We start from the raw sequence: 144,179 nt of genomic DNA on the forward strand, positions 1-144,179 counted from the left end.
CCTTGCCTGGCTGGTGATGCTGATGCCCCCCAAGACAGGGCTGGCCCTCCTGGCTGCCAGGGCACTGCTGACTCATGTTCAACTTGCCATCAGTCAGGACCCCCAGGTCCTTTTTCATGGCAATGCTTACAGCAACTCATTCCCAGTCTGTCCATACATCCAGGGTTGCCCCATCTCAGAATCCAGCACTTTCCCTTGTTGAACTTCACCTGATTGGTGATTGTTCTCATTTGTGGAGGCCTCTCTGCCCTCAAGGGATTTAACAGCTCCTCCCAGTTTAGTGTGGCCATCAAACTTAGTTAGTATTCCTTCCAGTCTTGTGTCAAAGTCCAAGTAATTTATGATGATGTTGAAGAGAAGTGGGCCACGCACATAGGCTGTATACAGTAATTATAGGTACACTCTACCCAGCGCAAGCTATTTTGAGGTATGGTCAGTCTAGGCACCAAACTTCTCTCCATGCATTAGCAACTTCTAATCTGGCATATTGTCAAGAATAAACCAACCAACCAAACAAAACCCCCAATAATCAATCAAACAAACACAAAAAACTCCTGCAGAGAGTAACAGTGTAAGAGGGCAAAAGTCTTAGCAATCTTCAGAGAGAAAACACTGATGCTGCAATTTAAGCCTCTCCATTACCTCAGATTCTTTACTGCATAAAAGATCAACATAATGTTTTTGCTGGGGAGGGCAAACCACAACCAAATGGTTTAAACTGGCTATAAAGCATTTTTTTTAACTGCAAGAAAAAGAAAAAGATCCCTTTACAACAATAGGTTTCTAAAGAAACACTTAGTCTTTGAATACCTAAACAACATGTTTTAAAAATTCACATGAACATTCAGCTGACTTCCATAAGTTCATTTGTATATACCCTTCAGGATATACAAAAGGAAGAGGGAAATATGGCTTCTTCTACATTAGCTGTAAGTCATATAAACTAGTCATCATAAAAGTCTCCCTAGAATCAACAACATCTCATCTAATCACCTGAAGTTACAGGACACAAATCCCACTACCAGCAACTGCTGACTCGGGAATTTTGAACAAAATGGGCTGAATGAGATACAAGCAACTGGAAGACAATGGAGTAGAAAAAAATAGCAGTGATAGTGGTTGATAACTTGGTGCCATTATGTGCAGGATTAGGTGTTAGCACAAGAAGTTTCAGAAAACATGAAAGTGTACATGTATCATTGTATGATTACCTGTCATTTCGAAAAACTCTGGGCAGGTATCGCCTAGGGAACCACATGGCAAGAGCACACATCAGAACCCAGAGAATAGCCAGCTCATCCAGCATCTGGCCCAAGAAACTGAGGGTAGCATGAAAATAAACAGATCCTATTCCTGGAAGAATGAATCAAGAGACAGTATTATGAACAGCTGCAGTACCGTAATAGATTGAATCATTCTGTTCATGCTCAAAATTTCACAGGAAATGGTAGCTACAGGAAATGGTCTAGAAAAGGTTATAAAAAACACCACCTTTACTAAGAGGCAATCAAGTCATCATACTCTCCCTAATCATGAAGAGAAGTACTTCACAAAAACAGATTACAAAAATAGCAGCTAAAAATTTCAGCTCTTACTAGAAAAGATGTGCCTGAAGGAAACAACAGGTGGAAAAGTATAAAGCAAAACCAATTAAGAAATAAATGCCAAATGCTGCTTTGGAATTTTCTCAATAGCACAAGAATGGGTAAGAAAAGAGAAAAAGCAGCATTTGATGACTACTCTATGATACAGATTTACAGGTGGAAAGTGTCACACTACCCCAGAGGGCTCTGATTATCCCCTTGAAGTGCTTCCAGGAATGAACAAACTTCAGAATCTCACATCTACATCTCTGGGCCTTCTCTGTATAAACCCTATTCCTCTCCTAAGCTGCACTGGCACTTCAGCTCTTATTTAAGCAATGAGGGTCAGCACTGCTGTAGAATAAACCCAAACACAAGATGAAAAAAGTATGCAAGGAAGGATTGGAAAGGAACAGAACTATGATCAAATTTCCCACCAACCTCAGTTTGCAAAAAGGCATTTCCCCTCCAGAAATTATGGCTGCTTTGGCTTTAAGCAAATACAAGCAAATTCTTCTGTAGATGTCAGGATTGCTTTGTTTTAAAAATCAGTCAAGTACAAGCAGGAAAAACTGATGTCCTCTCTCAGTTCACATGAGTTGGCAAATACAGAATAATCAACTTACCAACCACGACTAACAGAATCCATATTAAATATATTCCACTGTTGAAGCAGATTGCGTATTGACGGAACAAGCACATACATATGGGTGGTAAAATGAAAAACAAGATGTTGCTTATCTAGGAAAAAAACCAAACAGTCTCACAAAGACAGAAAATAAACAGATCTTAAATATCCACAGGCTTTCTGTAATAACATTTTGTCATTTAGTGAAGCCCCAGTTCAACAAATTATGACTCCCTATTTCTGCCTATGCTGAGCTGTTTTTGCAAAAGCATCAACTTGTTTCGCTTAACATCATTAAATTAGTAACAGCATAAAAACTTTCAGCAATGTAAAATGTGGCTAGTCACAATTCAAGTCAATTCCCAAAAGAGTTTTAATGAGAATCTACGTGCAAGACTGTGGCAATTCAGAAAGTACCAGATCAAGCTATTGAGGATCAGTGACCTGTCCTTTCAATGACTATCAAGCCTAGCATGGAAAAAGCACTAGAAGTACTGACACTAGGCAGAGCTAGACAAGCCTTGTGGAAGTAAATTTATTGAGCAATAGTTATTGTCTGGAAGATGTGAAATACAACACTAGGCTAGGAGGTAAAACCCTTTTTGTACAGAGTAAAGTAAGCCTGGAGCTTTAAGTCCTTTTATGCTTCAATTTTTTCCCTTGGTTCTCCACTACAGAACATGATTGAAAACCAGTTATAGGAAGGTGGAAAGGCAATAATTAGGACCACTGGTAGGTGGTCTAATTTTTTAAAACTTGATATGCACGATTTGAATGAAGACAAATTTTCTGTTTTTTCTTGCTTACAAACAGTCTAAAGCATGAGTCTGTAAATACTGAAAACACTTTACTGTCAATTAGCAGGAACTGTGATTGTAGTAGTGATCACTTGGCTCTTCCCAGGAGCTGCCAATGCTGAGGGCCAGCCATGGCACAGTAACTGAGCAGTTATGAAAAGACTCTATTGCTGCTTCACAATGGGCCAAAGGACAGGAGGAATCTCCAGCCTCAGCTTTCTCATGTTTGCCTGCTGATCCCAAGCACAAGAGAAAATCACCCCCAACAAAACTCTGAAGCTGATGTAAAAAATAACTCTGGGTCAAGAACATTCCTTTGGGACAGATCGCCTCTTCACTGGTTACAAACTTGTGCCAAAAATAATGAAAATTTAGTGGAGAAATAATTCAGGAATAACATAGGAATTTTTTTCATTCAGCTACTGTTGTCAATCTCTTAACACAGTCTGAGAACAGATTTTAAGAGGCAGATCAAGTTTTAACCCATGCAAAGCAACCTCATGTAAAGCAACAGTCAACAAAACAGGTTTATCTGAGCAATTTTCATTCACAAAAAACCCCACCCAGTCTCCATGCAGCAGAGACTGTCAGCAAAGTTGGGAATACAGTCATGGACAAGGATCCCAGTGCATGATGTGCTGGTACATACACAGAACAGGAAGACTTCCCTCACTCCAAAGCAGGTAGGAAGCATATACAGCAGGGATGATGGAACAGGAGCAAGTCCTCTGGGGGCCTGGGAGTGCTCTATGCATTTTAGGCTTTTAGACACAGTTAGGCCAAAGGGAAGTGTCAAGGGGCGAAAATAAGTGGTTATAAACCAAGTGGTTTGGAAGTAAACTTTTCCATCTCTACAAATGAAACTGACTGATGAAGAAAATCAAAACAGGCAGTCACAGTCTACCAAAATTTGGCTAGAAAGTCCTTATTCCACCTAGGACAAGGTAATAAAGGACACACTAGATCTACTTACCACAGCTGTAGCAAGGTAGATTTATACAAGTTATTAGTAAACAAGAGAGCAGTTCTGTGCTATGGTAGTGCTCCTCTGGGAATGAACTCCCACTCATGCTAAGGTCCTGCCTGCAAATGCAAGAAATCTCTTGCAAACTGGAGCCTGAGCATGACTTGTACTCTTCGCAGTGGTCATCAGGAGGATTTCCTAACATCTCAGAAGCTGAAATAATTTTAGTACTACAAAATATTAAAGTATGGCTTTAGAAAGTACATTGCTTGTGCATTTTTTGTATTAATACATAATTGGCCTCCATGATTTGGTAATGTACAATTCAAATACTTTGATAATTACAATAAGTGCAAAATTTACATCAGTAGTACAGAAGACTTCCTTCAGCATCTGCAAAAGGCAATGATTAAAAGTTACAGTTCTGGAAAATAGGCAAGCAGCCCTTCAGTAACAGTTCATTATTTTGGCATCATACAATTCTGGACCCTTAGTTTTAATTTTCAACTAATTAATTATATTATAGATATTTAGGACATAGGCCTATAGGACAGAGAGAATGGGCTTGCTTAGATCATGATCATACAACTTCACTCACATCTGGCCACTGTCTTGACACAAATGTTTCCTGCAGTGCTACCAAAGCTCATGTATTCATCAATATTGATTACATCTCCCAGAAAGCAGCTGCAGCATTCAGCTGCTACAGAAAAACCTATTGCACCATGTCTTTCTGAGCAGAAAGCAAAACTGGACTAAAGTATCTCCAGTAACATCAGTGGGTGTGTATCCTCTGTATCCTGGCACCTAAACATGACATTCATGTATACTAAAACTCTTCTGTAGTAAAAAAGGATGCTGTAGGGAGAGTAAAAGAATTCTCTCAGATTCTTAAGACTACCTTATAACTTTTTAAAATTTTTATTTCCATGCCACTAGGGAGCAAAAGAAGAATAAAATCCTAGCAATTCCCTTAGTAAATGGAAATTACAAACACAAGTAAATACAACATATTGAATTTCTAGATACTGACTTTCCCAGCTAACAGGAAAAAATACTGTTTTCAGGTATTGTTGCTTATTTAAAACATAAGCAGTATCTTTTATTTTGTAAATACCTCTTCACAGAGAAAATTGTTTTGATCATTTGGAGGCATTTGTTATGGGGTGGAGTAGGGTACACTGCATCAGAACATATTACTTTATTCATTTCAGAGGGAAAAAAAGAAAAAAATTGTTTTAATAACTATTCCTTCAATTTGAGCTATGGAGTGTTTTGTGGCCTCTGTACTGAAAAAGTGTAAGACCTGAATCACTTTAGCTAGACAAAAATCATGTTAACTCTAGTCGTGTATGTTTTAAAAAATTAGTTTGATCAATTTATACAAAACCTCTGAACATATTTCTCCTACCGATTTAATTCTGTTGAATGCCTTTTGTCCCACCAGAATAAATAATTTTTTGAAAAATACATTTCAGATAAGCTGCTCCAGTTTTGTGCTTACATGAATATTGTGTGAGACCTCAACCACAACTGTGAGCTCAGCCATGGTAATTTAAAATGCAGATTAGCAAGGCTTTAATCTAAAGCTTAATGACCCAAATGCCAGATTCATGTCTGCTGAAGAGTGCTTCCTGGAACTTTGAGGGAGTCTGAATCAGTCAGAACAAACTCCCCCTAGAAGGAATATAATTTAGATACCAGCTGAGGTACTCTATAGAGTAGGGCCAAAACTTCATAACTGTCCTGTGAGCATCTGGTTTTTTGAGAACACAATTGCACAATCGCATCAATCCACTGCAACTTTTAATTTTCAGAAGGTGCTAACAGAGAAATCAAGCCCTAACAATGACTTAGTATTATTGAAGAGAGCCTAAACACGACTACCCTCAATACTGCCTTTCCTTCTCCTCCCTTTTCAGCGTACAGCTTACCGATTTGTACACAGCTGCCACAACACAGCAGGCTTTGGGGCAAACTTTCTTCTGTGTCTGTCCACCTATCTGAAACCTCAGTTATTGATCTGGACACAAATGCATCTTCTAGCATTTTTGAAAGCTTCTATACCACCACTAATCAGCTCAGTACAGTGTTGCGATTTAATCCCAACCAGCAACTATGCACTGTCCAGCTGCTTGCTCACTCCCTTCAGAGCAGGGTGGTGGAGAAAATCAGAAGGGTAAATGTGAGAAAACTTGTGGGGGTTGAGATAAGAACAGTCCAATAGGGAAAACATAAGCTCTTCACACAAGCAAAGTGAAATAAGGAATTCGTTCAGCACTCCTCATGGATAGGCAGGTGTTCTCCATTCCCAGGAAAGCAGGGTCCCATCACACATAACAGTGACTTGAGAAGAAAAATGCCACCACCCTAAAGGCCCAAACTGCTTCCTTCTCCTTCTTCCAGCTCTACATGCTGACCATGACGCCATATGGCCTGGGAAATCCACTGAGTCAGTTGGAATCAGCTGTCCTAGGTGTGTCCCCTCCAAAAGCTTTCTACACTCCCAGCCTACTTGGTAGTTGGGTGAGGTGAGAAGCAGAAAAAGCCTGAGTAAGGTCTGCTCAGAAGAAGTAATTAAAACATGCCTGAGTTACCAACACTGTTTCCAGCACAAAACATCCCCCCATACCAGTGCCTATAAAAGAGCATTTGTAGGTTTGCTCCTGGACAGGTGATTTTCATGGAAGGGCAAACTACCCAAAAGCCCAGTGGATTATCTTATTCTAGTGGATCTGTCTCTGCCATTCTTTACATCAACAGGATGTCAGGAGCATTACTCCCTTTCCAAGGTACGTCATACAGGGCAGTCTGGCTCTGCTGCTGTGGCTGTTTTTGTAAGCTCTCTGCAGCAGCTGAGAGGTATTGGAAAGGTGCAAGAGGATACAGGGGTAAACCATGACTAACTGGAAGGAAGCAACAATTACATTATTCCTCTTCCCTCTCTTCCATACTTCAGTTGCTTTCTTAAACACCTATCTCCTCCTCTTCCAAAAATATACTCCTTAATTCATCCTGCAACCTCTAAAGGCAAACTCTCCATGAAAACTTTGCCTTCTTAGAGCCAAACACGTCTGGGAGAAACTAGAAAAACCTTGCCTCCAAAAACCAAGGTACTTTTTAATCTTGATCCATCACTGCCGTGCACACCCATCAAGGCGATGACACCTGTTTGTGCAAATGGGTACTAGACCAGGGCAATCTAGTACCAAAAATTTGATGCTTGGCCACCACAAGTCTCGACTAAGACAAAGACAGGGGCTGCTACACGCTACTTACCGGTCGTAGTATGGGGAGTAGTAAACCTTCCCAATTTATACCTGAAAAACTAGGTAAAAATTCCTTAATTTTAGGCATGCCAGCGACCGGAGAAGAAAAAGAAGTCGACAGCCATAGGAGGGCATGCTACAATCCCACGAAAACCCTGCAGGAGACGGAGCTTGCAGGCAGCAGGAGTCCCCCGGGCTACAGCGGGACCTGCCCGCCGCCGCACGCTCGTCCACCTGTAGCCCCTCGGCGCCGAGGCGGCCGCCGCTCCCGCTCCGCTGAGCACCGCCACCGCCACCCACCGTATTGTAGAACTCGGCGATGGCAGGCACGATGGTGTAGTTGTCCTCACACCAGTCCACCTCCGAGCTGCCGGCCCGCAGCGGGTCCCACCACAGCAGCGCGCCCATCGCGCCCGCCCAGCCGCCTCTCCAGCCCTGCCCGGCGGCGCTGCGGGGCGGTGCCCGCGCTGCCGCCCCCGCCTCTCCTCCGCGGCCCGCGCAAAGGGCGGGGCGGCCCGGGGCCAGCCTTCCACGAGCAGAGGTAGCCGGGCTCCATAGCGCTTGGGTTTTCTGAGCCTGTTCCGAAGGCGCCAGGCGGTGGGAGCGCCAGTTCCCCGCTCCCCGGCGGCTTTGAGAAGCCAGCTGCTCCACAGGCGTGGGCAGCATGACCGTCTCCCTTGTACGCTTAGAGATATCTCGCACAGAATCACAGAATTGTTATGTGTGGAATGGACCTCTGGAGATGATCCAGTCCAACCTCTCTGCCAAAGCAGGGTCACCTAAAGCAGGTGACACAGGAACACGTCCAGGTGGGTTTTGAGTGTCTCGAGAGAGGGAGACTCCGCAACCTCCTCAGGCAGCTGTTCCAGTGCTCTGCCACCCTCAGTGTAAAGAAATTCTTCATGTTAAGGTGAAACTTCCTGTGTTTCAGTTTAGGGACATTATGCTGTGCCACCGGGCACCACTGAAATTTGTCTGGCGCCATCCTCTTGGCACCCACATTTGAGATTTTTCTATGTATTGATGAGATTCCCTCTCAGTTTTCTCTTGTCCAGACCAAACAGTCCCAGCGTCTCTCTGCGTAAGAGAGAAGATCCAGACCCCTGATCATCATCCTTGTGGCCCCCCAGTAACTCCTTGTCTCTTTCGTGCTGCGGAGGCCAGAACTGGACAAAGGACACAGTGTCAGTTCCAGCCGTGTGATGGAAAGGAGCGGCCGCTCTCCGTACGCAGAAAGTGCTGGACACAGCGCCGGCGGGGAACCGGGAAGCCCATCCCGGCGGGAACCGCTCATACCGCGCAAACAACGCGCCTTCCCCTGAAAGCCGGTGCGTCGCGTATTGATTGCGCTTCTTTTTACAGGCGTCAGTGCTCACAGGCCCGGAGCGCCTGCGTGCTGTTCCACTGGCCGTTCCGAAGGAACACTCTCCCTGGCGAGCGGCCCCTCGAGGAAGCAGTGACAGGCCCGGCCCGGCGCCCCGCAGGGGCCAACTGCCTGAACTCGGGCGCGCGGGAGGCCCGGCGCCTGGCTACACACGAGGCCACGCCCCCGACCTCTCCTCCCGGCCCCGCCCCCCGCCGTAAAAGCCTCGCTCGGCATTGGGCAGCTCCGGTCACGGGGGCGCGGCTGGAATTGCTCTCGCGAGAGCTTCTGAGTGTATGTAAGAAGTGCGGGCGGTGGCGCGGCCTTTCCTCGCGGTGTCGAGACGTGAGCAGGATGAAGGTAAGGTTGCCCCGGGCCGGGGCCGCGCTCGGGCTCCCCCGCCGCAAATGGTCGCGGCGCTGCCTGCAGAGCCGCTGTTGGTGGCCGATGGTCCCTAGCGGTGGGGCTGGAGCGCAGCTGGGGGCCGGATGGGAGTGGATTGCTTGCGGGCCCCATTTCCTCTGTCGGGGCTCTGTGCCGCGGGGTTGCGGAGAACCGGGCTTCCGGAGCAGCCGCTTGGCTCGGAAGGGCTTTTGTGGGTGAGAAGGCTGTGCAGTCGACTGCAGGGCCCCCGGTAGGGACGTGCTGTGTGCTCTGTGCCCGAGGCAGTGGCGGCAGGCGCCCGTGCAGCGCTGCCCTTTGCAGCGACGCTCAGGAAGTACGAGTGACCTCCCGCAGCAGGTGCTGGTTCCTTGCAGTGACTTGCGCGTCTATCTAGTGGCGGCGTGTGCTGTGAAAGGTTTGTAGGAAGAGCAGAGCACAGGTTTCTGCTGCTCGCATTCTGTGATTGGTCTCTGACTGCAGTAAAATCACTTTTGTGTGCGACTGAAGGACAGCCCAGTGCCGCCAAACACAGATCTGCCTGCCTTGGCTCTCCCAAGTGTGGTCGTGACAGGTTTTCCTGGTGAGCATTTGTGTAAGCAGCTGGGGAATTCTAGCTTTGAAATGCCAAGCTCAAACCATCAGGTAAATTCTAATTTTTCGTTAAAATCCTTCATCAGAAGTTTCAACCAGATATTTTTTTGTTTTTGTGTTTTCCTTTGTTAGCTCAACATCTCTTTCCCGGCTACTGGCTGCCAGAAGCTCATTGAAGTAGACGATGAGCGTAAGCTCAGGACGTTTTATGAAAAACGAATGGCCACGGAGGTGCTGGCTGATTCCCTTGGTGAGGAGTGGAAGGTAAGTAGTGCAGAAGAATGTGTAAGGGTTGTATTTTAGGAGCTTAAAATACAAAATTTCTCCAATGTGCACTTGTCACGCTTCTAGTGCTTGTATGGTGTGCGTATAGTGGTCAGGGTGAAAGGTTCTCTTGCTATATAAGTACTGAAATTACTGGTTAGGCTAGTCTCTTTCAGTACTTTAACTCAGTGGGGGGGGGGGGGGTTGTTTTTAAAGCCTTGAGTTTCTTGCTCCCCTTCACAGTAGCTTATTGCTCTTCATTTAAATGCTGTCTCTTGGTATGCAGGACAAGTTAAATCTGCAGTATAAAACTGCTGGTTCAAAATTGACTTTGTTTAAACTGCTACTAATGTATGGGGAAAAATGTGTTTGGCCTGGTGGATAGGCTTGGAATAGTGTTAATATGGACAGTGCAGCTGAATTGGATAAATGTGATCTTTTTTCACAAGTGATCAAACTCTTTTCCTGTGTCACTACTCTAGACACTCCTGTGTTCTGTGCAGATTTCCAGTTTGTCGAGATAACTGGCTTTAATTAAGCTTACAATTGCAGAAAAGCTAGACAATAATGGTAAGAGATTTTGCACTATTACTTTCCAACAAAACTTCAAAGGGATGTGAATCACACTAAATGTAAATTCTGGTATTCGGAGGTAATTTTTACATTTCTTGAGTAAAATTGCTGAACTGTTCCAAAGCTGTTGGTTAAAGTTCTTTGCACTAGCAGTAACAGGTGATTTATGCTAAATCATGGACATGCTGCTCCATTGTTCTGTGCAGTCTCTTCTTGTATCTACTTCCTGAGGAAATGAAGACATGAGTAACTCAGAAGTGTTTCTGTTTTCATAGGGATATGTTGTCCGGATAAGCGGTGGCAATGACAAGCAAGGCTTCCCCATGAAGCAGGGTGTCCTGACTCATGGACGTGTCCGCCTTCTGCTCAGCAAGGGCCATTCCTGCTATCGCCCCAGGAGAACTGGCGAGAGAAAGCGCAAGTCTGTCCGTGGCTGCATTGTTGATGCAAACTTGAGTGTCCTGAACTTGGTCATAGTGAAAAAGGGTAAGAGTCTGAATGACACAGCCAATAAATAGGTACATATAGGCACCTGGAAGGAGCCTGCTCGATAGTGGTTGGTAAGTTGTGTAGAATGGAAATGGCAGTCCCAGTTTCAGAGTGTGAATGCATCTTAGGAGTCCTCTGAGCATTGCATTCTTGTAATGCTAAAACTGGTCACTAAAACACTTATTCTTGCTGCCAGCAATCTGGTCATGTCAAAGTAGCCAAGGGTGGCTAGGGTGGTGCTATTGACAGGTGAACCCCAAAGATTACCTAGCATTACCTTGAATTCTTAAGTATCTTAAACTTACTGTTTTGCGGCTGAACCTGGTGTTCAGTAGTGCAGTAACTGGCATGTTTAAACTTACATTCCCAAAGGTGAAAAAGACATTCCTGGGCTGACTGACACAACTGTGCCCCGTCGTCTTGGTCCCAAGAGGGCCAGCAGGATCCGCAAGCTGTTCAACCTCTCTAAGGAAGATGATGTTCGCCAGTATGTTGTGAGGAAGCCTCTGAACAAAGAGGGTAAGAGCTCCCAATAGTACAGCTTTTTATATAGCAATAGTACAGGGTTTATTAATAGTACAGGGTATATTTATTATAGCAATAGTACAGGGTTTTTTGTAACTACTGCCAAGGTGTCCAGCCTACTGCACTGAACAAAGCACAGTTAATAGTGTGTCTGGGAAGTTGACACTCCCTATATTTAAGCTTTGTCAGCTGTAACTTGTGGAAAAAAAGTAGAGTTTCTTGGTTGCTTCATTTCCTTCACCCCTCTGCCATGTTTTGTCACAGTTTGTTCTTAGATGTTTGATAGAATCTGGAGTAACTTTTACTGCTGTTTCTTAAGAATCACCCAGATGTAGTTGCTGATGAAAGAAAGTTAAATACAAGGTGGAATGTTGTTAAAACTTTTATTGTGTGGGGGGAAGGGCAGTGTAGAAAGAAAATGCTAAGATTTTTTTTCCTCTTGATTATGGCGGGCAGTCTGAATAGAGGTCTTACTGGCAGGGCACTGCTTTCCTTATTACCTCTATTGCGATGTAAGATTTTAATTTGGGGGTTTTTTGCTTTTGACCGGGGCAGAGGATGTGGATATTTAGAAGAATATTATTCAACTTGAGTACTGTGAAAAGTTTGTTGGGGAAAGGAACACATGATAGGAAATGGTTTTCTCAATTAAAATAATATGATCCTGGTGGACATCAGTCTGTGGTGCATGACTGTTAAAGACTGTCAGGATTGCGTAGTAAAATTTTATTTTACAGATGTGTGTGGTAGTTTGTTTAGTTTGCCCATTGTGGACTGTCCATCTGTTTTTTGGGATGAGCAGTGTCAAACCTAAGTAAAATTATAGATGTCTTTTTAATGCTGGAAAAAATGGCTTGTTCTGGAAGCTATATAATGGACTCATTTGTTACTAAAAAATCTAGGTCTATAGAGGAGTTACAAGAGACTGGTTTGCTGAGAAGTTAGAATTCACACTTCATTTCTAATAACAAATCACGAGCATTAAGACAGTATATTGTTAATGCTGCGTCTGGTGATAATTGATAATTTTTCCTGTAAAATCTGTGAAGGTATTGAACTCTGTGGTTCCTGTAATACGTAGTGCACTAAATAATGTAACGGTAAATCAAACTTACTCTGAAGTTGGCTAGATGAGGCCTGTGGCCTCTTGGGAAGGTACTCTGCCACTTTCACTGACTGATCTGTAATGATTTTTAGGCAAGAAGCCCAGAACGAAAGCTCCCAAGATCCAACGACTGGTGACTCCTAGAGTGCTGCAGCATAAGCGCAGGCGTATCGCCCTGAAGAAGCAGCGCACTCAGAAGAACAAGGAAGAAGCTGCAGAGTATGCGAAGCTGTTGGCCAAGAGAATGAAGGTATGTTTGCCATTTCAAGTCAGCTGTATGGAAGATAGCTCCAGAATCAAGGGATTTGGTAAATTGGCCTGTATGCCTACAGCTGCTCTGTACCGGCTCATTTTGAGTATAAGTGTCTAAATATGAGTATAAACATAGCTGATCAGTTGGGGCTTTTGAATATTTCTTCTGTTTCTGTCATAGAGAATAGAAATTAACCAAGCCCACTAATTTGAGAGCCTTTTTTTTGAAGGAAATAAACAGTTACGGCCTCCGAGGATATTTTTTCCATAGCTATTTTAGTTCAAACGGATTCTGGTTTAACTTCAAGATGCCCAAGCATTTAAGTGATTGTGTGGAAAAAGGAGTTTCAGCAGTTGATCTCGATGGAGGATAAGTTGGCAAGGAGGTTTTTGTTAGCATGTGTTTGCCCTTGCTCCTAAAACTGCAGTGACTGCTGAAGCAGTACTGAAAGCAGTACAGTTGGAATACCTGGCACAGTGCTTTCTGAATTTCATTACTTCCAGATAAAAACAGAGAGCTTCACCTTTGGTGTGTTGAAAACTCTACCTCAGTTCCTTAACCAAGTTTTGGATGCATACTGTGCAAAGACATAGGTCTGTGCTGGTTTGGATACTTGGAGAATTGTTCTGAGCTGTAGAAGGGAAATTCTGCGCTATTGACTTCCAGAATTCATTCCTTCAAGTTGCATTTTCCCTAGTTTGTTCCTTGGTAGATGCTTTGAAGATATGTAACATCTCCATACTTCATGTCTTTCAGGAAGCCAAGGAGAAACGCCAGGAGCAGATTGCCAAGAGGCGCCGTCTTTCTTCTTTGAGAGCTTCAACATCCAAGTCTGAATCAAGTCAGAAGTAAAGATGTTATCCACGATACTAAAAAGACATTGTACATTTGATTACCAATAAACTCCTTTGGTGGCAAACTTCCAGTATGAGACTTTGTAGTGCATATTGTTACTGGCAATTTCTTCAACAGGAGTTCAGACTACTGCATTATGTATACCAAAGAAGAACCACAAACCCTGATCTTGAAGCCATTCTCTTAGGAAAATATTGTGTCATTCACTTTGATACTGAGTATAACATAGGTAAAACTTAAAACCTTCAGCTGATTCTTGGCAGAATTAAGTGCAGTTCAGATGCTTACTGGAACTGGTTTCCCAGGAAAGTGGCCACAAACCTGCCAGAGTTCTGGGAATGTCTGGATGATGCTCTTATTCCAAAGCTTTAGTGGTGGTAGTGCTTCAAGGAGCCACGGTGTACTCTCTAATATCCTTTTGGGTTACTGCAAATGTGATTCTGTAGGTATTGCAGCATTCTGCTCTTGAAATTGGTACTGAGATGAGAAGGCACCTTTTAAAGGTTTGACTTGAAAATTTGACTTTGGGATTAGAAACTTCAGTAGCCTTAATGTATTATACACTGAATGAGGGTAATGGGACTTTGACTCAAAAACACTTGTGTTGGATGTTAAAATGGTCTGCAGCTAAATAAGTTGTCTTAGTTCTTATAATAGTAGTTTTGATCCACTTCTGTTTCTGTTGAGATGGATGCTTCTGTTTCTAGTAAATGAAGCTTCATTACAACGTAAGAAGTTGGGAAGGTTTTTATTCCTCTGTGTGTGGGAAGGCTCTTATAAGTTAGGGCCTCATCTGGCTAGAAGCAGATATTTTAAACATCAGATGAAAAATCTAGACTAAAAAATCAAAAGTTGCAGAAGACTATCTACTGCCCGTATGTGAGGGACATGGAGGGATCAAACCTGTGGTCCTTGAACTTAAAGTTTGTATTTATTAGGATAGTGGGATACCAACTCTGACAAGGACAGAATTTGCCATGAAGCACTTGTGTGCAGTGGAACCTTGAACCATGACAGCTACAGCAGTTACCAAGCTTTAAGCCATCTTTCACAGCTTAACAAGGCTTTTTGAAGGACAACTAATCCGAAAAGGTTAAGAGGTAATTGTGGTATCATTTTACAATGTATTTTTTTATGGAGACCATGTTCATTGCATACAGTTTAATAGTGAAGATCCAGAGGCCCTGTTAAACCTGAGCTTCACTAAATAAAAAGGTCCCTTTTTATTCCACAGTAGTCTCTCAGCTGCAAAAATTAATATGGAGAAAATGTAGATAAGAGTAGCACTAAATTCACAATGCTAAGAATTTTACAATCTTCAGAAGGGAAATAACACTGTCTAGCTTCTTAATCCTAGTAATATGTACTTGCAGATGGTTAAGAGGTACTTTGGGTGTACAAGCACTGAGGTGTGTCCTGGACAAGAGCAGGAATGTTGTGAACAGGCTACTACTAAATAGAGTGGTATAGGCTATTCTGTATGACCTGTTCTGCTATGTAGGTTGTGATTGTGTCTTTCTCTGAAGCAGATCAACTAATACCCAGTTGTATGATTGTGTGAGTCCTGGAGTGGAGTCCTGGTTATTTTTATCAAGCTTTGAGGATGTGTGGCCTTGTCAGAGACAGGAAATACATGGCCTTATCACCAGCAGCAAAAAAAATCTTTTCTGCACAGTTCTCACTCACTTGTTTCCTGGAGCTGCCTTAGTAGATCATCTGCTGCTTCCTTCTGCAGTCTTAGGTTTTCAAGTGCAAATTAGACATATCAGGACTTGTAGACTCAAAAGAACAGTCCCGGCTTGAAGGGACCTTGCAAGATCATCTAGTCAGGTCTATGAAAGGTGGTTCTCCTTGCCCTGGTGTCCCCCTCAATTGACATCAGTTTAGTGACACAGCAAAGGTGGTGAGGGTGCTTTTGGTCCCATTGTCCGGATCAATCATGGAGATGTTACAACGTGGAGCCCAGTACAGTACTGATCCCTGGGGGGCCCCACTTGGGACAGGCTGCCAGCCTCAGTAAAACATGTTGATCACCTGTGAGATGACTGCTGCCCATCTCACAGATCACCCCCATCCACTCTATATTTGACATTTGTTTAGGAGGAGGCTATGGGAAACAGCGTCAAATGCTTTGCCTAGGTCCAGCTAAATAATACTGCTCTCTCTTGACATGCTATTTTTCTGTAGCACTTAGCAATTTAGCTCAGCATGATTTGCCTTTGATAAAGTCACACTGAGTTTTCCCAGTCACCTACTTTCACCGTGGCTTTAGGTCATGGATGACTCAAATCCCCAACCCGAAAGAGGCTAATGAAGAAAGAGCATGTTTTCTCTGCCCCTGTGCAGTAGAAACTGCAATAAAACCACAAGGCCAGCAGCTGCAGAAGTCCCTTAGCAGCTTAATGGCAGTTCAAAACCTGTGATGCTAAACACAATGCCATCTGCAAACAGCAGCTTTTCCGTGCGTGTCTCAGCAGTTTTGACAGGATTTCTGCTCTTTAACGGCAGACTTTCTGCAAGTCCGAAGCTTGGCTGCAAACTCAGAGGCACCTTAAGCTTCAGGGCAAGTAATGGACCCTAGTCAGAACCTGACAGGTTGCCATTTCTTCTCTTTGAAACCAAAGGAAACAGAATACACATAACATTGACATACATAATCACTTTTAACCAGCAAGGTCTGAATTTAGACAGCATGACACAGAAAACAAATGAGGAAAAATGCCAAAGGAAAGCATCATGAAGAAACCTAAACAAAAATGTTGGAACATCCCTCTGAACTACTCTCATAACTAGGTGAAGTGAGCCCCTGTTCTTCCTGGCAATTTCTGTATGCCACCCAATTCCATGGAACCACTGAGACTCCTCCAGGATAAACAAGTAATGTGCAAACACCTGCTGAAGCAGGGCAGTGGCTGGACAAGTCTGAGCATTTTTTATGGGCTGTCTCAGGGTCAGGTTGGTGCCCACCAGGAACACGAGGTCTTTCCTGCTCGGCTGCTCTGGCATATGCAATTATTCCTACAGAGAGGCAAGGCCTTTCAGATTACTTATGGGCCCCATCAGCTCTCCAGCCTGGCAAATTGGCTCTTCCTTTTCTTTGTAGACAGTAGAAGCTTGTCTTTACAGAGATAGGAGTAACTATCACTATTAGTAGGGAACTACCACTCAAGGTGGTTCTGAACACATGAAGGATCAGAGCTTCCTTGAGCAAGCACCTTCTGATATTTTACCATCACATTCCCTCAAATTTCCCACGAGATTCTGGCACAGGAAGTAGCAGTTCCCTCATCTCTACAGCTTCAAAATCAAGCCCTGTGTCCATGTTTTTGTGGGGATTCCTCAAATGGAAGCATTTGTTTCTGCACAGCATTCTCCCTCTTTTCTGTCTCCTCCCTCAACAGGCCACATGAAGGGCAGGAAATGCAAAGACAGGGTAACATTCTTAGCAAGCAGCATTATTGAAAAGACAGCAGGGACAAAAGCAGAGGAAAACAAGGAAAGTCAGTGTGATGCTTACAAGATACACAAGTCCAAAAGGCTAACTGTTCCTCAGCTCTCTATCTAAAAATAAGTCTGGAAATATGGGTTTATTATGAATCTTCTCCACAAGATATCAGTCTGTGCTATGCACATCAGTCTCATCAGCCAAGAAAGGTCTTTAGGGTCTCGTATTCTTATTATTACTGTCAGATTAATGAACTGACTACCGTACATGAGGGGGTTTGAAAGATACTCAGTTGTGAAGTAAAAAAACCCTGGAAACTGCAACCCCTCAAAAAAAACCTCTGGAAACTGCAACTATGTAACTATGTAACCTGCAACTGCAGTTGCAACTGTAACCTGCAACTACCTTATGAGTCAAGAGGTCCACCAATGTTTTGACAAGCTAGGATGCATCAGGTGAAAGCATCACTCTGTGATTGCATTACAAAGCCACGGAAAACCAGAACTCCTGGGAAATGGTCTCCCAGGTAAAGTCACAAACATGCTGCAGAGAGCACCAGCTATCCTCAGGAAGCCAGGGGCCATGCTTTTCTTATAAACAAGAGCTTTACAGATTCTGTCACACTGAGCCTGTTTTTTATCTGTTCTTGCCTCTACTGATGCCCAGTACTTGCTGAAGCGCGGCATCTCCTGGTGTTTTCCCGGTCCCCGGGCAGCTCCGGCACCTAGAGCGGTACCACCTCTCTCCAGGACCCGGGATCACCGCATGTTTCCGGACTCGGCTCCGTGCTGCTGCCGGGGCGGGGTTGGCCGCGGATTCTTTCCACCGCGAGCAAGAGACACCAGTAAAGAGTGAAGGAACGTCCAGATTCCCCACGCGTGGAAGACCGAAAGTCCTTTACTGCCGCGAGGAGCTGCGCTGAGGCGCCGTGACCCGCTCCCAGCTGTCGCGTGAGGAAAACGGCCGCGAGCACTCCGAGGCACAGGATTATATCGGGGGGCAGGGTGAGGAGAGCAGGGGCCCTCCCCCACAATGGGGACAGGCGCTGTGGCGATGACGTGGACCACGGCACCCAACGGGGACGCGACTGGGGTAGACCCCGGGCTCTAGGACGGATGGGATTGGGAGATTCAAGTGACGGGTACCGAACCCTCCGGGCAGGATGAGGGGTGGTCACAGGAGTGACAGTGGAAGCTCCAATAGTCAGGGACCTGGAGCGAACAGCTGCGGGGGTGGGGGGTGGGGGGGAACAGACAGAGGGGTGCGCGGGGGTACACAGAACACGGCTAGCTAACAGATCAGAATCCCTAACCTAAACCCTAAACCGAGATGCAACACTGAAGGTACCAAAGAGCCATCCACACTCTCTAGAAGCCACATCTCCACAAGTGAGTCCCAATTTTATTTCCCTCTCCCCCTGCCTCTGCTCTTTCTCATCATTCAGAAGCCACTGAGGTACTGTGAAATAATTACCCAAAAAGACAGTTAAAAGTCTCTTGCCAAACTATAGGCTGAATTTGCACTTAAAATTAAATTCTGTCAGTCATTTATATTCCAGTGGTGAAAAAAGCTGAACAATAGCACATTTTTACACAGGATGCATATATATTTTATTTTGGGAACAAGATTAAAAATTGTTTCTTAGTCTAGAATATCTATACAGAATTCAGGATATAGAGTGCCCTTTTAAACTCAATTTTTTTGGTCAAATGTACAAAAATATTACAGAGAAACAATTGTTAATCAAAGCACAGTAAATGGATGCCATTTTTCAACAGTTCAAAACAGTCTCTAAACCAGTGCAAATTTTATTGCCTTAAGCTTCCCAGCTCACTTAATAGATTCATAATTTATTCACACTACATCATTTCATCCTTGTTACAATATAGTTTATTTTAAGCTCCTAATAGGAGTTTAATGTGCTTCTAAACAACAGCAAACAATCCCTTTTATTTGCACCATTGGTTGATGCAGAACAAATAAAAGAACAAATAAAAACAGCATCCAAACCTCTCATGTATGCATCACAATATACAGCACAGGAGACTACAGAACTAGAATCCAATTCAACCATTCAGTTTCAACTCTTACAAGTTAAATGGGTGTTTGTTTTTAAAAAGATACATAATGAAAAGTGGATATACAGAACGCATTTTAAGATTTTTATTAGTTGAAAGAAAAAACCCTTTTTTTTTGAAAATACACAGTTATGTGAATAAGATTACCTGCTTACTGTCAATAAAATAGGAGTTATCTGCATTGAAATAATTATTGAATTAAGAGTTTTAAAAAGAAAAAACTACTGAGTGGATTCTTCAGTTCCTTACATTTTAACAATTTGTTTTAAAAATATAATTTCTATTATCTAATTTAATATACATTTTGTAAATATCCCCTATGTTGCAGTTATTCAAGGAAAGGAGTAAACTCAATGAAAGGTATATTCTTTTAGCTGCAGCAATACAAAAAGCCATTAATTCACAGTCAAAATAGATTACTCATTCACAAGTGCAATGTAGCTTGAGCTTAACCAATGTGAAATTCCACCAGGAACAAGACTGAGTTACTTGCAAAATTGATTTAGTTTGAGACACATATAGTAAATAAAATATTTTCCATTACAATTGCATTGTCTAAACTTAAGTTACATAAAAATTGAAGACAGGATATGATTATAAGTAACATACAGATGCTTCTAGTAACATGTAAAAGCTCGTACCAATTACTGTGCCAACACTGCAGCTACATCAGTCTCCTAGGCCTAAAAGGTTCTCAAAGTTATCAGGTTTTGGTGATGTGCCGGAATATAATTAATAAAGAAAAGCTTAGTATCGTGCTTTGATACGAAAGTAAATTTTCTCAGGAGGTTAGTAGTCAAACCAATCGGTGGTCAGGTTTGGATATTGGCACCTGGAGTGACCACTGAAGGTATGGACACACCTCTGAGAACACAGCGGGTTAAAAGCAAGAACTCACAGGGTAATCCTCTCTTTGGTTCCGGTCAGGGTGCAGTGCAGACCTCCCCTGCCCAGCCAAGGGCTGGGCACGGCAGGAGAAGCCATGAGGCCTGAGAGAGGTAGGCCGGGGTGAAGGGATTGGAACGGAAGGGTAAGGAGAAACAGAAATTCCTTTGTGTCCCCCCCCACAAACGGGAAAGAGACAGAGAGTCTAGTGTGACACTTTGTAACTTTAAAATCCTGATTTTAAACATTTAAGGCCTCATTTGTTGTTTTAATTCCACAAAAAAAAAAAAAAAAAAAAACAGCTCTTCTCATGTGAGCACACAAGCTGTATATGTAACTGATTTATAGCTGGGTGAAAGGTGCAAGCAAGATAGTATCTTAACATAACTGGCTGAAGTTCAACATCCTTATGGAAACAATTCAAGGAAGCTTCTCTTTGATAATTGTTCTTCCAATACAAATTTTCTAAGTTCTTGGGTGTACCTGAAATTCATTGTTTGCATCCACTTCTGTTTCACATTGCTCTACACCTTCATTTTGTGCCCACATGGCATGTTTTGAAGTTAATGCTGATCTGCAAATGTTTTTTTCAGGTGTATGTGGGAGTTACAAAATATACACAAAAGAATAATCTCCTGAACACTGTTGAGATACTAGAAAGAGTATGTGGAGGCAAGAGTTTCACAAGTGAGCAAAATGCTACTTCTTCTGTTTATATTGACAGAAAAACAGAACCAAAATCTAGCTTATCCTCATCCCTCCTTCAGAACACTTTGCTCAGATCAGTAATGTATTATGGATTCAGAGAAATTTGGATCCCTAGGAGTTGGGTGTCAAACAAGTTAGAAGCATTTGTACGTTACTAAGTTATCCCCATGTAGCCCAAGAAGTTCACCCTGTCAACTAAATTGCAGAAGTGTGCTGTTAGTGCCTAAGTCTCAGAAGAACAAAAGTGTTTGCAATGCACTCAAAAAAACTTTCGAAACTTTTCCCTGGTTATTTTTGGCCAGATTTTGTGAAACTATTACTTTTCCCCTCAAAAAAACATCTGAGATAAAACAAATTGTTTTCAGAGATCTTCCTTTTCATCTGAGCTATGGATTACATTTAAAAATCAACTGATTAGTTTGCTACTCTAAAACTTAAGCATTAAGAACTCCCCATAAAAAGGAGAAGGTCTTTCTTTTTTATTCTATGTTAAAGAATCAATTCCAACATGCAGATTCAAGATTTCAAGTAGCTACATGCAGGACTTCTACCACTCCGAAATTCCAAAATCCAGGTGCCTACACCAGGAATAGCATTTGTAGTGTACAAAAATGCCAATATGCAAAAGCAAATCATAGCAAGTCCAATACTGCAGCAGTCCTTTTCTCCTCTGGCTCTACTTTTGTTGGGTTTTTTTTGTTTGGTTAGTGTATATAGCTGAGAAAGGTTTAACAATTTACACTAGATGTTGTGACATAATCTGCTTTGCTCTCTTTACAACACTATTCCCTTAATAATCTATATTTTCAGCAACAGATGAGAAAGTTGTTTGTAAATGAAGATGATGTGTTCATGGAAACTAGTTCATAATAATATTATTTACTATGCTTTAAAACTGTTTGGATGTTATGTATCTAAAACAGCACTCACTAGACAGACTTTCCTTGCCATTTAATGAGCTGGGAGAATTTAAGACTAACTAAAACTTGATTCCCTGCAAGTTGCATCACATAATCAGATGGTTTGTCCATTTAATACTCGAAAATAATGGTTTTTGTGTAGCTGTCTGTTGAAAAATAATATACAGAATTACACAGAAAAATCTGCTGGCTTTGATTTGTAGAAATATTGTTTGGACCAATGCTTTAGATAGACTTCAATTCAGAAGGATGGAACCATGTCAGTTATGTAACTGGAGAAGAGAAGAAAAGATGAAGAATCAAGGACTGTTCTTTAATTGTGATGTAGATCAGATATCAGCAAGCAACTGTGCATAAACCCTACGAATAAAGAATAATAATAAAAAAATGATGGTGTGGTTTCTTGCTTTTAGTTGTTGAGAAAGCACAACAGTTCTATCAGGAGAGAATCTGTCCAGGTAATATCCCCATATTAACTTAGGATCAGCACTTTTAGACAAAATACAAGGTGTCAGTATATGATGCAAATATATTTTGTCATATATAGTGCAACTCCCTTGTTGGTTTTATTTTTTCATGTAAAAAAATGTTCCAGACAGATCTTCATCCCTCATCATTTTGAAGAATGAAAAGTTTTAAAAGTAGTATCAAGTAAATACATTCATATCCAGATGCAATTAATATTTTAAGCTATGCTCCCTTTACATGCTACAAATATCTTCTTTTTCTCTATTAATTATTCCATTGTAAAAGCCATACCACTAACTTTCAGCAAAAACCTGGAATAAATCTTATCATTTTCTTCAAGTAACAGAAATACTTAAACTGTTGACCAGTATCCAGGCTCTCCTTGCCAAGACTATGACTACTGTAGTCAATTTAATACATGAGGTGAGGAAGTGTCTTATCTACTAGAAGCAATACAAAAGATGGATACATCTTTTCAGATCATACACATAAGCCCTTCATTTCTGCTAATATACACCTTGAATACCACATTTATAAATACATCTTAATTGAAATAATGAATCTGGACTATCAGTGCAAAATAATTAACCCACAGGCTAGTATAAAACCAAGGGAGAGGGTGATAAAGAATTTGAGGAGGACACCTCTTAAACACACATGCAAATAGTGTAAAGCATAACTTTTTTTTCAGGCAGTATATGTTGAAATTCTTGTGTGTATTCTAATACCATTTGAGCTTCCTACATAATTTTTAGAAAGCCATTTAGAAAGCCATTTCTGAGCTGCTTTGTGTAGAAGCTTATCCTTCTTTGGAAAAAGCAGCCAGTATGTTTACAGAACCTTATAATTTATCAGATAGAGAATACAGGAAAGTTGAGTGTAAGTCTCTGTTTTCTCACAGCTGTAGAAACACATTTTGAAAAGGTCAGCAAAGGTAATTCATAATACTGACTGGGACAAGAGTCAGGAGAAGGGCAGAAATTTAATGTACTGTCTGATGAAATTTAATGTACTATCTGATGAAAGCAACTGCACTGCAGCTTCCAGTCCAAGGTTTCAAATATTTACGTTCATACAACCATACCATACACTAATAAAATGACCCCTCTCTAGGTAAAGGTAATTTTAAAGAAGCATTGAAGAATCTGAGCACTGGAAAAGTACTGAATTGAAATACACCAATATTGGTGGCCCTTAAGAAAGTCATCAACTAAAGACTGCTGTTTTGTCATCAGCTTTTTGAACAACTTGATATTGTGGTGGAAAATTTTGAGGAAATTCAAGAATATATATAGGGGAAAAGCAGGTCAACCACTGAAACAAACTCTTAATTTTAAAACATTTTGACAAACTTTACAATGTGCCTATGAGATGAATGAGAAGAATATATGTTGCAGTTCAAAAAAACTGCAACAAATTGCTCAATTGCTCAATTAACACCTTTTGAGACTCAAAAGTGTATATGTCACCATGCTCTTGGGTTTGTTCAGCTCTGCTTTTGTCTCTCCGAAATTTGGTGTGTGTCTTCCTTGTTTTTATATTAAAGGTGCTCCAAAGCATTTCCTGCAACACTCAACCCTGCTGCTTGGTGGAACATCTATTCTCTGCATCTTTTCAAGAATTTCCGTTGGTAGTTTTTCAAGTGCAAGTCTGTATTCACTATCAAAGACCTCTGAAATAGAAAAAGCACAGTTGAGGCTATTTAAGAAACACTGTACAATGCACACCACTCTTCCTATAAAATGCTTTTGGTGATTTTTATATAGTAACAAAATTATCTTCATTAACTATATGCTGATTTTTTTTCCAAAATGCACCTTCTCAGAGGACTTGAAAAGCATCCCCATAAGATGGTGTGGCACCACAACACATGATAGTGGATGCCCATTGCTTCTTTCACATTTCCATTTGCCCATTCCCAGCGTAGTCCCCCTATCATATTCTATAAAGGAGTCACTTCGATTGTGTAGTACCAAATAGAAGACAGGATAGAAGAGACCAGTAGAGGGTGGGAAATCAGGCGTTCAGATAACATAGGTCTGATATGTACTTTGGAGAAAGATGGACAAGACTGGAAACAAGCTTTCAGACATGAACAATTAGAATTTCAAGCTCTTCAAATACTCTTTGTTTAAAATAACTCATTACTGGTTTCAAACAAAGTCAAAATTAATGGTCTATCTGAATTATATTTACATAAAAGCAACACCTAAAGACTGACAGTGCAGTAATTTTCTAATTTTTGCAGTAAAACACAACTGAATCTTAGAAACAGATTTTATACACTAGCTTTCATGTAAAATATCCACAGGGACTACGCATTTCACAGTATTTTTTTACTTACCAATGTCAATGTTTTCTCTTCCAAGAGACACCAGAGACAGGAAAAGAATTTCCCTGTAAAAACTCCTAGGGGAATATTTTGAAAGGTGAGTTAATGAAAGCATCAACTATCCTGTTTCCAAAGTTAATATTGAAGACTTCCATTACGTAGTTTCTACAACTGTTCTGTTAACCTTGCATGTGAAAAAAGTGACCAATCTACATGGCTACTAGTTTAAGGTTTTTTAATGCCTGAATACTTTTACTTGATGCAGAAAGCCTGATTATTGCCAAATCCTGGTAGTTACATTTTCTATGAAAAATTCCTCTGCCATAGAAATGACTAAAAACCAAGAAATATTAAATTAATGACCACGTTTTTATTTATTATTAATTAATTCCTGCCTGATCATGAAGTAATGCGTAGGTATTTCTTTCTTTCCGATCACCCATACTTTTGTTTTTTGTTTCAGAATGTCATGGTCAATCTCAGAAATATGTATCATTAAATAATCAGATATTATTTTTTCCCCTTGTGGAAGTCATGAAGATGCTTCTCTAGGCAGAGTAGTTTCTGTTTCTTTTTAGTAACTACAAAACACAGAAATAAAGATGACTTAGCATGACAAACTACAAACACATCTTGTATCTGCTGTACTTTACTTCAGAGTCTGTGCTTTCGTACAAAGCCTTCCTTGAACTGCAGTGCAGGTTACAAAATACAAGAATTATTTACACATCTAAGGAGAATATTCCACATACTGCAACAGGACACTTGTATTTATCAATCTGCTAGATCTGGAGCAACATCAAAATCTGTGCAATAAATACCTGCATTTTTATTATTCATTGTAAAATGTCCATTTTTATTAAAGAATCACATTAATCCATTTGATCTGGATGAACTATGCAATTATGCAATGAAATTATCACTATGAAACATACACACTCTGATCTTATTTAATTTTTAGTGGGGAGAAACTAAGAAGAGATTATGCCTTTACCTCTGTCGTTTCACATCTGGCTTAACTTTCTGTAGGAGGAGGTTGATTGGCTTCATGACATCATTGTGTTGAATACTTAGTTTGATGTTCTCTAACAAAGTGTTTGTTGCCTGCTGATCTTCTGCCAGTGTGGAGGGTTTTTTTTCAGAAGAATCTGGGAAGTGGAACCGTACAGACTATTACAGCAGTAAAGATTTTTTTTCACTTTAATAAGCAGAAGTATTTCTAGAAGTGAGATACACATAGAGAACCTCTACTCAATCTAGAGAAATTTGTTATAATGGAAGGACCTTGTCTGCTTATAGTCTTCACTCAAAAGTAATTTTACCCAGAAGTTACAGGATGCACCAAGTGCATGACAGAGAAATACACGAGACTGAAGAGTACCCAGCATCAGATGTTGCCTGAGATGGTTGGTTAGCTCAGTTTTATTGCTGTACTTAAAAATTAGGTTCACGGCAAGAAGATCATTGTTACATGAAGAAAAAGAAATAAAACAGAAGTGTCACTTTTCTTATCAAAACCCTTCTTAAAAGCCACCTACAATTAACTGATAACTTTGGGATACATATTGAAATAGATAATGCAAAGCTGAATCAAACAGGAAAGAAAATGACCAAGACATTTACTATCATGATTTGTCACTTAAAATGCCATGCTCAGAATAACACTGAACTATTATTTTCTGGAAGCCAGTAACTCATGAGGGAATAGTAAATCCATGTACTGGCAAAGAAGTTTACAGATTCGGCAGTGAATACATCGTGTGTAAATGAATTGCAGACCAAGCCTAGTAATCTTCACCACATCGACATGATGTTTTCATCAAATTGACATATATGATGCTTCACAAATGTAATTTTGTGTTTTCAGAATATTTTCTGACACTGCTGTATGGTCTGTCTATTTTTCTTCCACATCAAAAACAGGCCCTTTGTTCCTTTGTTTACACAAATGTATATATATTTATGCATCATCCTTCATGGCTGGATGATTTGGGGATGCTTTTCATCTACTGTGGTTACATCAATATGCTTTGTAGAATCTTAGGGAAATAACATACGTTGTTCTGTGCTCTTGACTGTAATTTTCTGATCAGCCTCTTTATTTTAATGACATTTTTCAACAAGCACCTTTTAATTCTTTAGAACCAAAATTAGCATATGACATAGTTTTTAGCATTGTTTTTAAAAGTTAAAACATGGATTTAGAAGACTAGGTTAAATAAATTTTTCTGATGATCAGAAGTAAGGAAATCCTTAAGTTCTTATAACCAGTCTGCCTGTTCTTATAGTAGACAAGGCTTTCTTTGATCTTACTTTTTGACAGTCAAGAGAGGTGCCAAATGTACCTATTAAAAGGGACTGGTGATGTTTCATTCATTTACAGAAGTAAAAGATACTTTTTTGTAACACAGCCTTCTTGTACATGCCTGCATAGCTATTACCAGATAATGCAGTGAAACTGAAGTGAAACTTAATGCATTCAAATCAAGCGAGGGTTGTTTAGCACCACACCTGGAGCAATCAGCAATTCCTCCTATCTTATAAGTGTATGACGTGTGATGAGCAGATCAAACTTATTTTCACAACTAATTTGATACTCAGACTATGTGAAGTACCTAAGGGATTGCAGATGCTTCAGATACTAAAAAAATACTGCAAATTGATGGGCTGTGTACACTTCAGCCACTATAAACCAACGGTCTCTTTCCATAGTCTCTTTTCCCTCTGTTTTCTGTAGCATTTGTTTTACTTACTAAGATTTCTCCAAGATATATATAGGGGCTCCCCCGGCTCCTGGTGAAGGTTGATATTGTCCCATAGAAGATGGATGTATACTAGCTTGCTATCTTGAGCAAGAGATGTCAAAGGAAGCTAAAACACATGAGGAAAGGGAATACATTTTAAAAACACCAGTACAGTGTTACATTATTTAACACTCCTGCCCTTCTACTATTTTTGCGAACAAAGAAGGTTAACTTTATTTAACTTGAATCTAACAAACAGGAGCAGATGTTATCCTCTACAGTAAACTGCACTCAACCAGAGCAGTCACAAATACTGCAGCATTTAATTATCTTTTATAGTTTATCCTAATGTATGAAGAGCATCTAGTTTACTACATGCATCTGAAGAAAATATTTTTGAGTATGTATCTGGAAATATCTTTTGTGCACCAGACGCAGTTCTTGATCTGTACTACTAATCATACCATATTGCAATATTTTCTGACCTGATGAACTTTTTGGTATGCACGTCTATGTACTGGCCTTTCCAAAAAGTAGAAAGAATCTTCATATGTATACAAATATGAACTATTTATTTCCATTAAAAAAATATGGTGGTCAAAACAACAGTCATGTAATTATTTTATAAAATTAAGTGCCTCTGGAATCACTAATACAATAAGAATTACCAGGCAAGAAAAACTTATCACTTAGTGTGTCTATTTAAATAATAATTACATGATATTATGTCCCATCTTGCTGTTTTCTGTTAATGCATTGTGGTTTTCCAAGATGCTTTAGATTTCATTAGTATTGTCTTCAACTTCATTTCTTGGAAAATTTTTCTCAGTTCTAGGTGGGTGTTTTTTTGAAAACTGAGGGAAAGAATTTAAAGTTGAAGTGTGTACAAACTGATAGGAAAATACTAATTTTTTGGCACGTATCAGGTACAAATACATATTTAATTTCAATTTGTAACTACACATAAAAATGATATAGGTTTCAATCTACTCCTTTAAATTAGAAAGGCAATATACTCAAAAGATAGATCTGTTCTACATTCTTTTGTTCTAGTCATGTAGTAACAAAACTCGGTGGAATTTGAATAGAAAAACCTATTCTTGGAAGAGAAAAAAAAATACTGTAATTTTAAAGATTATAAACTCAACTGTGTAACTCACTCTGTGTATTGCAATATATTAGAGTTTTTGAGTTCTTCGCAGACACATCTTGTTTCCTATTCTTCAATGAATCTTACTCTCTGGCTTTTCAGTACAGACCACCTTGACTAGAATTTGAAGACTGTTTTCACATATCTCCCTTCAAGAATCCTTGTGGGAAACAAATCTATCCACTTGTATGATAAAAACCCAAGAACTTATATTCAGCTGTTCAGGAATTATTTACCCAGTTGTTTTGAACCAAGCCCTCCAGCTTTTTTATTACTCACTGTAATACCTGCCAATCTAACGTGAGGATGCCATTTACCTGCACTCCCTCATTGCAGTGTTCAGATGTCAGAATGAGTCCAGGTAAGTTGCTGGGCAGATCCAACCGCTGGAAATACCAGACTAGGTTCCAGAAGATTATGGGGTGTTGATTGATGAATTTGGATGTATGAATTACTTGCTCTCCCTCATTTTCCAAGAGTGATTCAAGCTCCTTATGCAGTACCAAAGGGCTCAAGTAGGGTACAGATACAGGGGCAGGGTTCCGTTGTTTTATTAAAGGATCCTAAAAATAGAACATGCACAAAAAAAAAAATTGTTTTGTTTTTTTTGTTTCATTTTTTTGGGGTGGTTTTTTGTTTGTTTGTTTGTTGTGGGGTTTTTTTTGTTTGTTTTTGCTTTTGAGTTTCTTTTTTACTAAATCAAAGAAGATTTTTCTCCCAGAAATACTTTTCAGGATTACTTGCCCCAGAAACCTCCATTGCAGAGTTTCTTTTGACACTTGAAAGAAGCTCTGGAACTATTGAGCACACAATAACATTAACAGCATCACCAGTTTTGACTGTTAGGGATTTCTTAATTTTAAGGCTCAATCACCTAGGCTTTCTCTATTATGTGAACAAGAAAAAAAATGCTAATTGGTTAGAACTTGTTTCTGATTGTGCAGTTTTAAGCTATCTGAGCTAGTAACCAGTACAAAGCCTGCAGCAATGGAAAGTGAAAAGAAATGTCAGTAATAAAATAAATGAGCTGTGGAACTGAATCATGGCTTCACATGTTAAGGCAGCCTCTGGAAAATAACAAGTACCAAGAGAGAGGAGAAACTTTTTTTCACAAGAAAGGTAAGAGTCTCGATACTGCCTCTCCCCTTCTCCCATCCACTCCACAGGTAAGCATAACAGAATATAGAGTAGGAATATAAGTAAATGCACAGAAACTGAACAAACTTTCAATCTTCCAATGCGCTGCACTATTGTGTTTAGTCAGCTGTTGGTATTTCTTTACTAATGAACTTCCAGTTTTAGAAAGACAAAGACTAGCTTCATTCTGTTAGAGAGAACATTTCAAATCAAGTAGAACTGTTAATTTGACAAAGTATTGGAAAAACAATTTTAGATTGACTGAAATAAGATTTTTTTTCAGTTGTAAGAAGGTGAAAATATGCTTGGCCATTCCCATTCCGCAAATGGACAGGAATGCTACTAGTAGAGTATTATTAAATTCATTGTCTTCAATATTTTTCTCTCAATTGAATATGCAGCTTCTAGACTTACCACAGCTTCCTGCAAACTATTTGGAAGACTAACTGTTGAAATGCCATGAGATGGTCTCTGGGAGAGATCAATGTTTTGCAGTGGACCCCCCACGCTGTGGCTCCGAGTTAAGGACACGCCTCTTTTTGATGGATTATTGGCATGTGTCTTCATGGTGGTGGAATCTGTAGTCTGTTCTTCTGCCAAATCACTGTGTGAATTTTAGAAAAAAATATGCTAATATTTCAGCATTTCTATGGCAACAGGAAGGAAGCAGAGGAAGGCTGACAAGTGAAGTTCTCAAATCAATTTTCTCTATTAATATGAAATTGTATTTTCCCAGTTAGCTCCACTGTTTAAGGAACACAGAACAAAACGTGCCTCAGACCAGTATAAACATCCCTTCAGAAAAGCAGCTAGGTATAACTTAAGATATGAATCTGAAAGCACTGCAGTTCTGTACAAAAATTACTGCTCCTGTACAGCTTTACCTTGCTTAAAAAATCAGCAATCCACAGTTCTGCCAATCTATGAAGATTATCTTCTTTTGACTACGCTCACCTTTACTTCCTTTTCCCTTTAAGTTCTAAGTGTCATAAAGAAAACAATAGTATAGCAGAAAGCAATTTAAAAATTGCATACCAAAGTAAAAATAAAAAATGGTGTAAAACTCATCCAGCAAGCTAATTTAAGTGAAGTCAGGCTTGTTGGATTTAACGCATGCAATCAAGACATTTGCAGATCTGGGAATATTCGTTCTGTGCTCCTTATAATTATAATGGATAAAACTACAGCTACAACTACAGTACAGAAGAAGAAACAAAGTGAAATAGAAGTGTCTGCTTCCAGATAATCTGTAGAGAGAGAAGAAATTATTTACAGGTGACTTTTGGTTCTAAATTTTACTTTAGTTAAAAATATATTGTCATAAAATAAAGATGTTGACATAAGCACAGTACCACCTTTAATGTTTAATGTATTAGGACTAACTATTATTGCATTGATTAGTTTTAGTTGTCTGACACAGGGATTAGCTCATTACTCTGAGGCACTAATACTCCAGAATTTCAAACTGAATGATGATTTTAAAAAAACCCAAACAATTACAATAAAATTTAATCATCCCAGAAAAAAGGTCACAATTCATAGCAGAATTATTTTAGTTCTTCCCTCATCCAACATGACATTTTCCCCTTAATGCTTTTTTTCCTCAAACTGTTTCAGAAGTGATATTGTTTTAGAGTTTCAGTTTTACATAGGTTTTGTTTGTTATAGAACACAAGCTCAGCACAAATCTTGAGTGCTCTCAGAACTTTCTCTCAAGAAAAGTGTTCAGCAAATAGACCTACTGTTTCCCATAGTGTGGTGTTCTTCTTGTTAAATCATATATTCAAGGAAAGGAGAAGCAATGCTTGAATTTCTGTGTGAGTTTAAATGGTGACTGGGTTTTAACCACACTGAGTAGAGGTTTTACCTATTGATCAATAGCAAATGGACATGAAGTTTCATTTCTACACATGTATCTTTAGAACCTACTCACTTGGTGGAATGAATTGACTTCAAACTGATAAAAGCATGCTTAAAACATGCAAAAAGTGAGAAAGGAAAGAGATGATCCTCAAGTTACAACTGTACTTCACCATATTTGGTATAAAAGCCAACCTTACCCTTATAAGAGTGGAAGTACTGATGCATTTCTGACAGAATTAACAATCCTGTGTTACCTACCCCTGCTCAGCTGCAGAGCTGGTTTCTTCAGCTATGGTGTGGCTGGACTGCAGGTGATCTGAAAAACTGATCAAGTCAGCAACAGCTGGGTTGGTCAACAGTTTCTGCTCCAGAGGATTTGTGGTTAATGGAAGGGCGCCACTCTGTAAACTATCTCCTGAGATACTTTGCTTCAGGAAAAAGCTGAAGTTACAGCAGGAATGGGAGGGATAAAAATACAAAGGTAAAGATATAAGCATAAAATCATAAAGTTGTTATTTTCTACACTTACTTTTCAAAAGTAGCAAAAGAAGGAAACACAATATTAAAAAGCTGGACAACAGGACATAAATTACATCCTACTCCCACCTGTGCAACTTAAACAGGCAGAGTAAATTAACAGAGAGAGATCTGATCTGCAAAAGAAGACATACTACACTGGACATAAATCATTACAAGTGACCTTAGTTTGTCATGGTTTCAAATCAGAACAGTATATTAACAGGTGACACATCACTGAAAATGGTTGCTATTGTAATGTGACATTACGGACTACATGATCATACACCATTATAAGCACATGACAACACAAATGTGTCTTGCTTTGCTAAGTCTCTGAAGTACATACTCTATAGTTAATACAGATGTTCAATTTCTGCATTAGAGAACTAGTGGAACCTCTGTTTCACAGCAATAACCACTACAATGAGAATTGGAACTTAAAATTAGGTTTCATTTCTCACAGTGCAACTAAAAGAGGTTAAAAACAGTAAGCAGAGAAGCTTAAACTAGCGAAACAATAAGGTGGAGCATCGGGAACTAAAAGCTGCTAACAAATTTGATCTGGGAAAAATTCTTTGCTGACAGATTTAAAAACCTCTTCATATGATTTTATAAAGTTTAAAGCCCATAGGCTTTGTTTTAACATTGAAACAAAATGAAAACTGACTTACACCTTCATACAGTTACACTTAAAAAGAAAATATGAAACGAAAAAGTGATAAAAAGGCAACCAGTTCTTTGGGTTTTGGCTGTTTTACAATGCAACTCAATAGTTTACACAATTTATAATTTCCTTCAGTACAATCATGACCATCGAATAGGAAGTGACATTCTTGCTAACATCTAGATGGGGAAAGATATTGAAGATCCGCTTGTGAAAAAATATAACCATGCACAGTTACAAAGTCAGAAACAGAGTATCTATAAAATGCACTGACCTTGCAGAGCCACGAAGGTCTTTAAATTCAACATTAAGCAAAGGTAGGAAGGTACTTTTACAGAAAGGGCAGGTAGTGTTCAAGTTTGAGTCATCTGCTGTCCACCCAGCCATGATTTCTTCATCATAAACCAAAGCATCACAAGCTCTACATTGAGAGCAGCTTGACATCAAGACCTAGAACAGCAAAGAATTAATATTATTTGGGCTCTTTTACAATTGTTTTTTATAGGCTCAGTACCCACAGAAGTTTAATAGGTACCAGAAGGCCAGTGGGGAGAAATGAGTTCACCACTTCTTTCTCACCATACTCAGAATTATCTCATCCACATTAACTTTTACCTATGAAATGAAGTTGTAAGTAATTTATTTCTGACACGGAAGAAGCATTACCCCAAAAGGGTACTAATTTAGCATTTGCAATTGCTTGCTTCTATGAAGAATTCAGCATATACAAATTGTTTTGAATTGTATAAGTAAATGCATGTCTACTTATCCAAAAGAGGAAAGAAATCCCACAAAACCAATCAAGCATAAAAGAAACCTTTATAGTGTGGTGTGTCGACCCTGGCTGGATGCCAGGTGGTCACTAAAACCACTCAAGCAATCTCCCTGTTCAAGTGAACAGGGGAAGAAAAATATAACAAAAGTCTTGTGAGTCACAACAGGGACAAGGAGATCACTCAGCAATTACTTTGACAAAAAGGCAAAAACAAACTTGACTAGGAGAAATTAATTTAATTTTCTGCCAATTAAAAGTTCAAGTAGGTTAATGAGAAATTACCCCAAATTTTAAAACACCTTCCCCCTACCCCTCCCTTCTTCCCAGGCTTCACTTTAATTCCTAACTTCTCCACCTTCTTCCCTGAAATGGCACATGGAAATGGGGAAAGGGGATTGTGATCAATTCATCCCATGTTTTTCTGACACTCCTTTCTCCTCACACTCTTCCCCTGCTCCAGCATGGGGTCCCTCCCACAGGACATAGTCCTACACAAACTTCTTCAGGGTAAGCCCTTCCCATGGGCTTCAGTTCTTTATTAGTTGCTCCAGCATGGATCTCCTGCAGGGTCACAAGTCCTGCCAGCAAACATGCTCCAGCCAGGGCTCTTCTCCCCATGGGGTAAAGGTCCTGCCAGGAGCACTGGCTCCTGTCTACAGGGTTAGCTTCCTTTGGGCATCCACCTGCACTAGCACAGCATACATGGCTGCAGGGGCACAGCTGTCTTGCTGTGGTCTGCATCACAGGCTGCAGGGGAATCTCTGCTCTGGTGCCTGGAGCACCTCCTGTCCCTCCTTCTGCACTGACCTGGGTATCTGCAGAGGGATTTTCTGTCATGTGTTTTCACCCCTCACCTGCAGCTGCTGTTGCACAGCATTCTTTTCCCTTCCCAAATACACTATCCCAGCATTGCTGCCACTGTCACTAATGGGCTTGGCCTTGGCCAGTGGGGGGTCCAGTCTGGAGCTGGCTGGCATTGGCTCTGTCGGACAAGGGGGAAAGTTCTGGCAGCTCTTCTGCTACCCAATCCTTGCCATGCGAACCCAGCACAAGTAGAAAATCAGAATGTTGCATCTTTACCTAATAGAAGTCTCACCACTAAGCTAGATAGAGAACTGGAGAAAAATGATAAAATGAATCCTGTACTAACTGAAGAATGGACGACATACCTTACTCTATCCTCTTACTTCATTGTTTCAGTCAGATGGGTGAAAAACCCCAAAAACACAGCATCAAACACAGCTTCTAATAATTTTTAGAGCTAATGTAATTAAGATATTAATTATAATGCCATTTTTACTATGCTATACCCTTTATAAAATGCAGTGCGGAAGCTTGGCAAGCCTAAGATGTCCAGAACACCAAACATAAATGAAAATATATAGGATCTAGCAACATAACACTGCAGCTGAAAGAAAAGCAACCAAGGCAAATGCAGTGACCATTGACTATATATATGAAATATGAAAGCATCTACAAGTAATTATTTCATTTGGTTTAGCTGGGATAGAGTTAATTTTCTTGTTAGAATTCTTTGTAGTCCTGTGTTTCAGTCTGGTAACCAGCTCCATGTTAATTGATGACACTCCAGTATTTTAGTTATTGCTGCACAGGTCTTTATACATCATCATGGACTTTTTAACTATGTGCACAACTCAGCCAACAGGCTGTGACAGGACACAGCCAGGACAGCTGGCCTCAGCTGACCAAATAAGACTGTGTAACATCAAGTCTAGAGATAAAACTCTGTGTGTTTTTCCAAGGTAGCTCTTCCTTGAGGTGTCAGGGTGCTGACTGATCTCTGTATTACTATTTTCTTTTGGTTGTGTCTCCCTCTTTTTCATCTTTCCCCCCAAAGTTCATGTATTGTCTTAATCTCAACTCTCAAGCTTTTTTCTTTTGCCCTTTCAATTCTGTCCCCCATTTAAAGGGGATTAAGCAAATACCTGTGTAAGGGCTTTGGTGCTGGCTGTGGTCAACTCATCACAATTACTGAGTAACAACACAATTTTCATAAGGAAAATAAAATCTAAAACTCCACAAAAGACTATTTCTCCTTTTTAATCTCTAACTTCTCTTTCACTTCAAGTGTTGACCCTTCCCTCAACAACTTTTTCTCTATATGTATGATGGATGCATAAAAGTATTTAAGACACTCTTCATTTTTAAAGCTGCTGTTGCACTCCAAGCTACAAGTAATGAGCATCTCTGCAGTAGAAACAAGGAAAAAATTGTTTTGAAAAAACCAACCACAATGCAACTAAACAGGCAATTAATGCATACAGTACTATTGATTCATTATAGCTTTCATCTATGAGTTTATTAATCTTACCTCCATTGCATAGTTCTGGAAAATGCTGGATAAACTAGTATTATGTGAAGAGCTGTGCTCTGATTTCTCAGAATCTAGAACTTTCATACTTTTTGGGAATGAAACTTCACCTGTACAGAAAGAGTCGTTTGAGTTTTGTATTCAAGTAAAGAATAATTAATCCATTCCCAAAGAAAATAACTTCTGTTCAACCAAGGCAAGAAAATTGTACCAAAAGATCTCCAAAGATATGAGTATCTTACTGACATTACAATATAGATAGATATTATATTTGTGATTAACATTCCAAGGTTATTTTTCTAACACAATATATCACAGATTAGTAAAAGAAAAGCACAAACGAAAAATAGACTAGTAAAGAGCAGTAAGATTACTCAATGTATATTGACCGCCTCTAAAAAGTTGACTAGACATGATTTCTTGAATAACACATCTATATGTAAACAGCAAATGTAAGGACAGCATCAGGTGAGGTGTGTGCTACCAAAAATACTATTACTGCACTTAGATTTTCCCTGATTAACACTGCACTAAACCAAATATTTTTTTCTTTGGTAATGCTAGATTTTATAGTTATGAGCCTTGTCCAGGAAAAGGGGAAAAAGAGTTGGAATACATTCTCCAGAAGGATATGGATGGAATCAATCCAAGAAGGCAAAATTATCATAATTATTTTTTACAAGCCCGATTTTTTCTATTAAAAAAATCACCACCAGTATCCCCTCCTCATAAAGAAGGCTCCTCTGTTTTTTCAGCTCAATATTATGTTTGTGAACAAATTTTGCATACCCTGTTGGCTGCCACTCTTCATAGTTAGCTCTTATAACCCTCCTAACTAACTGGAACTGGAAGATATCTTGTCAAGATTTTGCAATACTGGGACACTTTATCTCCACTATACAAGATAGTTCTTCCTCTCTTGATATTTCTCTCTCTCCGTAAAGCAGACAGCTTTATAATACTTGCATCACTAAAGTAATGTATTGCAAAGAGACCTAAACCAACCCCACAGCAGGTTCAGAAACACATCTTTTTTCTCTAAGTAAAAATCAAATCTAACTGAATTGAATCTGAACTGAAAATTACTAGATTTATTTAGTCCAGTTTTACATCTGGCAGGGAGGAGGGAAGGAAAGTTTGCAATAGGCGCACAGTTGTCAACTATTTACCTACATAAGTTCAAATCAAGTATTTATCCAACACTTCCTATTCCATGGTGAAGATGGATAACTTCTAGTGTGTATTGCTTTAGGTTTTTTGTGCACATGAAACTACAAGGTTGTTCTGTTGATTTGGTTTTGCTGGTTTGCTTCTTTCCTCCCTCAAATGATCTGTCTCTCTTAGTTATGCAACTATCTGCAGTTGTCAAACTGCTCAGCTTTTCTATATTAATATTTCACTATTAATACTTTCAAGGGTCTTATGACTTTACATGAATGAGCAGGTGTTTCTTGCTGTAACTAGTTCGTAATCTTCCTATCACATATACAGGAAGTATTTTTATGGGTAAAGTCCTGCATATTGTATCAGCTTTTTATACATTCAACAAAGAGACTAGCATTGATACTGCAAGAGAAGAGTATAGAATGGAAGTAAAAATTTGCTTGTAATACTCTTAAGGGCTTGAAATAATTTCACATTATCATAGCTTCCATTGTTTCGAGTGATTTCACGTACAACAGTTTTCCCTGTTTGTTGTATTATAATCAAGTTATCAGGGGAAAATAAAACCAAATCATCTCACCTGCACTGTAATGCTGTCTTCCTACATCTCCACCACTGCTGCTACTACCAAGACTAGTAGTGCTTTGTGCAAGCTCATTGGTAAGTAGGCCTGGGACTCCAGTTCTTGATGACAGATTATCTCCTAAAATACTATCTGCAAAGCCCACAGGGAAGTTATAGTCTGGTCGATGGCTTTCTTCCTTTAATGCAAGAAGAAAAAGTAACATTTTTGAGTACCTCCACATTCTTTATTTGACTTCCATCTTTATCCTAAAAAAAAATAATTAAACTAGCAGATTAAGATAAATCCTGATGTAAAAAAAATCAGATGTAAGATAAATCTATGTAGCCCCAAAAAGTGCAGATACTGGACAAAGCAGGAGGATATTGAAAAACTGACAAACTGAGTGACAAAAAAATAGTGATATAAATTTATTCATTACAGAAGAAACAGGAAAAACGATGCAGACACATCACTTGAAGGCACAATAACAAGACATCGCAAAAAAAAGGAAGTTACAATATTCATCCCACTGTATTCTCTTTCAATCTTGTCATTAGTATGTGAAATGTTTTACTCTGAAAAACACTCTGTTAGTCACAGAATAACCATAACATTTAGTTTCCAAATTCCTGATAAGTCAATTTACTAGATCTCAGGTTGGACTTTATTACTTTCAACTTTGACCCTCACCAACCTGACTTCCTGGGTTTGTAATTTATTTTCACAACCTAGTTTTCTAAAGTAAGACAGGGCAGTATGGCATCATTAATCTTTTAAATAAAAAGATTAATAAACAAACGGGAGATTTTTGTTGAGAACAAAAAAGTAAAACATACTGCATTGAGACCATCTAATTCCCTTTTGTCTGAAAAGTGAGGGTTTTTTTAATGGCAAGGAAAAACACCATAGATAAAGTGTAATTTTTATTAGCTAATAAAAGTCAATACTTAATAAAAACACCACCTAGGAAGCAATCTTCTGGACATAGAAGTTAGCCCTCTAACTTTGTGTCCCCAAATTTTTCATACTGAAAAACACTTACCTCATCATCTGAGTAACTATATGCTGATGTTACCACTCCCCACATCTTACTGGCCACATTGGCAGCCTGCTTCATGCCTGATTTCAAAACATCTATTTTTGGTCCAGACAGTATATTGTCTAACTTCAGATTGGATAAAGTTGTTACAACAGTTCCCAATGAGCCATGTGGAGAAGAACGACCCAGTCCTGTCAAAGATGAAGACCGCTCCTTTTGAACTTGTGGGTGAGTTTGTTGCTTTGATCGTACAGTGAATGTTTTGGACCTGGAGACAGAAGGACTTCTTCGACTTTCGTAACACTTGGAGGATGCCAGGATGGGATCCAAAGGCAGACTTGACCTTCTTTCTTGGGAGTGACCAAGTATACCAGAAGTTTCTGCATCCTTATCTGGCTTGTGCAGTTCCATGCTGGGAAACTTACTACCCAATGGGTTCTTCAAATTCATATAGCTCTCTATTTCATCTGCCAAATTACGTGCTGCAACTGGTGACATCAACTTTCCCCCAGGTTCTGGATAACCTGGTTGTGTGCAGTCAGTAGCTAGCAAAGACAGAGGGTCCAAGCCTACTTCAACATCTTCCCTTTCAATAGGCTTAACCACTCCATAAAAGCTATTTCTTTTAGCAGTTGCATCTTTGGATTCAGGTTTCTGGTTTTTAGACTCAGCTGACTGTTCATTCATGTCTTCAACTGTGGTCATATTTCCATCTCTTCCATTCTCAAGATCCTCCTGCCCTTCCCCAGGTTCTTCCAGCACTGGTGAAGACCTATGTTCTAGGTCCCAATCACTCTCAGTCACACCAATCCAAGTGTCACTTATGTTAGAAACCTGCTGGTCAGTGATATTTTCAAAGCTGTGGGATTTATTTACATGAGAAGGTGAAGTTTTGGCCCCAGATAAAGCAGCTGTTAGGATCTTGGCATCTGCTCCCATCATTATTGCTATTTCTTTAGAATGCAAGTCCAAGCTGCCTTTTTTCAGCAGCATTCCAGCTCTGCTTTCACTGCTGAAACTGCAGCTTCTCTCTGAAAACAGCTTTTGCCTCTTCTGTCTTTTTTCACTTGTTTTCTTTGGAGAAACATTACCAAAGACTGCATCTTCGACTGAATCCTGAGTGATGAACACTGGGCTAGAAACAGTTTCTAAAAGAGAAAATGCATTAATAATATGGTGTCCATAGCCACCAAAATGTTTATTTCCTGAAACCATGTGAAATCTCCTTAACCTTCTTACATAGAGAAGACTGGGAGTACTACAGTCCCAAGATATCCATTAAGAAGTAACACTAGCATGAACACATTATTTCACTGCAAAGACATCCTGCAGGTCAAAAGCCACCTACTCTTTGGAATCAAAGCTGTTTATGGCTTCTACCTCCTTTCCCTGTGCCAACACCTAGAGAGTAAGTACTACATCCATGAACTGAAGGAAACTGCAATTTTAAGTAAAAGTTGTTCTGGCTGGTTTTGGTTTTTTTCCCTCCAACAGCTACATTCAAGATTTAAACATCAAACTGCATAGTTCATTCTGGTTCTGAAAAAAACTATAATGTGTGTCTGCCCAATACAGATGCATTATTTCATTTATGACACAGATGTATATATAGAAAATGCTAATTAAGTTTAGCACGTGGAAGCCATAAACTAATCTTATAAATATTCCTATTTCCTATGGGTAATTGGGAATACATACTACCTAGATAGCTGTGTTAGCAAAGTTAAAACCTTCATAAGTATGGAAATTCTACTATATTAGAACCTCAAGAGAAGACCTGTTGTACCATATCCACCTGCTGGAGGATGTTTGAGTCTCACATCAATGCTGCTTCTTGGCTGGCCAGCAGTTCACATAATTGCCAAAATATTCCAAGCAACTTCTTACCTGAGACTCCATTCTGTGTTATCAAGCTACACTGAAGCTGGACTACCTTGTCTTAGTAAAGGACAGACACAAAGGCAGAAGAAAAAAAATTCATCCCCAAGATTTGGCTTTTATATATCCATAAATCTTTCTCGTTACAAATCTTGAGTTAAGTAAATAAATTTTGTACAGCACAAAGACAACATACATTGTTCCTGCATAATAGATCGGCAATAAATGCTGCAGGAACAGAGACAGACTTGTCCAAGATCAGCAAGGTTTAGATGACAAAATCAAGACTGGAGACACTATTTCTCTTTGTTTCCTAGTATATTATTGAAACACACTCAGTGCAGGGCAGGGAAAAAAATCTTGATTTCAGTCTACAGAACAGTGATTTTCAACCTCAGAATCTACAGGTTCCTTCTATCCTATGTTACCTGCACAGGATAATGGTGGAAAGCAAACATTTTGTGAGACATCTGCACCTTGAACAGAAGTTTTGTTTCTTTTCATAACATGAAACAGATTGCAAAACACTACAGCACAACAAGATCAGGACTTTAGAAAGCTCTGTTTCACCCAGTTACTCACCATCACTGCTCTTCCTTCCACTGCTATCAAAAATGCCTGATGGAACTTTCACAATACTGTTACCCCAAGCAGGTGGATCAGTTGGACTCGGAGTTTCTATATTCAGCTGTTGCTTTTCATAAGATTTTTCTACAGAAATCTCTGCAAGAAAGAGAATGTGAACATTAGTAGATAGATAGATATAGATATATAGATATTGAGAGTTAAGATTTAACTTAGTAATTATTTGCACTGGTACATAAAATATAAACTCTGTCACCTCATGTAATAATAAACTAAAGGATCCATCCTTCTAAGTACTGAGCATTTCTGGAAGCAATACCCAGAAAGGTTACAGCTTCCAGCATTATGCAGAGAGTGCTTAGCTGTTCACAGGGTTATAGCATTTGCCAATTTCTCCCCATGGTATTTTTTCAACTAACCAAAGCAGAATAAGAACATCTAACATAGAAGGAACCTCTAGTTCACAGATTTTCATGCAGGGCAATTTGTTTAATGAGAGCATTAAAAGCCCTAACTCACATAAAGGATCTCATAACCCAGATATGAAACAAATTCAGTAATGAAAACAACAACATACAGAAAAACAAAGAGCAAAATTTGAACAAAAGACAGGAGATGACCCTAAGGCTGTCTATAGCTGGGAAGAGTTTGTAAGAAAAAGTAGCACCTTTTATTAGGTCAACAGGTACAGCTAAAAAAATTGTCAAGATTTCAAACAGATAAATGAGGGAAATGGAAAGTAAATTACTGTGTACCCCAACATTTGTCCATTTTTTCCATCTATATTAAGTTAATCTAATAAAAGGCTATTTCTACCTATACACATTCCACTGCTATAATTTAGGGCACAGAAGTAAAATAACTATATGAAATCTATCGTATTCTGAGCCTTGGAACATTATTAATTCCATACACTGGGTATCTGTGGTATTCTTATGCATGAAACACATTTATTACCAAAAGCCTTCACCAACATAAACACCCATACTTAACCTCCTATTAAGTCTTCAAGGTTAGAAGAAATATCTTTCTCTACTTGTGTTTCAATTGCAGGAAGACTATCCTCAACATCTCTCAAGAGTTCATCCTTAGATCTGTAACCCTGGTCTGACTGACCACCTGTTGGAAGAAATACAAACACATGCTTCAAGTTCATTTTCCCTTTCTAAATTTGTTTTCAAAAAGAAAATAAAGGATCTGAAATTTATTTGTTTCACATTTTATCTCTCCAGAAAAGTTCATATTAAGATCTCCAAAATGTCTAATGTGTGGAAAGACCTACTCAGTGATGATAACACCAGAGATAATTTGGCTATACCAATCCAAATTTACTTTTCTAATTATACTAAATATGAATTATTCCCCTAGAAACACTATAGTGACTAACTATTTTTAATGCACTATATCTGCTCTCATTCATTTTCTATCACATTAGTATGAAATATTTAACTGCTGGGTAAGCTAAATTCTCAAATGCATTAACAAAAGAAATTTAGGCAAGCACAGCCATAATTGAGCAAGCTTCTAACAGTGAATACAACCCTGGAAAAAAACTGTACTATAAACTGTGCTATACCTTTGCACTGTATGCCAAAGTATAAATTGTAATAGAAAAAAAAAAGTACAACTACAAACATTTTTTAAAAGGTCTGTTCCCCTGCTATACCAGTTAAACTTGCCAGCTGTAACTCACTAAAAAACTAAAAGTTTACAGTAATCATAAAAGTTTGTCACATGAAAAAATACAGAAGGTCTCATTTCTCTGTTATTTTTTATCTGAAGGGCTGCTGCATGTGCAAAAAGACAAAAATACTATATGGACACATTTCTCAGCAATGTTAAACTGGATTGTTTGTATACGTCAAAGTACCTATTAGCATTCCTACTGCAATAAAAAAGATCAAAGTAAGTTATTGAGTGTGAAAGGTGTTAGGAAGTTCCATAAAACTTGGGTGACAGATACAATTAATCTACCATACATATCACTGCTACTTATTTTGCCAACAAATAACAACTATGATAAAAAGAATTAAAAATTTGAGCAGCCATCAAATAATAGATTTGGCTACTATATTAAAAACCTTTTATATAGAAAATTAAGTTCTGACAACCTTAGGTGCTTATTTTCTCTCTGTCAGATTTTCAATAATGTTAGTATTCCTGCCTTGAGCAGAAGTGCGAATACCCCATCAATAAATGGGTGAATTACCTGCAGGAGAAACATTCAAGGGTAGAAACAATGCACACGTGCATCCAAGGCTTCACACCATAAGTCTGCACCCCACACCGTGATAGCCACGGACAAATACGGCACCCAAGAGACAGCAAAGAGCAAAAAGCAGAGCAACAAAGAGCAGAGAGAAGGGAAGTTCAGTAATCTAGGCAGACATATCAGATGAAGCACAGGAATTAGACTCAAAGTTCTCTTTACAGAAGGGCTCAAGACATTAAAAACATGAAGAGTGTGCAAGAATAATTTTATGCATTAAGTTTTGAAGTACACACAGGAAGGAAGTTTAGTTGAAACTACACAGGTAGGATGTCATCAGTACTAGAGCAGATAATAAGAACCATGCATTTTGTCTTGCCATCTTAAACTATTAACTTCCTGTGCACTCTTTTTACTTCAGTTTGTCAGGAGGAGTGCACACTATGTTTAACATAGAGTTTTTCTCCAGCTTTCACCTGCCTTTCCATTCCCACAGTGTCTCCTAAAAAACCGTACGACAAGGTTCTGACAATTTCTGTATTTACTCCAAAGTTTAGCAACTACTATTAAGACATTTGAATACAGCGTTTAAAAGCATAGTTTACCATAACCTAACATAATGTACTAATTCCATGAATGCTAATTAGAACTTTCTGAGATATTATCAAGGAAAAATATTTTCAAGTGTTACCTTATAATCACCTCACTAAATATCACTCCTTTCCTTTCTTGGAAAGATTTTACTGACATAGACTACTACTTCTGTGAATAAATGACAACATGCAAAAATTAAACAGCCTCATATGTCAGAAGCTTCATATCTTTTCTGAAGGTTAACACAAAAAGTAGGGTATGTGAGACCACAGCAAAATATTTATTTTAATATAACTATGTCTGCTATGGTACATTCTGAGTTAAAGTATGATGTGCAGTAAAGGAGAAATGTTCAACAATAGTGTACTTCTTTTTCTACACAAGTTAATTCCACACTTCTCTAGAGCTTCAAGAAGGGAAAGCAGTAGTTGTGAATGGGGAAATCAACAGGAGACTAGAAAATTTAGCCTTTTGGGGAACTGTTAGTAGTAAACCCAGCAGAATCTAGTACCTGTGCTAGAATGATTATCAATGGAACCAAGCCTGACTAAGTCACTGACGAAGAGGGTGTGCTCCCCACTGTTAGCATCATTAGAACTATCCACGCTACCATGGCTCATCATGTCCCCATCACTTCCACCCGTGGGACTCCGCAGAGCTAAAGACATGAACGAGAGCTGGTTAGTAAGAGAGGACTTAATTGTTCAGGTTTTTAAATAAATCTAACCTGTTCGGACAACTGTAAATACTTCTGCTTGCCCATATAAAATAAGAGCATGAAATTCTGGCTAAAGAAATCAAGATAATTAATTCTTCAGTATACAAATGACATTCTAATCCTGTTGCAAGCATCAAGTTGGCAAATATCAATTTTTATACATTTAAGGACAGATTTTTCCACTTTCAAAAGCCACAATGTTAGCTGCAATCCCTCTGAAAGTATGTTATTTCTGTTCACCAGGAATAAATCTACTTCAACTAAGTTGTTACCTGGTATCAGAGGCACTCGTGGGTTCTGCGTTGATTTCTTCAGGCACTGCCTAAACTGCGCTGTGCCATGAACTACATTTCGTACCTTTGTCCACAGGAATATGCCACTGCGGTTACCACTAGGCCAAGAAGACTCCAGAACTGCCTGCAGAAAGAGACATTTTTGCAATAACAAAAACAGTAAGGAAGTTACATTAAAAAACACATTACAGTGAGAAGCTTCCCCCCCTCAATAAAAAAAAAAATAAATTTACTGTCAACCATGAGAAGTAGAACAAATACTTGAGTTTCTATGAGCTCTTTTATTCCACAGCTCAATACAAAACAGTTGAGTAAAACCAGACAATGGATCAAAATTACTTTGATTAAACAAGGTGGGATTTGTTCTCATCTATGTATTTTGATAGCAACAGAAGACCATACTAACATCTCCTTTCCTTTTCCTTTATATAGTTTACCATCAAGTTTCATCAGGATAGCAAGGAAAGAGGGGGAGGCTACTTCAACTAGTCTAATTCCAGCCTTCATCCATCTTGGATCTTCCTATCTTAAAGAATACACCTTAGAATAGATTTATTTGACATGGAAGCACTAGATGGTTCCAAAATTTGCAAATCGAAACAGCGTAAATCCGTATTTCAATAGTATTTTTGGTTAGCCAAACAGCATGGGAATATAAATTTAACAGTGTAGAACCATTTAGCGTAGATTCAGTCATTCTGTAAGCATGTCCAAAAGGATTGCTTGACTAACAGAATCAGTAAATCTAAGAGAAAAGCTGCAAGAAACAACCTTAAAAACATGCTACCAGACACTGAGAATGACAACTGCAAAAGACACTGGACCCTTACCTTATTGTAATAACCATAGGTGATGGCATTTGGTTGTATTCCAGCATTTTTCATTTCAAAAAGGACTCTCACAGCCTGAACAGGCTGACCCCACAATCCACAGAGCTGCATTACTACTCTGTAACAGACCTGAAAAGATACAGAAATGTGTAAATGGACTAAAGACAGGAATTTTGCAGTATCTTAAGCTCTTTCCTGATTTCCAACTTTTACTGTGAGAACAACTAGTTAGTCCATAACATGCTACAGCCAGAAGAGGGAGCAAAAATTAAAGAGCAAGTCACAGAAACTGAAATAACATCAGCAGTCACACTGTTGACCATGACAATTTTTTTTTTCCACTCAGGTCATCTTCTTTCTATTTTTCTAATAAAGGAGGTAAGGTGCCCATGTGAAAAGCAGGACAACTTGCTGCTGTGTGCCTGTGGATACTACTCAAAGAATAGTATGCTGCATACAAACCCATCATCTCTTCAGTCCAGTAAGGTTGCAAATTAAATTAAAGTGCAATAAAAACCAGGGATATTCAAGAACTTCCTTCTGGAAGTCATCTGTGAGAAGACGAGTAACACTGAGTTGGAATGGTTGACCCAGCACACACTATGCTGAGGATAATAAAGGGAATTAATTTCCAGTTGCTGTAGTTAAGCTGACTTGAGATGATTTTAAGGTGGCTTTAAACACAGGTCTAGCCATAAGTATGCTTAACGTGGTGGTGTCAGCAAAACACACTGTATTTGTATCTTCTCTTCTATTTCAGTCGTGGTAATTTTTTTTGATTTGCACTTGCCTCATCTAGTGGTTCCACATCGGTTTTCCTCATTTTAATCAGAACATCATATGCCTGTTGCAGTGCTTTGACCTTGGGATGTGCAACTCTGACATAGGCTGGCAGACAAATAAACCATAGGCTGTAACTATGACTGAAGAGACATTTAGCCCACTGGGAGGGGCTTACATAATACTTCTTGGCTAATTTATGAGCTGTTTTTATCTCCTGTAAGGGTGAAACAAAACACAAAAGCAGATAAAAGACGTAACACCTTGAATCTAGAAATCTAACTCAGACACTGGTTTCTTAAGAGTAAGCATTTAATAATAATAGACACACATTCAGTTGAAGATCCCCTTTTACCATTCTCCTATTAAGATACTCTGCAAGCACAAACTAGCATCAGGATCAATCTTTTTTTCCCCACACTATGCATAAATTTCAATTTAATTTTATATTACAGTCTAAGGCTTAAAAATGCATTTGACAATAAACCGAAATTTCAGATGACAATTTTTAATCTCTTCTGTTTCTTGTAAGTGTTCATTCTGAACAGTTACAGAGACCAAAACTCTAACAACATTAACTTACAGTATAAACAGGCTGTGGCAGTTTTACCAAGAAAATTTGTATCTTTTAGTGATTACACAGTGATTACAGTGAGACTCATCTGACCTGTTTTGTCCTCTTTGCCATGAGTGCTGGACTATTTGAAATGCTGCTTCCAGCTGGGTGTCTGCTGAAGGAGAGCTTGAGCTCCTGTGGTCTGTCAAAGAGCTTGAAATCTAGTCGTGGGAAGTTTTTATAGCTATATAGATGGTTAAAAAAACCAGAAAATAAAAGCTTTTTGCATAACTGGTCATAGCAGGAAAGTCATATGAAAACAACTGATATGGAAAAAAAATGACAAACAGGAGATTAAAGAACCAGGAGAAAAAAAAGAGAAAGCAGCAAGATCCTTTCAGCATTATTCACAAAGATAGTACAAGAAGATGCCTTGGACACTAGACCTCCAAAGTGGAAATAAGAACCAGACTACTAACCATGTCATGAAGGTCAGGGTAGCACAGACAATGATTAACAAGGACAACAGCAAAAAACAGAACGCTCATGATCTCCAAGAGACACAGGAAGAAACAAATCATACCCAGAGTATCAGAAACTCCACACTTCTTGCACAGGGCTGAAAAAGATTGAATGTAAGAAATCTCAAAAGTGGAGTGCATGTTTTGTTCTTCTGGTTCATCATCTGCAGATCAGTAGTACTGGGTAGACTTATAATCCACCCTTCATCATTCTCAACATGGAACAAAGAGCACTGCAACTGCACTTGCTACAAAATATACACAAATGGCTCAAACAGGAGCAAGGACACTGAATACATGCAGAAAAGTATTACCATAAAGTTGGCAAGAAGTTATTGAAAAAGTAATACCATAATCCACATGCCCTCACATATATACACCCAAAACACTAACTTCTAGAGGTTCAGAAACTTACCAGAATCTGGGCAGCTCGTATCTTTCAAATACTGTACTAAGGCAAGTCTTGCACCAGCATAGAACATCTGCCCTGCTAACCAACACAGGCACTCTAGTTTCACTCTATGTGACTGTCTAACTTGTACCTGTATTTTGGCACTCGGTCCTGCCCATCATCAGCAGGTGGTTCTGGTGGCATTATGAACACTGTGTGTTCACTTTTTTGCGACTCATCAAGCTCAATCAAGCGTGCATCTTCAACAGAATCAACATCAACCTGAAAACAGAGTTTGTACATTAAGTACAGAGTTTGTCTTTGTAACAAATTGTCCTTTTCAATGTCAATTATGTTGGAATATGTAAAAAATATATTTAATATATACTGTATGTAACTGGATATATAAAAATTACTGAAATATCAAGTCCACAGTCTTGTAGTTCCATTTTTATTTAATGATCAGATATTCCTAAACATTTTCAAGGGCAGAAGTACCTTCTCTCCTTTTTCCATTCCTTTATCTGGAAAGAGCTGGGAAAAGGAAAAAAAAAATTAAGAGCTTCTTCTCAACTCAAAATCAAAATCCTAAATAGTTATATTAAAGCTGTGCCACTTGCTGAAATATTAAAGAAGAACTGGCAATTTTCCATATTACTGTAGAAGCAATAAAGCTCTTTTTCAAATACTTCAGTGAAGAATTCAGTAATCAGCATGCTTTCTATCTGCTGACATTATCTACTAAATAGAAAATCTTTAATCTATCAAAGGAAAAGTGCTTTCATTTTGTTTAGTTGAGAGAAACTCCTGTTTTGCAGCTATTTCCAATATGACAACCTGCAGTAATAACAAATTATTAACAAAGTATTCTCTAGATGCATATCCCACATTTAGCAGAGAAAAGGAAAGGCAAATAAATTTTTGTCCATTCACAAATATTAATCTGATTAGAATCAATACTGAATCGAAGACTCAAAGTCTATAAAAACTTGCTATTAAAATGAAGGTTCTCCCAGAAAGAATCATATACATATGCCTTAAAAAACAAATACAATTCTTTAGCTACTAACTTTAATATTGTGAACTTAGAATTTTAAAGATATAAACTCCGTGACCTATCTAGACCAGAACCATACTGATGTGACTACATTAAAAAAAAAAAAAAAAGGAGTAATCTTTCTTTTAAAACATGCATGCAATGAAAGGGGAACTTATCTACATAAACCAGTTCTGACCACATCTGAAACACCAGGCATGTTTAAAGTTGAAATTGTGGGAAAAACTACAATGATGTTTTTGGTCATGGCAGATGACCACTGGTAGCAATTCTACATTAGAGGGAGGAAATTAACATTTAATGGGAAGACATGGATGGTATTTTGCTGAAGTGTCAGCTACTGATAATTCTCACATTATCTTATATATTGAAATCCTACAGGCCTTTCACTGAAATTTACTCCAACAACACAAAAATTATGACCATGCAAGAAGATGAAGAAAGGAAAATGACTCAGCAATAACCACCAAGAATTCCAATCCTTTTGAATACTTCCTGCAGAAGTTATGTACCTTCCCAACTAAAGGACAGGACAGTAACACAAAGAAGAATAGAAGAATATTATTTAGTAGCATATTTTTCACCTTTTCTATGCAGTCATCAAAATATGCCAAGCCAGTATCCTTGTCACTCACAAAGCTGCACTCTTCAATAAAGCGGCTGAATATCTGTGTTTTGGTGAGATGTGTATAGAACTTTGTATAGGCCCGGTCTCTGCTTTTTAAAAATCCTGATTATAAAAGGGAACACACAACTAAATACCTGTTAAAAGTTCCTTAAGAAATTAACACATGAAATGTGTTAATAAACAGAAATCACACAAATCACATAATCAATATAAATTACTTAAGATGCTAATACATAAAGTTTTTGCTTTATCAATAACAACTACTTAAATCTACTTGCATTTGGAAGATTAAAATAACAGAATTTTTAATAGCTATTTTTTTTACATCCTTGACAACCAATCACACCCACCAAATCCCTTGTCACTCTTGTTTGTTGATTCATTGTGCAAGAAAAGATAACCTTGTACAAAAGCATCCAACAGCTAAAACAATACTAAAATAAAAATTACATTATTCTAAAAGGTGATGGGATTGATAAAACTGAAAACTCTACAAATGATTACCTAAAAATCTCTTCTAAAATATCTTATTCAGTAATTAGAAAAAAATCAACAACCCCAAAAGAAGAAACAAAACCCAAAACACCACCACAGACAAAACCCCTATGACTTTTTATGCAGTGTCCAACTCATGAACAGATCTGAATAGTTAACAGTGATGAGGGAAGTAACATTTGCTGACTACTGTTTATTGCTTGCCATATTTCTGATTTCTGCCCCATTCTCTACTATTTTTCCATTTCTATCAAGACCATTACTTCACTTCTCATTACTGGGCTTTTAGCATTTTTGCATCATACAAATTGAGAAATATTTTTTAATTTCCAAGAGATGCCCTTGCAGAATATGCCATGATGAGAGGGCATGATACTACTAGAAAAAAGCTTTTTCTAATACCGGAGCTAGTGCAAACCTGCAGTTCTATGTGTATGTATCTGTGTTCCAATCAACTTTGAATAGCTTAACTTAAGACAACTGCACTTTTAAATACCGCCAAGAACTGTAAAACCAAAGGGAACTTTGACCTTTTAAAGTTAAGCAGCTCTTCAGATCTGAAGTTGTAACACTGCCAATGCTATCAGCAGCTTGTTTGCCCCACCCTCACCTTGATGATCAAACAATGAATCGGCAGCAGTTGCTTTATTTGAAGGTGCCTGTGTGATTGGCTTGAGGAATGTTCTGTAACCCTTCAAAATAGATGCCATGAAACGAAGAAAAGCTTCCTGGATCTCCATCTCAAGTTCTATCATCTTTTTCTGCCAGGAGAAATCTGCCTCTATAGGAGTCATTTCCACTGCACAGCCTTCTTGAGTTTTCCTGTGAACTAGCAATGAGCAACACATACAAGCCTTTAATAAAAATTCAGTGCATTCAAAAATTTGTTTCTATTTGCCCATGTTCATAAGTGATAAGCACTAGAAATCCTGTGATTATTTTCCAATTGAATTGGTTGACATAAAAGGTTACCTCAAAAGTGTATTTTTCTAACTCATGCAGCAGTCTACGACACAAAACAAGGATGTCAGCTCAATAAATGTTACTTCATATTCAACTAAATATAGTCTTTAAAAAATAAATCAACACAAACATAAAGCAAACATGTGTGGTAGTTTTTTACACTCCCTGCCCCAGCCAAGCTCCTTTTGGGTTGCTATACAATCTCCAGTCTCAGGCATTCTCTCTAGGCCTTGGCCTTGATTAATGGCTCCTGAGCAGTTAAGGTCCCCTTTCAGCTTATCAGAAACATCGGCTGTTCTCAGGAACTGCTGCTGCCTAAAGAACAGTTCTTGCCTAATGGGTAGGCTTGGAACACTATCTGACTGAATCATAGTTTAAAGAGAACAATATTATTATAATAACTGGATTTTTGAGGAAAATTCCAGTTGTTTTCAGTCCACAGGATGAAGACTGACAGATGACTGAAGATAATAATTTCGTGACACTATGAAGATTAGTCCTAAGCCAGGCCCTCTGAGCTCTCCGGGGCAGCTATGACTGCACCAGCACCTCATTCTCAGTGGGACCTCTTGGAGCCCACCAGTTCTCTAGTTGGCCATGCCATACTCTGAGGACCATTGCTGAAACCTGCTGACAAGGTCTGGGCTATTCCCCCCAGTACTGGGTACCACTCAATCCTCAAAGCTCAACCTGTCACCCCTTGAGTGTTGTCAAGGTTTGGGAGTATCTCACTGAACTCAAGGTGAATTTCCAACAGGTACATACACCTTTGCATACAATTATTTATATACTAATTAGAAGTTCTTATTTTATCTATTTCACCTGCTGCGAGCTGTGGGTGCAGTTTCTTTAAGGTGCTGAGAAGATTTTTACATGGTTTTTTAGGAAACTGCTTCCAGTTGGTGCTCTTCTTATCATCTGATCTAAAACACAGGAGAGACAAAAAAGGACATATAAAATAGAGACAGTATAAAAAAGAATAATGTCAACAGCCTTAAGTTGCTTCATTTACAGACGACAGTATTTCAATTTATTTTGAAATCCTGTCACTATACCTATTTGTTAAAAATAAAAACAAATGGGACTGACATAATTCAGAATTTCATTTATTCAGATACACAACAGTATAAAGTGAGTAATGAGTAGCGTTTCCTCCAGTCTGCAGGGAGATCTGTCTTCAGATTTAATTTAGTCTTTACAGACTATTTCTCTTTCAGATTTTTTTATCAGCCTTGCCAATATGATTTAAGCACACACTTCTGTATGTGATTATTATACAAAGTCTATTCTAGCATAAACCTGCCATACCACTGCTCCTACAAATAAAAGCAGTTCTGAGTACAACATGTTAGTGAAAGAGGCCAGATCAGTCTGAGAACTTGATGGTCATACAGTACTTTGCTATATGTCTATAGCAACCCAGTCCCATCTTCAGTCTAACAGGTACTAGAAAGACTGGGAATTCAGTTCACAGTTGGAAAATGATGTGGTTGATTAAGCAGGGGGGTAAATTGCCTAAAGGGATGCTCATCTTCTTTAAGGACAACAATAGGTACAATAGACCTTCTTTAGCAGATGAATATAAATAAAGAGAAGGGAATAAATCCCAAGAACTCCTATGCCTCTTTCTGGAAGGCAGAAGATCGGAGAGAATTGCTCTTACAGACACTCTAACAAACCTCTTTGCCATGAAATCTAACCAGTTATTACTACCCAAGTTGATACTGGCACTAGATGTTTTTGCACTTTGCATCTGTGAAATACTTGTTCCATTATTATTTGCTTTATTGGCATGAACACAGAAATATCTTAGGAAGGAAGCCAAAATTCATGGAGTTAAAGAAAAATTCCATGCTTATTGGATGCCTTTGCCCATTCTTCCCCCACAATAATGGCATGCCTATAAATAATATAAGCAGTACCATTCCAAAAGTGACAGGAAGTAAGTCCTGCTTAGAAAATAAAACAAACTCTCAAATCTTTGCCCTAAAAAGGCTAGCTAACATTGAAAGCTCATTAAGTATCACAGAGAGAGTTAAAAAAATTAAAAATTAATAAGGATGAATGAATGAAAAAAGGTATTTTTATTTATTTTTAAAAATTATTTTATTTTAGGTATTTTATTTATTATTTGTTTTGAATAAAAGGTATTTAGCATTTTTTGGTACAGCTTAAGAAAGCAGCATACTTGCTCTAGAAATGGATTTCCTATTAAGCATTCTTTCCAAATCAGCAACAATGCTGTTAAATGCTTTTACACCTAAACAAGCAAACAAATAAATCCAGCACTACTGCATTGCCATAGAACTAAAAACGGGCAGAAAATGACGTGGATAAAATTAAATGAAAAAAATCTTTATTCACTGTAGAGAGCACGGGTCTCCAGGACGGTTTGGATGGATGAGAGATCTCTGAAGTCAGGTCTTAGAAGATGTGGTTTATTAAAAGGGGGAAAGGCCCAGCTTGGAGTTGCCAGGCGCAACTCGTGGCAGGCCCAGGGAGAGAGGGGAAGAGAGGGAGCGAGGATTCCAGGTGAGGGTCCCAGGGGAAGATCCAAGAGAGCGTCCGGTCCCTCGGGCACACCTTATCAGGGGGCTTCAAGGTGGGCTGGAACAGGACTTGGGCCAATGGGGTCACAGATACCTGATACTTCAGGGGAGGGTTACAGGTGTGGGATGAACCATACATTGGGGGTGAGACAGAGCATTCCATGTGACCTTTGGACCTATCTGCAGGTAAAGGGCATTGTTTAATCAGAAAGGGGGATTGCTTTCAGCCCCCTAGGCTATACTATTGTTTTCTAGTTATTCAGTAGTCAAGGTTTGTTATTTCAAATCTAGTTCTCATCTCAATGTCTGTATTTTCCAAATCTTTTGCCAGGTAATCATATTTATAAGGTTTTCCTATTTCATCTTCCCCAACAATTCACTAATAACAAAGCATCTTCATAATTCTGTATTATCTTCAACACAAAGTGCTTTATGGAGTTTTGGGTTTACCTACACACCTCCAAAACTGAAAGATATACTCACTGCCAGGTTAAAAATGCTTTATAACGCAGATACCAATACCTCACATTTACCAAAGTCAAAAGTTACAGATGCTGAACTCCTCTGGATGTCAAACATATTGCATAGATTGGATAAATGCAAAATGGGCAGCAAAACCAGATGATATAATTTCACTATTGAAAGAGAAATGTTCTTATAAGACAGTAAAAGAAAGGGTAGGAAAGTTAACTGCCTGATAAGAGGTCAGTCACTAGGAGATTTTTAGTTCAACAACCAATCCAAGTAATGTTGGTACTTGGTCTTTCTAGTAGCCCAGCTCCCTCAGCTGCTCCTCACAACACTTGTGTGTCCAACCCTTCACCACCTTCTCTGGACATGCTCCAGCAGCTCAATGTCTTTCTTGCCCAGAACTGAACACAGAATTTGAGACATGGCCTCACCAGTGCCCAGTACAGGGGGACAATCCTTTCCCTAGTTACTTACCATTGTTACTACATTTATAGCAAGATCTGCATCATATTTTTTATAAGAAGTGTGAAGTGTTGATTCTTGACTTACTAAGTTTTAATTTCTTTTAATGCTTTAGAAATGAGGAAAAAAAAGGACAGTAAGAAACAAACCACGCTGGATCAAACAGTGTTTAACAATTTTGTTTTTAGAGCACTTCAGCAATCTCTTCATCTACAGAAAAATGTAAAATCTCCATAGAACTTACATGTAGACCATGTTTGTGTCTAAGTCAATGCACACAATATCCTGTGGTGGATCGTACAGATCAAAGTATCGTGAATCAACTCCAACAATAAATGGAAGAGGTGCACTGAGTACGGTGGCCAGAGACAAAGGACAGAGGGGGATATATGGACATTGCCACTGAAATGGGAATATCATCTGAAGGAAAAATTAAATTAAATAAATGCATTAAAACAAGACAACAGATACTGTACAAGAAAAAACAATAAGTTACATGCAGCACATTGTAATGAAATTACTAAAAGCTTTGTAACACTATCAGAAAAAAGTCCCCAAGTTTGTCACTTTAATACAGTATAACTCTCAGTTAGCTATGCAAAAATAATGATCTTTCTAAGCATTACTAGATAGGGCAATTGAACTAAATACTATTGCTGAGGAAAATGACCATTTAGTACATCAGTCATTTTAACTTAAAGCCTTGTTACAACTGTGATGCCTAAATCAATTCCTCTCACTGATGTACGGAACACTTTGTACTTACAGCTACTACAGCTTCAGCAACTCCTGTCAACACAGCAGGTCTAAGGGAATGGAGGAGGATCTTGCCTTCTAATAATACAAAGAGTAACAGAGTGGCACAGTTTTCTGGTCCAAGATTCATGAGCAGAGTGCTAAAGTTTGCTCCACTAAGGAGTGGATGTGAAAGGAGAAGAAAAGAAAATGTTATAGGGTTTAAAAAAATTCACTACCATCAAACTTCTGACAACTGTCAACGTTTGGGATCAACTACTTGAATGGTGCTAATATACATCAAATACCTACCTATCTAACTAATAGCTATCATGTCATTTTAAGGCTTGTACTACCCCAAAGAAACCTAAATTTGAATTTTATTGCTAAAGAAACATACACTAAACTATGCTACTCCTAAATTTGTTTTGTTTACAGCACTCTCTCTCAGAGATGCACTGGTATCTTATGTTCATAACAGTAAAGCAAACCTAATTGCTAATTCAAACAAAAATAACACCAGGAGTTTCATATGATGAGTTACCTCACACAAGAATCATGAAATAGAGTATCAATCTGATCTTAGAATCACAGCATCAAATTCCTGTGTGAGTCAAAATTAATCCATCATTCTGATGGCAACATGCCATCCATCAGTTTCTGCAGTTTAGCCTCCATTTACTTTGTTGGGACTCCATGCATTTAAGAATTGTAATGACATCTAGGAGTACAAGGCTGCAAAATCCGTCCTTAAAAAAGTTCTTACACGTTGTTTGGCAATTTAGTGCCTGGCTACAATTTTTCACCCAAATGCGTGTGTAACAAATGTGATTAAAGATGGGATTCGGCATAAAGAATTTTATATGATAACGTTTTGGGTGAAGAGAATAAAAAAGGAGAAGATTTTGGTGTTTAATTTGAAACCAAAGATGAACAGAAATGTTGAAATAAAACCACAAGTCACAATAATAGGGAGGTCTAACCCAGAAGATGCAGGAAGTATTCACAGAGACTGCATCAGCCTTCAAGCACAAATACTAATTTCGAGGTATACCTTTGAATTCCCTAAATGTTTGCCCACTTGTGTATTCATGGATTTCACCTAACTGCTTGATTTAATTGTCTCTCTTGGATCCAAAAAGGGGAAAAAAGCAAGATAGCAGTCTCTATGCCATTAAATTTTGCTTACTACACTGGTTCTGAAAGTACAAGATCTTTAAATATGGGTATTTTTTTCTCCTCATAAATGCCTTATTATTGCTTTAGAGTTCCTGCAACAATCTGGCAATTCATCTTTGTTTCAGGATAATTAGTTATATTATACTTCCACAAGGGGCATGTATGTCAAGACAAGACTGTGTAACATTATAAATGCAAACTGAGCTTCCTGTTTATAATACCTCATGATATTGCACTAATATTTTACTTTCTTCTATGACTGACTCCTGCTTGCCTCTGATTTTTTTCAAGTAGCATACATCGAAAGCATTAATAATGATACCTTAATGGCAATGGTGTAGAAACTGGCTGTGACAATATTAATGCATCATGGGCAGAAAGCTGAAACACAAAGTAATATGTGATTGACAAGAAGAACCTCAAAGTTAACACAGTATAACATTCCAATATAAATATATATATCCGTAGTCTCATAAACTGCCTGGCATACAGACACAGTGACTTTGGGACTTGGGTTCACTAAGTGAACAGAGCTTGTATTAGTCACTGAAACAATTCTAAGAATTACAGGAAATAGTCCGTGACTCAGCGTTCAGCATGTAACTGCTGCTAGGCGATTAAACAGAGAAGCATAAGAGACAGTGCCCTAGGGAACCAACCTCTGCCCCACAGCAGTGGGTGGACAAGTGAGGGGAAGACAGGAAACAACCCTACCACTGAGGTAATGCAAATGGTGCCTATAAAATGAAAGCATAATACATGGCAGATATTTCAAAAGTGCAAGTAGGACACTTCTGCCATCCACACTACCTGAAGTATGAAATAGTTTCTTTCCTTTGCTAAGTTGTCCCAGGACTGTATCAATGAGAGACAAGGCCAGCCCATCCACCTCTTCCCCTCTCCCTTCCAGGAGGTGTGTATTCAAACCCAAGCAAAAAAAAATAAAGGAAGACACCAAAGGCAAGAGAGGGTTTGCTGTTGCTGTAGCTTAAAATAGATGAAAAATTTTGCTTACCTGCACAAGAATCCTTGGCCTTTGTGGTGAAGGGAAAGGTATATTGTGCATAAAATGGGATATGTGCCTGCAAAGAAGACAAGATATTAGAAAAACAGCACCAGGGTATAATGAAGGGCTGAAAGCAATGTTAAGCACATTTTAGAATTAATATGGTAGCATTTTTTAGAAAGACTGTTTTGATAAGTCTAAGAGCCTATTTATGCAAGCCAAAATTCAAAGAAGCTTCATTCACTCAATTGCATGCCTGAAAATTAATACTGGCAACTTCAGATATATAAGCAAAAGATAAGAACATACAGGCATTTAGGCAAGCCACTTCAAATCCCAGGCAGGCAGCCTAACCCTGCTCCCCAGTTTTTAAAGAGATTCTGCTAAGAGAAAGTATTTTGCCAGACTTCTTAACAGTTTTGAAGGTAACATCATTTTCCAGCAAACTTTCAGGACTATGACAAACATCCTCTGCAGAGTTTGCACACATATTCATAGACATGAATTAGCTGCAGTGCTTGGAAATAGATACAGATATTCACTGCTAATGTACAGCATTCCTGAGCTTATATTTGTTAAGCTAAAACACAGGACTGGAAATGTAGCATGTATCACAGCACAACCTGTTCTGTGCTTGATGTAGCTAAAAGAAAGTTAAACAGGCTTGACATATTCTAAAAAAGACCCAGACTAAAATTATGTTAGCTTTGCTGGCACTGCAAGAGCCAGTACTATTAAACAGAAGCAGCAGTAATTTCTACCAGTACAACATAAGCTGAACAGCACAAACAAGATGGTGGATCAACTGTAACAACTAAGCAACCGTGACATGCACAAATCCATGAAATCTTGAGGTTATAACTACATTCCCACTGCAATGTGAAAAATGTTTTACGTACTTTTCAATGGGAAGAGGATGAGGTCCAGAGACAGAGAGTTTGTAGATGAACATCAGAAATTTTCGAAATGCTTCAAAGAAAGGCCAGTGTGAGAGAAGACAGATGCATTTGTTTGAATTGATGGACTTGGAAGTAATCACTTTTCTCTCTACAGTTGTCAGAAGACCCAGCTGCGATTGCTGTTTTTCTGTTAGCAGCTCCCGGGGATAAGGCTCATAAAATTGGATAGCAGCACCGTAAACCTACAAGATGAAGAAAAACAGCTAAGCAGACCCAGTATTTACCAAGAATATGGGCTACAACTTTTGATGCATCTTTAAGTCTTTGGAGTTTGCAAACACTACAGTGCTTTTGCTGGTACCTTATGAAATTACTTTATTTATGTAACATGCACAAAACAACCCTATAAACAAAATGCCTTGAACTGTCTTCCTCATTTTCATTACACCTTCCTCAACAAAATATTCATATGAAATTCAAAGGGAAGGAACCAAACCTTCATTTTGTGACTAAACCTTATCTATTAATTATCTGGGTCAAAAATATCCCCAAAATTTCAAACCCAAACCCTCATGAAATGTTTCTGTTCAGTAAATTCCCCTATCATTATCAAATTAAAAAATAAAACTATTTTAGTTTTGACTTCCCTCATTTTCTCAAGTTAAAAAGATATTTTTTAATATTCCTTCCCTATTTGTCTGTGTTTCATAACTAAGTTATTCTGGCAAGCTTAGCAAAAATGAATAAGGAAAGAAAAACACTAGCAGTTACCGCATTCCTCCTTTCAAAAGAAATATTAATATTTTGAAGCAATGCAGGTTTTTTCTGTTTGGAAATGGAGAAGAATGTAAATATTTCTGTTAAGGGAGTGAGACAGAGTGGAAGTTGAGCTGTTATCACCAACAGAGCCAAATGGCTGTTTACTAGAGAGCTAATCACACATTGATACAGAGAGCCAATCACACATTACAATCACTTCCTCCTTCATACAGTTCACACACACACCCCAGTTGGCAAGCTGAAACAACAGCTGGGAGACCAACCCTAAGCAAAGGCTCCCTTGCATCATCAGGAGTACCTCTACTACCTTCCCACCTGTAACCTAAGTCATATCACACATTTTTGGTGCCTTTGTGTGCTGATGGCCTTATACAGATTCAGCAGACAAACCTGAATGTTGGAAGATAGAATTCAGATCCCTTCATGCAAATTAGAGTCTTCCACATCCTACCTCTCAGCACACCCTTTTCTTTTCCCTGCCTTCCTGCCTTCTGGTAACTAGTTTTCAATTCATGTGCAGAGATATGTACAGAGCCTTTTTACAGAAAGTCACACGCCCTGTTATATAAAGTCATATATAAGTGTCTTTTAAGGTAACCATGTGAAAATTGTAGTAATTTGCTACATCACTAACACATGTATTAAGTTCTCTTTAATATATAGACTACACTTCCATTCCCATTACATGAAAGAACAGGGAAATCCATGTGCTGTGAGCTTTGGTTTTGTTAAGTGTATGTTCAACCTACATAGGAGTAAACAGCACATACTCTTCCAGCTGCTTCCTGTTTTGGTTCAGTTTTGTCTTACATGAAGGCTTAAGAAATATAATTTTATAAGGGAAGTATTAGACAGTGTATTTCTCAAACACAGAAGAAACAATCCCTATCTAGCTCCATAACAGCCACCTGAAATAGAAACAAAAACACAGTGTGGAGCCATACCTTTTGTGCTGAAGAGCAGGTCAGTACAAACGTTGAGAACACTGGTAGTGGATATTTGGTTTGAGGGTCCCAGCACTCAATAGTAGCTCCCATAGGAAGGCAGAAGAGAGGTACAGAGTCTGACAGTGGAAATGACTCATAGTTCTCTTGAGGATATCTGAAAAGTAAGCCTCAAAAACAGAAAAAAAGAAAAGTAAGCACATTTGCTCTGTAGGCTCTAAATATTGCAAACAATATATCTTCCACAAAATATAGCAACATCTACACAACTATGGGTTTACTACTGCTGCTTATCTTGCTTATTCTGTGGTACACAACTTCGGTATCTATTCTTTCAACTTCTATTTGGTAATTTACTCCTTTCAAAGGAATTTGGTGCGCTTACTGCTCAGCAGAAATGCTTCTGAAAGATTTTTTTGGGCTTCTTCAGAAACAGAAAATAATCTGTAGCAATGCAATAAAAAATTTTAAAAGTCAGACTTATCATTTATTGTTCAGAATATTTTTCTCTCTCATGAAATAAGGAACAAGAAAATAGTTGCAGAATTAAAAGGAAGGAACACATTAAATTTTCAAATTAAACAGAAGATATTTAGGCATAGAATGAAATACAAGTAAACCTGAACAGGATTTTAATTACTTATTCTTCATTATCACCAAAACAAAAAATATGAAGTCTTTTCTTACATTTGTAATGTTTGCAAAGACAAAAGTTTGCTAAAGCTCCTCAGTTAGCAAGCCTGTCATGATAAGAACTAAAATAATAAAGAAAAATGCTATTACCATTTTTGTCCCTGGGAAAAAATAAGGTGAGCAAAGAAGGCATTATAGAAGCTGATTTCAACTGGCATCCTCCAGGACCAATGTTCTGACAGGCAGCACTTACATTTTTTAAATTATTATTTCATTTTAACAAGGCATTTTAATCCTTTTGTTAAGGTGTTAAGACAGCTTCTAAAATTACTTACCAGCTTTATATGCTAAAGAGTTAGAAGCTGGCACAGACTTCTTGTAACAAAGGTATACACTGGAACCCCACTGAAAGACAAAAGTTTCATCTCAGAAACAGCAAAAATGACAACAAGCAACAGAAATCAAGCATTTGAATATACTCTCTTTACAAACAAATCAGGTATTTTAACAAAAAATATTACAGAATAAAATGACCAGCTGGCTGCTGAGTGCATGTAAATGACAAAAATGAGAATTCACCCTTCTCTCATTTTTTAGAGATCACAGGATTTACATAAAATAACCACACCACACACAGCCACACTACTCTCTGACCTATTTCAACAAAAGAACAGGTAAAATGAGAAGATTATTTTCCACCTTGATATTTTCTTCCTTTCCAAAAGTAGACTCTTATGGGGACCTCATTACTGGAAGTCAAGTTCGAATCATCATAACTCATAATTTGAAGCTTTTATTGTACTTCCATAAACTGGTTATTGTCATGGTGTTTTTGCAGTTTGGCTACATATACTCTACCATTCAAAAAAACTCACCTATTCCACTGCAAGTAAACTAAAGGCAAAACAGACTAAATAAAAGAGAACTAATTAAAGCGAAGCACACTGAGAAACTAAGCAGCAATTACCATCCTTACCATGCCTTAGTAACACAGGCATTATTAATAACTAAGGAAAAAGCACTTCTGCTTCATCCCAAGTGTCAGCATCCCCACAGGGTGTGGGAGAGATAATTAAAAAAACAAACTGAAATTTCATTGCACTACTCCTAAATAGCAACTAGACATGAATATGCAAACTTAAGTAGCAAGTAATCAGTATGAAACAGTAATTTCCAACAGGAAAGGAAATCAAAACAACAAAACCTACAAAACTGACATCTCACACATGGTATAAAGAATGAAAGAATTCTGATGTAGTGATAGGATACAATTAAAACAGAGCTAAGAAGAATTTAAGGAGCTCCTCCTTCAAATATATGTGTTGGGGTAAAAAGATAAAAGAACAAAAAAGAAACTCAAGCTTACAGATACTCACCATACCACAATTTAAATTCTTATCTACTTTACAGAATGTATGAGGAGGTGTTTCCCCTTTGCTGGTAACAATAACACAGATATCTGTCACTGCCAGTGAATTCTGGGGTCGCACTGGAGGGGCCCTTCGGTAGGTGATGAAGATGCGTTGTGAAGAAGCCGAGCTGTTGTTAACATTAGCACAACGACCATACGGAGTAGCCTGAATCACCTCACAGCCTGAAATTATGCGATCTTTGCCCTCGTAGAGAACTCTGCGCACAGAGAAAGAAACACTATCATATGAATTCAAATAGATACGAAGTTACTCAAGTGAATTTTGAAACTGTCCATCCATTAGCAACCTATGTCATCATTGCAACATTTTAACATGAATCTCTTATATTCTTTTTCATCATGCAGCACCTGAGGTTAAAGAAACTGCTCAGAAATATTTAAAACTATACTGAACTGTCTGTGGGAACAAACCAGAGTTACAGAAAAATAAAATCAAGGTTCATTGAAAAGGATTTAGTTATAGAACTAGTTGGAATGCTGCACTATCAATGAAAAATAAATACAAATTCCACTTTAAATTTCTTGCACAATCACAGTGGATAATTTAATCACTAAAATTACTGCTAAGTCTTTTAAAACTTTTTTTTCTGGGTTTTTTGTTAAGTATTTTCTGAGTTTAGAGGAGGTTTTGTTTGTTTATTTGGTTTTTTAAAAATAATTTTTTTGGAAAAGCACAATAGATGACAGAAGTCTGCTTCTCAGATGAATTTTTACAGAAAAAAACAATCCAAGCCTAGTAATAAATGACATTCACAGTCTGAATAACAACACTTAAGACAATGAGGCAGGAAGACAAACTCATACGTTGTTCCACAGTAAAGGAAGAAATAGTAAGTACAATTGACTGTACACCTAGAAAGCAGAATATATCTTATATATCTTGTATATCTTATACATGGCTTGTCATGGCTTGACACTGGTGCAATGCCAGCGCCCCATGAAAATACACCTTCCTAAATAATTGCTGTGAGATGTGATCAGGAACGGAGTAGAGCAGACCTAAGCTTAATAACAAAGAGGAAAACTTTATTAAACTACTACTACCATAAAAACACAGACACTAAATCCTGGATGAAGACCTTCCAAAACACTACTCCTCTTCCCACCTAATTTTCACCTAATTTCCAAATGAAACCACAGTGAGACACCACCTAGGATCCCTGATTAAGTTGCCACCCTTCAGATAATCAATACTCAGTCTATCAAGGGAGACAGGAGTCTCTCCTGTGCCACAGACCCCCCAGGAAACACAATTGCCACCCTTGTGTCTCCATGTCACACATGGCAACCGCCCGGAGAAAATCTGCCATGTGACACTCTCCTTTCCATGTCACAGTGCTCTCACCACTGTGCATGGACAGACTGCTCATAGGGCTCCTTTAAGGATGCTTTGCCATGGACCAAAAGAGACAACAGTTCAGTTTCTCATCTCAGGACTACAGTCCCCCCCATTTTCCTCTGGGGCCGAGGGTCTAAGAACAGAGATCTTCTTCTCCTCTTCTTCTTCCTTGAAGACAGAGGGCTTCTCCACACCTTCTTCAACTCTCCTCTGTTCTCTCCACACTTCTGTTGGTAATCACTGAAACAGGTCTCTTGGCTCACCAACGCACCCCCCTAAGTGCAGCTTCTGTCAGGAGAATTTGGTTCAGTCTATGGCTAACAAAAAAAAGTCCAGCCACAAGCCACTCCATCATCTCCTTCCAACTCAAAAATTTCCTCGTCAATCATCTCGGATCCCAGACTGTCTCTCTGCTACTTCAAATCAAGGAGGAGTAATATTTTACAAAGCCCTCATTTCCCAGGAAAGGGTTAAAAGCTCAGACTCCCTGGACGGCTGAAATCTCTGCCCAGCAGCCGATTCCCAAGGCCAAGGCTGGGCACCTTCCCCCCCCACCTTCTCCGCGCCGGCAAAGTTACAGGCACCGTCCGGACTCTCTTCTCTTCCCTCTGGGTGGGGGGGACGACAAAGGCATCTCCGCTTCTCTCCACCCTTCTGTCCACAGGAGCTGGCTCGGTTCCAGTCCTTCTACCCCTCAGCTCACCTCGACCAGGCCTCATGGCTTCCCCTCCCCCACCCAGCCCACGGCTGGGCAGGGGAGATCTGCACAGCACCCTGACCGGAACCAAAGAGAGCGAGCTCTTGGGAGTTCTTGCTTTTAACCCCCTGTGTTCTCAGAGGCGTATCCCTATCTTCAGTGGTCACTTCAGGTGCCAATATCCAAACTTGACCATTGATTGGTTTGACCCAACTTCCTGAAAAAAATCACTTCCATGTCAAACCATGACATGGCTGTACAGCAACATTCATGTGGTGCATGACATTTTTTCTTTTTGCAAGATCACTAACTTAGATGATCATATTTTTAGCAAAAAAATGAAAGATCCTTAACAGCTTCACAGCAGCTACATAAGCTATAATGTTTATAAAGCTATTAGAAAGTCACTGCAAGAAAAAATGTGGAAGTCAAAACATACACTTGAACATTTCTAATGCACAGACGCTATTTCTAATGCACAGATGCTATTAAGTTTTATCTCCCATTCCACACCCAAATAAGCAATGGCTTCATTTGCTTGGTTCTCTGCAGTACGTACAGAGTAGCTGTCACCTTCAAATCAGTTTTTATCATAAAAAGATTTAGGATAAAGGTAACACATTAAACCTTTGTTCTTTGTGATCTCCAGCTTCTCACTCATAGCCCCTCAGAACATTAAAATAAGAAACAACCAGACAATACATATTTACTGTCCCCAGATACCTTTGGTTAAATGTTTGACAGACTAATACTAAGTACGTATTTGACAACTTCAAGAAGTTATGTGTCTAAGCTAAAATAAGAGTCTTTTTTCATACCCAACTATCCTCAGAACTTAAAAAAAAATTAAACTTCCCAAATAACTTAAAGACTATTTCCACCATTAAACTGGAATATGCAAATATTACTGTTTATTATGATTTAACAGAAAAAACACATCTTGTCATAGTATTGATGACAGACATAAATTACAGTCATAGAATACTTTAAAAAAGCAAAGAAATCACATGAGTTCGGACTATATTGATGTAGCTACTAGGCTGCCAATTTCTTCAACTAGTTCATGGAGGACAACAATATTCAACAATGGTTTCAGTTGTAAAGACTCTGACCATCAGACTTTGTACATTTTAAACAATGTATACTCTCAGATCTAGCCCACTACCAGCATTTCCAAGGTACAACATTAGTGTTAATATACTACCTACTGATTCAAGATATTTATAGAAAAAGTAAGTGTACCTGAACTACTTCTAAACTAAGTAACATTCCAGAAGAACACTTATTTTGCTCTTTTTATTGGGTTACCTCCTCCATAAAGTTAAAGAACCTCAAACCAAACAGAACCCAAACAACTACATTGGCAGCAGCTCTCAGGCCACATCCATTGTGCATAAGGAGTTTACATGAATTCTTCACATCACTGTCTTACATCAATCAGAAGAAAATACTAACAGAGCAGTCTCCAATAAAAGTTTCAGTTCAGTTTTATTTCAGTTTCATGTTTTTTAAATAAAATAAAAATTATAAATTTATTCCAGAAACATTTGCCAGCTGTCAGCTTACGAAAAGGAGCACAGCATTAATCAGACTGTTCCAGCAGTCCAATTTAACAAGTTTACAAGTATTCTATGAAAAATACTTTAGGTGTTCAAGATTTTATCAGTGGGGTCACCTCTCACCAAAAGAAAAAAGAAAATGAAAGCAACATGCACCTCTACATGTACACTAGAAAAGTATTATTAAACCCACACCATTTCCTAACCTCATGCATAGTTCTCAACTTACAGTACAATGCTATATCTCAAGCAAACAGAAGAAAGTCACCACCCAATTAAACAATGGTTTTAATGAGTCAGAGAAAACATTCAGAAGTGATGCATGAAATAATGCACATGACACCCTGTGTATACAATGTCCTCCCTGACAGGGTAAGTTTACTTCTACTAGTCTCAACTTCCAAGTGGTCTGCCTTTGATTAATTATTACTGATCATGGTTAGACTTGTTTCCTTCCTTTTTACATTTATAGTTTGGTCTCAATCCTAAGTACACATTATTTGCTACATCAGTCTATCAATTTCAATACAGTTTCACTTCAAGCAAAATATAAACCAGTTTCCTCTAGATGTTAGGTCCTTTGCAAGAAGGACCACAAGAATCTTATCATCTCATTGTTAGATGGCTTGTCATTGTACGTGGAAGTTTTCTCACGCCCAGTTTTACTGGTTTAAAAGTGTACTTCAGTGCATCAGGTAACAGAGTTTAGAAAGAAGAGATACAACCTTGTGGCTGCTGAGCTAAAAACCATAAACCATAAAAAACTTTGCTTCTGGAAAACCATTTCAAAATAGTCAGACTTTTGTGAATCGCATTTGTCTAAGACTGCTGTCCAGTTTGACTCCTCCTTCTCTAGGTCCAAACACAATCCTGTCTCTCACAGTTCTTAGGCAAAACATGCGGTGGTAACTCCTCTTCCTCTCTTATTTTTCAAGTATTGAAAAATAAAGGAATTTATATAAATATTGTAAGGTCAGAAAAGTGGTGGATCAAGAACAGGGAAAAGACTGATATACTTTTATTATTTAAAAGACTTTATTTCTACTGCCATCTCTAGTATTATTTGTCTGAACAAATAAGTTACTACTTTCATCATTATTACCCTACTCTGTTCTAAACACCCAGCTGCAGTTGTCACAGTGGTGGGATTAAGGAACAATTGAAGATGCTGGCTGCTAAGAACATCCTCCAGGTTTCTATTACCCTTCTTCAAATTTGGGTTCATTTTCTTTTTTGAAATACATCTCTAATGAAGAGGATCATCATCATCAATTTGTTCAATTAAAATGCCTGCAGACATTTTCAGAAATCTGGCATATAGAATCAAACGGGTCCTTAGCACAGAAACCCTATGCAAATGAAAGACTCCCATACCACTTAAAATTATAAAAATTTAAAAATCAGAATTTCTTTACTTACATAATGCAAGTTACCTAACTTCAGCATTACTTGGTATTACAAGAACGTCTGCTTCAGAGAAGAAGTCTGATATTCTTTCTTTTCTATGCTAAGTGTTATGAATTGCAAAACCACTTGTACTTAAAAAAAAACATTTTTTTTGTCTGTTTTTTCTTCCAAGTAAGAAACATATGCTGGAGCACTAAGAGAGTCCTAACTGAAGTGTAAAACAAAAAAGTGAGCTTGTGTTTGAAAGTCTCACTCCACCTAAACAAAGACAGATCTCAAATCTCAGTTCTTGTCTGTTTCTAGAATGTCAGCAAAAAAACTGGTGAAGAAAACAACAGAATGACAGTAACTGAATTATTTCACAGACATACAAGCTTACGATACTAAATTTTACAGCCACATATAGGAAGAGGATCTTAGAGATCTTTTATCCTAGGAATGAACCTTTATTTTTCTAACTAATTAATATGATTAATTCTCTGAAATGTAACATCCAAAGGCATGGCACATGGCCTAACTGTGTGCAAGTAAGTAATTGCAGCAGGAATTCGCTCTAGCAACTTACAGACACTTTGATTCAACAAGCAGAGGGCAAACAGAAAGGAATGAGGATGGAGGGCACAGAAATACCAAACACAAGGACAGTGGTAGACAAACAGCAGAGCATATCCCTATCTCCCTTTTCACCAAACAGCATTTGTTTAACTACTTTCCCTAAAAATAACAGTGAAAGAAATACGCAGATAGACAAAAACATTCATCAAGAATCACTTGAATGCTCTGACTATGACATAACTCAATTTTATACATACATGAATGTAATAGTACACATTTCACCCTTTCAAGGGATGTACTCTTCCTGTAAATACTGAGTTCACTCAGTATGTCAAACTGGATCAAAGGTAAAATATTACTTCACACTGGTTCTTTAATAAAATAATAGAAAACAGCATAAATTAGCCTTCAGACTGTACATGCATATCTTGCCTGAACTCTGCTTTTATCTGAACACAATGGAATTCACAGAAAAAAAAAACAAAGGAAAAAAGATTGCTCTACCCATCTCTTGCACATAGATGCAAAGCAGGAGGAACAGCAGGGGGAGAATATGCACCGTTGCTCAGAGAGAAAAGACTGCCATGATGTGTTAGGTGTGGCACCCTAACTAGATCTGTCTACAACAAAATACAGAATAAATACAATTTGCCAAATGTCATCATCTTAGCCAACTACTTGCCTACTTTGTTTACAAAATCTTCCCAAGCATTCAAGCTCCTAAGGTCGTGGGAGACACCAAATACACATATGCTAGCCAAGTTGCTTCTTTAAAGGCACATGCTGAAGACTGATTTTTCATTACTTCCTTTGAGGAAACATTCCCTGTAGAAATTCTTCCTTCTGTAAGAACTTAACGATGTTTGAAAAAAATCAGTCAAAATGTAACTTCACACTGTAGTGTCTCTTCTTGCAGTGCCAGTCATACACATGGGAAAGATTATCTTAAAAATCACCTATTGGAACGCAGGTTAGATTATCAAGATGAACACAAATTAGAATGCACCAGCTTAATTATAAAACTTGAACTACAATCCTTAGGATTGAACTGTCTCGCCATGAAGCTGCTTTCGTTATTCAGATTTCACTATCAGTCTCCTCCCTGGACACTGTCAGTAAGCATGCAAATTGTAGATCAAAACCAGGGTATGTAGGCTTCAAGCCAAAGCATTTAAACTTATAAATGAAAATAACTAAAAGTATTATAGCATATATATAGATGCATGATTTTTACTCCCTACTATTTATTTACTAAGTAGGGAGAAAAATATGCATTCTTTATTTTGCCATAATTGTAACAGCACCCCACAACTAGGCTTCTATTTTCTTTCTCATTATATCCCCAGTAGTTCTACAATGTCCTCATATATTTTTAAGTTGTATCTTTCACCATAAGCATTAAAGTGAATTTCAAAGTGATAATTTTTGACTTCTGAAGTAATAATTTTCAGATTAAGCATGTTAATGTTTCTGGATTTGGACTACAGATTTTCTATAAATTAATTCAGTGTTTTTCAATCATCTTTCATAAAACTGCAGCAGAGAACTTAATTTCTCATATTTTATCAGCTTTATCTCTCTATCCTCCATCTTTAAAACAAAAGCATTATCATTAATTTTAAAAAGACAAATTCACTAGAAGACTGACGCTTTGTTCAATGTATTCGATACAGAAACACACAGTAAGCAATATAGATTCAAGAAGAACTTTTTAAAGAAGTTTTCTCACATCTCTTTTCACCATCATCTATGAAGAGTAAGATTTTATCATTATTGAAGGAGGGACTGAACTACAATAGAAATCTCACCCGATGTCAGTAAGAGGTGGTTTGTCCCGGCCTCTCTTGTAGCAAAGAAAAAGTTCAGGACTCTTTAGACTTCCATAGTTTAAGTTGGCTTGGAGGGCTGTAGGGGTGGCCTCAACACAGGTATATCCCTCTGGGACAGTTTCACCAGCGGATTTAATTATCACAGCAATGTCAGTAATTGGAGCCTTGGGACCAGTTGACTTCGTTTCATGTCGGCTGATTTCTTGGTCCAGGAGTGTTGCTGTGTCTGTATCAGTGAGCCCTGCCACTACAAAATAGTCAGCCACTCGTGGACCTTTGTCTTCTATCATCGTTACGTCAATACTTCCTGGGTAAAAGAAAGAGAGAAATCAAACACTCTGCTTTCAAACTCAAACCCCTCTCTCAACAACTATGAGGATTTATAACTTTTGAAAAAAAAATTTGAAAATAGAAAAATGCAGAGTTGTATACAGAGTTCATGAAAATTCTACAGAAACTGCAAAACAAACTTTGACTTTTGCTGCACAAAAAAGATACTGAAAATTATTATGGGTAATCAGATTTCAGTTCTAGCACCGCAACAGTAATGTTTCAGCACAAGGAAGTTTAAGTGAGATATAGGATAACTCAAAGCTCTTAACACAGCCACTACACAGAAAATTCCTTTGTGTTATCTATTAGACTGTCCAAGCTCTTCACAGGCTATACGTTGATGTAGGTATCCCAGTCTAAAAGCGCTCATTTTTTTCCGCAAATGCTTGTGAGCAATATGACCACAAAATCACGTTGTCTTTTTTTTTTGGACAGAGAGAGAATAAACGCAAGTACAGGCTCACCACTTTATCTACTGCATAACTCATCCATTTTGTTTTATAACATAGACCTAACAGTGCAGTCTTGAGACACTCAGCTGGCAACTGTAACATCTGGAAGTCATTTACAAAAATCACACAACCAAACCCACATTTCATCAGCTGATCAGGCAGTATACATCACTTCTCGGCTGCACATTCCAGATCTGGAAAGAGCTGTTCTCTCAACACCACTGATGTTCACTAAGCATATGATGTTAAAGCAGTGAAACATAAGTTTCTATTAAGAACAAACATACTTGATAGCCTATGCTCAACTACCTCAAGTACAATTTCAAGTACCCAAATCTCATTAAATCTTTTATTTTCACAAGATGAGTAAGACATATTTAAACAGTGGCAGTCAAGCAATGAGCCTGAATACTGTTATACCTCTTCAGGAAGCCAAGTATGACATTCTTCTAGATCTCCTTGTTTCCATCACTGGATTTCTGGGAATCCCATATAAAAAGCTAATGAGTAATGGAAGTCTGGTTCCCATCTCTGAAAACAAGACTGCCACAGCTGCCAAGGTCCTACCTACCAAGGAGAGGTGGTTCATGGGTATTACCACCAAAATAATTAGTGCACCAATATTGGGAAGTTTCTTGTATTCAGAATGCCCAAGGCTGGTAACTGCAGAAACACTGGTCTCTGCTGAAAGAAAGGCGGTTTGGTGAAGGCAATATAACCTTGTTCCCTGCAACCTGATTTATGCTCCTGTTCTTATCCTGCTCTTTCTTACTAACATTATATTCAAAAGGTATTTTCAATCTTCACAGCACACAAGACTTCTAAGACTTTTGATAATAAGTGTACTAAATACTCATCTAAGGCAAAAATCAGTTATCCATCCTGTATATTTACCAAGAAATTTTAGCATAAGATTATGCAACCTGTGCCCAACACTACATTGCAAGCTACTATTGTAGCATGAGATGAAAGTAGGGAGAGGAAGGGAAATAACTTCATGTAAATTTGTTGTATCTCTATATTCTGACTACAGATTTTTTTCTTACACTGAAATAACAACTTTTCAAATCCCTTCAAACTTGAAAGGAGATGTACCTGCACTCTTTAAAATACTTTTCCATAATACTTTTCACACTGTCACTACAATGTTCTCTAAACACTTGGGCTAACAGCCTTGTAGGGCAATCCATACCGAGACAGAGAAGAGTTTGGCTGCCTTGCAAAGGAGAAGGCCAAGGGACAGTTATTTATGTGACTGGATTTATGCCTAAAACATGTGGATGCCATATCAACAGGAACAATAAAAGGTTTATTCAATTTGTCAGGTCATCATTTCCTTGTTCTTCAAGTGCCTACATCTCCTGAAGAACAAGGAAATGACCCCGGAGCCATAGATATCTGTGAAGCTCCTACCACCTTTAGGTACAAAACTTGCCTCAGTTTACTTTTACTGTTATAAAAAGCATGAAATCAGCAATAAAGTGCCTTACAGCTAAGCAAGTCAGCAAGAAATGCAGGGGAGTGGGCACAACTTCATCTCTATAAACTGGTCTTCAGTTAAAAGGTCCTTTCTCACACTGCCACCGCTCGTTTCCACCTTTGCTTCTGTCCAGAACTATAGTTTGTGCAACCACATAATGAACTGGAAAAAGAAATTGCTCTGACTGAATGCTAACCTGGCAGAGACTTAGTGTTCAACCAGAGCAGCTCTCCAGCAATTGCCTGTGTCAGCACAAAAGCACTAGCAGTATGACCCTTTCGGCAGCAGCACTGACTTACACTGGATTAATCATAAGACTGTGAAGTCAAAAATGTTTCAGTTTGCCTCTCAGATGCTTGGAATTGTTTGCAGAATCATAAAAACAAAGAAAGAAATAAAAAAATAAACCATCCACTCTCTGCTCCTCTTAAAAGAATGTCCTGAGCTAGAATTTCTTGCAATCTGTAAAATACCATTTGAATTGAAATCAAATTACTGGAAAAAGCTGATTAAAACAGCAAAATGGTTGGCATCCTATCATTTTGGGTTTTTTTCTTACCCAAAACCTTTTTTAAATTTTCCAGCCATTTATTAACAGTGTCACATTCACACAGCTCAGTATCATGTTCTCTCAATTCAACATTAAAATCATGGCCTACATTTACTTTTACTTTTACACACAAAGCAGGAAAATAACCAAACAGTAACAGTAACAGCACATGTCAAAACCTCACAAGAGTTTATATTTTTAATCACAGCTCAAGTTCCTGGAATTGCACTAATGTTATCCTCAAATATGCTTTAAAGGGAGAACTTAGTTTTCCTGGGAAAACAGAGAGAGGAAAACCTAAAAGTACCTGAAAAAGTACGTACTAAGATTTGGAAAGTTAGAATGAAAATTAAGATAATCCACTGCTAAATTTTCATCAGTGGGGATCAATAAAACTGTAGTAATTAGTTGCTAAGGAACACACGCTTGCATCTCCTTGTGAACATTACACTTTTCTCTTAGCCATGGCTATGTTTTACCTCATAGAAGCTCTGTGTAATATGTGGCAGGCAAAAGTCAAAGTCACCAGACAATTCAGCTGAGATACTTGGGCAAAAAAGCTTTGTATGTCAGCACAACATTTAGTGAGTTTTTCAAAATGTTCCGAGTCTTTCAAAACAGTTCCTTTTCCACAAGGTTTCAAATAAGCACTACAAGTCAGCTCTTCAGGAAGCTGTTCTCCAGTTTCAAAAAGACTTAAAGAAACAGGATCACTCAAAAGAGACCTGAAAGTAATAGCTCTTACTTAAGCCATAGTGATCTTCACTAATGCAACAGTTTTAGAAACATAAATAGACAAAGAATTAGCAGACAGCCACCAATAAAAATAGAAACAACAGAATTCACCAAGTTCAAGAATACTCTGCCTTCTGAACTGCAGGAAAAAAAAAAACATAGGATTTGTGGGGAACAAAATGATATTTTCCATTATTTTTGTGATGATTTACACATGAACAAGTATGAACACTGCTCCTCTTAATAGACAGGGGAACAAACATTCTTCTAAGAGCCCATCTATTCTAAGATTTATCAAAGCAACTTTTCCCAAGAAGAACTTCAAAAGCTACTGTCCTCCATCCATCTTGTATGAGCACAGCTCTGTACATCACAAGACTAAGAGAAAACCTCAACATTTAGAAAATACTGGGATTTCTATTGTAACACACAATAGTGTGTTTCCTTGCAGGAAAAAACCTAAATTGAAAAACAATTCTAAAATTAAAAACTGCTATCTTCAGGTTGGGCAATGACAACGCAGGATGTATTGGGAAAAAAGTCAACATACAAGTCCCATGATATATCTTGTTTTTGAAGTCTACAAAGATACCTTATTTTAAGCTAAATAAACTGAAAACAAAAATTGGGAATTCCATTTTAAGAATATGAGCAATAGCGTTCGAGGAATTGCAAGCCCCAATGTCCATATGGACCCACACTGGTTATAAAAAAACTCTTTAAGTGTAGTTTGTCTTCCAATTCATTCATAGTCCACAATAGGAAAGTCTGCTGTGAGCATTTTAGGAACAAAATTATTTTTTAAATAAAGGAAGGGAAAAAATAAGAAAAATGTATTCAGAATAAAAGATGCACTTTTAACCCACTACCCCGCCATTTTCTTCTAAAAGGAATTCCCATGGGCAGTAATTAGTTTTGTAGATGGAAAACAAAACCAGTCAGCACAGACCACACTTTAAGGCACTTAGTACATCTAGCCTAAGACAAGATTTGTTTAGCAAAAATATACAGCACTGATGAAGATAACATATTTTCAGTGCTAAATGCCAGAAACATGACAAAATGCTCTCGCCCACAGTTCACTTAAAGTTGGCTGCTTTAAGAACATAATAGTCTTTCTCAAAATCAAAATGCAATTTTATGATTCGTCATAAAGTTCTAGCAAAAATATACTTAAGTTGCTATTATCTTTACAAAGATTACTGACCTTTCTTAAGGAGAGGCTTCACAGGGAAATTGCCTTGGTGAAAAGGATTCCATTTTTATAAAAATAATTTTTATATTTTTTGAAAAAAATTATTACATTAGAAATTTCTTCAGTTCTTTATTAGTCTCTAAAGCTTCAGTTAAATTCCAAAGATGTATTTAGTGTCAAATTATCCTCTAAAATTAGGCTAGAAAGTCAGCATAAGTCTACAAAAAATGGTACAGTTAAATGCAGTTTTTGACATATGTCCTAAAGAAAAAAGCATAAGCTTTGCAAAATTGCATACAGAAGCAATCAAGGGAAAGGGTTTGTTACAAACACCAACCTGATAATTTGCATATAAATAATAACACCTTCAACTAAGAAGAAGGTGGCATTCTTGGAAAACTGTATGTATATTCTCACTCCAGAGTAAGAATAAGACCTGGATTCAGAAATAGCTGGTTATAAGGCTTATGTGCAGACAAATCCTTGAGTACTGTTTATTCCTTTCAGCTCCTAGAAAGAAGTGCTGCAAATGCTGAATGCACAAAACCAACAAAATAAACTTACATCTGGAGTATGTGTGGATATCAAGGGGTATTTTTTCATTTCACTTCTGACTGGAGTGCTAACTTTATGTGTCCTCAAGAAAACCCAGCACAAGGCTCAGGAGGCCAACTAGCATAGCTTTACTCAGAAAAAGCAAGCTGGTCTTTAAGGTCTTGCACTTCCACTTCAGTAAGCATTCTACTACCTGAAAAGGTAGTAATGTCTGTAAGTGATTAATGACTAACACATGGCATTGCAATTTATTAAAGTTGCATCTTCTTTCACATAGTGACATCACCCACAAAATACTAGGTGTGTGGAAACTACTAGTTACAAAGTACTTGCTGTGGGGAAGCCTGTAACATGATACACAGATGACTGAAGAACTTAGAAAGATGAGTTCTTCCCTTCATAACTAGAAATATTTTTGTAACCTGCCTGCACAGGAAATGAGTTTTATTCCAGACTGAAGAATAAATTTGATACTTTTTATTCACTGGGGTTGAAACATCTATTTTGTCAACAGCCTCCACAGTTAGAATTTTAAGCAAGGTAGATGTTAAAATTAACTCAGGACTTCTGTACAATTCTTTAACTTAGCAAGCAAATGATACTTGGCTGTTGGCAGTAAAGAAGTCAAAAAAATGCACGTGTACTCTTATCTGACATTTACTTTTAAAATGAACTGACCTAAAGATCACTGAAAACACTGAATTTACTACACTAATTTAACTGAGAAAGACATTACTAGGTAGATAGAAGACAGTGCATTAGGAGGTCATCTGCAAGACTTGGAAAACCAAGACTTGGCTACCATCTGAGTAAGAGAGAAGCATTACTGTGTTTCTCAACCACTGCCCTAGGCTAAACTTTGTAGACAACACAATGACTACCACAGCCATCTCACTCCTCAATACAGAAATACAGCTATGTGCCAAAGTCTTCTCTGTTATTTCCAATGAATTAATTAGAAGAGAAAAAGGGTATACACATTCTGAAAATACAGAAACTTTCCCTGGAGTGCTAAAGAAGGGAGATATCTCATTCTTTATTCACACAGACCATTGTTTATCTTGTACTGAGATTAAATAGCACTATTTGTGAAGGAATGGGAAGAAGAGTGTGTTTTCCCTTTGTATAAAAGAATCTTCATTGATGCCAGCTAAATCTTTATTTTATAACAAAACAACCTCTGCAGAATTTATTTTAATCAGTGATTTTGGAAGTGTGCCTTAAAACACATAAAAAGTATTACATAGTATGCACATACACCTCGGACAGGCACATTAAGAAACAAGAAAGAGATACTTCTTGAGATAAACAGTATCAGCTTTCCATTCAAGCTGAAAGGAGAAAAAAATTAAACCGGATTTATAATTGCCTTTAAATACATGTCTGAAGAAGTTAAATCACTGTCATACCCAGCAAAGAGATACAGCTGAGCTGCATTAAGCTTTCAGCTTGTCACTCTTTTCTTATGCACACATTTGAAATACCAGAATCACAAAATGATCTGGTTTGGAAGCAGAGTGACTTGATACATCATCTAGTTCCAACCTCCCTTGCAATGAGCAGGAGTACCTTCCATTAGACCAGTCTGCTCACAGCCCCATCCAGCGTGCCCTTGAACACCTCCAGGGATGTGGCATCCACAGTCTGGATACCTTGATTCTCTGGGCAAGCTGCACCTCACCAGCCTCATTGCATCCTATGTACAATCTAAACTCTTCTTTAAGTTTAAAATTGTTGCCCCTTATTCTGTGACCTACAGGCCTTCTCAAAAAAAATCTCCATGTAGCATTTCACAACAGTGGTAAAGACAACAGCATGACAAAGCCGGTGGCAAGAAACAGATGACAGACGATCAAAAAAGACCAAGTTTTGTAGAAGCAGGTGATCCTAAATCAAAACAATTAAGTTTATTCACCTGGGGCAAGAGAAAATAGAACCTGAAGACCTGAAGATAGCAAGTTTGATCAGCAGTGAGGATTTTGACACTAATAAGTTTTGTCTCTAGGACTGCACATAAAAATCAAATCTAAATACAAATGCTAAATGGCTCTATTACTGGATGTAGTGGTTACCATTAATACTTTTAATTCGGTTTTTTAAAACTTCACATCAGTGAAATACATCAACAACAGTGCTTCTTTTGGCTTTTTTTTCACTCTTTCCTAGTTGTATTCCACAGCAACAGACAGAATACAGTGAAGGTGGTTGTCAATGTTAACTGTATTCCATAAATCTACATGGTTGTTCTTATTCTACTTGCCTCAATTTTTGTCTCTGTTTAACTAGATTTCAAGACCAGGAAGTTGATAGTTGAGTTTACTCTGAAAAGCAGTAAGGAATGCAACTATAGACTATACCTGGTATCAAAACTTTATATACTGGTTTGTTTGGTGGGATTTTTTTTCTAGACATGAAATACAGTTATGATTCTAGCACACTCATGTACCCACACAGGCTTAAATGAACACAGCAAGTGCAAACAGTCCCCACTATTACCACTCAACAACCAGAACGAACTGCAGCTGGCACACCAGTTGCCTGTCTGCTCCAGCATACCTTTCACTGCTACTGCTCACATCACTGTGCTTGTCCATATCACACTCACTTCTAGGCAAAGCCACTTCTACGCAGATAAGTGTGCAATTCGAGCTTATGCATTTCATTTCCACAGCAGAAATCAGACCTTGCATACACATTACAGATAAGTTAATATTATAACAGAATGGAACATTGTAAACTAGACTATCCCACAAAGTGACATGAGTTTAGGAGGAATTATTGAGCAACGACTCAAAATGGCACTTGCAGCACACAGGGAAGTCATAGGGACATATCTATGTATAAGTTCTCTGAAGCATGTTTTACAATGTGTAAGAACAGAAAGTGCATCCATACATACACACATATATATACACCTTAACAAAAGACAAGGTAAGGCAACATTACTTCCAGCATACCATTAGCACTGAACAGGAATAAAATAGAAAAAAAAAAAGTAGTCCACAAATTATTAGTCAGTCAGTCAACAGCAAGAAAAAAAATTATTAGAAATGTTTTAAAATACCTTCTTTTTTGGACTGCATATCAGATTATTATGAAAAAGTAACAGTTACAGTCACTTGCATTAGATGAGTATTACATGAGTATTAGAAGAATCAGAACTGCAAAAATAACTTCAGAGATGCACTGCCCACCTTCTACCTGTCTTAACACAACCAGCTGAGGAACAGGAATGGCTGGATGTCACTGGCATTTTTGGTCTGAACACGCAAATATGCAAATACAGGGCCATTCCTTCCTAGCAGTTTTCAAGTAAACATTGGAGAATATTGTAATTGCACAACTGAAATACATTACAACTTACATGGTGATTATCTTACAGAAGCCTCTAACACTGGAAAAATAAACTTAAGGACAAGGTGAAAGATAAAAAGCTGGCCAATTACATTTTAATGAAGCATTCCTACAGGATGATTTAGGATTGAGTTAACTGAACTTCATCCAGAAAATAACCTGTATCAAGGTCTGGCATTGAAAATAATCTAGACTAGCTTCTTGCATCAGATAGCAAAATTCTTGTTAATTTGAACATAAGCAAAGAAAAAAAACGTTGACTCTGCAGTTGCTGTTTGTGTACCGCATTGTTTTCTGACTGCATATGAACACAAAAACCAGGCATAAAATGCATGTAACTAGGCTTGATGGTAAAGTTTTCCAAAGCGTTCCAAACTGATCAGGCCACTACAGTAGGAAGCATCACAGCAAATCACCTCAGGTAAGCAACTCCCATGGAAGCAAAGCCACAAAGCCTAGAAAAAATCTGATGACACAACAGAGATTTTTTCCCTCCAACTGTACAGAAAACAGTTCTCAGAGCAGCAGGGTTCTGCAGACTGTGAATGTTTGAGAACCAAATCACTTCTGCATTAAGCTTTTGGTATGTCAAACATATTTAATACCGTCAATACTGTAAAAAGCCTGTATGATATAAATTGATTAAATAAAAAAATCTTAACATCAAATTACCATAGTTAGAACCCAAACATCAAGGCCTAGAACACCACAGGTGAGAAATGCAAAGATGTTTTTCACACTTTACCTGTTACTTCTACAATGACCAAAGAAAACAATTGTTTTTAAAAATGTGGACAGGTATTTGGTGTCTCTTTTTGGCAATTTGTTACTAACATTTTCATGAGAGCCACTAAAAAATACCCCATTCTTATAATGGGAAATAGGTGTCTGTGTTCTTTCATTGTAGACTTCCCTTCCAATTTGCTTGGAGATGATGCAAAAGTATACATCACAGGAAGAAGAGTGGAGATGAAATAAACTGACGCTGTAAATCCAGTATTATAAGAAGTGCTAATGACATAGTGATAAATATCTAGTTTTCTCAATCATATACAGTTTGCCACTTATGCATCAATTTTGTTACTAACAAGTCTTACAGCTTTTCAGACATGTTTTACAAAAAGTGGAGAGTACTTTGGCCTTAAACAAAATATATTATTATTCCCCATTACCTTGAAATTTCTTTGTATTTGTTTTTTTTTGTCCTGTACACAAAGATTATCAAAGGAAGTGAGGCAACTAGCCCCAGTATTTCAGGTTTATATTTAATAAATTAAAATTAGTTAGAAAAGCAATCTACTAACAATTTAAGATTCTGTCTTAAGAAGTAGATCTGTGTTTTAGTCTGATTTTTTTCTGACTGACAGCAAAACCAGTTACCACTGCCACAAAATAGTGGGGCGACGATGTGATGATATAAATGCCTGTATCAAACATAACAAAGCTTTCAGAAGCAAAGTTTTGTGATAGCAAGTTGAATAGCTACTTATGAATTAAAAATGGCTGAAAATATCACTAAGTTAATGGACACTGTATTTGAGGACACTCAGAGGTCTGAAAATTTGCACCTCAGACAAATTCTGAGAAAAAAAAAAAAGACCAAAAACCAAAGCAAACAAACAAACAAAAAAAAACCCCAAAAAACCCACTAGCACAAAAACAAAACAAACAAACAAACCAAGAAAACAAAACTGAACAAAAATTCCCCTAAATCTAAGAAATACCCAACCTACTCCAGAGCATCCAGTCTACTTCTACCATATTAATATTCAACAGGTTATTTTTTCCGATTGAATGGTAATTTCAAGTTGTCCAATGGTATAAATATTTGAGCACTTATAGATATGCAAGGCCAAAACTCAAATTCTGAACTGGCCTAGACAGTCTTGAGAAGCAGCTGGAACCAATAAAGGCAACTTTGGTACCAGCAAACTAAGTTCTATTGCCAAGGACAGAAAACAGAAATGGAAAAGATATGAGACAGAAAGCATGATAATCAGCAAGCAGTCCAGCTACACTCATTTAATAAACCAGTTTAATCTTGTTTCATAAGTGTTATACCCAAACTGTTCTTTCACATAACAGAAGATGGCAACTACTCCAAAGACTGCACCAGCTCAAAAGAGAAAATTTAACAACAATAATAATAACAACAACATTCTCAGAGCAAGAAAAGTACTTTATAAAATACACTTACTGCCCCAGTGGAAAGCTTTAAAGGTTAGCCATGCTCAGTATTATGTAATGAGTTAAACATCTGCTGCCCTGGAAACATTCTTTGTTAGAGAACTCTTTCTGTAATTGGAAACTCCTTTGGAATAAAGCCAAATACAGTATCCTGAAACAAAAACAAAACAGCAAAGAAAAAGTCAAGAGAAAAAAAGTCCAGTGGTTAAATTTCTTCTGGGAGCCCAAATCTCCAAAACTGCTTTTTGTAGTTATTTTGGTGCCTTTTTTTGGCTGAGGTGACTAGAGACTAGGATTTGGTTTTCAAAAAACAAAGGCGAGAAGAAAGAATGTTGCTTCAAATTCACCTGAGAGGTTACTCCATGTAAGCTGTAAGAATCAGAGATATTCTCTTTCTAATTGCTTTCTACTAAGCATTGAAATAATTAAGTATTAATATTGAAACTACTTTGCCAAAATCTCCACAGAGATTTGCTAGATCATAGAATCATGGTTTGATTCGATTTCTGCTAGCCATCTACAATACAATCAGCCATATGTCACTCGAAATCATCATCTAAGGGCTCTACAAAACCAGACTGAAAAACCCACTCTCTGGTTTTGAAGAACAAAATTTTCCTCGTTTTTATATTTTGGTAAAAAAACACACCACTGCTGGAAGGCATCTTTCTTTTCTGTAGGTCTCTTTATTGACAGCAAACACAGGCTGCATCATCGATACATTGAGCCCCACAGCCTATCCCCACCCCACTGAACTCTTCTTGTGCCTATCAAGATGAAATTATTCCCATTTCTGGTTGGCCTATGATAACCAGCTTCAAACCACTCAGCTTCAGCATTTTCATTCTTCCTCAGCTGCTTTTCAAGCTTTGTGGGAGCTTATTAACATTTCAGAAGTCTGTCTTTTAATCCTCTTGCCAACTCCTCATTAAGAAACTCTCGTTTGCCAAGATGTCTTAAAATTAAATCCAAACCACACAATTGACAGCAGTTAGAATATTCATGTATTTGGTCTTAAGCTGCAGCAGTGTACTACTTATACAGACATAGGTATCAATAAATATTTTCCTCAGACATCAAAACAAGCTATCAAGGGTAGCAAGCTTGAGATTCTCTGTCATGAAGTCCTACCACACACCAGACATGATAAATGTGAAGTCTGACATTACCTGACAACCTATTTTGAGCCTTCTCTTAATATCATCATATGATACTCAAAATACCTATACTGTATTACTCAACACACTGTGGAGTTCTCAGACAAAATAGTTACAAGGAACTTGATTTTGTAGGATAAACTGTACAGCTTTTAGACAGTAGAAGAAATCAAATCATTGTCAAGAGCATAGCACTAATTTCTGTCATAATTTAACACATGCCCTTGTCTTTGTATTTAAAATATTCTTCATGCTTGTCTTTATGGTTTTGTGGGTTTTTTACTGTTTTGACACACAATATATTTCTGGATTTAGTAACTGATTTAGCAATATGTTTAAAGTAAAAGCCCCTGTTTTCCTAAAGCAGGCTGTGACTACCATGAATACAATTTGCAATTGTTAACATTCCTATTTCCAATTTAACCATTTAGGAATGACTAAATTTTATTTACTTAGAGAACTGATGTCAGCCTTTTCCAAATTTTTTTGAAATCCCAAGATTTGATCCCATATGACTTACAGAACAGCATAGTCCCAATGCTCATTTGCTGTGGCATGCACAAAAAGTTTGAGATGTCCTATATTCATTTCTCTGCACAGGGTGGAGTGGAATTCACAATTTCCTCCTTTGCAAAAAACCAAAACAAAAAAACCAAACCAACAAAAAAACCCCCATGTACCAAACCAATAAAACCACCAAAACAAATCCCTCAAACCCTCCCCCACCAAATCAAAACAAAAAACAACCAACAAAAACCACCAAAAATCCAGACACCTATCCCAGCCCTCACAATGTGCTCCCAAGTATTCAGCAGAATTCACTCATTTCCTGCAGTGATACTGCTCCACTGTACGTTTTACCATACTGTTGGCTTTTGAAAGGACAGGGGGGGTGACAGTTGTGGAGTCAGAGAATTTACCTTAGAGATGGGCTACCATCATTTTAGTCCCTGCTCTCAAGAGAGAGACTAACCCTGTCCTCTACATTCTTTTTTTTAACCTCTGCCAGGTCTAGGGCAGTATCAATGCTCCACATAGACAAGGGGAGTAGGACTATAAATGGAGTGACATTACTTTTACACTGAAGAACCTGGACAACTAAAATGCAAAGTAGTTCAGCTCAGACATTCAAACCAGAAAGCATGCTAGTTAATGATGAGAATTTTAAAAAGGAACAATGGACAGTTAGACTCTTGAGGATGAAAGAAGTTTCCCTCCTCAGGTCTGTGAATCATCGGGCTACTAATATAACTAGAAAAACAGTTCAAAATTAGAGGAGTGACTAAGTAAATAAGATCTTTTATTTGTAGCAGAATCAGATGGATCAAAAAGCCTAAGAAGAAGAGGTTTTGAGATGTACAGTGCATACACTGTACATCGGAATTCACAGAAGAAAAAAGAAAATCTGTAAATGTGTTTGAACAGGAATTGTTCTGCTTTCTTTAAAATAAACTGAAATGTCACATTAGCCACTATGTTCACAGTGAATGAGTCATCATAGTCCAAAAGAACTTCAGGCATTTACATATAATTATCTTACAAGTAGATTTCTACAAAGTTCAAAGCAAAAGTGCAGCAAAGTATAGAGTTTAAAATGCCTTTTAAGAAAGCATGGGTTTCTTTTAAGAAAGTTTGTGTAGCATGACTTTTTTCAAAGGTTAATTTGATATTTCATCTACCCAATCCTGAACTACATACTTCTCCCTTTATTGTGTGTTAGGTACATCTTGTTTATTCCTAGTACTAGCATTGTACTAGCATAGCCAGAAGTCCACAAAACAATTCTGCTCTTCAGGGTCACACACGATATAAGCCCCTGTGAAAGTATATCACCAATAGCAAAACAAATTTTTGGTTTGCGAAATCTGTTCTAGTTATGGCTTGAGATTTCCTTATACTAGTACAGCTCCAGGTTTGCATACATTGTTGATTAGTATTGGAAAACTTTAGTGGTATGTCTATACTTTATTCACAAACAGAATCAACACTCTTGTACAGGGAGAATTATGAATTACTAGTTACTTATCTACTACTAAGACATAACAAAAAGCAAAAAGAAAGGAAGGATGTATCCCCAAGGTTAAGCAAGAATTTAAGGCCACAAAAAATTCAAGTCTTTCACTGATGATTCTAACTGCAAGTCAAATAAACATTGTACGGGAGACATATACACTTGCCTTTTCTGGTTTCAGCAAAACTTTGAGAAAATAGTAACACATTTATGCAGTTAAAAAGTTTTATCTTTTACGTCCTGCTGACCTTTGAATATTCAGAACTGAAAACAAACCTGGATGTGACCTATAAGAGGCAAACTGCTCCCAAGCACTAGCAAGCCACATCACAGTGGTTTCATTACTTTGAAACCTTACAATAAAAGCATTTGTACTCTTCCTCCTCCTGCCAAATCCAAATTCTACTCTTAAATGTATGTGGTACCTGTTCAGAAAACTAAACTTCATAGTTAGCCTTCCTATAGTCCTTCTGCAGGAAATGGAAGAAGAGCTGCAGCTCGTAATTGAGGGCACCTGAAGTTAGGCTTTCATTTTGAATCACCCCCTAAAAAGAAGGTGGTGGATAATAGGGGAAGAAAGCCTAGAAACTTGAGTCTCCCTAGGCTAAAATTAACTTCTGTCAATATTGCTCTTCAGTCACTTCTTTGGCAACTTTAGCACCCCAACAGGTACAAGACACATATGTTTTACATACATTAAATATTGCTCAAGTTATCCATCTCCTTGAAAGCATTTCCTCTGGCAAAGACACAGCTTATTTTTTAGGATTTGTTTTAAGGAAACTTGCAAAAGGTATTATCTATGCTGTGAAAAAATACATCTCAGCATACTTAAGCTCACATTACTTTCAAATACAACAATCTTCTGCCACTTCCAGCTAGATACCCAGAATTTTACATTCTCACTAGGATCATTAATTACTTAAAATGTTTAAAATTTCATGCTCAGCTGTGAAAGCACGGGTACAAATGACTCTGTAGTGTAGGCAAGCTGCTGCTGCTATATCCAAAGATGGCTGACTGATCAGCTGTTAAGAACTGGCCACACTGGTTTCCATATTTTGCAATAGTCCCTTTTGATGATTAGAGTAACTAAATGAATAATCTGTTGCTGTGACTCAAGATTTTACTTTACATTTCCTTTCTATAACCTTCCCTTAGACCAAGATGGATATCCTGCAGAAGCTTCAGGGCTTAACTATACAACTACAGGTGCCTTGCATTCTTGAATTTCCTGAAAAGTTAATTAAGTCCTTGAACTTCTTTTTCTTCATATGCTGCTTACAGGTAGCTGCTCTCTGGTTGTGTTCTCTTTCTCCCAACTTCAACCATGCTTTTATCCCTTCCTGAAGTAGAAAAAATATACACATTATGTAGACACAGCAGGAGGATATTTGAATCACAAGACTTCCATGTCAGGTTTCTTATCTGGTTGAGAGTATAGCTTCTTCCCCAGAGAATAGACATGAGGGGTTGGAGCCATGTTATGTGACACCAGAAACAGCAGCACTGGGTTGATCAACAGGGAAGAAAAAAATGTCTTGCTTTCAGCAGTCAACTCCTCTACATTACAAAGATGTGAAAAAGGGAAGAGCAGCACTGAGGAATGCATCAGGAGAGAGACTTCAGCTTATAGATTACTGATCAAAGGCTGAAATTAATTATAAAGACAAAAGCTATCACTGAAATGAGCTGGTTCAGAAAAAAATCGAGAACATTGGGGGTTTTGCCTCATTGGTAAAAAATGGTTAGATTTTGTGGTATACCTGCCCTTTGTTCACAACTGGAGAATACTTTCCTTTCAAAATGATGAAAGCTTCTACACCTTTGGACACTTGTAATCGTAAAGTCAGCTTTTGCTGCTAGAAGTGAGTAACTTAATTTGCACATCAATCCTTGATTTACACTATTTTTAATATCTTTTAGGCAGAGGAATACAGGCTCTTGGTTTTTGCTTGAAAAGCATCAAGTCTCTTTAGAGACTTTTTGAGAATGAAGGAAAGGAACTGAAGTGTCACTAAATGCAAAGATGAAAGCAGAGTAAGGCAAAACTGGCCCACTGCATTAACTGAAACAAATGGAATGTTTAATGACATGCAAGCCAACATTCAGCAAGAAACTGTGGCGACATTTTTACTTACTCTGATATGCCGTTAAAAAAAACTCGAAAACATAGAAAATAGTTGCATGATTAAACAAAGACCATAATCATAATCTTAGTAATTCTGAAAACTCTTTTCAAATTTCCTGTCTGCCAAAGCAAACAGTAAACATCAATAGTTTAACATCAGGACTACGTTCATACCCTCAAAAAGTCTGTAAGGAGAAAGAAAGGGCTAAAGTGAGATACTAACCAAGACAAAACTTTCTGCTCAGAGCTTGGAATGCGGAGCACAGTGAACTCGTACTCCTGAAACTTTAAAATAAGTAAGTCTATGTGCTCACATTTTGTGACAGATGCACAAGAATTAACTGAACATGAAACAGTACCACTGCACCAGAAACTATATTACACTCCAGAAACTGTCCTGAACTAAGTCACTTTGATTCTAAAAACAGAGAACTGTGAACTTTATCTACACAAATTGGCAGAATGAAACATTCTCAATTATCATTACAGGGGTGTAGAATTTCCAATGCCACCACCTTTTTATCAGATGGGAAAGAAGCAGCATCATGTTTCTGTACAACCATGGGCAATAACTTTTAACAGAAGGATTATTTTTGTAGCAAACCAGAAATTCTAAAGCAGATAAAAAGCCCTAAAAAATTAGTTTACTGTTTGAAGCACTACAGAAGGAAAACAAATCTCATGATGCAAGTGCAGCAAACTGATTTTAATTTTACAGATCTGAATAAGCAGTATGGACAACTATCAGGCAAGTCACATGGGAAACAACTAAGTAACTATGACTACGACCCCCATTAACTATTTTACAGGTCACCTATGCCAAGATCTCCAGTACTTTGAATATCATCCAAGAAAGCAGCATGCTGAAGGTGGGCAATCCTTGCCTTGGGATGCAGAGGAAGAAGAAGATAGCCTTTGACAAGCTACCCTTCGACAAACAGACCTTAGATATTAAAGGCACTTTTTGTTGTTATTTCAGTCAGAAGGCCATGAAACCAGTAAGAAGGCCACCAAACATGCTAGCCTTTATACACACTGCTCTATACCCACAGGTGCCATTGCAATTTATCTGAAATCTTAACAGTAAGATGTCAACAACAGTCAAAAGACTATCTTCCCTTCTTCGTACAACTTTTTCAATATATCTTTTCTACCAAATTCTATTGAGACTTTTCTCCTGTATTTTTAAGCAAACCCAGATAGCATGTCAAGATTAACACCTGAACATCTTTTTCCTTAATATCAAGGTTGAATTCCAAAATCATTTCTCCACTGGTGAAAAGCAGACCTAAAGAAGAACTAAGCTTAAAAAGATACCACTTCTAGAACTGTATTTCAACAATATGTATCACTCCAAATGAGAACTAAATATATGCTGAGTCAGAGGGATACTATACATACCAACATTTAATATTCCAATTTTGCTCAAGTTGGTTTTTAATGAAAACTATATGAAGTGGATCAGAAAGAAATCACACACACAGTTTTCAAATAAGAAAATAAATACGTAAGACATGGTCCAAAAAGAGGTCATTACCTTACTTTGGGCTATGGAGGGATTAATCTTAACCAAAGAATAAACAGCCAAATGTAACATTATACTTATCCATAAGTATTTATGAAAATGCCCATCTTAACTTGGAAGATTTCTTTTTTTTTTTAAGATTCAAACATTGAGATTTAAGCAGTAATCGGTATCAAGTTGTGCTAGTAATTGTTTTAATACAGAAGTCAGAACTCATGTAGGCAAGCTATATTTATATTTCTAGTTTCTACTAAACTTTGTTGCACTGCTCAAGACAGACATGGACTATTAGCATTTCATATCCACAGGAATGGTAAAAAGCATAGTATCAGCCAATTCTTAAAAAAAATTAAAAATCTTAAAAACCACTTACTGTCACATTTGTAATATAAACATTCACAAACTATCTAACAGTTATGGTTTTTAGTTGGTGTCGTTTGTGCAAAGGATTTGAAATATATATGCTAGTATGGCTGGTTAGAAGTCTGGTTAATCACTTAAGTCTGGTCATGACTGCTTTTCAAAAAAAATACAAATAAAAATTATTTCATTTTCCAAACAGATATGAAGTAGTTTGCATTCCACCATTATTTTTTTCCACAGGAACAAAACATTTACTGCCCCAACTTCTAACATGCCACCTTAAAAAGAGTGATGCAAAAACGTTTAACTTTTAACATGGTGTTTGGTCCACACAAACAAACAGCCAAGAAAACTAACAGCAAATATTTCCTTTTTTTATTCATATGCCCACATGCAGGCTCAAATTTACTTAAACTTTAAACTACTGTGAAGTTCAAAAATTTAATTGTAAGCCAAGAAAATATTCGAGAAGTTGCACTAACACAACTTAGATGGAAAAAAAAAAAGAAAAAAAAGGTCAAATGAAATGTCCTGTTTGTTGTGTGTCCTGCCCTCATGAAAGTATAAAAGGTTAGCCACAGGTATTGTTTGACAGCAGCACAACAGTCCATGTCTGCAACGTGTTTGATCTTAACAAGAGAAGAGGACTTAACAGCATTAAAAAGACTGGTACAGAATTGACATTGTTTAGAATTAATGTAATGTTGTTCAGTTTTTGCATCCCTTCTGAGACTGCAGAACCAACACTTTTGAGGACTGTGTTTGGCATTAACAGCACAGGTAATCAGCTTACATCATATTTAAAGCGTCTGTGAACATTTTTTCACTATCTGACACACGAAAGCCCTAGCATATCACCAGATCTTTCCACTCCATAGGTTATATGGCTGTCCAGCAGAGACGCATGAGATACTCTCAGATGATAACACAGATTGATTAAAAGTTATGCATTTAGATTTTCCTTGTTTTCACATCTTCAGTACTTTAAGTTTCTCACACATACGACCAGCTTCCAAAATACCGGTGTGACTTAGTCAGGACAATCCCTGTTATCCTAACAGTCTTCCAACAGCCGGTGACGATCTCCAGTTCGGCAAAGACCTCCGCAAGGGTTAAACTCGCTGACGCCGTAGCTTTAGGGGAGGAGCCGGGACATGGAAAGGGAGAGGAAAATGGAGAAATATAGGAGGGAGCTGCCCCGGGACTCACCTGTAGCGCCTGCTACCTGCGCCGCTGGAGAGCCCCGCGCTCCCGTGGGGCGGCCACGCCCGACAGGAGCAGGGAAAGTAACAATTATCATGGTAATAATTACAGTGTAAAAGTCCAGAAAGCGCCTCCGCCCTCCCGGCCGCGGGTTAAGGACAAACCCCGGCGCAGAAGCTCGGCCGGGGCAGGTCAGGGCAGGAGCTCTTCCCAGGGACCGAGTAGGCGCGAGGGAACACCACGAACTTCCTTGCCTGTCCGGCGAGGAGGGGAGTTTCCTCCGGACACATTAGAGGGAAGGAAGGGGCCGTGTTGCCGGGGGTAGGAGAGGGGCACCCCCGCCGATACCCGAGGCGGGAGCGGGCGCCGGACCCGGCGGCTCGCCCGCCTCCCCCTGCTCCCGCCTGTCAGGCCGCGTCCTCTCCTCCCTCCCTCCCTGCCGGCCGCGGCCGCTCACCTGCCGCCGGCCCCTGGCCCTCGAGCGCGCCGCCGGCCGCGCTGCCCCCGCCCCGCCGCTTCGCCGCGCACTCGCCGCTGCCTCAGGAGCCGCCGCACCCGTCACCGTTCCCGTTTGGGAAGGAAGCGGCCACCATGTTACTTTCTCCCCCTCCAACGCCTACAGGCGGGTCCAGGGCCCGCCCCGAAAGGAGGCGGCAGCAGCGGGGCCGGGAGCGGCGGGGCCGGGGAGTGGCGCTGCGGCGGCCAGGGGACGCCGGCGGGAGCGGCCGGAGCCCGGGGCTCGCCCCGCGGCAAGGGCACCTGCGGCGGGCACCCCGAGGAGTCGGCCCCGTGCCCCTCAGGCGGGCAGCCGGGCGGGGGTGCGGGGGGGCTCTTGTCCCCGCTGCGGCTTCGGTGAGGTGTTGGGTTGTACCAGGAAAAAAGTAGTAAGAAAGGAAACTTGGCGAATCACTGAATATTCTGAGTTGGAAGAGACCCACAAGGATCATCGAGGTTCAGTCCTATACAGGACAACCCAAGAATCAAACTGAGAGCATTGTTCAAATGCTTCTTAAACTCTGTCAGGCTTGGTGCAGGCTTGGGGAGCCTGTTCCGGTGCCCAACTACTCTCGGGGTGAGGAACCTTTACCTAATATCCAATCTAGACATCCTTTGACGCAGTATCTTATAATTCCCTCGGGTCCTGTCACTGTTCACCAGAGAGATCAGCGCCTGCCCCTCCACTTCCTTTCATGAGGAACCAGTAGACTACGATGAGGAGTGTCCTCAGCCTCCTCCAGGCTGTACAGACCAAATGACCTCATCTTATCCTTGTATGGCCACGATCATTTCAGCTACCTACCCTGATGAGACTATGCACTTCATAGGTGACTCTCATTTAACCAAATAGTGCTCATCACATTTTCTGAAAGATATAAAAGTGTAGTGGTATAGACAAGGTCAGAGGAGCTTACCTTGAGTGAAGGGAAGATGGTAGACAGTTTTTCTGTATTTTAATGAGGTTATTTGTATTTGCAGCATCCTTCTGGACAAGTTGTCCAGCAGTGAGAGGAGCAGGCTGAAGGGCAGAGCTCAAAGTGTGGCAGTCAGTGTGACTACATCTGGCTGACAGCAGCTCATAAGTGGTGTTCCTCAGGGTTCAATTCTAGGGCTAGTCCTGTTTGACATTTTTATCTGTGTTCAGGAGGCAGGAGTTGAAAGCACATTTAGTATATTTGCTGATGATGCTAAATTGGGGGCTGCTATTGACTCTCTTGGGGGACTCTTTGGATGCAGAGCAATCTGGATATATCAGAGAATTGGAAAATAATCAGTGTCATGATGTCTAACAAGAACAAATACCGGATTCAGCACCTGGGCTGGAGGAACACTGGACACAAGCACAGACTGGGAGAGGAGTGTGTGAAGAATAGCCCTGCAAAAGGGATCTGGGGGTGCTGGTTGGCAGCAGCTCAGGCTGAGCCAGCAGTGTGTGCCTGGGCAGCCAGGAGGGCAAACCCCATCCCGGGGTGCATCAGACACAGCATCACCAGCTGTGATTGGGATCATCCTGCTGGATTCAGCCCTGGTGCAGCCTCACCCTGAGAAGGGTGGGAAGGTCCTGGAATGGTCCAGAGGAGGGGAAAAAAAGCTGGTGAAAGGGCTGGAAGGAATGTCCTACGAGGAGCAGCTGAGGACTCTGGATATGTCTAGTTTGGAGAAGAGGAGGCTGAGGGATGACCTTATTGCCCTGAACAGCTGCCTGAGGAGGGGATGTGGAGAGGGAGGTGCTGTTTTTTTCTCCCTGGCACCCAGCAACAGAATGTGGGGGAATGATTCAAAGCAGCACTAGGGAAGGTTTAGACTGAACACGGGGAAGCATTTCTTTACAAAGAGGGTGGTCAAACACTGGAACTGACTTCTTAAAGAAGTGGTCAATGCCCTCAACCTGTTTTGAGAGGGTTTAGGATGTTGGCATCAATAAAGGACTTTAACTTTTAGTCAGCCTGGGAGTGGTCAGGCAGCTGGACTAAATTATTGTTGTAGGTCCCTTCCAAGAGGAACTATACTATAGTACTCTATTTGGTTCTGCCCTAAGGTGTCTTCCTTTCTGGCTGCAGATTTCTACCACCTCTCAGCAACTCTGACATCCATCAGGTGTTCCACTATTCTGGTTTTATTCAATAACTGACTAGGAAGCTTAAGGGGTGTTTTAATGTGTTCATTTTTTTTCTGAATTCTTGATAGAAAAAAGTGTCCTAAAAAGTCACTGAGTAGTAGATCTGCCATAAAAATTGAGATGACTATCCTTTTGGTAGCACTTAGTCACGGTATTGTTCATGCCATCCTTAAATTCCACCTACCCAAAGGAAAGATTGAGGCTAAGAGAAAGGCAGCTAATTTACGTGGTCTTGAACCTATTTCACCCAGAGAGGCTAGCTCTGATCCTTGCATCTAAAGAAGTAGTGGGTTGTGTTTTTTCCTGGAATACCATGAGATTCTGGATCCATTCTGCCCTTTTTGTCTTTTAACCAAAGCACATAATCTAAGCACCAATTTTTTTTATAGTCCTCTAAATCATGCATGTGTCAGGCATCTTGTTACTGACCCTGAAAACCAATAATTTAAGAATTTTATGTTATTTATTCTGTTTAATTTATACCTGAGTAGCAAAAAATCTCCCTCTGTTCAATGTAGTTTTGGAGAGTTTTCAAAAATTGCCTTGACTTTGATTAATCACCAATTGCCAAATTAATACTCCAAGTAGGCCTGATCGTTCAAACTCATTGAAGCAAATAATTTGTTTATTTTGAGTGCTTGGGAATAAATATGCCTTGCCTTTTCAGATTTCTGACAGAACAATTGAAAATTTCTTCATAACTGCTGGAAGATTTAATTCCTTAATCTTGTGGTTGCCTCCACTCATATGAATAATGGAAATTACATTAGAGACCACTTCAACTTCTCTGGCTTTTGGAACTGACAGATGGAGTAGGAGTTGGGTCTATAAAGGGGGTAGTGATAATGAATAAAGGGATGGTTGCCTGCTGCCCCAGGGAGTTCTGCTGATCACAATCTGTTAAAAACTGTGTGAGGTAATGCTATCACTGTAATACGTGGAAGATCTGATCACTTTACTTTTGAACAGTTATAGCTGTGTTCTGCAATTTCCGCGTAAGACAGAAAGCTCTGAATCTGAGTGTTTCTTCTTATTGTGTAGCTGGTTATGGTTTCACAATTTATTTGCTCAGACTGTATGGTATGGGTGGGAGTTGAAGATTCACAAGCTTTCTCTGGCTTTAGTCATTTAATCAGTGACATACAGAGATGGGATAAACATAAAATCATTGTCATATATAGCTTCAGCTTAAAACATGTATTCTGTAATTGACAACTGTATTTCAGCAAACCCATCTGTTGAAAAAACATTGTATTGTCTGAAAATGTCAGGATTTCAATCCAGTATTATAAATTTTTGCTAGTTGTCACTGTGTTATGAGATCAAAACCTAAGTTAGGCTACTCTTGCTGAAAGGTCTTAATGAATACCAGCAGGGAAGGTAAGGATACCTTTCTTTATATTAATTATTTTTAAATGAATAATATGTGCTGCTTAAAATACTGGCCTAAATTTGAGAATACTTTGAAATTAATCACTTTTAAATATCTGGTTTTCTTGATCTTTTCTGCATGAAATGTAGCAGACTTTTTTGAGATATTTATCTTCCAAAGGCTTTCTCAGTATATTTTTCTGAAAAATATCACTTTCCCTTTCCTTGTAAAAGCTTTTGGTTAGAGTCTCTCTGTATCCAGCTTAGAAGGCAAGAGATCTTAGAATTGTTTTCAAATGTTTAAGATTCCCTCAAGTACTATTTCTTACATAAGTCCTCAGTAGTTGGAAAAAAGATGTTATTTCTGCTAAAATTTATTAAGCATGATACCTCTTGGTTTTGGCTGCATGTAGAAAATGGGGGTTTCTGAAAGCACAAGCTTGTTGCAATGCTGTAGAGGAATTTCTCATGTAACAAGGGCATGATATCTTTGATGGTATTTCTTTGCAGGAACTGGACAACCCTGGCCTGCAGATTACAGAGATACTTTAGTTACTTTAGAAGTATTTAGGACATCCTTGAGAAGACAATAAGCTTTGTACAAACACAATAGTCAATGCTGGACACTGAAAACTGTCATGTACTATAACCTGATCAGACACTTGTAGTATAACAGCCAATCAATAAGTGACTTGTATATGTAATCATATTATGTCAGCCAATGAACGTTAATTAGCTATTGTATTATGTAAGGCAATAAGGTATAAAATATGGATAAATTAGACAATAAAGGAGGATGACATCTAGCCATATTGGTTTGAATGTCATTACTCTGGCTGGCTCTTTGTGGGACCCTCTTCATATTGGCACCATGAGCAGGGACATCTTTGCTTAAATGAGGATTGCTTCAATGTGAAAGACTCCAAAGCATCAGACAAACACCTTATTTGGGAGCCGGAGAGCTGGGAGCAGGAGTGGCCTGGTGAAGAAGGAGACTAGAGTTTGGAGCTTGAGCAGCCGACCAAACCCCTGCTGAAGTAAGACCGTCATGGAATTAGACGTGGCAATTAAATTACTAACAACGATCCTCTCAAAGAGAGGTGAGGACACCAAAGAAGCAGATGTCATAGCCCTAATAAAATGGGCACGTAAAAAAGGAAAGCTTTCTGACTCTGCTCTGCTAATTAGTGAATCTGAGTGGCAAAAGGTAGGAAACTACCTCGGGAACATTATGATAGAAGGTGGAAAATATGGAAAAGAAGCCAGAGAGTTAGGAGTTACTTGGAAATCCATCATCAATACTTTAGAGACTATGAAAGCTGAGAAAAAGGAAATGCCCCCATGAAAGGAATCTCTGCACCTGTTTGCTCTAATTTGCAAGAGTTGCTAAATAATTCATTACAAAAAGAGGAGGTTGCCCCATCAGAGTCTGCTGCAGCTGATCAAAAATTAGTAAAAGTAACTGATCCCCCCTTCAGGAGAAGCAATAGATATAGAAGCAGTGCCTGAAGTAGTAAAAATAGAAGAATTTCCTCAGGCGGAGGGTGATGCAAGGCCAAAAAAGGGAGTTTCAGTTTGCAGGCAGAAAGGAAAAAGAGAAGAATGCCGTCCTCCTCTGTACCCTCTTTTGCCTGACATACTGTCAGGTGAATCTATGTAGTCGGCTGAGTCCGAGGGAGAGGAAAAAGATACAGTTAGAAGGTCAAAGCACTCTGAATCTAAATGCAAAACTAAAAAATCAGACTTCAGTGACTCAATTCAAGAAGTATTAAAGAAATTGGCAGAATTATCCATACAGCAGGAACAATTGGAAAAACGAACAGAGACTGTGCCATTACTAAAACTATTCCTACACCCCTTTCTGTCCCAGTCCCTGTGACACCCCCCATGGAGCCTACTGCTCCACTGATGCCCGGATGCCTTGCAATACCTCCGCAGGCACCAAGGCTGGAAAAAGATCAAATTCAACAACGATGGTGATGGTCGGGTGTGATTCGAGATGCTATCGTAGAAGGTGAATGGCAGGCTGCCAGTTCTCTTTCTTGCCCTGTAATAGTCAGTAATAATCAAGCAAATTGGGAACCTCATAATTGGAAAAAACTGCAACAAGCAAAATAAACAGTTACTAACCATGGTATTCAATCAGAAGCTGCCCAACAAATTATTCAGTTTATTTTTACAGCAGATGTCCTTGCCTCTGCTGACTGTGCAAGAGTTGCTTCCCTCCTCCTCTCTCCATCTCAGTATTTGTTTTTTGAAAGAGAATGGAAAAGATGAGCTGTTGAAGAAGCAAATAAACATTTTATAGTAGGAGATCCTCTGTATGGTATACAAGCAGATATGCTAACTGGGCAAGGACCTTATTCTAACACACAAGTTCAGCTACAATATCCTATTCAAATGCACCAAATTGCATAGACTTTAGCCCACCAAGCCCTTTTGTCTGTACCTGATAAGAAAAAACCTGCACCTTATACCACTATTCGACAGGGAAGCATAGAGCCCTATAGACAATTCCTAGACAGCTTGTCAGCAGCAATAAAAAATAATGCAGACTTGCCCCACGAATTACAGGAACATATGTTCCACACTCTTGCTTTTGAAGGAGCAAGTCCTAGAACAAGGGCAATCCTTGCAACATTACCACAAGGGAGCCCAGTTGACGAAATTCTTATTAGAGCCACTCGGGCAGAACAGAATAATCAGACAGCAGCCACCTTCACGGCAGTGATGAAAGAAACATTAAAGGAACAAGGTCATGTAATTGCAGCTGCTCTGTCTGGAAATGGAGGCAAGCAAACTAAAATAAAAGGTCAAAATAACAAAAAGATTAAAACTGGTACCTGTTTCCGATGCAGCAAATTTGGTCATATACAGTGAACCTGTTCCAAAACTGTTTGGTGTCATGTGTGTAACTCTGATATTCATGCTACTGTTGCCTGTACTCATAGACTGTTGGGAAACATGCAGAGCAGTGTGAGGGGTCTCCACGTGAAGCCACAAGTACAGACCCCTTCAACCTTACATACCCCTTTGATACAGATGAAAAATACGGCTTCTTATACCACCATGTCCCAGCCACCCAAGAGAGTCTCGGAGTGAATGTGGCAACCACAGTAGAGGTAACCCTGAGCAACAAAGAGCTAACATTGATTCCAACTGAAGTAAAAGGCCCTATGCTCAGTGCTGAGTCTCAAGTCGGAGGACTTTTACTTGGCAGGTCGTCAACAAGTAAACAAGGAGTAATTGTATTACCCGGTGTAATAGATGCAGATTTCATAGGGCAAGTACAAATCATGGCTTATGCTTTACAACCACCTGTAACAGTTCGTAAAGGCAGCAAGATTGCACAAATACTTCCCTATGAAAACTTACTTACACATCGAGAGTATTATAAAAAACTCAAAAAACAAGGCCAAATTGCCAAAATAAGGGGAAATAAAGATTTTGGATCCTCTGGATATGATGTGTTTTTCACATTGGACCTTAATCAAAGTAGTGAACTGTTTGTACAATTATGTACTACACTTCAGCAAAGAGAGCAAGAATTCTGCATTATGCATATCAGAAGCCATCAGTGGAACATTGGATTAGGCGAAGGCAATGCATGAGCAGATGAAACATTCAGTTGTTTTGCAATATCACCTCCAAGAAACAAATTTGAAGAAGCTCGAAATAGCCACGAAATGTTCCACCAGAATGCAAAGTGCTTGCATCGACAATATAAAATTCCTTTAGCAGATGCAAAAGTAATTGTTCACTCCTGTTCTCAGTGTAGTCATGAGGGGCCTAGTATAGGGCTGGGAACTAACCCAAAAGGTTTAAAAGCATTGCAAATTTGGCAAATGGATGTAACACGTCCCTGAATTCAGAAAGTCTAAATATGTCCATGTAACAATTGATACATACTCTCACTTCATTTGGGCCACTGCCCAGAGAGGAGAAAAGGCAGTTCATGTTGAAAGACATTTAACAGCCTGTTTTGCAGTTATGGGAGTGCCTGCAGAAATAAAAATAGATAATGGCCCTGGTTGTAGTAGTTTACGGGTTGCTAGATTTATGACAACATGGGGGGTGAAACATGTCAGGGGAATCCCACGCTCCCCTACAGGACAGACCATAGGTGAGAGAGCAAATCATACAATAAAAGAATACTTGAGGAAACAAAAGACAACAGAGATTGATGCAAGTAAACAGTCAAATAAAGTATTGTTTACACTGAATTATTTGTCACTAACGGAAGAGAGGGGCCTCCTGTTTTAATACATCATCAGGCTATTCAAAATAATCAAAATCAAACCATTCCTGGGATGCAAGTTCATTATAAAAACATGACTATGGGCAACTGGGAGGGACCCAGTCGAGAGTTATTTATCGGTTGAGGATATTTTTGTATTTCCACATGTAAAGGACCTTTGTGGGTCCCTAGCAGGTTTGTCCGCCCCACATGTCATCCCCAGGAGAATGAAGGGAATATCGATATCATCTCTATTTCTTCCCAATCTTCAATAGAATCTACAAAGAACTCAGACTAATCCCACCTTCCATAGAAGATGTTGTGTCAAAAGCAATAGCAGGACAAACATTTGGACTGATAGCTTGTGTTAAGCCTGTGTTAAGAAAGTACTATAAAAATTCTGTTTGTGAGAATTGTGGAAAGCAAGCTGACATAGTGTTACGTTGCAGTAGTTGTAGAAAGGATTTTGTTATACAGTGTAATTACTTGCAAAATGATCATGCTTTGTGCTTAGACTGCCGAGATATAATTACTAGTATTACCTTTGAAGAGCATTGTAGAACATTTCTGAACTGTGAGCCAGATCAGCCTTTTCCAGAAATGTGGATAGCAGAAAATATTGGAGGCCTATACGAAGCTTTCTTTTGGCATGCTTTGACCAAGGCTTACACTGTTGTCCTATCCACAAAAAGAACACAAGCTCTTGCCTTGTGGTGTTCTTTTTGTCAGTTAGGAACAAGAATTACAAAATGATGAAATTGTTTCATTTGATTATAGGGCTGTTAGGAATGACAAAACTGTCCTTAGAGAAGACAGCATGGATTAACATCCAGCCATGAACAAATATGTGGATTACCTGGGCCAATCAGGGCGAAAAATCATTCTGTTTATCACTAGCTACCCCCTCTGATCCCTTTCGTACTTGCTTAATTGGAGTTCTGTTGAATAATCTGACAGAATTCAGGCCTTGGACAAAAAGTAAAGTATATCCCAAACCTGAACAAGCAGCAAATGAATTTTGTACTACCACCTATGGAACAAAAGGCGTTCCAATGAATTGGTGCAAACAACTCAATGTTTCAACAAACACCCTAGGGTCCCAAGCATTCTTAATTGCAAAAGTACTGAATATGACAGGTATAGAACCTCAGGAGCTTGACATTTTAGGGTCTGCTCCAGGAAATTACTGTTTAGTTTTTGGGTTTCAGGGAAAAGTCATTAGCACAGAACACCTTTGGGCATTCAAACCAAGAATAGTACTTGGATTGCCCCTGGATCCCCTTGGTACAACAACATTATGGCTTATTGTAACAATTGGATTTGGTCTGTTCCATGGTTTAGGCCCCCACGGCACAGAAATTACCTCCAGGAGTATTCCTCATTTGTGGAGATCGTGCCTGGCCTGCCATACCTGCTAAAGCAGCAGGAGGACAGTGTTACTTTGGCAAATTAACATTACTTGCCCCCAGCATCCAACAGGTACTCAACATAAGTCACAAGTCTCAATGTAGTAAGCGTAGTGTACAATTAGACTTAGGACCTGAATGTAGAGATGATGTTCAATTGTGGGGATGGCCATCTATTGTTTTAGCATCAATTTTTGCACCAGGAGTTGCTTCCGCCCAAGCTTTTGAACTACTTATAAGACAACTAGCTTGTTGGACAGGAAAACAAATGAATATCACCTCTAAAATATTAAGTGAGCTCACCACTGATGTTGACAGTATACGACATGCTGTATTACGGAATCATCCTGCAATTGATTTCTTGTTACTGGCTCAAGGACATGGCTGTGAGGATTTTGAGGGAATGTGTTGCATGAATCTTTCTGATCACTCTGTTTCCATTCACAAGAAATTATCCCTACTTCAAGAGAACATGTAAAAGCTTACTATTGTTGAAAATGCTTTTGATGAATGGCTTAAGGGATTGGGAATTACTGGATGGCTGAAAACCTTCTTGATGGAAGGAATTAGATTCCTTCTTGTCACTTTTGCTGTACTTATTATCTTTTGCTGTATTTTTTTAATGTATGAAGCAAAGTTTAGAGTCCATTGTAAGTAGGGCATGGGTTGTCCAGAAAGAAAAAGGGGGATGTGCTGTAGAGGAATTTCTCATGAAACAAGGGCATGATATTCTTGATGGTATTTCTTTGCAGGAACTGGACAACCCTGGCCTGCAGATTACAGAGATACTTTAGTTACTTTAGAAGTATTTAGGACATCCTTGAGAAGACAATAAGCTTTGTACAAACACAATAGTCAATGCTGGACACTGAAAACTGTCATGTACTATAACCTGATCAGACACTTGTAGTATAACAGCCAATCAATAAGTGACTTGTATATGTAATCATATTATGTCAGCCAATGAACGTTAATTAGCTATTGTATTATGTAAGGCAATAAGGTATAAAATTAGACAATAAAGGAGGATGACATCTAGCCATATTGGTTTGAATGTCATTACTCTGGCTGGCTCTTCACAATGCCTGTTTTTACTAGGACTCATTTTGTCTGCTTTTTGCTGTTAGATCTGGCTCTGTATTTTTTAGCAGGTTCCTGGGTTAGCTGTCATACAACAGTCACTTCTCTATACTCACAGAAGGTTCTCTATGCTGTTGCATGTTGAACCTGACTGATCAGCCCATGTAAGCAAAAAGGAAGAAAAGACAGTATTTTTTAAAGTACACTCAGATTTGTGTTTTGTGTAATTTTTGATCCACCTGTAATTGCTGAGATAATTGATCCTGTCCTAATAGGAACGTCTCTGAACATAAATGGTGTTTTAAAGTTCAGGTCAGTTTACGCTGACTCACTTTGTCCCTCACTTACCTAAACTGACTTCTTAACTGTAAGTACTTAATTAGGTCTTAATGGCTGGTTTTAGTAACATAACCTCATTTTTTATTCATTTTCCAAGAAAACTCACTTCGTAGAAATGAGAAAACTCTTTTTCTTGAGCAAAAACTTACTCAGTTTATCAAAAGATCTGGGTTGACTTGATTGAAAGAAATAGGTACCTTCACAAAAACTAAATAGGACCTTTTAATTTAGAGAGAAGAAACAAAAAATGATGTCTGGAATATAATGTCATGCAAATTGCACCTGGGTTGGGGAAATCCCTGCTATAAATACAGGCTTGAAGATGAACAGATGAGCAGGTGGATGAGAGGCTGGACATGACCCAGCACTGTGCACTTACGGCTCAGAAAGCCAAATGTGTCCTGGGCTGCATCCAAAGCAGCAGGGCCAAGGAGGGAATTCTGTCCCTCTACTCTGCTCTGCTGAGACCCCACCTGCAGGGCTGCATCCAGCACAGGAAGGACATGGACCTGTTGGAGAGAGTTCAGATAAGGCATGGAGCACCTCTCCTAAGAGAACAGGCTGAAAGAATTTGGCTTGTTCAGCCTGGAGAAGAGAAAGCTTTAGAGTGACCTAATTATGGCCTTCCAGTACCTGAAAGGAACTAAGAAGAAAGATGGAAAGAGATTGTTTACAAGAGCATATAGTGACAGGACAAGGGGGAACAACTTAAAACTGAGAGCAGATTTAGATTAGATATTAGGAAGAAATTCTTTACAGTGAGAGTGGTGAGGCACTGGCACAGGTTTCCCAGTGAAAATGTGGATGCCCCATCCCTAGGAGTGTTTATGGACAGGCTAGATGGAGCTCTGACCAACCTATTCTAGTGGAAGTTGTTGCTGCCGAGAGCAGGGTGTTTGGAAATAGATGATCTTTAAGGTCCCTTCCAACCCAAGACATCCTGTGATCATCTGAAACTGAGATGTGAAATAAGACATAGTTTCTTACTCTGTAATAATAAGTGATAGAACCCACTGCAAAAAGGTAGATATTTAATTTCTAGATGCTTTTTGGGGCAGCATTGTTTATTTGTGTGTAGTCTAAAGGAGGCAATATGAGCTAGCAACTTTTCTAGGCTTTAACATCTATGATTAAATCCAATGTTTAGCTCATTTATTTTATAAAATAGGTCCACCCAATTGGTCTTTAATTGGTCCTCTGAGCACTGACTGGAAATGCATAAAAAATTAATTTGTCATTTTACCCATACTTAACAGGAAGATAGACGTTAGACCTTGTCAATATTAATAGGATGTTCCATGTTCCTTGTTGAATCTCAGAGATAATGCTGGATATGGGCATGATCCTGCAAAGCTGAACACAAGAGAAACAGGACACAAGAAAAAAGGAAGTAGAGGCAAGTAAATATAAACATTATCATTCTATTGCTATTTTAGTTTAAGAATTAGAGAAGCAACAATTCTTACATTGGGGGAGAGCAAAATGCTTTATGGGAAGAGAGTAGGGATGTAGGCTGGGGACTACTGTTGTGAGGGTCTTTGGCTAAGAGCACAGGTGTCTAGGAGCTACATGGCATCAGTTAACTCACTGGGAATATGTGGATATTCTCAGTTCAGTCAGAGAGAAAAAGAGAAGGTTTTCTAACCAGGCAAGAGCCTGGGAGACAGTTGGGAAAGAATGTAAATAATTCTCTAATCTATCTTGTTGCTTACATTGTTTATAGATAGGTTCTGCCACCATGCGTCATTCACTGCACACCAATAGTGTGAGTGTTTTTACTCAAAGACCAATGAAATTAGTCTGCACTATGTTCTCTATAAATAGAGCGGTGCATTTGAAATAAATCAGAGTTCATTCTCTTTGCCTTTGATTTGGAGTCATTTTCGTTCCCGTCCTGCTCTACAGCGACATCTGGTGACACCCGTCGTGAACTGCACCTACCCAGAAGGAACAGGGTCTGGTGAACCCCGCCTGTTACTGCAGCCTGGGCCGAGGACCCGAGCCCCGGCGTCTTGCGGGGGACACTCTGCGGCTGCGGCTGCTCGCCAGGAGCCTGGAGGCTCCGGCCGGACACCTTTACCCTCCTGAGAAAGGTAACGCTGAAACCGCGTGCCTTCTGGAGAAGGCTTGGTCCTGTCTGGACTGCGGATCGGCTCTTAGAAGCCGAGGGCTGAGCGGGACGGTTTTCCCTGAAGTAGTGGACTGCCTGTCTCTTGCAGTGGACGTCTGCTAAGGTAGGGGTTCCTAACAATGGGGAACCAGTTATCTACGGCTGAATGGTTGTTCTTGACCGCGTGGCGGACTTGCGCCCCTCACATAGGGGTCCAGGTCTCTGATAATGAACTCGTCACACTCTTGAGTTGGGATCGAGACCATGGATTCCCTGCGGACCCTGAACGCGCCTTTGATCACAGAGTCTGGCGCGGCTTGGGCCAATGCCTCCTGAAGGAGATGCGCAAAAGGGACGCTACAGCGTCCATGCTGTTCGCAATCTGGGGGTGCATCTACACGGCCTTGCGTGGCAAGACCCAGAGAGGCAGCGGTTCCGACCGGCACATTTCGGGACTCCGGGCACAGACCGCGCCGCAGCCCGCGCCGCGGTCGGCCGGGCAGACGCACCTCGCCTTGAGCGAGGTGCCGGTGACATCATCCGCCTTCCAGGCGGCAGCCGGGGTGCCTTTGCCGCAGCTATCAGCTTCGGCATACCCGGCATCGCAGGGACTGCACGGGGCAGCCCTGGACCGGCGGCCGCCGCCACCGCCCGCGGCTCCGCAGCCCCCCACTTTCCGGACTGCATTCGCGGGGAGGCCGGCGCCGCCCGCAGTCCACGGCGCAGCGGGGGCTGGAGCCCCCCGACTCCTTCGCTGATGGAGCCGGCACAGATGTACGGGTCCCGCCCTCTGGTACTGCTGGGACCGGCAATGGAGCCTCTGCTCCATCCCCTGGCACGCGCCCCGCCGCACGCGGGGGCTTCTGCTCTGCCAACGGGACAGGCGCACCTGCCTCCCGGCGCGCCTCCCTGCGCGCCGTGCGGACTGGCGGATTTGATATCCTTTGAGATACCAGCGTCAGTTGTGCAGCAGTACATCCTGGGCGGGACCACCATGTCGTTCTCCGTCCTGCCCTCTGTGGGGCTGGCTCCCGCGCCGGGAGCGGGGGCTGCCCTTCCCGCCCCGCCTGCCATGGCGCCACTCCTATCGGCAGCGGGGTTCGCCGCCCCGCCCGCCGCTCCGCCCGCCGCTGCGCCCGCCGCCTCAGCGGCAGCAGCAACCTTGCCTTTCGCTCCGCTCGGAGCGACCCCGCCGCCGCCGCCGGGGCCCAGAGAAGCCGCCGTGTTGCCGCGGTCACCAGCGCCACTCTTGAGAGAGTCGCCGCCACGGCCCCCCACCCCGGGGATCGACATCGCCGCCGGCGCCGAACCGACCGCCGCCGCCGACCCCGAGACCGGCAGAGTTGTCGCAGCCGCCGCCACGACCGCCAGCGCCGAGAGACGCCGCCGAAGCAACGCCGCCCGCTCCGCTTGGGCTGCCGGCGTGTCACGGCGTGGGGGAGACTGCACCCCCCCGCGCCGCTCGCTGCGGGCGGGGAGCGCCCGCCGGGCGCCGCGCCTCCCGCTGCCGCGCCACCTGAAGCCGGCTCATCAGCAGCGACTTGGCTCTGTGATTCGCCGCCGGCAACGGCAGGCAGCCCTGTGCTGGACAACACATCCAGCCCGTTTGTTTCAGAGATTGCATCCAGCCCACCACTCCCTCTGCTTCCCCCAGACTGCCCCGAGCTCTGTCCCACTGAGACAGAGGCAGCGGGAGGGAACACCGACTTGGCAGCGCCACTGCTGCTGCTACCGTGGCTGGGGATGGGGATGGGGCCGCGATCCAGTCCATTGTATCGCGGGGCAGCGCAAACACACCGGGAGCGAAGAGCAGCCCCTTGTACTGGGCAGGCATGAATGGTGCAAAGGTCCCTAAAACCAGGGTGGAATTTTATATTCCCGGGAAAACCTCCCCTGCCCGCGCCCCGCGCGTCCTGCTCCTGTTCGTAGAGCGGGAGGAGCGGGGTCCCGAGAAGCTGTGGCCTGATCCATGGCCGGGTGGGCTGGGGGGAGGGCGAAAAGCCGGAGGAATTACCGGGATTCTCGCAGCCTGGTGGGGGCGTGCAACGAAATATAAAGTTGGAATGGGTCGCCCATTTGCGAGTGGCCATGGAGTGTCCCAGGGACCTCAGATTCAGGTGCCCCAAGTGATACCTATGAGAAGCTGGTGGGAGGGACCGAGCCGCGTGGATCTTGGCTCGGCAGAGAGCCTGGGTTTTCTGCCCCCCCGGCCAGGTTTGGGACGCTTGGCCCGGCCCCCTGGACCGGGTCCTCTGCCTCGCCGAGCACCGCAGGGTCCTAGAGACCGCCGGAGCTGCTGGCTTTTTTGGGAAAAAAAAAAAAAAAAAAAAAAAAAAGGCGGAAAGAGCTGTGTTTTACTGACAGCTCAAAGTACTGGAGAGCCACGACAGCCTCGGCCCAAGTGATTAAATTAAGGGCTGTGGCCATGGCATTTCAGAGATTTCATGACATTTCAGAGATTTTGCAAGTGCTTCTGAACTGGGTCAATTTCACTCAATTGCTTTGAAAGTTTTGAGGATGCAATTTGAACCTGATTTCAAATTTGTCACTCAAGTTGTTCAATGAGGACATGACTGCGTGGGCCAAAAGCCTTGCATGATTCTTCTATCATGCACACACCTTGCAAAAGCAGTTTGATGAATGCCAACCAAGGCTTGACCTGCTGCACATTATTGTCTGGGATAAATCCCAGAGGCCTAAAGGCTTTGCAACTGTGGCAAACAGATGTTGCTTATCTTGCCAGGTTCCGAATTTTGCTGATTTGGGTATGTGCACATGTTTGTTAATACCTTCTTTTCTGTCATGTGGGCATCTGCTCACACTGGGAAATGGGTTTTGACAAGTTGGACTGCCAGTCCTTTGGCAGACTGACAATGAGTTGTTACTATCCTAGAGTTGGTAACTGATTTCTTGAAATTTATAATAAGAGCTTGGAATCTCTTCGACCATTCTGAGCCAATATCCAAATTGAGGTTTTGATTGATTGGAGTTGATAAAACTCTCAAGCTGTGTTTGTTCTCTTTCCTGCAAGGGCCCTGCAGGAGGGCAAAAGACCGCCTTCTTCTTTTTTCTTTTTTGTAAACAAAATGGAGGAAATGTGGATATTCTCAGTTCAGTCAGAGAGAAAAAGAGAAGGTTTTCTAACCAGGCAAGAGCCTGGGAGACAGTTGGGAAAGAATGTAAATAATTCTCTAATCTATCTTGTTGTTCACATTGTTTATAGATAGGTTCTGCCACCATGCGTCATTCACTGCACACCAATGGTGTGAGATGTTTTTACTCAAAGACCAATGAAATTAGTCTGCACGATGTTCTCTATAAATAGAGCGGTGCATTTGGAATAATCAGAGTTCATTCTCTTTGCCTTTGATTTGGAGTCATTTTCGTTCCCGTCTTGCTCTACAGCGACAGGAATACCTGAGGGTGTTTCTTCCTGAGAGTTAACCACAGGTCTCTCTTGTTGGACTGTAGCTTTCTCAATACTTTGTCCTCTGACTTTACCCCTCCTCTAGTGATTTCTTCCCTGTTGACTCCTGTTCTCTAATCTCAGTGACAGAAGAATGTCCTCAGTCCTCACTCATCCCACTCCATGAGGATACATATGAGGCGAAAAACTCCCTCATACAACATATGACAACATATATAATACAACATCCTTGCTTATCCTATTAAGCAAGGATATTATACAAGAATACTTGACTATATACTAATGAAGACTAGGTTTTCTGTGTCTGCAGAGACAGATGTCAATGCAATCTGAGACCTGTTAACTCAGGTTGTGATTCCACAAAAACTTCAAGCCAATTGAGGAGGCCAAAAATCACAGATCTAGCTTTCTTGTGGCTCCAGGGATACCACAAAGACATCAAAACAAAGGCTTTGTTTTCCTAGCAAGAAAGCACCCTAGCAAGGGTGCTAGTAAGTGCACCCCCTTCCCAAGCCACTCAGTCTACTTAAAGAGTTCTTCAGAAAGTACCTTTGAAAAGTGGTTGGAGACTCATAGTAGTTCTAGTGGAAGGAGGTAAGTACTGTTTGATGTGTGGGGCAGCAGGTAGAGTTTCCTTATCCTGACAGTTTGGCTTTCTATTAAAATACCCTATTTACATTTGATGTAAGTGAACTTAAAAGCTAAATGGATTTAGTAAAGTCCACTCTTAAGATTTTAATCCTGGAAGCACTTATCTGAGACCCTATCTCAAGGGGAAAAATAATCACTCATTGTGACTAATGGAGTTTGGTCCCATGTTCCAGAGTATATGTAAATACAGCAAATGGGTGTGTACGTTTGGTTTTGTTTTTTCCTTTCACAGTCCCTTTTTCAGTTTTTAGGTGCTTTACAGGGAAAAGAATGGGAATTGAGATAGGACAATAGACTATGTACAGAGGCTGGATTGTATACAGAAATAGAATATTTGATCCTATTGGAGCATTCCAGAGTAAAGAAGTGATTCTCTTGGAGGACCCTGCAGACAAACAGTTAGCTACCTATGAATGCTGCCTAGCCCTTTTCATTCCTGAGCTAATGGTGTTGTCATTTGAACATAAAAGATTTCAGCATTCTCAGAGGTCTCTCTGTTCAAGTTTTCTATCTCCAGTTTGAGAAAGCTGGAGGGAATGACCTTTTAACATATTTCTGGCATCAGATGTGAGAAATGAGGTCAGATATCTCCCTACGCTACTGTACCCATTGGCTCAGGAGTGACTCAGCCTTTCATCATGAAGTAAATAAACAGAGTTCTCTGCAGCGTACCATGAGGGGTGGTTTCACTCATGACCTTAGAAGTTTGTATTCTCTTTGCTCCATATATTTCTCTTCACTCTTTTCAGAAGAGTAACTGCTCATTGTACATTTTTTTCCTGAATCTTTGTTGCAGTTCTCCACTTCTTTCCTAAATTTGTAACATATCACATAAAAGAGAAAGCCTCGATGTATGATCAAATCAGTGCCATTTGATGGCAAAATGTGCAGGTATGTTCCAGATGCATGCTGTTCATTTATATCTTTTCAGGCAACAGGAAAATCTAGTAGCCAGAGCATATCACACAGGTCCTGTATTTCCACTTCTTCCCCCAGGATTTTTAACTACCTTTTATGAATTCCTTAATCTCTCTATACTAAATATAATATTATATAAATAATATTTTCTGAAGCATTTTGCAATATCAGGATAAAAAGACATGAAAATGTTAACTTTTTAATGTTATTACTGACTAACTAAACTCTTTTATTTTGCTACTGACTAACTAAGAAACCTAGTACTCAAACAGAAAAATATTTCTGTGCTAGAACAATGTTTTCAGACTTCATTTTATTATTCCATGGGTTTATAACTATGGAACATTGCAAAACCCTGTGAAAATTTTGTTTCAATGAGAGATAATCCAAGCATATAAAAACAAGATTTTCCTCAAATTGTCTGAAAGCAAAAGTTATTTTACAAACAGAATGAGTAACAGCAAGAATAAATGCATAGTTAACATTGGGTAAAAAACACTTATATGAATTAGTTCCCAAACAGTTGCCTGATAAAGTAGTCAGCCTTGCTAATATGTTGCCCAAGCACAACTGGATATAACTGAGAGCATGGCCTGTTAGGCTGTAATTTTTGTTGTTTTGACTATATTTAAAACAATAGAGTGATAAATACTTAATATAGAGCTTTAAAGGCTCATAACTGGATACTGTTGTGTAGCAGCAGAAGCTATTCCTCTGGTGTTTTACATTATAAGCATATATAAACAATTTAGTACATGGATACTAATATTAATATCAATGAATTTCAGAATAGCTGTGTACTGTAGCATAAAGTCTAAAATTGCTTATTCATACACTAAAATACATACATTTCAAAAAAACCCCAGGCTTTCCTATTTGCAAAACTGTAGAAATAGAAGGGATGCTTAACATATTAAAAAAAAGGTGAAGGAGCTTGACTGTGATTAGAATCTGGATCACTGGAACACAAGTGTCTTAACAAGAAATCAGTATTGTGTATTCCACAGTTTCATGTATTTCTATTATGAGTTTACTGAGTTTTTCTAAACATGGCATTTTGCAGAATAGCCAATTTTTAAAGCAATGTTATAATAAAATTAAAAATTGACAAAACAACAACAAAATAATTAATAACATATTATTTTAAAATCTAATAAAAATTTAGTCGGAGTAGCTGATTTAGGTACAGCAATATTTCTCCTTAATTTTGAGCAAACTAAGAATTTTTAATGGCCTATTAAATGTAATTCTGTTAGGACATGTTAATCTACTTTTTAGGGTCTACTCATTTCTCTTGTCTATTTAATGCTGGTTTTCCTTTCATCTCTGTTGTTGTGGTGAGTTTTTGTTGGTTTTTTTTTTGGTGGTTGTTTGGGGTTTTATTCCTGTTTTTACATAAATTACTTGGAATTTCCATTTCAGCTGTATTCCGGTCTTTCATAGAAAATTTTCAGCTAAGACCAAATCTGCCCATACTTGGTGACAGTATCTAGAACCAGAAAACATACTGTAGGACTAAAAGTTATACTATTGGAGGTACTCTGTGTATGTCTTAGTAAAGGTAAGGATGATTTGTATATTATAAGCCTGAGAACAGAATTATTTTTTGGAAAACGACAAACCTTTATTTCAAACCTTCCTTAGTAATTTATGGTGCTTTGGGAGAAATTTTTGTATCTTATTACATATTGCAGTGTTCATAAGATTATTCAAACTGGATTACGTGCTATAAGAATCCTTCTTATCCAGCCTAATGTACCTTCACATTGTTTTTCTCAAAATGTGGAAGAAAGGTGTTTTTAATTATATCCACTGTAGTAAATACAGAATTTTTCCATATCTACATTAAAAAAACCCCACCAACCTGATCTGCAGGATGTCACTGAATTGATCTGATGGGCTGTGCTGCAGGTTCATGCCTAGTGAAAAAAACCCCACACCTGCAAGTACTTAATGAGTTAGCGCATAGATCTTTGAGCATCATGTGTGAAGGACTTTGGTTTTATCTGGAGAATGCATGTTACATGAGTAATTGGTACAGTATGGAACAAAGCTTCAGCAAAAAAAACATGACATAAGATCTTCATCAATGTAATTTCAGGTAGTTCACTCAAGTGCTGTCAGTCTTTACACACAAAGGACCTTTCCCATTATTTAATGTACAAATGCAGCAACACTCAGAGCATTCTCTGTTCTTTAGAAACTACCATGATGCCATTGATCTAGTTCCAAGGGTAGCAAAAATCCATTAGCTGTTGAATGCATGAGGTAAAATTGCGGGTGTTTCTTAGTTATTGCTGCTGTAAGTTCTACTTATAGTGTTATTTTGATGTAATTATGTTTATTACTTTGATGCACCCTATTCAGTTGTGTCTCCCAACAGTGGTTGTGTAGCATAGAGAAAACCTTTTCCTTTATGACCATTAGGTGAAGCTAAAATCTCTTATACAGGAAAGTTATTTGACTTCTTTCCATTAAATTGTCCCCACCTCTATTTGGTTTTGTTGTGTTTTAATTTTCCCTGACAGAGAGTGGCAGTATTGTATAATCTCCTTTCAGGAAATTTCAGACACTGGAGTTGGTGTTACTTCAAAAGCTGAAAATTTTCAAAAGCTCAGCAATAAAATCATCATAACAAAGGCTTCCCTAATTATGGATGTTGTCTGTCGAAGTCCAGAACATCCCTTTGGCTGCTCTGGATGTCTCGAGACCCTAGCAGGGGGCTCAGGGACCTTGGCAACAAGTCAAAAACACCTGTGACTTTGATTTTAGCCCATGGGAGAGGCTGCCATCTTTATATGAGGAATTACAAGTCAAAAGGGTTCGAGTAGTGTAATAAGGGAATTGACACAGGGTGGAAAAGTAGAATTTTGGGGTTTTTTAGAATGCAATTCAGGGATACAATATGGAGGAATCTGGGCGTGCCCTAGCCTTTTCTTCCTTCTTTTTGTCCTCCATGTCTCGGTGTGATAGTGACACTTTTCTATTGGTCTAGGATAGCGACACACTGTCCAACATAGATTTTAGGTATTGGTAGGGGAACTGTAAACATGGTACACGTAATTTTGAGTATATAATGTGGGAGACGCCCAGGGCTTGGGGCAGACTGCCATGGCTTCTGTACTGGCTCTGACCTCGGCAGGTCAGAGAGAAAATATTTTAGATAAGAAGAAATAAACAACTTTGAAAACTCAGCTTCACACCTTCCAGACCTTTTCTTTGGCTGCTGGGCTAGGGAAAAAGGACTTTCACACTGTTGGGGTCTTGCCAACCTGACCCCAACAGTTGTCAAGCTTTTAAGTTAAATGAATGTTTAAGCACTTTACTGGGTTATGTCTTACATATTCCTTATATGTCTGGATTGCTGCACTAAAATACCAGGTGAAATAAGCCTGTTTATCACATGGACCCTAAATACATAATTACCTGTCTTTCTGATGTCAATTTCTAAAATTGTTAAAACCAGCTACAATTTGTGATCAGGGAGGTCCTAATACTTAAACATAATTCAAATGTGCTGTGTCCTGCTGGTGTTGCATGGACTTTCTTAGGCAGAGTGCTGCTACACACAGATCCAGTTAAAACTGGAGTGCAAATGTCTTAATTTTATTTGTAATTCACAGGGCATGCAACTGTCCTGACCAGAGGGAGGAAGGTGAGAACTTGTGGTTTATGGGGTTTATTCTTTGTAATGAGGAAAGGAAGCACAAGAGATTCTACACATTTTAACAATAGTGTGATTTTTGTAGGGAGAGAAGGAAAAGTATTCCAAATTATAACTACTCTTTCTTAAAATCTGTAAATAAGTTTGTGATTATTATAAATAGGCAAAGATGCTGTTTGCATTCTATTTTGTTTATATTCCACTGAGATAATTTGAAGAATTCCTGCATGTTCCTTCATACTGTCCTTCACACTATGTATAAGGTTCTAAAGATTTTGTAATTTTTTAAATGATGTAGTATTCATAAGAAGGTTTTTAAAATTGTGGTTAATAGTCTAAACTTTAATTTCTGCTGTGACACATGTTTTTTTCCAAATCTGATACAAAACACAGAAGCCAGTATTCTTTCAATTTCTTCAATTAATGGTTTTCATTTTTAATTGCAGGTAAACTGCAAGCCATAGAATACTGTTAAATTGGCTAGATGATACTTGCAAGGCAGAAGCAAATCTTATAAGTGGTTTTATGGAGGAGAAAACACTTTTTTTAGGAAATAAAATGGTATTTCTGTGGTATTTAAGGGACAGTAATCATAACCCATCACTGGCTGTAGTAGGGCCTAATACTGCTTTCACTAAGAAGATAATTGCAGGCTTTAATGGTTGTCACTGTTTTGGAGATTCTCCTGAGTGAAACTGTCCTGGTTAATTGTCTCAGTTCATTGAAGGTTCTTGTAATCTATAAGACTCTCTTCCTGCCTCTTGCCTCACTAAAATCTAGTGTGTTTGAGGAGTCTTGAAAAGTCATGAGGAATTTTATTTATTTTGCTTGACCTCTAAGAATGGGTTTTCACAATAGCCACATGACTAGGGCTGGCCATCCTTTAGTATTTAATAAGAACAACAGTGTTTCTTAGATGAAAATCAGTAGTTACCCAGAGAATGACATAATTTTTTAAAAATTCACATGATATGTTAATCTTACTACTCAGCAGATCTGTATAAGTGTAACAGGAATTAAGTTTTCACTTCAATTATTATTTTTGTGCAGAACTGGGCAGCACTTTTGTCATGTTACTATGGTTATGGGTTTCTTATATGTCTTATGCAACTTACAAAAGTAAGTATGCTTACTTCTGAATAATTTCTTCTAGAATGATTGTTTCACTCCTGTATAGCTAGTTTATCTCTTGTTGTGTGTGAAATTGCACACCAGATCTCCTACTTTCATATGAAACTTTGATCAGACTCGTGTTAGTGACAGGTTTTATGCTGTGTATCCATACTGGGTTTGCCTGGCAAGGTTTTAGTAGCAGGGGGTCTGCAGGGGTGACTTCTCTGATAAGCTCCTAGAAGCTTTCTCAGTGTCTGACAGAGCCAATGACAGATGGCTCTGAGAGGAACCCGCTACTGGTACTGGCAGTGGTGGCAACGCCTGGGAGTGGTGGTAACGCCTCTGTGATAATGTATTAAAAGAGGTATTGAGCAGAGAAAAGCAGGGAGAGAATATGTGAGAGGAACCACTCTGCAGTCACCATGGTCACTGGAGAAGGAGGGGGAAGAGGCAGTCCAGGCTCCAGACCTGAGATTCCCCTCCAGCACATGGTGCAGACCACAGTGAGGCAGCTTGCAGTCATTCTGCCACAAGTTACCATGACTGAAGATTGAGAAAAGTCTGTGAAATTTGCTGGTCAACGTGGCAAGGACAGTAGAACAGAACTGCATTTTACTCACTTGATAAGGTCAATAGGACAGAACAACATTTGATCTTATTAAGGATAGTAAAACACAACAGCACAAGTTTGGAGAAATAAATAAAAGATGTAACCTAGGCAAACAGAAGTCATGCAAAACACAAGCAGGATGCCAGCTCAGCTCTACAAGGCTGGCAAAGTAGAAGTTGTGCAGAACAACGATATTGCACTTACTCAGAAGCAGAGGTCAAGGAACAGCCACATAGAAAGGACACTGGACATTGAGGACAGATCCCAAAGAATCAGATGAAGACTTCTGATAAGGGGTATGATTATGTCAAATAAAGTCAAGTAAGTGGGGATAGCTAATGAATCAGTGTGTATGATAAAAACTCTCTTCACTCAATTCTCAGGGCACTCAAATGGAGGAAGGGCCCCCCCAGGCGACCAGTATGCTTTCTAATATGCAAAACTGTGTTAGAAATTGTCTATCCAGCCATTATCAAACATACTTAGGAATTAGAAGAGCTTGGTATTCCCAAGGATTTTGTAAATACTTGTTTTTCTGGTGTTCAGAATATTTGTTTGTGTACAGTAATAGAGTTAAAAGTTAAATACTAAATTATATGAAGTTATAGTGATGAAAGTTACCAAAAATATAGAGTCTGCTTTAAAACTATATTCGTCAGAGCATAGATTTCTTTTTTATTCCTGGTCTTATGATTGGCAAATTCATCTCAAGGGTTTGAGAAACAGAAAAGATCACCAGTATTTTAGTGAGACAAAATTCATGGCCAACATTTACACTAAGTTCCTATTTTTTAAAAATAGATATATAATGCCATCTAATGCCAAAATCTATTTTTGTTTTTTAATTATTTAGCATAAGATAATGCTTTCATAAATAATGTGGAATTTATTCAAGAATATGCTAGCTGAGTGTATGTCCATGAGAAAATACCAAAAATATTTTTATCAAAGAATGAATGCATTGCTCACATCCAACTATGAATTTAGCAAATATATATATAAAACTAAAATTGCTTACTTATGAACAGCCTTGGCTTGTGATAGATCCACTACCTAAACAATTTGGCTAGCAATGGTACTTACAGGTACATTAAATAATGACTCGTGGAGGAAATTCAAGTGAAGTTACAACAGTAAGCAGAATTAAGAGGCCAACTGAATGCAGTTAAACAAGGCCAGGTGTTAGGTCTTTCCTTTGGGACACAACAACCTCATGTAACACCACAAGCTGTAGGGGGCAGTTTGCCTGGAAAGCTTCCTGGTGGGAAAGAATCTGGCACTGCTGGTGACAGCAGATGAACATGAGTCAGCTGTGCCCAAGTGGCCAAGAAGGCCAACTGGCCTGGATCAGCAATAGTTTGGCCAGCAGGACCAGGGCAGGGATTGTCCTTCGGTGTTTGGCACTGCTGGGGCTGCATCTCAAATCCTGTGCTCAGTTCTGGGCCTGTCACTCACTGCAGGACAGACATTGAGGGGCTGGAGCATGTCCAGAGGAGGGCATTGAGGCTGGTAAAGTGTCCAGAGCACAGATTTTATGGGGAGGAGCTATGGTAACTGGGGTTCTTAAACCTGGAGAAAAAGAGGCTCGGGGGGGGACGGGGGGGGACTTTATCACTATCTATGACTATCTGAAAGGAAGTTTTAGCAAGGTGGGAATTGGCCCCTCCCTCTAGGGCAGCTTGTGACAGGACAAGGGGAAATGGCCTTAAGTTAACCAGAGGAGGTTCAGGTTAGGCATGAGAAAGAATTTCTACCTGAAAGGGTTATCAAGCATTAGAATGAGCTGCCCAGAGAGGTGGTGGAGTCACCATCCCTGTAAGTATTCAAGAGATTACTGTAATGGTGCTTAGTGCAGTGGTTTAGTTTGGTCAAAGGTTGGACTCAATGATCTTGGAGGTCTTTTCCAATCTTAATGGTTCTACAATTCTTCATCTAAAAGCAAGAAAAGAAATTTACTCGAATTGTATATGTACTTTGAAGCTTTGTGAGAAAAGCTTGGAAGAACAGTACTGGGTTAAGACTATCAACAGAAAAATGTTGGAAAGCCGATAAAGACATAGCTGCTAAGAAGGAGGATGATTAGTAGGCTTAAGAATTGCATACTTAGTGACCTTAACTGTCCATAGGTCACACCTGCCCATTTTTTATTCAAATACAGATACTCTAGAGTTTGTCTAGAAGGCAACAAACCTGAGCAATTTGAGCAAGTTCATAAGGGTTGTCTTTGAAAGAGGGATGAGAAAGTGAGTATGAAAGTGAAGTTATTCTGATAGTAAAAGGTTTCTAAAATCATGGGAATTCAGGAACTTGAGCTTGGTAGGACCTGGAAAAATGTTACAGGTAGGCCCTGGGAAAATGTTAGACCTTGTCTTTGCTAGATCATGTGAAACTGCACTGCACCTGTGTAATTATTATATGAAAAATGATATGATTGTTAGATATAATGCATGCTTAGTAATTAGATATAATTACTGTTTGATCGTAACAAGAATTATGAGAACTATGTTCAGGGATTTGGGGGGAGGTCACAAGAAACCCATGCTTGGATGAAATCAATGTATACAATAGACCAATATAAGTCTAATAATTAATATGTAGTTATATAACAGTAGAATATAAAACATGTTCAGCTCGAAACCATGTCAGAGTCAGCTTTGAGTCTGAAACCCCTGATTTCCAGAGCTTTTCAAATAAAAGCACCTGCATATAATAATATTCCGTGATTATGTGTTCCTGAATGCTAACAATTCTACGAAAGCAAATACAGAACTGTGAGGCTTGTATAGAGGGACCTGAGGGAACAGAGTGCATCAAAGCTATTCAGTTGCATGTACTCTCAGAGTTTATACTGATGCTGAGCTTACAAATACCAGCAATTTTACAGCATGATGCTTTATTTTTGTATTTTGATTTAGTTCTAAATGAACCATTATCTGCCAATAACCTAAGAAAATAGGAACTTTTTTTTTCTCCAGAAAAGGACTGACATAGAAGAGCAGCCTCCAAACCTTGAGAGATTTATTCAGTACCTGTTGGAATCTCTGTCTGCTCATTAAGGGATGTTGGATAGATCACTTGCATTCTAATCCAAAGTTTAGTGAAGTTAACAAATTTCTGATGTATTTTTTAAATTTAAGAATTAGGACTGTCAGAAGTGGAATGCTTGTTTAATAATAACAATTTTTTAAAGCCCTGTTGCTTCTAATTAAGTTTTTATACACTTTAATAATTATTGGTGCAAAATAATTTTGAATATCATTATTATTTAGTGTTATTAGCATAGTTTCCACGAGGAGCACCATGTTTTGTGCTGTAAATAGTGTATAACGCATTTGAGAAGATCACGTGGTTTTGGAAAGTTATAATTTTTTCTTTGGAATTACGTTTTCAGATGTCACTGTTAGTGGTTCCAAAATTTCAAAGTTCTTATGAAGCAGAGCTGGGGTTTTTTTTTGGGTGTGTTTTTTTTTTTTTTTTCTTTTTTTTTTTCTTTTTCTTAGTTTCAGCTGCTATAAGAAATATTGCATGTCTTTAAAGGAAGCCATGATGTCTGTTTTCTGACAGAAGTTCCATAATTTTGCAGCTTTATCAGAAAGAGAGCTTTATAAATAGGCCATGCTAAAGGGATTTAGCAAAAAGTTAGGTATTGACATTAATTATTTAGGGGAATAAATTAATGGATTTCTGTTACCTGACTAGTTCTGTCCTTACTATTTGTGTAAATGTAGTTACTGATCAGAGGGATAAGCAAGTAAAAAAAAAAATCAGGGAGAATATACCCTAATTTGTGAATCTGTTATGTTTCCTTATTTTTGAAATCAAGGGTGTTTGATTTAATACAAAAGACTATGAATGTACAAAAAGAAAAGAAAGAGAAACTAGAGGAAAGGTCAAAGATGAAGTATTTAGCAATTCTGGTAAATACATACAGCAGTCTGGCAATCTTTGTCTGAAACATCCCACTGCATTACAGAATAGAGGGGAAATAGAGACTGCTGACTTTAATTAGGAAGTTTGTTGTTGGAATAAGTTTAAACTCCACATTATATAGTTTGTTTTTTTGCATTTTTTAAAGGCAGCCTAGCTAGAACAGAAATGCTGACTAAGCCAAAAGCATACCTTCTAAGTGCAAATAAAACCTGATTGTGACAAAGTAAGAAAAGTTGAAGAAACATAGGCTTTTGGTAGTCTGCAGGAAAAAGACTAGAGATAGTTTTGTAAGTAAAGCTTGAAGTAGGTTCCACTTGCTTAAGGTACTAAAGAAAGATGCCTCCCTTATAGGGAGATGTCTGCAGATGTTCAGAAAAAAGGTTTTCAGAAAGGAGTTACCCTGGAACTCTCCCACTGTTGGAGTAGGAAGGGCATGGCTATTCAAATCGCTTTTTGCATGCCTTTAGATTCACTGCCTGCTTCCTGGGATTTGAGTGAAAAATCACTTGTAGAGGTCTCTAGTTGTTAATTCTTATGTGATGCTAGCAGCAATTTAATGAAATAATTGTTAGTGACTATCTGTCATTATTCTTGTTTGAAAGAGCAGTCACAGCCTTAACACTATTTACTTACTAAGCAGCTGGGGTGAATTTATAAATCTATTGTCTTAATCTCTTAAAGGAAGAGACATACTCTTACGTTTTTTTAGCCAGCATGTAGTAATGTAGAGAATTAATTTCTGCTTTCTCTTTGTATCATCCTTCTGCTTTTAAGCTTGAATATAGAAACCTTAAATTTCTGGTGGAAGAAGAAAAAACCAAAGAGATCTGGAAGGTGCAAGAAGTTGGCTTGACAGAAATAAGAAGAGTTTTCAACCCCTGAGTTAGTTTTTTTCTCCTCTCAGTGGTTGTTGGTTACTGGATTTATAAATACACTTGTTTGAAGGGCCCTGATAACCATCCCTCCTCCTGGGGATTTGGCTACCTCAGGGTTAATTTAATGTCATTGAGGACTATCCCTTCTCTCTCGCAAACTTGGAAAGATCCCTCCAAGAGACATCCCTTGCAGACAGCACTGCAGAAAGTCCTTACCTTCTTGGGAGAAGTGACCTAAGTGATTGGATCTGAACTTTAGTGATTGGATCCTACCTGAACTACAGTTGCTACTACATCACAATGCTGTCTATGCCTGGCCTGTAGCCTGCTAATCTGGGTCCAGACCCTAGGGCATAGGATGAGATCCTATCCTGACCTTGGACCTTCCTCATCACTATGGTCCTGTCTGGTGATCACTTGTTATCCTTACAGTGTCTGGTCCTAACTCTGAATTGCTGGCTTGTGTTCCTGGCTTTCCCCAGCCCTGTCTCATGACCTTGACCTTGCCTAATGTCCTGGGCTCTTGGCAAATTTCTGGTCTCCTTCAGCTCCCAGCTGTCCTCCCTTATGGAGTAGCCAGCCTGTGCAGCAAGGTGACCTCAGACTTTCTTGAACTCGCAACCTGGTCAGCCTGTGAGGAGGTATGCACTTACAGTACTTACATTGGCATACGTTAGTGTGTCAGTTGACACAGGCAGGCAGAGGGAACAACCACAAAGTTGTGGCTTGAACACAAAGAGTGAATTAAATTATGTTACTTTGTGAACCGGTATATCACCAAAGCAACACCTGGGCAGAGGTGTACAAGTGGACATGCAGGCACTCTTAACCTCAGTCCATGCTAGAGGATCACTGACCTGCTCTTCACATATGCTATCCAGAGTCATTCCCAGCTGCAAAGTCATTTGAGCAATTCACAATCCTCCTCTCCAGTCTTCTGCTTTTTAATCTATTTGCCACAGTAAGTAGTGTATACATTACACTAATTAGTGTGTAAAAATTTTACATTTATTTTGGTATTTGAAGCAGTCATACTGATAGGTATCCTGGGAGAAAACTGTGTTTGTGAACGTAGCTAACAGCACAATGAAAGGTGTCTCTCCAGACCCAGAAAATTAGGAACCAGATTTCAGTCTGGTTGTAGAAAACTGTTGCTCAAAGAGAGGAACTACAACAGTCTGTAATTGGCAAAAAGGTACATATGTACCAAAGGCACATATGCCTTCCAGAAATATCCAGGATTGTCTAAGAAAATATATATTTTAAAAAATCCACCAAAATAGTCCATTTTCAGTTTCACCTGGAATTAATATGCTCCACAAAAGAGCCTGATGGTCTTGATCATTCCATTACATTCTTCGCTTTTGTGTTCTACCCTGCTTTGTTCTTTATGTGTTTCCTTGTAAGAATGGAAGATGAAGTTCCAAAAAATTACCTTGTTCTGCACACATAATTCAAACTGGCTTTACTTAAGTCCTGGAACCTTTTATGATCACATTTTCACTGTCTTACTGTGGAGTTTTTCGTAGGCTCAGTACCTATTGTTCTTTGGTTACAGAACAGGGCTTTACAAAGAAAGTATTAGGGTACTGTGCCAAGCCCTCATTCCAGCTGTTTCAAAATTAAAATCTGGCTGACTATTCATGTATAAAATTATATTTGGTGAGAACGTAATTCTTCCAAGTTCTCTTCTGTGATGATTTTACTGCATGGTTACAGTATTGTACAGGGGAGATACAGCTTTCTGTTTCACCAATGCTGATGGAACAGATTGTTATCCTCTACTAAGTTACAAGGGTTTCAGATCTAGAGGTTGATCTTCTTGTGTAAATTATTCATTCACTAACCCATGTGAGGCAATGTGAGATGAGTTAACAATGTTCTTTAAACTGCCTGAAATAAGCAGGTATAATTTGATGGACATGGGTTGGGGAGTATTACACAATTCTCTCCTTTGGCAGATCTGAGAAGGTGCTGACATCTCTGTCTACAGAACAGGAGACACGTGGAAAATGTTGAAGTAGCAATTTCTTCTCTATTTCTTTGTACCATTTTGTCTCTGCATTTACCCTGCCAGGGCATCAGAGAAATAAGAACTTAGTGTTTTTGTTGATTAAAATGCCTTTCAGCTCATCTTCAGTGAACTTTGTACAGGCTTCAGAATATTGTCATCATACCCTCAAACAAATATGGTTGCATGTTGCGTCCCAAATGGGTTCAGTTAGGGGTTTTAATAAATGTTAGTTAGATCAGTTCTATGTATCCCTATTTTCCCCTTAAAATGGTCCACTCCAGGCTGTCTGCTATAGGAGCTTTCATATGACAATCTTGTAACCGCTCCCTTCTTCCCCTCGGAAAGTTCCGTGTCAGTCACCCCACCTCTGTAATCCCATTTGTCCTGGAGCCCTGTACACACCCCTGTTATGTTCCCATAGGTTGCCGTGTTCCACGTCACTCCCCTGTCCTCTGTCCACATCGGGTGAGGGGGGCTTCTGCCCCTGTCGGCCCGCCCCCTATTTAATCCCAGGTTTTCTCTGCCCCAGCACCATTTTGCCCAGGCGGGCTTGAGAACAGCTGCATTATCCACCGCGGCAGCCATGCAGGAATAAAGAGTTCTCAGCCACGTGGGCAGACTGCGCCATTCTCTCACCCTTTTTCTCGCCTCAGTGTCTGGCTACGGTGCGGCAGACCCACACGGAGGCTCAGCCCTAGAGCTCCGCACACACACAGCAGCCCTGGTCTCACTGAGAAGCAGTGTGCCAGCTGGGCACCCCCAGCTGCCCGGGACCAGGGCAGAGAAAAACCAAATGCCGCAGTTGTTCCTCTCCGTAACAAATGAGGCATTATTATCCATTAATTATTTGTGAACTTGATACAAATGGATACTTTAAGATGGGTAATTGATGAGCTATCCAAATTCTGAAGATTCATGAGTGATAGAATCCTGTCCTGGTAGGCACACGGGGAAGAGGACCAGATTTTTTAACCCTCAGAATATACTTAACAAAATAGTATAAATGCTGAATTTCTATCACTTTCAGAAATTCAACTAAGTTTATGCAGATGCTATTTTTTTTCCTAAGTGCTTTCCTTCTCCTTCTGGACTCCATTTCAGTTTCTGTTGTAGGTTTGAACCTTTGTGGACTTGCTGATGTATGCTCTTCTGTTTTTTTTAAGAGGAAACAGAAGCTGGCAAAGAACAACCCTTTAGCATCTGCCTGTTTTACTAGCTTTCCTTAAACTTCAGATACATCATCCCATGTCCTCATGCAAGTTGCTTGTTATCTGCCTTGAACCTGTCAAGGCAAGTTTAGCTAGATTTATCTTGCCAGGAGTAAATTAAGAAACACTCTCAGGAAGTCCTTTGCCAATAAACATAAGGAAGAAGTAACCTCATATAGCAAAACAAAGACAAAGAGACTGGGAAAGAGTTTTCCACATGCTCTTAAAAAGAAAAGGAAAGAAGTATTCTTAGATTTGCCTACTGATTGTAAGTCAATGAAGGTATAGTTTTCACACAAATTTACAGTTTAACTATCACACTTCTTACACTATTCCACTGACATGAAAGCTACAAACATTTTTCCTTCATTAGAACTTTTGGTTAGTTAGATACTTGAAGAATACTTTCTTACTCAGATTAAGAAAACTTTTTCCCCTCCACTTTTAAGACAAAACTGTAAGAGTGCTACTTAGATCCAGACTATAAAATCACAGATTCATAGGATAGTTTAGGTTAGAAGGGACCTTAAAGGTCATCTGGTTACAAAGATACAGGACTACAGATCAAAACTCTCCCAAAGACTGGAGGTCACTGAGTGTATTTCATATTTATTTGTTAATAACAAAGTGAACTCATCATTTTAATTTTACAATTGGGAAAACTGAAGCACTAAGAGAGCTAGAATCCAGCTTCTAAGGCAACCTGATTTTGAATATCTGAGTATGCCTTTCAGAGGTACTGAATATTTGGAAACTCCTGTTAGAGCTGAGGAAAATTTGCCCTTGTTCAAAGCTATGTTAGCTACCAGCCCAGGTTTGCCAGTTGGAAAGAAAACACTACTAGATTATGAAGCATAGTAGGCTATGAATCTGAAACCAGTTACATTAACATTCCTGGTTTATTAGGTTCACTTTACTTCTGGTTTTGAGCACTGGGGGTGAGTGGCTCTGTTTCTGACTACAAGAATAGCTTTCAGAAATAAGCAGTTAAACAGAAGTAAGCAGCAACCCTGTGAAGAATTTTTTGAGATTATATGGAGAAACAAAGTAGTTATAAATTCTGTAACTTAGGGTAGGTCAACACTGATGAGCTCCGTTTTCACAGCATTACACTCCAGTCTGGCAGGAAGCCATGTACCTCTCTTAATAAAATGGGATACTTAAACTCTGCTTCTTACTGGAGCTGGTGAATTTGAAACGAATGGCATGCTAACATAGCAATAGAAACTTCCAGATCACCAGTTTTGTGTTTAGCAAGTATGAATCTAGGGGAGACCCTCATTGTTACCAGTGGATTTTGAACCTTGATCTGCTGCTTTTCATACCCTTGAATCTCTGACCAGAATACATAATCTTGTGTACACGCATTGCACAGTACAATAAAGCAAGCACCTAATAGCCTGATTTAATACTATAAGATAGTGTTTGATTTAGCAGGTTGGTGAACTCTGTACTGGAAAAAAGATGCCTCTTTTTTATTGATTGTGGCAAAACAGCCAAGTGAGCCTTAATCAGGGCATGTGTACATTTCCATTTATGAGTTGCATATCAGTAGCACATATTCAAAGCAAGTATCTTGTCAAGAGGATAATTTCCAGTGCTACCCAGGGACACTAAAATGCTTGTAAGAGAAAGACATTTGGCCTTGTTCAAGGAAAAAAAACCCACTAAGGTGAGCAGCTTGTGGAAAACTTAGAATATCGTGAGTAACCTCCACAAACATGGTGGAGTAACAGCAAGGCTTCCATGGAAGCCTTTTTGGGTTGCAAAAGAAGAATGCCTTCCACACTGCCAAATCTGAGACTTGAGTCTCCGAAGGCTTTTGCCACAGGATCTTTTGCAGCTAAATCAGAATAGAACCCAGGAAGTAAGTAACTTGATGATGATTTCCAGCAACTGTCTGGCCCTCTTTACTCTTTTTGTATCAAATCAAAAGAAATGTATGTAGAGAAAGCTTGGATGTTTTGTAGTGCATTCACCTTAGATTCTTATGTAGTATACAAGAATAAATATACATCTAGTAAGGAACTAGATCTTTTGGAACGTAATAGTAAAACACCTTAATAAAAGGTGTTTTACTATGTAAAGGGGTACACATGGGCTGACAGGAGTTACATATCACATGAGACATGAAGGCTTGCTGTTATCTGTCAGAAGTGGAGCATCACACCATAACAACAGGTTGCTGCCTAGTCTTCTGATGATATCTGGCAGGGTTATCGATGAATTGTAGTCAAATTTAAAAAAATCCTGTACAATATGTAAATATGTATAAGGACTCCCTGTCCTTATCAAGCCAGCATGAGTTACTCCTGTTCCTTCTTCTTTTGTCTTAATTAAATACATAACATCTGTTGTGTGGGTGGGTTTATAGTGCTTGTCTGCCTGTAATTGGCGATACTCTTAGTTGCTTTTGCCTTTCTTCAAGTATTTAGAGGAGAACTAAATTTGACTCAGTCTCTTTTGAATTAGATGTCAGGTTAACTCTGTTACAACTGAAGAGGAAAGAGGTAATGATCTTTGGACAGCTAAAAAACATAAGACACACTGAAAGATAAATACATTCCAGAAAAAATGAGTATGTTATAGAGAAAATCTGCAGGTTGTGTTACTCATTTAAAAAAAAAAGGTGGAGTGCTTTACTTCTGGGCAGAGCAGAATAAGGATGTTAGGATGTTGTTCTTTCTAAGTACAATTAGTGTGGACTTACAAAAGGAGGATCAGGCCTCACAAATTTGATATCCTCTTCTGGAGACAGGAAAACTAAGTGAGTCACAGCCGGAAAACTATTGACATGATTAATCAAGACAAGGGGAAAGCTTTTCATACAGGAACATACAAAAGGCTTAATCCCAAACCCAAGGAATAAGGCAAATAAACAGTTTAAGTGAATAAGAAGTTAGTTGCAAGTTCCAAAACAGAATGGTACAAGACAGGATTACAAAGACTAGAAAAGAATTACTGTGAGACTGGAAAGAAAGGGGAAAAATGAGAAAGCTGAGAGAAAATAGTCTTTGACAATTGTGTTATTTCACAATTAACAGTCTCAGGTTGTCCAACGCAAGTAAGTTGGTTCCCCGTTCAGTAGAATCACTTGCATCTCACATGACACCTCTAAACACGTAAAAGAAAAATGTTCTTTGAATATTAGACATCTGTGAGGTCAGATGAATAGGTGTAATGAATTGAATTGATTATTTATGTTAAGGACCCACAACCATCCATTCTTCACAGCTATAAACACCTATGTTTCCTTTGTGTCCGTACAGCATTCCTGACTGCTGGGAATACTTCAGTGCTGGTACTACTGGCAAGAACTTGAGGCAAAGAAGGCATGTCAGTTTACTTGTGGTTCTAGCTTCCTACTGAGAGTCTCAAAAACTGTGTCTGGCTGCAGCCCTTCAAAGCCTGCTAGCTTCATAAGGCTGTGAGCAGACATAATTTGTTGACAGCTCCAAAGGGCCACCCTTCTTTTCTCTCTGCAGGCCAAACTAGTTTTTGGATAGTTTCTCATTACATGGCTAGGAGTATGACACCACTTCCCTATTTGAACAGTCATTCTAAAGACTGAGAAGAGGCTATGGCTAGCTATCTCGATGTGCACGCATGACTACTTTTAAATAAAAGTAACTTCAATATGTTGGAAGGGTTCTGAGTAATTTTTTGAGTTCCCAAAATTTCCCTCCATCCACCAGCTGTGAGGTCAGGTGAAGGTCCCTGTATCAGATCTGGTTAATACACTAGCACTCTAGCTGTCAGTCAGCCCTACATCAGCATATTAGACTATTAACCTGTTCCTAAAGGAATATTAGCAGACTACTGAGGTCCCTTCAGACTTAGCACTGCTCTCTCCTTTGGCCTTTCTGTCATCTTGTTAGGGAACAGCTGATAATGTGGTCTCAGGACAAGTGGAAGAACCTCTCCCCTGCTGGAACTGTTGCTCAGGGCCTCGATGGCATGGATAGGACTCACTGTCCCTGCCCCACCTTCTCTAGAGCATCCCACATCCTGCCATTTCAGCTTCCCAGGGCTGCCAGCCCCTGCCCCAGTGATGCCACAGCAGGGATGCTCTCTAGCTTCCCTAAGCACTGCTGGACCCCAGGGTTGATGTTTCAGCAGCTCCTCCACTTGGCTGTACTAAGATGGTAAGAAAAGCTGAAGGACATATGTTATCTATTGCTGCTATCTCTGACAGAGCTGTGTTACAGAGATAGGAGGCTGAAACCTGAGGTGTTCTGTATCATGAAGGACATTATAATGAGTTTAAAAGAGACACAACGAAGGATAGAGAGGTTTATTTTCTGATCAATTAACTCATATCTTTAAATTTTTTTCTGCAGTTAAGGATACATAGGTGGACTTTTTTCCAAAATGTTACATAAATGGACTTGGATGAATGTGCTGATGTATTACTGTGAATTACATCTTGAAAGAATGAAACTTCTTAAATGCATTATGTGACTTTAAACATCTGCTCTTGCCTCATGGAAGAGAAGGGTAGGGTATATACTATTACTGCCTTCCTCTTTTAGGAAAGGCTGGTGTGTCATGCTTTTGTGTTATCTGTTACTACTGCTTTTCTTGATAAGTCTTCTGCCTTCCTCTTCATCAATCTTGACATGGACCAACCACACCACTGCTCTCTCTGTTTTATGATATTTGAGGGATTTGGTCAATCCAAGATTTAATGTCATCCTCTCCCCCTTCCTCCCCCTGCCTTCTCCCTGTCTGCCTGCCACTGTAAGAAAGACAATGTTCTCAAGAGGCATGTTTGTAGATTTTCAAAACTTCAGGTAAGCCCCTCCAAGTTTATAAAGTACAGAAAGGCACCTAGTTGTGAAGAAAAACATGACCACAATCTACATTCTTAGCCTGCCAAGGACTGTCAAGGGGTTGGTACTATGTCCAGTTACTGCATTCTGGCAGAGTGTGTCACTGGGCTGTGAGAGTCTCGGGTGTTTCTGTACTACAAATAAAAATGGTGCTACTTATTAGTAAATAAATCCCTGGGACGGTCTAGAATTCCCTGTAGAGACACTTGTGATAAAGGCTGTTAATTAATTTTGTGGTAGCCATGGGCACGCTGAGTGGTTTACACTTGAGAAGCCACATGACCAGGAAAAGAAACAAAGAGAGCTCTCAGGTGACAACAATGTAATGAAAAGAGCAGAGTGATGTAAATTTTGGTATGCATGCTAGCAGAGAAAAAGAAGTAAAACATTCTGGTTTGTTCCACTTATTCTGCTCTGCTATCAGGGAGGTTTAGGTTGAATATTAGAAAAAGGTTCTTCACCCCTAGGGTGGTTGGACACGGGAATAGGGAGTTCCCCGCTCCCAGAGCAGCGGTCACAGCACCAGCGTGACAGAGTTCAAGAAACGTTTGGACAGTGCTTTCAGGCACACGGTGTGACTCTTGGGGCTGCCCTGCACAGAGCCAGGAGCTGGACTCGATGATCCCAGTGGGTCCCTTCCAACTCAGCATATTCTGTGCTTCAGTGAAGCGGCCTTCTGCAGGAGCGGTCGCACACGAGCTCCGGTCAGTACGACGGCCCCGGACAGGGCAGCGCCCTCCCGCTGACCGCCTGTGCGGTCACTACGCGCCCGGCCCCGCCCCGCGCCGCCCGTGACGCGCGGCGGCGGTGACGCCCCATAAATAGCGGGGCGAGGCCGGCGCTCCTTACTCAGCGGCGGCGGTGCCCGTGCCCGAGACCCTGCCCGTGCACCCGTCGGCGGCGGCTCCGGCTCCTCCTTCCGGGTGAGTACGGGCGGCCCGGTGCTCCGGCGCGGGTCGTGGCGGCCGCGGCAGCGCTGGGCGCCGGCCTGCCCCGCGGGGCTGACTCCGCAATATGGTGGAGTGGAGCGGCCGGGGGTGCGGCCCCGTGTGCGGCGCTGACCGCCGGGCCGCCCCCGCTGCCTTTGCCCCGCGGGGCCCGCGGGCCGGCGTGCTTCGGTGCGCTGGCCGAGGTTCTCCCGGGACCAGAAAGTCCCGAGAACCTCGTCCGCCCCCGGGAGCGGCGTTAGAATGCCTCATCCCGGAAGCGGCCCGTGGAGGCACTTGGGAAAGTGGTGCTCTTTCCTGCCTCGGGTACCGTGGCGAGCCAGAGCAGGATCCGCGACTGTTGTGCATGGCTCGTCGCGCTGCTTTCTTGCACTTCTTTCCATAGGGAGGGGGCGAGTAGAAGTTTGTGATGTAGCCTGTGTGCTTTCCTCTCCAGAAACTCTTGCTGTCTCTAAAGTATGCTTGGCCATGGGTTCCAGGCGTCTCACTCACCTGCTCCAGAGGATGGATCCAACTTTTGCTAGGGCTGAGCCTATTCAGGGGGTCTCTGAAACCGTGCAAGATTCTAGTTATCTTCCTTGTCTTTAGGAGCACTTCACAGGAAGGAATAACTTCACAGGCTAACTGGACTGATCTATTGACTATAATTCAAATGCATACCCTGTGTGGATTGATCTTATGAGACACACTACAAATACTGAATAATCCTTAAAGTAACGGCCATTCTTCCTTTGGAGGCCAGATTCTGTGCTGTTAGCGTCTTCTGTTCTGTAGCATGCTTTGCAGTTCATGGTGAAATACAGTTGTACTTCAAGTGATCTGACTTGTAATGCTGTGTGAAAAACAGCACGTTCCTGCAGGTATTTAAAATCTTGTTAAATTAAATGAGAACTTCTTTGTTACCGCTGTAACCATTGTCTGTTACTTGTCTTTCTTTTGTGTTCCACATACAGTGGTTAATCTCATTGCCGGCATTACTTTGTTGCACATAAATTATGTTAATATGTGCAAATATGCCTACAAAATGTTAACAGGATCCTTTTGTCCTTGTTGCCCGTTATGTAATGGGGGAGTTTTATTTTATGTCAGATGGAATATTAGCGTGTTCCTTTTTTTTCTGTCATACATATGAGACAGAAAACTGCTGTTGGCTCTTTGACAAATGTAGCAAACCAAACCTGGCAAACCTTGTAAACCACAATCCTTTTGAGGATGGACTCCTAGTTTACCTTTTTGTTGCCTTCATTCATGCAGATTCTTCTGGAACTGCAGCATTATGTGAAATCATTAATGGAAAAGGTGCTTTTTGCAGATTTAGTTCAGCCTGCATGTGTACATAGGATGACGGTGTGCTTTAACGTGTTCTCCTTTTGTAGGTACTGCAATACCCTACCCCTCCAAAGGGTTCTTGTGGGGACAGCTGTTATTATTTTCTCCATGGGAATACATGTTGGAATGCATGTTGAGTACTGTAGACTTGTTGAATGACCAATGTTTGCAATTTGTTTCAGTGGGGAATGTGTAATAATTTAGTCTGAATTAGCATAAAGGAGATTTATTTTCTGCAGTAGGGAAATCCGATGCTCTCTGTGTCACAGGAATGCTAACTCCTTAGCAAGCAGAACAGAGTGAGCCTTAGGTGGGCTCCCTAGAATCTAAGCTGATTAAAGCTATTGGTGGCGGGTTCTTTGTCTGACTTGAACATTCTAAACTAGATTTTCAGTGACTTGCAGGCTGGCTTTTGTTTGTCCTGGCTCAACAGATAAGTCTGTCTTAGTTCTTCTAGAAAAATGACTCCACCACCTGGTTATTCATCAATGAACTGCTGTACCTTAAAGTATGTCTCGTGCATATACTGTATTTGCATTACCTAAACCGAGTTTTGGATTTGTGAATTGTTACAATAGAATAATTCCTGTATGCATGATGCACATACTGATCCCAGTAAATGGGGTGGATCACAAGAAGGTTGTTGGTTGATGAAGCAGATATGATGCCATAACTCAAATATGCTTCTTTCACAGGCTGTATAAGGTTCAAGACCTGAAAAAATGGCATTGGCAGCAATTGATCCACAGCAGGTATGTCTGAGTTAGTCCCATAATTTCTTTGTCTAGATCATAAAATAGGAGTCAACTAACACCTTTCTCTTTTAAAACAGAACATTGTATCAAGGGTTGCCAACCTTCCTTTGGTGAGCTCCACCTATGATATGGTGTCCACAGCTTACATCACCACAAAGGATAACTATCCTTATCTGAAGTCAGTATGTGAGATAGCAGAGAAAGGAGTGAAGACGATTACTTCAGTAGCCATGACAAGTGCTATGCCTATCATTCAGAAACTGGAACCACAAAGTAAGGCAAAGATGAAGCTGTTGATAATTTTAGTTCAACTGATTGCTTTTTATATCCAGATGCACTTAGGGTTTAACATGGTCATGCTGGTCTTGAATGCTGTTTCGCATACCTGACTGAACCTGTTGCCTGACTTGTTGTGTAACTGATTGCACATTGGTAAGACTTAAAAGGTAATAATCCAGAGTGAAAGCACATTCCAGCTTTCATAATACTATTTTGATGGATGACTTTTATACGTTAGATGATTACGCAGTCTCTTGCTCAACACCTTCCTCACCTTTCACCTGGTTTCAGATGCTACTGTTGTGCTTTCTTACACTAAGAATCGGTTAAATTTGGAAGCTGTGTCACAAGGCTGTTGTAACCAGAAGCCTGGTTTCATAGAATGGCAGAGAGACAGGTGTTTGAGCTTCTTCTGCCAGTTGCTTGTAAACTATCAAATGAATTTTCTTTGCCTGCAAGTGAGGATTTTTTTTTTCTGGCACTGTAAATCTACCTTTTTATTTGGCTTTGCTGACTCAAATCTCACTGAGAAGAGGAAGAAACTGCTTCAAGGGTGTTGCATGAGTTCTTTTTCAAGAGAAATTTTCAGTGTGAGTTGTTTTACTAGGAGAAAAATAATTAAAATCAACTCTTGTAATTTCTTTTATAGTTGTAGTTGCCAACAACTATGCTTGTATAGGTCTAGACAAAATTGAAGAGAGACTGCCTATACTGAATCAACCCACTGACAAGGTAAGTTTTTTCCATTTATGTATGCTAAGCAGAAGAACCATAAATCCTTCTTTTCTATTATCACTAAAACACAAGGGAGAAACTTTTCAAAAAGCTGTGCCTGAAGCAGAGCTTGGAAGCAATGAGGAAGTCAAAGATTTATCTGTAGAGCTGTTTGTTGCCTTTGGGAGAGCATTAAGTTGTTTTTTTTTTTAAATTATTTTAAATTGCCCACCACTTGACAACATTTCTCTATGGGTGCAGTTCACGGTGGGTGTCTTTTAAAACTTGAGTCTTTGTCTCTTTCTTGCATTAAATGCCTGGATTACATTCACTGAAGTTTTTTGAAAACTTCAAAAGCTATGTGATGGTCATGTTTTTTTTTTTTTCTCTTGTACAAATTTTTTAGGGCAAATTTTCTCCTAGATATCCAGTATTTGTACAAGATTTAGCATATATTTATTATTTCCTGGATTATGTAGCTCTCACTAGTTAATACTTTTAGTAAATCCTTGTGTGTCCTATGGCAGGTTGTTGCCAATGCCAAGGATGTAGTTGTTGGAGCCAGAGAAGCTGTAACAACCACTGTGACTGGTGCCAAGGAAACTGTTGCTCACACGATCACTGGAGTTGTGGGCAAGACTAAAGAAGCAGTGCAAGACAGCGTAGAAATGACCAAGTCAGTTGTCAATGGCAGCATTAACACTGTCCTGGGAAGTCGTGTGGTGCAAATGGTGAGCAGCAGTGTGGACAGTGCTCTCACAAAATCAGAGACCCTTGTAGACCAGTATCTTCCACTTACAGAAGTAGAACTAGGTAAGACCACTTGAAGGTTTGATTTTGTTAGAATGCTTATATTGGAGAGAAGCAAGCAATAATCTAGTTTTTGCTTACTCATAGTGGGGAAGGGTGCACATGCTTCCCAAACTGTCTTTTGCCTTGCTGATTGTAATAGCAGCATCTTCACAAGGAAGCAGAATGAAAGTAAGGATTTCTTTCAGCCTAATCGTGGTGCTAAATGACTACTCAACAAGCCCTGTATTTGTCTGTTACTAGGCAGATAAAATTGTCTCAGACCTCTTATGTTTTCCTTCAGTGATCAATTTGCTTCCTTTCTACATACCTAGAGAAAGAAGCTGCAAACGTTGAAGGCTTTGAAGTTGGAGTCCAAAAGCCAAGCTACTACGTTAGACTAGGATCCCTGTCTTCAAAGGTCCGCACACGTGCCTACCAACAAGCCTTAAACAAAGTTAGAGATGCTAAACAGAGAAGCCAGGAGACAATCTCTCAGCTCCACTCCACCGTTAGTCTGGTAAACTTTCACTTGATATGTAAAAACCATATGTTGGCCTTGGTTTAGAGTGAAGAAAACAGCCAGAAGAGTCACAGGAAAACGGATTGCTGTCTGACTAAACCCTTGAATACATTATTACATTAAATACAAAGAATTTGCCATTAAGCTATTTTTTTCACCATTCAGGAGAGTTCTAAATCAGGCTAAGCTGTGAAATAATGAGCAATTGCTTGTTACTGCAAGCACTACAGAACCAGAAGTGACATGTTCGAATTTATTCCTGTTTCGTAGTGCTGGTTTTGACACATACTTCATTCAGTGAAGAAAGTGTCATGCAGTTTTAGAAACACGTCAGTCCTTTAAATACTTTTTATTAGTAAAATTTCAAGTTCTTACTGTCTGGGACTTGCTGTCTTTCTGCTTCTATGTCTGAGTATTTCTGGTACTTCAGTAGTCTTATCCTAGAAAATACCTTTATGTACATGACAAACTGCACATAGTCATGGCCTTCTATACACTTTCAATTCCTCCTGTAGGATGCCAGCAAGGGATGGGGAAATAGTTGGAACTATAGTGGGGAACACTACACAATATCTTAAAACTGCTTTCAGTTTTCAATTCTTTGAGACTAAACACACCCTTACACTCCCCAAAGTTGTTTCTACTGAATTTCTGAAGTATTTGAAAAGGAGGTTACAAAACACTTAAGGTAGAGAAGCCCTAAAGGAACTGTTTGGACTCTTGGCTCTACTTCCTTATTTGGCTGTATTTCAGATTGAGTATGCCAGAAAGAACGTGAATAGTGCCAATAAGAAACTTCTTGGTGCTCAGGAAAAGCTTTATCACTCCTGGGTAGAATGGAAGAAAAATACAGGCCAAAATGATGGTGATGATCTGCGTAGTGCTGAGGTAAATAGATGTAAATGTATATCGGAAATAAATGTATTTTATCCCATCAAGGTAATGGCAAACTAATGGTCCTCAAATGTGCAACAGAGAGGCTGGATGCTGAAATTAAGGACAGCTGACTTCTGAGAACTAGGGGACCCAAACTCTTTAAACGAGCCTACTTGCTGCAAACACTCTGGGTTCACTCTCCTCTCTTGAGAATGCTCATCCTATTTAGCATATTAACCCATGTTTGGATATCTGTATGTAGATTAGCTAGAAACCATGTTTGTGATGTGTCCAGACCAGAAATAATGATTTGTCAGCAGTCTTAGGGACAGACTTACTGAGTCATACACGTAGCTTTCAAGGATAGTTCATTGATTAGAGTGTGCTTACCTGCTGTGACTTGTTATCTAGAGTTGAAACAAGAATCTGCTTGACTGTTGCTGGGTAGAAGTTATCAGTTTCTTTTCACGGAGTACTTGAGTGTTGAAGAAATATCTTTGCTTCAGACTTAAAACCTGATTTATTTTCTGCTATTGCCTTATTTCACCTACATCCCCTTTACTTTGTTTCTTTATGTATCTTGAATAACATAAAACTGCTACAGTCATAAAAAGACACTAATATGCTGTTGTGCTTGTTCTTTCTAGCACATTGAGTCAAGAACTCTAGCTATTGCACGGAGCCTCACTCAGCAGCTTCAGACCACCTGCCTCACACTGGTCTCAAGCCTACAGGGGCTGCCACAGAATGTACAGGATCAGGTTTACAGTGTTGGGTCAATGGCAGGTGATGTCTACCAGAGCTTTTGGTCAGCATCTTCTTTCCAAGAATTATCAGACAGCTTTATTGCAGTTAGCAAAGGACAGCTGAAGAAAATGAAGGAGTCTCTGGATGATGTGATGGATTATCTTGTTAACAACACACCGCTCAACTGGCTGGTAGGTCCCTTTTACCCACAACTGCCTGGCATTCAGCATGCTGAAAGCAAAGGTGAAGGGGAGGAAAGTTCCAGCCAGAAAGACAAACAGCCTGAACACACTACTGAACAAACTGCATAGCATGCATGTACTCTGCTGACTGATCAAATGGGTGGCCTTACTAAGTGTAGGTGTCAAAAAAATCCATTTTCACCATTTTTTGGTGAACAATTCGTAAATACAGGAATAGGGGAATCTACAGGCCAGGACACTTACACATGAGCTGTATTGTCCTGTGTAGTTAAGCTACTCTTAAAAATTCAAACTAGACTCAAGTGCCTAAGTATGGGCAGCTGACAGTTGTCAAGATGCCCTGTTAGTCTGTCAAGCACGTCATTGTGCTTCAGTGGTATTAATACCATTAGTCTAAATGAAACCCATGATAGCTGAAAGCCTTTGATTTGTTGCTTAATCTCTACTAGAATGATATAAAAGCCTTACATACTGTGAAATGCATTTAACAGTTCTACAGTCTAGCTATGTACACTTAAATGCTGTGTTTGCTGCAGATCACACATTTGATAAATATGCATCTGAGTATCTCAGATTCTATTGCTACATCATTCCTGACAAAAGTTCTGTAAGTGCAGAATGCCAAAGCTGAAAGTGGGGTTTTTGAATGAGTCAGCTGGAGTTAAATGCTGTGACAGTGTTACCATTAACTATACAAATTGAATTACTGTATAACACAGAATCATAGAATATCTCAAGCTGGAATGGACCCATAAGCATCATCAAGTTTGACTCCTGCTCCTTGCAGGTCTACCTAAAAATTAAACCATATAACTAAGAGCATCATCTAGATGCTCCATGAACACTCTTCAGTGATTGACCAAATAATAATCAACACATTTTTTAATATGCAGTATAAAGGCAAGATTCATGCTGTTTGTACCTAGGTGCCTGCTGGTGTGTGCGTGTTTTTGTAGCCATCGTTTTGTAACTCATTTTTGTATGCTTGCAATAAATGCTTTAGTAGCCAAAGCCTGTCTCCTTTGTTTTAAAACAATCTAACTTGCTTTTCTGTGACTCTGTCAAAGTGGATCCAGCAGAAAGCAAGTTTGACATGCAAATGATGTAGATGTGCATTGAAAATGTTTGTCTGTGTATTGATGCATATATAAGATACTGCTGCAGCATTTCCTTCCTTTTGAATTTCTGTGTATCAGTCCATTGAGTCTCAGCTTTACTGCTGCTTTTGCTGATCCTTGCTGTTGTCACCTTTAAAGATGACTTAAGCTGTGAGCTGCTGGATGTTCTAATATTGAAAAGACATGGATATGGACAAGAGAACTCTCTTGTCCTATCACACTAGGTGTTGTATGTGTTTGACATGGCCATCTACCTGCTTAATCTGACTCCCTATAAACAGTGTTCACTACTCAGGTGCATCGTCGTTAAGTTTTAACTTAACTTTGTTGTCCTCTTGAACTTGAATGACAAATGTATGTTAACACTCAACTACTTCAGTGGAATTGTTCTCAGTAAATCCTGTGAACACCTCCACTGGAAAATAATTAGTTACTAAGAAATAAGCTTTCTTGGGTTAGGGCTGTCCAGGTGAGTTGTATCCTTTTTCCTGATGCCCTATACAACTTTTGATTGCAATCATCTTGTGTAGCAATGCCAGCCACCACTTTCAAAGAAGTTACCAAATACTGAGGCAAAAACGCAGTTCAAAGAAAACTTACCACATAGTCACACATTGCTACATGGAGAAATACTTCCACCTGGCTTGATGTAGGCACTAAAGCAAATTACATGTGCAGCCTTTTGATGTGAGGATTAGCTATTAGATCGGGGTTGGCCTAGAAGTGTGAGGAAGACTGTTTTAAGCACAGTATGAAATGAAACTGTAGCAAAACAGGATTGCAGGTAAAGATTCTGTAACTTACAGCTTTTAATAGTCACCTTATGTAAGGACAGTGCTTAACATGAAATTAACATGAGATGATGAGACTCCTTTCCAGCTAGAGCCTGAGTTAAGACTTCTGGAGACATAGTGCTTTCAGGAATTAATTTATTTTTAAGTTTACTTTACTATTGCATAGATCCAGGGGAAATAACCTTTTTATCTCCACTTGCAATAACACTTGTAGAGTGCATCCACTATTGTAGATATTCTCAGGAACTGAATGGAACTAATTAGTGGTGGGAGCAGTGTGCTGTTCAAAGAAGGGAGTTTGCATTCTTCTATGCATATTTTAAAGTCTAGTTGCTGTAGGACTTCATCCTGAGGTGATCAATCAAATAAGATACTCAAACTTTTCAATGTCTTATAAGGACTGATAAATAGCATCATCTAGCATTAGTGCAGGAGCAGTACATTGTGTTTGTTCTGTCTTCTGTTACTGGTTTGTATTCTTGCATGGCTCTCCAGCTTTACTAAATCTCAGCAAGCAGATGAAGTGGAGAGCAAGGAAAACTTGCTACCAGCCCAGACTTCCAAAGCACTTCTTCCTTACCATGCACTGCTGGGTGGCTTTTCTTCATGGCAGCTGACCTATAACTGGTGGCTGCAAAGAGGGCAAGACCTGGTTAAATGCTTACCTAATGGTTGGCCTCTTGTGTCATACTGTTGTGATAGGTGCTTGTTTTGTTGGATGCTGCCCACCCCCCAAATGTTTTTAAGTTTTTATCCACACATACACAACCCTCCCACCCCCCATCAGAATTAGCAACACTTTCCTAGTGGAAGAGATGGCTGAATAATACAAATTTGTATGTTCCTGATTTTTTTTTAACTATAATAAAGTTCTCTGATTATTATTAGACTCTGCTAATAAGGAGAGATTGAATGTTTAAACTGATTTGCAACTGTAATTGCATGGGTATCTTATTGCAGGTAATTTAGCATAGCATATTCCACACTCCAGTCTATCTGCAGCTCTACAGACGGAACTTGGGAATTTTCTCTAGTGCAGCTAGAGAGAGGGACTGTTAACACATACACGGAAGGCAAGAATGATGCCTTCCACAGTCTTGTCTTTCTGCTGCTGTTTTTGAAGTGAGGAAGCTGAGGTGCTTCCTCACAAATAAAGAAGGGAAAGCTGAGATACTGCTGTCTTACCTGTTTCTCTTTAACTGTATATATTAAACAGCTCAGTTACACTGCACAGAAGCTTGCTTCCTCTTAGTCCAAAATCATGTTTGAGGGTACAGCTTGGGCTAGAAAACTGTGAGGTTTCTCTGGAACCTTTTAAAAAAGGTAAGACCAGATGTGTTGAAAATGATAGGAAGTAGATTCAACTATTTTTAACAAGGCAGATAAGCTAGGTTTAATGGTAGAATGTCAAAGGCTTCTAGTGTCACAAAACCTGGGATGGTAAAGGTTAGACTACTAACCTGATAATGAGATCATTATCTCTTTTAAGGTTTTTAGTGTTTATTTAGAATTCACAAAATTACTTTTTCTCTTTTAGAGATCACTCAAAATTGTTCATGCTAGTTGACATTTCCTCTTCTCAGGTGGATTTAACAGAGAACTTATTCTGTCATTGCTGATAATTGTTTTTTAGAAAAGCTTTCAATATAAGCATTTGTAAATAGCTCCATATGGTATACAAGTTTTGCAAACATTTATAGCATTGATCAAAGCCAAATTACAAGATTTGTATAAGGCTTGGAGTTGCAGTTAGTTTACCTCAATCTAAAGAAAAGTGTAAAGGTTTGGAAATGTCTCCTATTCTTCTAATATTTTTGCAATAATCTTTTCCAGAATTCAACTTAAGGTAATATTTTATAGCTAGTAAAGTGGGTGAAAGGATTTGGGAACAATTGATTAATTATTTCTCATTATTTAAAAAAAGCAGTAACTACCACCAAAGGCTTTTTTAAGCCCTCAAAAAGATGAAACAGAGCCAAACTTATTTTTAAGCATGCTTGGTTAGTAATTTGCATGATCAGCGAGTCTTAAATGCAGCAGTTTGCTGGAGGTGTTATGCACAATATTTTGTTAAATGAATTTACTTTCATTTATTGCAAATTCACAGCAATTTTTGTTCTTTTGGATAATACAGTCTCTGATGACTAAAAGTAAGTGCTTGTTCTGAAAGCTCACAAAATGGCAACACTATGTCAAAATGCGAGTGGCTCAGTTCTAAAAACTTAGCAAAAAAAAAACCAGATTGAAGTTGTTAGTATTGACATCAACATTTGTAAATGAAGACAACAAAATGCCAAAGTATTTTTTGCACTGTTCTATGTAGGGATTTTGCAAGTATTATATCTTTGTAAATGATTTACTGAATCATACAGAGAAATTGCATGAAGAAGAGTTATCTGGTCTTACTCTTTTATTGCAAGAATTGATAGGAAGTTGAAAGAAAGCAGTAAGTCAACTGTGAAAAGTGGAGTGGAAGCAAAGGTCTTTTACATAAGCAATCCCATAACAGCAAGGGCTTTGCATTATTTTAGTTAGACTTGTGCAGATATATTCTAATAGAATGTAGCATGGTCAAAACTGAGGTGAGTCATATTGACATCCAGTTTATTTTACTCATGCTGAGATGCACTTCAATTTGAAATTCTCTCATGGCTATCGAAATCTTACATTAAAGGAGTCAGGTTCTTCTACTGCATGCATTAAGGAGATGAAGAAAGCAGAAACTTAAATTTGAGCAATTACTCTGTTGTCACTAAGAACAAAATGGATGTAAGTAATAAAAACCTCTTAAATGTATGATAGAGAAAATTCTTACTGAACATGACTGTATCCTGGTCAGTGAAAACACAAAAAACTATCCATTTGGGCACATTCTTAAAAACTATATGGACTACTTAGTCTTTTTAGGATACCTACATTTGTACTGCAGTATGAAATGCAATATAATGTGCTGATAATGGGGAAACCTGTTGCTTTCTCTAAGTACAGCAGTGAGAATTTCAGGAAAACTACCATAAGCAGAAAGATGCAAGATAATTCTTGCTGGTAGAAAGATGTGTTTCCTGCATTCCTAGTGCCTTTTAATCTTTTGGGAAACAAAAATTACTCATCTTATTTTGATCAAATTTACATTCTCAAAGTGGTACATGCATTTCATGGTATTCACAGCAGTGCCTGGTTAGTCACATGCTGCTTAAGTTCTTCTAAAGATCAGTTTTAGTAAATAATTAGTATTTCAAAGATCCCTGGTGTCCAATGACAACCTACTCTGTAAGACCAGTAAATTAAAGTGCAGTGTGTCTGTGTTGTGTACAACCTGGTAGCTGAAGCAGCAGTCCCTTTATTTGATATATTGTCTGCCCTTCTGACCTGTCGTCATAGCAGGCAAAGCACAGATTTTTCTTGCTTGCTGTCTTTTATTAAAGTAAATAATAAGGTGTTTTGCAGTTAGGGAATGCATTAAAGTGCCTCTTCAGTCAGTCAAAATGCAGCAGTAGTTATTTGCTGATACTGTGTCTGGCTTCAAGTATGTCATGTCACCAACATTAAAACTAACCATAAACCATATTACAGATGTGAGTATTTTTCACTTGGGGCAAAAACCTTATGAGTAAATTGCTTAATTTTATCCCATTTTTCAGAAGTGCCTAAGTAATCTAAGTCCTACTAAGGGGACTTAAGGGTTGGGACTTAAGCTTCTAAGTGTCTTAGCCAACATTTTTAGAAGTCTCTAATATCCATGTATCCTGATGTCTTTCTGGCAATTCCTGAAACCCCGTGCTGCTTAGCAGTACAGAAACATGCAGTTAAAACAGAGGCCAAAGTGAGATTGCAGTTCCAGGTATTTGTTTTGTCAGAAAAGGTCTGATGCAGTAGGCAGGCAGAGCAACGCAGCAATCCGTATCAATCTCCACAAGGCAGGTTACTTTGTATAGTCCATCGATTCAATGAAAAGAAGAAAGGCAAAATTAGTTCAAAAACCTTTCATAATTTTCCTGTCACCAGTTTCACTAAACTCAGTCCACTACATTCAGCTTTTTTCCATCTCTACTATAAAATCCGACCTTCTAAGCAACTGATTCCCGTCTTGTGTAGTATTTGATTTGTCTTAATGGTTCCTGTTTCCTTTGTGCATGAGCATATTTCACTCTGTAATCAGGATGTTTGGTCTGATTTCTAGATGTGCTGAGCACCTTTGAGTCCTGTTTTCAGTGAAGGAGTACTGGACAAATTTGTTTAGTTTTACTTTTGAATTGATTGAAATTTCATTCCTACACAGGTTCCAGATTTCACTATTACAGACCTGTCTTCAGAGTCAGATGATGTCCCAGACATTTTGGATTTGGATGAAGAGGATCAACAGGATTTTTCACGCACAAATGGTCCTTACACTACAGGGCAAAGAGCTGAATAGAAGCATAAAAATGTCTTTTTGATACAATGTACCTTTGCCATGTTTAATTTAGATTCCTCCTTTTTAAAGATGAACCTGCCTAGTTTAGGGATTATGGGGATACTTTTTTAAAAAATCGGTACTGATTCACTTAGCTGCATCAAAAATCTGGGTTTTTCAATGTAAGGAATGCATGCTACATTAATTGGTTAGCACGGGTGTTAGGCTTCAGTTCTGCAAGCCAGGTATAGCCTAACCAGTGTATCCAACTAATCTAATTTTTATTGATGATTTGTTCTTCTGCTGGTAGCAGCCATGAGAACACCCCAGTGCTTTGCATACAGGGCTGCCAACAAAAGGAGTTGATGAGGATTTGCCACTCCCAGTCTATGTGAAAAGCAGTGCTGCATCCTACCTCTTTGCTGCTGGAAGGGGTAAGAGACTTTGTCTCACATTTTCTCAGGTTCTTTTGTTAGGCTCTGCACCTACAGAGCTTAGACGCTTAGAGCTTTCCTTTGGCAAGACTGCTTTATGCACAAAAGGACTTCTTTTCTTTCCACATGCCTTCTGTGTGCAAATATTTTGACCGTCATGATGCTATCAGTTGTGGCGCCTGAGACTAAAGGGAGTAAATGCTTCAATATTAAAGTGTTTTGGGTCTAAGAATAGTATTTAAATAAGAAAGGGGAAGAGATTGTAAAAAGAAAGGAAAAATAGAGAGTAAAGAGATAAAGAAAATTTGGAAAAAAATTAGGAATTGAATGTAAGGAGAGTTCTGGTGACAGTGTTTTTAAAAAAATGTTTTAATAAAATCTCAATCAGTTATTTGCTAAGGGTTGGTGAGTCTGCATTTGCTCGCTCACAGTAACTTCTGTAAGAGATGGGGAGAGTGGGAACGGGACTGGAGGTGGGCTTGTTAACATTTCTTTCCGAGGACCAGGCCGAGCTGCTGTCGCAGCGACCTCTCCGTGTCGTCGGTGTACCTGCGGGGCAGTGCCGGGAGTTGCGGCAGAATGGCGCCTGCTGCTGCCGCGGCGACACGGCTGTGTCCTCGTCCTGGCACACCTGGCCTTGTGAGGGCCTGGAAGTCTGGTCCCTGAAATGCCTTGGAATAAAAGTTTGAGCCGCACAGCACGCTTGCAGTGCGAGTTTTTCTTGTTAGGGTTAGGGGTTTTTTGGTTGTTTTTGAAATTTGTTTTGTTTTGTTGGGTTGTTGGGAGTTTTTTTGTTTGGTTTGGTTTTGGGGTTTTTGTTTTGTTTCCTCTTGCTTTTGGCGTTCTTTGTTTGTTAAGTTTTTTTTGGTGGTTTTTTTTTTTTTTTTTTTTTTTGTATATTTTTTTTTATTTTATTTTTTCCCCGCGTAAATTCTGCAATCCGATTACAAAAACAAAGGGCTTTCTGGAAGGATACCGGCATCCGGACTACACCTCCCGTGAGGCAGCGCGTCCGGCTCGCCTCGTCTTCGGACGCCGGTGGCGGACGGGAGGTCTCGCGAGGGTAGGGGCGTGGTTTGGACGGGCTTGCGCGCGGGAGATTTTGGCGGGCTCGGGAAGATGGCGGCTCGGCAGGTGTCTTTTGGCTGCTCCACGCCGGGAGCTGCCGTGGGCACTAAGTGGGAGAGCGATCACCTCTGGCTCTGTTTGCTAGCCTTGGGCTTCGACCCGAAACACCACCGTGGCGTAAGACTAGGGAGGTTAGTGCTAGGGAGAGTCGGGGGAGGGCGGGGGCGGGGGGTCCGAGCGGGCCCCGAGTATCACTCGGGAGCGCGAGGCGGGAGCGTCTCGCCATGGCCACCGAGGGGGCCGGTGCCCCCTGCGATATAGAGCGCCCGGGAAGTGCCCGTAGTGCTGCCGCAGTCCACACTATCTCAGACTTTCTGAAGAAATAAAACCCAGGAATGGAGAGAACTCCTGCTCCCCCTCACAGTCTTGTGGGGAAGGCGAGGTGAGGGGCTTCCTAGCGCGTGTTTTGAAAACTTACTTTGAAAGGTAACACTCTTGCCGGAATTGTTTCATAGCATCGTGACCGTTAGGGGGCTCGAATGGGCCTTAAAAACATCACACGGATCCAACCCCCTCCCCTCCGCCGTGGGCCAGGGTATCTCGCGCTAGACCAGGCTGCTCAAGGCCTTACCCAGCCTGGCCTTAAACACTGCCAGGGTCGGGGCATCCGCAGCCTCTCTGGGCAACGTGTTCCAGTGTCTCACTACTGTCACAGTAAAGGTTTTTTCCCAAATAGCTAATCTAAATTTTCCCTCTTTCAAGTTGTACCCATTACTCCTTGTTCTTTCACTACAATTCCTGACGAAGAGTCCCTCTCCAGCTTCCCCGTAGGCCCCCTTCAGATACTGTAAGGTTGCTATAAGGTCTCCATGTAATCTCTTCTCCTGAACAGTCCCAGCTCTCTCAGTCTTTGTAGGGGAGGTGCTCCAGTCTGCTTTTCAACTTCGTGCCCTTTATCTGGACTTGATCCAACAGTTCCATGTCCTTGTTAATTTGGGGGCACCAGTGCTGACTGCAGTACTCCAGGTGGGGGGAGGTCTCACAAGAGCAGAATGGAGGGGCAGAATCACACCACCTTCCACCTGTTGGCCACACTGTTTTTGTGGCAGCGCTGGATTTCACCTGTGCTAAATAGGATGAAAAATGTATACTTTTGCATACAAAATATAGCGTTCAATTAATTATTCTGTAACTTAACACTGTTTTGTAGTCTTTAGCAGCCAGTAAAAATGCTCTGTTAATTAGTCACCATAACTACTTCTAATGTGGCTGTTTATTTGTGTATTAGGAATATGTTTGCTAAACCGAACAGCAAAGCGTTTTCTGTCATTGCCCTCTTCTTGTTTACTAAGCTGGATAAATGCCGTGCAAGACAAACTTTCAAGTAAGTGTTTGGCTTCTGAGATTACTGCAGTGCCCTTAATTAAGAATACATTTTATATAGTTGCTGGAGAGGAAGGAAGTGGTTTCTTGGGGAATACTTTGGAAGAAGAGCATACAGGCAGAGAATTTGTTTTGTGTTGATTACAACTCAGTCAATTTTGATCAGTCCGAAACCTTGCCTTTATTAGTTGTTTCTGTTACTTGGCAACTTTTGATATAAACTTTAACAGCTGATAAATAATCTACTTGTCCCATTCTTTCTGACCAGACAGAAAATAACATTTGCCATTTATGGATTGTTTCCAGGACCTTCAACATGGCAAAAACCCTGTGTTCTTTAATGATATTTTTTTTGTATGACAGAGCTTCAGCTTAAGCATTTGAAGAAATGGCAGGAGGAAGACCAGTGATATGAAAATGGTCAGGGTTCTGTCCGCTTTTGTTTTTTTTTTTGCTTCTTTCCCTGTCCCAAGTTAGAAAGAGCTGCAGACAAACCTCTCTCTGAAATAATCTGTAATTAACTTACGGAAAGAAAACATTGTAATTTGACAAACCTTTATCTATTCTTGGTCTAGGGTGTATGCTCCTCATTTTCTGGCTTGGCATCAATAAGAAATCCGTTTTACGCCGGATAAATCCGGAGGGGTTTAATCCGAATTACTCTTGTTTTTACAGTGGTTAATTAGGAGTAATATTTGAATGTATTTTGACATGACCTTTTTTTTCCCTTCTTCTCCTTCCTTTTTAAATGAAAAGGCAATCTGAATCGACAGAATTACCAAGTCCTAAATTTAGGAAGCACTGCTGTCTGTGGCTAAGAGAAATTTCAGTGAGTATTACGAAAAATGGAAGGTGATGCTCTACTGGTTTCTGTGACTTTATTCTTTTTTTGAGAGAACTGTTTTATATCAGAGTTTTAAATAAGGAATTTTTTATCAAATAATTCATTTTTGCTTTGTATATCCTTTCATACAGTTTATCTTGGACTTCCTTGAAGAAAAGATGTTGGCATTGGGGAATTTAGAAGACAGAGTTCTAACGGACTCTTTTAGGACCCTAGTTGGGTCCTAAAACTGCTATGGCTTGCTTTTGGGTAACAGTATTTGAATAAGTGGAAGTCTAGAAAGTCCCTTAGCCCTGGGCGAGAATAACTTCCTTCAGCTTGAGGGGTGTTTGTTTAAGTTGCCTGGGAAGGTGTTTCTTATTGTGAAAGCTGATTCACATGCATGAAAAACTTAATTAATAGTGTTTTTGTGTATATGGGAAAGGGGCTAAAATGTAAGGCAAGCTTTTTAAAGACAAAGCAGAACTGATTGCTTCAAGTATCATTGGTTATTATGTTGATTTCTTATGCTGCCTTTGTTTTAATCATTGTTATAAAAATCTTGTCTTTTATGTTCCTCTACACTTCAGTATTTTAGTAATAGTGGGTAGCTTGAGAACCAAGGATGCAATATCTTTAAATATGATTAAAGTACACCGATTCATGATTTCAGTAGAAAATAGGAAAGAAAACTGGAATGTGTTTTCAAAGATAGGGGTTAACAGTTAGGAATGAGGAGGGCACCAATTTTTAACACTTATCCAACAGTGATTTCAGTCTTTGCATTGAAACCATCTTGTGTACAGAACTGAGTGAGTGTTGGGAACGTTGGAAAAAGCTTTATACTCTTCTCCTGACTACAGTAGGTGTTAACAGTGATGGGCAAAGTCATTTAGCTTTGTCATCAGGCTTGCTAGTGAGTAATCTGCAGCATTTTGGTATGCAGACAAGTCTTTGATTGCTGTTGCTTATGCTTTACTTCTCAGATTAGTTTTCTGTTTAAAATAATTGTGCTTTTCTAGCAGCAGAAGAAAGTAGGTTTTCCACAAATTACACCTTCCACACTGATTTGTCCTGGTGGTGCTAAAGTTGTTCACATGCTCTACTGTTTTGCAAGATACGTAGTGATTGAGAACATGAAAAAGCTCTCTGTAGGTAAGCTGTATGGGACACTAAAAATGCTTCAAATGTTATGTTTGTAAATGTGTAAAGTCTTTAATAAATGACAGGAGCTTTAAGGAGTTCTTAGATAGGTGCTCAGGTCAGAGTCCTTCACAGGGTTCTGTGTATTTGCATAGAGCTACTGCTAATAGAAGAGTGCGGATGGTTTTGCTCTCTATTGCTTTATGGGTCTTGTTCCAAGGTTCACTTGTGCAATGCTCTGCACCATTACCCACACAAGTAATTTTGGTCCAAAAATACTGACGGCTACACTATTTTCTTTCTTGGAACTTGAGGAATTCTGAAGGATCAGATCTGTCTGTTTCAGGCATCTTGTATTATTGTAACCTAAAGAATATAGAAAGGGAGTGAGAGTAAGGGAATGAAGATGTATACAACAGAAAAAAAGCAAAAGAGGCAGTACACTGCATGCTATGTTTCAGTCCAGGTAAAAATGAGCATCTTGATTTGTGATTCTTGCCTTTTGATCTAGGTATATTAGGAGGTTGTCCATTTGCTAAAAGGAAATAATATAATCCAAACCCTGGCTTCTCTTTAGGCACTGGTATACCTTCTGCTCAAGCAGTAACGTGGAGACCTCGGGATATGTACATAGCAAAAGCAAGACACAGATTTGCATACAATAAACTGCTGCAAATTCTTCAAAGGGAAGACTTTGTTTTTCAAGAATATAGGGGAAAAGCACAGTAAGTAATGCATTAAAAGGAAGTGAGTCTTTTCATAAAAGCTGACTTGTGTGTTTTTAGAAGGATTTGAAAAGTCTATATATGCTTTACATCATAGA

The 144,179-nt window shown here is 39.4% G+C and overlaps 5 protein-coding genes across 5 annotated transcripts in view; 3 read left to right on the plus strand and 2 right to left on the minus strand.

Moving 5' to 3' along the window:
- ACER2 (alkaline ceramidase 2) overlaps positions 1–7,692 on the minus strand; it is a 17,712-nt gene extending 10,020 nt beyond the window's left edge. Inside the window, exons 1-3 of the mRNA XM_068176317.1 lie at positions 7,542–7,692; positions 2,210–2,324; positions 1,212–1,353 (exon numbers count right to left, since the gene is read on the minus strand). Of these exons, the coding sequence (XP_068032418.1) occupies positions 1,212–1,353; positions 2,210–2,324; positions 7,542–7,649 (365 nt within the window). The 5' untranslated portion in view covers positions 7,650–7,692. The remainder of the gene's footprint in view (positions 1–1,211; positions 1,354–2,209; positions 2,325–7,541) is intronic.
- A 1,154-nt stretch (positions 7,693–8,846) lies between these two features.
- Positions 8,847–13,716, plus strand: RPS6 (ribosomal protein S6). Its single transcript, XM_068176319.1, has 6 exons — positions 8,847–8,964; positions 9,712–9,843; positions 10,692–10,902; positions 11,278–11,424; positions 12,628–12,785; positions 13,545–13,716. The coding sequence occupies exons 1-6, from the start codon at positions 8,959–8,961 to the stop codon at positions 13,638–13,640; spliced, it is 750 nt and encodes a 249-aa protein (XP_068032420.1). The 5' UTR covers positions 8,847–8,958; the 3' UTR covers positions 13,641–13,716.
- Positions 13,717–18,673: 4,957 nt separating this feature from the next.
- On the minus strand, positions 18,674–69,709 carry DENND4C (DENN domain containing 4C). Its single transcript, XM_068176474.1, has 32 exons — positions 69,385–69,709; positions 61,964–62,216; positions 60,923–60,992; positions 59,955–60,124; positions 58,231–58,472; positions 57,341–57,407; positions 56,648–56,706; positions 55,178–55,322; positions 54,656–54,831; positions 51,752–51,852; positions 50,577–50,795; positions 49,428–49,573; positions 48,285–48,320; positions 47,938–48,068; positions 46,986–47,118; positions 46,329–46,535; positions 45,539–45,667; positions 44,688–44,832; positions 44,209–44,355; positions 41,888–42,013; positions 40,892–41,032; positions 38,435–39,579; positions 37,408–37,588; positions 35,664–35,773; positions 32,831–33,006; positions 31,632–31,814; positions 29,925–30,114; positions 28,691–28,936; positions 27,233–27,350; positions 25,474–25,627; positions 24,492–24,556; positions 18,674–23,819 (listed from the first exon to the last, which is right to left on the minus strand). The coding sequence occupies exons 1-32, from the start codon at positions 69,693–69,695 to the stop codon at positions 23,683–23,685; spliced, it is 5,859 nt and encodes a 1,952-aa protein (XP_068032575.1). The 5' UTR covers positions 69,696–69,709; the 3' UTR covers positions 18,674–23,682.
- A 56,113-nt stretch (positions 69,710–125,822) lies between these two features.
- PLIN2 (perilipin 2) lies at positions 125,823–139,189 on the plus strand. The gene is made up of 9 exons (XM_068175689.1): positions 125,823–125,961; positions 128,010–128,066; positions 128,147–128,342; positions 128,998–129,080; positions 129,590–129,871; positions 130,183–130,371; positions 131,128–131,262; positions 131,898–132,188; positions 138,392–139,189. Exons 2-9 carry the CDS (start codon positions 128,037–128,039, stop codon positions 138,524–138,526), a joined length of 1,341 nt encoding a protein of 446 aa, XP_068031790.1. The 5' UTR covers positions 125,823–125,961; positions 128,010–128,036; the 3' UTR covers positions 138,527–139,189.
- Positions 139,190–140,024: 835 nt separating this feature from the next.
- The window catches only part of HAUS6 (HAUS augmin like complex subunit 6), a 20,497-nt gene continuing 16,342 nt past the window's right edge, over positions 140,025–144,179 (plus strand). Inside the window, exons 1-5 of the mRNA XM_068175690.1 lie at positions 140,025–140,198; positions 141,296–141,391; positions 142,147–142,219; positions 143,236–143,368; positions 143,934–144,081. Coding sequence (XP_068031791.1) covers positions 140,059–140,198; positions 141,296–141,391; positions 142,147–142,219; positions 143,236–143,368; positions 143,934–144,081 — 590 coding nt within the window. The 5' untranslated portion in view covers positions 140,025–140,058. The remainder of the gene's footprint in view (positions 140,199–141,295; positions 141,392–142,146; positions 142,220–143,235; positions 143,369–143,933; positions 144,082–144,179) is intronic.

Source organism: Anomalospiza imberbis, chromosome Z (assembly GCF_031753505.1).
Source record: "Anomalospiza imberbis isolate Cuckoo-Finch-1a 21T00152 chromosome Z, ASM3175350v1, whole genome shotgun sequence".
NCBI lineage: Eukaryota > Metazoa > Chordata > Aves > Passeriformes > Viduidae > Anomalospiza > Anomalospiza imberbis.

Bases quoted from the DNA above. Each gene is read 5' to 3' on its own strand.
- PLIN2 (XM_068175689.1), top strand. From the start codon at position 128,037: ATGGCATTGGCAGCAATTGATCCACAGCAG. The intron at 129,081-129,589 runs GTAAGTTTTTTC...GTCCTATGGCAG, and splicing joins TGAATCAACCCACTGACAAG to GTTGTTGCCAATGCCAAGGA. The intron at 130,372-131,127 runs GTAAACTTTCAC...GCTGTATTTCAG, and splicing joins TCCACTCCACCGTTAGTCTG to ATTGAGTATGCCAGAAAGAA.
- DENND4C (XM_068176474.1), bottom strand. From the start codon at position 69,695: ATGATAGAAGACAAAGGTCCACGAGTGGCTGACTATTTTGTAGTGGCA. The intron at 47,119-47,937 runs GTACAAGTTAGA...CCATCTATATAG, and splicing joins GACCGAGTGCCAAAATACAG to CTATAAAAACTTCCCACGAC. The intron at 46,536-46,985 runs GTCAGATGAGTC...TCACCCTTACAG, and splicing joins TGGCAAAGAGGACAAAACAG to GAGATAAAAACAGCTCATAA.
- RPS6 (XM_068176319.1), top strand. The intron at 10,903-11,277 runs GTAAGAGTCTGA...ACATTCCCAAAG, and splicing joins CTTGGTCATAGTGAAAAAGG to GTGAAAAAGACATTCCTGGG. The intron at 11,425-12,627 runs GTAAGAGCTCCC...AATGATTTTTAG, and splicing joins GAAGCCTCTGAACAAAGAGG to GCAAGAAGCCCAGAACGAAA.